This window comes from Notechis scutatus, chromosome 1 (assembly GCF_049901735.1).
Source record: "Notechis scutatus isolate UNSWTSFEM ecotype Mainland chromosome 1, rNotScu1.2, whole genome shotgun sequence".
NCBI lineage: Eukaryota > Metazoa > Chordata > Lepidosauria > Squamata > Elapidae > Notechis > Notechis scutatus.
In genome coordinates, this window is record NC_142009.1 from 242,683,587 (window position 1) to 242,809,012 (window position 125,426).

Genomic DNA, 125,426 nt, shown 5'->3' on the forward strand with positions numbered 1-125,426 from the left:
TTCTATTTTAAATTTTCACTTGATATTTCATTTACTGGTTTGGCATTTAATGGGGAGGCAGAAAAACGGTCCCTGAATCCGTATATTAAAACAAACAGACTTTCTAAAACAGCTTTGGCATTGCTCATGCATCTGACACCATGTCCAGTCTGTTCCCAAGTACCTCTTGGTGAAATAATAATCTTGGTAGGATTTACCCTAAGTCCTCATATTAAAAGCAGAACTTTTGAAGGAGGATTTTCATAAACTGCGTTTTGCACCAACTATTATCTTGTACACCCCTGCTAAAGAAGTTGAACTTCAAATGACATATTAAGTTAAAATAGAATAGAGGAGCAATAAGCAAGGCTCAGCCTTTATTAAGTAAGCACATAAGTCAGCTAAGCTGATGAGGAGAAGGAATTTGCAAGAGTGTAATAAGAGATGTGTCCTCAGTGACATAGTGGCTAAAATAGTGACTGGAAAAGCATTACCTAGTAGATAGTCCTCCTCTGGGGGCAGCACCTGGCTGACCCTGAGACTGATCTCATAAAATTCAGGCTTTGGATGGCACACTACTAGGAAATCCCAGGGCCCGGAAGCTAAATTAGCGAGTTAAGAAAAAAAATCCTGGAGAGTAAAGTAGTAGATTATTTTCATACTGTTGTCAAGAAAACTTCATGAACATGGTATGTAGAATTGAATTGAGCAGAAGGTCTTTGCTTGGGTCACAAGATCTTGACTATCAGCTGTATTTTTTCTGTTTTTTTCGCCCCCCAAGAAACAGAGCATTATTTGTTGAGATTGATCCAGACTCAGGGCCCAGCTCTTTTTTGTAATTGAGCAGTAGTCCCTGAAGCGCAACAGGTGACAAAATGGCTACATTTTGGCAGTGCAATATTTTTCCTAGAATTACTGCCTTGGGGGATACTACTATTGACAGGTACAGAATTTGATAGGACGCTCTCCCAATTTTGACCATTTGTTGTCTGTTTGCAGGAATGCTTCTATCCAGTTATTCAGTTGTCCAGAGATACCATAGATTTTATTTTTGAGGAAGTAGTTTGTCGTCGTATTTCCTGAATGAGAATGATTCGTCTATTGCTTTGCCCTGGTCGAGTTGTGTCGTCCATATGTTTTTGCAGTGTAAGAGTTGCAGATTACAGGATAGTTTTTTTCTGAAACCAAATTGTTTATTGGAGAGTAGGTTGTTTGTCTCTAAGTGGAGGATGATGGATTGGTTAATAATTGATTCCATGACTTTACAGGTGACGCAGCATAAGGAGATTGGTCTGTAATTTTCAACTAGGCTTGGGTCCGCCCTGAAGCTGACCTGAGCGGAGACATTTTGACTTATATACTACTCCTTCATAGTGATCTTTACAGTGCTTTTTCTTATGTCCGGGAGCCGCTCACCCCCGGGGCCTGTTTGAGCGGGGGGGGTGTTTAGGTTGGCATTGGTCTTATCGGTGGTATTTCCCCCCATCACCCCTTCTTGAGTTGTTTACAGACTCAGCCAATTGCCCCCAACAGTCTGGGTCCTCATTTTACTGACATTGGAAGGATGGAAGGCTGAGTCAACCTTGAACCAGTCAGGATTGAATCTAGGCTAATAGGCAGAATTTGCCTGCAATCCTGCATTCTAACCACTTGGGCCACCAGAGCTCCAATATTAACCTCATCCCAGAAGTTCCAAAATGGGTTGAAAAATAGATAGCCACCTATTTTCTGCTGACATTAAAGTATCACTGGATTGTCTCTGATGCTCTCATTCCAAAGATTTGGGGACTGAGTTGTTCCCTGTCCAGTCCCTAAAATATTGCCCACACCTGGATTAGGAAATAGTCATGAAACAAAGTCAATCCATTTCTTTTCTTTTTTTAATCAGATTTATCCATGTGTGAATAAACCAATATTTACATAGGGCCATACGCTGATATGGGACCACATAAAATATGAAGGGGATTAGATCTAAATAAGATAGTAGGAAACTTTTAACTGCTATCTCTCCTGCAGTCATTGTGCCTCTACTAGGAAATGCTCAGAAAGCAAGAAAATCTATGAGGGGATTGGATTTGGGACTGGAAAGGAATGAAAAAAATATTACTTCTACGGTATTTATTTTCTTCAGACCCAGCTGCCATTAGGATTGTTCATTTTATAATAACGATAGGTTCAGATGTCTCAAAGGTGTTTTTTTCAAGAAGCAACTGGGCTTTGTTTTTCCTTGAAGACGTTTTGCTTCTCATTCAAGAAGCTGCTTCAGTTCTGGAGAAGTGTCCATTGAAACAGCACCTTTGGGACAACAGTGACCTGGATGACTGATAATTTCAACAGACAGATAGATTCAGATCAAACCCAGTTTATTTCTAACTGTTGATATTAGGAGATGAGAGCAATATTATGAAATATTATAAAACCTAGATTAAAATATTCAGCATTAAACCAGTCCATGCCACTTAAACAGCTTGTGCAAGGAGAGAAAAAAGAGAAACCATTGGAAAGGATGATCTGCCAAGCCTGATACTGTAGATTGGAGAATGGGTTACAAGAGTCTAAAAGACCAAGCAGGCAGAAAGACCTATTTTACCAGAAACATAAAAATATTTCATACTATTTCTGAACTGGGGAAGCTGTTTTTACAGGGACTGACTCTCTCTAGTAAAAGTTTGTCAAAAGGTGTATCAATTGTTATCACAGGATCACGTCACTTATTCAAGATTTCCATAATCTGCCATGGCTACTCTTGTAAAACATTGGTTCCCTTGTATTTAATGAGTTCAGAGATCAGAACTGAAGAAGGCACGTATAATAGAATGTACACATTGGATTGGTGAAAGTGGGGGAGTGGCTGCATTGCAGCAATATAAATGAACTTATTTGATATCATTCTGCAAAGCTGCAAACTATGTTGCTTTAAAAGCCATGGCAAATTTATGAATGGAGCTGTGCAAAGAGGATTTAAAAAGAGCTCAGCAGCATGTGTTATGGGCCCTGGATGTGGCCTGCCACCAGCATAGCATGAAATCATTTGATAATTACACCATAGCCAAGGTGGATTAGTGTTCCATAAAAATATAGGGCTGCATTATTTATATTTATATAACAGATGTATCATAGAGGGAGACTTTAAAAAATGAATGCAACACCATGCCACTGTTGACAGAAGATTTAGACGTGTTATAGTATAACCCAGCCAAAACTGGGATATGTCACCATAACATATTTTCTTTCTTTGGGGAAAAGAATGTTGGACAATGAATGTTTAATAAAGTGAATTACTTAGAAAACAGCATTATTAGAAAGAAATGGTTCCTATATGTAGGTAACTTGCTTGCCTATTTTTCTCTATTTTTATAGATATCTCTTTATAATTTTTTAGGTAGATAGGTCCTAGTTTGCATAGAACAGCATAAGAAGGGCTTTAAGTTCTCCTGAGCACACTGGCTGAAAAGTTCTAAAAGTGATCAAGCATGTTCCATGGATCTGACTGAGGCTGGTAATCTAGTATAGATATTATCTATTGTATTATTGTATGTAAAGGACTCATTTGATCAAAATAAAAATGGTTTAGGTCAATAGCAATAGCCCTCTGCTGATTAACATTGGATATGGAAGACGGCAACTTGGAGTGTAAAAGAATTAAATGGTAGAGAGTTGGACATAAAGAATGAAAAGAAAGAAAATAAATATTGCTCTTAATCACAATTAAGTGATTGTTCTACAGATATTCCTGAACAGTCAATGATTGCACCATGAGAAGGGTCTGGTTCTTGGCACACCATTATGGGATTTACCATGGGCTTGGTCTTCTTTACCTACTTGAACTTCCATATGACATTCCAGAGAGTTATTATAACTAATTCAGGGTGGAGGTCATGAGTATGCTGATATCTAGCTGGGGGGAGAGTCAATGGAATGAGATCAGAGTCCTGAACTGAAGTGTAAAGGCGATCAGGGTCTGGATGAGGAAAAATGTCTTGCCTATTTATTCACATGAGCCAGCATCAGGTTGGAAACTGGTAGACTGTGATGTCTTGGTCCCACCTTGGACATGAAATGAGCTGAGTGACCTTGGGACAGACATTCTAAGAATGCTTTTTCAAAGGGCAAACTTTGTTTTTCCTTGAAGATGCTTCACTTCTCATCCAAGAAGTTTCTTCAGTTCAGCTTCTTGGATGAGAAGCAAAATGTCTTCAAGAAAAAACGAAGTCCAGTTGCCTTTTGAAAAAGCATCTTTGGGACAACCACGGCCTGGATGACTGAGAATCTCCATAGATACTTGGGTCAGTCACTTTCTCTCAGCCCTAGGAAGAAGGCAATGGCAAACCACTTTTAAAAAACCCTGCCAAGAAAATTGCAGGTACTTGCCAGGCAGTTTTTGAGAATTGGACATGACTGAATGGAAGAAGAAAAATATTCAGAATACTAGTGATTCTAGAATTGCACCAGGTTTGGCTCTTAAAGAGGTTGTATTTCCCTATGGAATAACAGGTGCCAATTTGGAAGTCTTCCTGGATCCACACGTTTATAGCTGCATGACCACCAATATGTTTCTAGTAATTCAAAGTTTCCAGTAATATAGGAATGCTGTATCACTGAAGACTGAACAACTATGAAGCTACATAATTCACATAAACTATTCTCACCCATTCTGAATTGCAGCTTGGAAGGAAATGGGAGAACATATATGAATATATGCATTAACTGGGTCAGGGGAGAGCAAGGGGCTGTGGGTGGGGGAAATAATGGATGTTGGTCAGTGGAGATGAATGTGTGAGTGGGAGAGGAAGACTAATGTGAAATACCACCATTACAAAAAAGCTTGATATTTTGGGTTGTTCTTGAAATTTTGTCTTCCTTGAATACATGGCAAAGTCTGCATCCAATTTAGGGCTACCGGATCTGAGCTGTAAGCCCCCACAAGACTACAACCTCTTCTGTATCTGGTAGTGATAATCCAATTGAATTTCAGAATGGCTATGGAAAACAAAACTTCAAGGACATCGCCCTGCATAAATGAAAAATACGGCTTGCGCCTTATAGAGCATGATCAAAATGTTTAAGTTAAAACAGAACTTATCTATGTTCTGTCCTCTTTAAAAACTTAGGAAGCAAGAAGTCAACAATGCAGCCAAGAGGGAAAAGGATTTAGATAACACAGCTGTGGGATTAAGAAAAAAAAAGATCAAGCACAAGTGTAGCTTAAGCCTCTATTGTAATTAAAACATGAAATGTGGAACAAATTGCATTTTGGGAGATCAAGTTTGTAAAATGCTTTATTTATATTTCAGGGAAATACTGGATATATTTTTATACAACTGCTCATTAGTCTGATCACAAAACATACTGGTACAATGAAAAATGTATTAACCATTCATCAATAATACTAGTAACTAAGATTTTTTATTGAAGTTTTTTTTAAACTGCCTCAGACATTTTTGGGTAAAAAAGCATTTTCTGTATTATTTTCAACAGACACGGCTATGCACAATTTTTTTTTAATTCACCTTTTTATTTTAATACTAATGTACTACCTTTCCAAGACTCAAGATGGCCCAGAAAACTCTATTATTTCATCTTTCTGAAAATAAAATTTATTCAACTTTCTAATTCTTTCCTCTTTTTAGTTACCTGTGTGCATTTTAAATCTGTTCAAGAAGTGTAGGAGGCCTGTGAAGAAGTGGGAAACGGGTCCATGAAGAGTTACCGGAGAACTATTTCCCATTCCATCAGTGGAAATTGTTTCTGCTAGTAGAATATTGGATTGGATTTTGAGTGCTCTCTGTTACAGGAAATGCTGCACATTGATTGATGCTAGCCTAACCAATGAGAAACAGCTGAAGAAATCCTTGTTTCTTTCTCTCATACAAATAAGATCACTTTTTAAATGCAACATGTAAACATGACCACAAAGAAACAATAATTTAGGACAGTAGAAAGCTAGAGAGAAGTTTCGCTGGAAAAAATTAAATGTAATTGTCAAAGCAACTTAAATGAACAAAATCAATTAATCAGTTAAAAAAAAGAAAGAAAGCAAGCTAGAGAGAAAACTCACATTACCAGACTAATGGTGGCATGGTCTTTCCATCATAAAAAAATATTTTTTTTGCTATTCGGCATGATAATTCCTCATATAATAATTGATTTTTTAAATTTTGTGGGTGTATACAACAATTCAAAATCATATCCACATCATGAAACCACATAAGTCTTCTCAAAATCATGTTAATGGGACAAGGGGGGGATTTCCTATCCCCTCTATCATATTACACTTCCAACGCTAATGAGGTTTGTAGCCCTCCAGTTTTAAACATTCTCTGTGATGTCTAATAAACATGATATTTTGTTGAATGAATGTCATCTTTAGAACACATAAATACAGTGATTAATACATAATCTCTGAAAGTCAGAGATCCTAGAATAAAATATGCCCGCATCTTGATTTCTTTAGGAACAGTTTATTCAGCTGCATTAGACTTAAAAACAAAAGTGACACACTTCTAATTTGGATTTTTTAAATGCAATTTTTAAAATCAACATTGGATTGTTATATTTTATGATAAGCTGTTAAATGTTATTAAATATAAGTAAAATATATGTACAGCAGAACCGTGATATGTAACATTTAAAGGATAAATAGTAAGCTAAAAACACAGACTTTCATATTAAATTAATGAATATCATGCAGCATACATAAAAAAGAAAAAGGTGTATTTAATATTTTTTCCAAAATCTTTGAATTTAATTGAAAGAAACAATGAATGGTCAGAATCCATTTCTATCACTAGAATGTTTGAGTCAGTGAAGGAACTTTTCGGTGGGTTTCTTAACATACAGAGGTAGCTATGCCTTATATTTGAAGCAGAAATATTAAATATGATTTTGTTTTGATTTGGTTTGGTTTTGGTGTCTGGCAACTTCCTGGAAGAGCCCATGAATTTTCAGAAGTGGTTTGTCATTGCATTCTTCCTAGGGCTGAGAGAAAGTGACAGGTGCAAAAGTCACCCAACTGGCTTTGTGCCTAAAATGGTACAAGAACTCAAGATAGCAATAGCACTTAGATTTATATACTGCTTCATAGTGCTTTACAGTCCTCTCTAAGCAGTTTTAGTCAGCATATTGCCCCCGACAATTTTTGGTCCTCATTTTACCCACCTCGGAAGGATGGAAAGCTGAGTCAACCTTGAGCCTGGTGGAATTTGAACTGACAAATTGCAGTCAACCAACAGTCAGCAGAAGAAGCCTGCAGTTCTGCGCTCTAACCACTGCACCACTGAGGCTCCTTCAGATCTTGCAGTTATCTAGCCTGCTTCCTTAATCATTACACCAAACTGGCTCTCAACATACAAATAATACAGAGCTTTTGAATCTTTTGTTTTGGGGAAATTTCTTATTTAGAAAATATATCCTACTGCAGAAAAGGGTACTATTTTAAAACCAAGAGGTGTGCAATAGAATATTAAATTAAAACTGACTACATACATAAAAGTTTTCATTGGACTTCTAATTCATGAATATTTTGATTAAATAATCCCTGCAAAAGAAAAGTACATTTAAAAAAAAACCCCAAAACTTCTTTCTATTGACAATTTGAGTACTCTGGGCTCTTTTTAAATTGTCACTACTTTAGCTGATTATCACATAGCAAACTATGTATTCTCAAGAGTTTGAAAAGTAATGAAATGAAATGTAGCAGAGGGCTGGAGAAAAATGAATCTATTGTGAATACGAAAATCTGATCTCTTTTTAAGAACTGTGGATCTGTGAAGCTGTGGACTATAAATAACAACAGCTGTTTGTGAATAGTAAAAAAGAAGGCTGAGCAAATCCTTGGAAAACTGTTTCAAAACTTCATAGATTTGGAGCACTATGGAACTCATTCTCTGTAGAAATAACTAAGATGATGGAACTATGAGAGATGGAACAGATTCATTTGTTGTGTACCCATAATTTTTCTGTTACTTTACAGACATGCAAAAAGGCAGGTGGACATTTTGTGCATGATTAAAGTACATTTTTCAAAGTTATCCATAGTTTTGTTATTTGTAGTTACTAGTCTAGAAAACCCCCCCACAAATAACAGAGATATTATATTTTAGATAGCTAAATATTTATTTTTCACATATTCTGTTCACATGACAGAATGGTTTTTAATGTGATAAACTGTAATATTTTTTAAAACTGTCCTAATGATTTTAAGAGATATTGACTGCTCTTTGTTACGTTAAATAATTGAAATATACCATCTACATTTCCTATAAAAATATGTCTCATTACACTATAAACTACTTTTAAACCATGTTACCCACCAGAGATCAAGCTTATATATACACTTATCCATGCTGAAAACATTTCCCTGATAAATGTGCATATCATTACATGATTTGCATTCTTTTACATGCAACTTCTTCTCTTCTGAAAGTTGGCACAAGACAAGAACTTATATTTATGAAATTCAAAAGGGCCCGGAATATTTTTTTTCCTCTTAGTTGGAATGTTTTTGTTAGCAATTGATTAAGAACTAATAAAGAGGATTTTTTTTTCCTTTTCTTTCAATGAAAAGTATTTTGGACTAAAAAGGCCCATTTTTACTTGTCAGAGATGTGACACAGCTGACTGTGCATAGTTAATGGAAGCGTATCTGAATGGGTATGCTTCTGTTTGACTGAACCACCACATCTCATCATCCAAGATTATTATTTGCAGCTACTGTATCTACTTACAACTAGAGTTGAATCATACACTTCTTTTAAGTGGTTCTATAGGGTTATAATCCTCAATCTATTTTCATATTTAACAGCCTCTTCATATGAGCAATGTAACAGTACTAATAAATTGATGGTAAAGAATGGAAATAATTTACACTCTACTGTTTGTAAAAGTAAACCATCTATACAGTTATATAAATAGCCAATTATACAGGATGAACTAGCATTGAAAAATACTGAATGTTCTAGTAGAGCATCATTTTCTTATGGGGTTGGATGCTAAAAATATAACAATAACGTCAAACATCCATCTGTTAAGGAGAACAATAAAAATGTAATGACAAATATTCACCTTTAAAAGTAATTGTTCTAACTATAGATAGCTGCATCGTGAATTCTGAATTTATTCTGGGAATAAAATTAATTGCCTCCAAAGCTGATTAAGTAACAGACCTCTTTTAGCATTGCTTCATGACCATTGGCAAGAGCAGTCTGTGGGTTCCTGAATTGTGTAGCTGACCCAGGTTGAATTACCACTGCAATATAATTGTACAGTTCGCCTATGTAGTCCCAGTTCTCTGCAACATTTGCAGAATCTTGCATAGGTATTAATGTTATAATTATATATGCTTGCAGAAGGACATTTTCCATCGCAGGAAACAATGTTTACCTGGGATTAAACACACACAAAAAAACCTCAGTAAATAAAATGGCTTAATATGTGCATGACTTCCAAACATTAACAGAGCTGATGCAAACAGTAATGGTCCAATGCTTACCGGTGTATTACTCCGACAATCATTCTTGCGTATTGTCATCCTAACAGTCACTTTTTTACAGAATTTTCCATCTTCTTTACCTACAATAATGAATTTTTTGGAAAATATGAATCGTGCCTACTGTCCCTGTCCTATTGTTTTTTTTATTTTTCTTACAAGTATCTATCTCATGTATTCAAAACTATATTTATTTTTATACCTGTATCTTGTAAGCGATTGACAAATCAAATAAATACTAAAAATACTAAAATCGCTATGCACAACTGTACCCCAAAAGGGGATAAAACATGCTAAGAAAAAAAAGGAAATAATTATGAAAAGAAATTAAATAACTACTGATGCTATTGTATTTATAACTTTTAAATAAGGTTTATTTTTTTTAAAAAAAATAAGGGTTAAAAAAAGTTTGCCCAAAACACTAGAGATGCAGTGTTTAGATACTATAAAGATTATGCTTTGTTCTGATACAATTACCACTAAAAGGAGTGAAACCTATACAGATGCCAGGTCAACTTTCTAAAGTGGCAAAAACATAATCATATGCATCTACTTTAAAATCCTGGGATATCAGCTCAGACTTCTAACTAAGAATTCAGATTGACAAACATAAGTTAATGGATTTAACCCAAAGTCCTCAAACTGTGTAGTATTTATACCTTGCTCCAGAAACTGAAATACAGTTCTGACAGTAGTTTAATCTAGGTGAAGTAATTCTATACAACAAAGTGGGCATGGTAAATACGTAAATTAACATAAAGTGTCTATTCAGTATTTATAATGCTTAACATACATAGCTATGCATATATGCTATTCTGCTGAAATTTGCAACGTATTTAGCAAATGTAAGGAATTTAATGCAATAATGTAATGTAATGATGTTTAATGTAACTTATGTAAGGAATTTGAGAATTGTGTTGAAATGATCTGATATAGTATTGTGAGTAGTACGGATGACCTTGTGAGTCAAGTCACAATTCAATTCCACAATTCAACAATTTGATGGAAGGAAGAGCCATTATTGCCTAACTGGTCACATAAAATTAATCAAATAAGATGCAACTATAGGATTGGGACAATTCAGATATACAATTTTCTAAATACTTTCTATTTATCTCATTTCTCTTGAACTGGCTTTCTGTTTTAAATACAGTAAGCAGTTTGCAACCAGGTTAAGCTGTAAGATTGGCATAGCAGGAAAGGCGCTTCCTATTCCCAACATGTGTAACTAACATAATTTGATTAATTAAAGTCAGTGTAATATATAGCACAGGACTGTAGTTTCATCTGCCTAAAGGATAACAAAGCCATAATTGAGGGGTCCTTTTTTTTTTTTTTGCAGACGTTTCATTATCCAAACTAGGTAACATCATCAGTGCTAGTCTAAAGCATCACTAGCATTGATGAGGTTACCTAGTTTGGGTAAATAGAACGTCTGCACGAAAACAAGCAAGCTCAGAGAACACCAAGGACCCCTTATGTCAACCCTGAGCTACAAACATTCTCCTTTATTAAAGCCATAATTATAATTAGTTTATTAATGGTTCCATATTTTGGCTTCCCTGGATAGCTGAATCCTGTATTTTCATATCATATTTAGTATGTTTATAATTACAGATTTGCTTGTTCTTCGTTTTTGTCCTAATGCCAGATTGTTATATTTAATACTTCTATATCATCATAGCAATAGCACTTAGACTTATTATACCGCTTCATGGTGCTTTATAGCCCTCTCTAAGCAGTTTACAGAGTCAGTCTATTGCCCCCAACAGTTTGGGTCCTCATTTTACCAACCTCAGAAGGATGGAAGGCTGAGTCAACCTTGAGCCGGTGAGACTCGAACTGCCAAACTGCTGGCAGCCGGCAGTCAACCAAACTAGCCCTCAGTATTACATTCTAATCACTGCGCCACCACGGCTCTTAATATAATATAATATAATAAATGAGAATATTCAGATATTTATTTAGGATATAACATTGGATAGAAAAACATGCCATGCTCTCTGCAGAAGTGTTATTTGAATAGCAATAAGCAAAAAAAAAATATTTTTCTATGTTCTACAGCAGTGTTGAAATTACTCAGTTAAGCAAATAAAACAAACCGTGCAGCAAATTAAACACTATGCAAATGCTTACTGCCAACAGTACATTGTTGGCTAACAACAATGCACTGCCCATACAGTGCAAAATGAAAAGATGTGAGCAAATCTGAAGAATGAGCAGTTAGTACTATGATGCAGCTCTTTTAAGTCAGGTTTTGTGACCGGAGGGCCATTATGCTTCTAGGAGGGAGTACATTGTTGGAAATCAACAATGGCTCTGTTTGGTTCATTCCTACTGATTTCCAAGAAAATGTACCTGTGTTACACTTAAGGCTAGGTGTAGGTGTAATTGGGCTAACAGGGAATGGGAGCAAAAATGATACTCCAGAACCTAAGGACATTACAAATTGAACATATTATACATGATGAATAGATGCCCCAAATCAGTATTCAGCATGTTATCTTTCCTTACGCTTGCAACAGTAGCCTCCCAACTGGATTATCTGTGGGTGATTATGCTGAATAAACATATACACTAAAAAAGGTAATTTTAAAAAAGCATTATTAACAAACTATCCACTGATCACTAGTAAAGATACTACTTTTATTACAGATACACTCTGTTTCATCCTAGCTTCAGGTAACCAGAAATGTTACCTTCAACAATTAGAATCTGTTCATGAAGATGTAACCAATAATATTTTTGAAATTTGTATTGACAATATACAAATTGAAATTCCACTGAATAAAATGCCTTTAAAACTCTGTAAATGATGACTAGAGTCAAAGTATTACTTATTTTAAATCAATTAATAGACACCTTTTATTAGTTACATTGCTCTTGATGATAATCAATGTTTGAAATTTCTTCCCTTTCATGCCCCAAATACTGATGCTTTAGTAGCAACTTACATGTCTTGCAACATCCTTCAAGGAATGGGACAATGTATCCTCCAATCTAAATATATACAAAAAAAAAAGTCAGATGCAATATATATATATATATATATATATATATATATATATATATATATATATATATATATATATATATATATATATATATATATATATATACACACACACATATATATATATACTGTAAAATTCTTTGTTATATTTCAAATTTTATTTGAAAAACATAATTAGAGCTGAGCCTAGCTGCTATTATGAAAACCTAAACTAATATAGATAGATGTGCCCTATAGCTGTAAATATAAGAGTCAGGAGAAATAATTCTTCCCATGAAAAAACTAACCTATATTCCAGACCAGCTATAAATATTTTATGATGCATCTGCTTGTGATAATTTTATGGTCCCCATGAAATCATATGAAAAGAAATATATTGAAGCACTAACCTTCACACATTCTGTTTCATTAAAAGGTGGACAGCTGATGGGTGATGTAATTAGAATTGATCCAACTGGTGTATTTATGCAATCATATTTGAGACAGTTTAAGGTCCAACTTGACCCAGGCTACAAAATATTAAAAACAAACATGATCAGAAATACAAAGTATTATGCAGAATGTTAGAAAAACAGGACCAAATGCCAAAAGCTCTGCTGTGCTATCACCCTTTTTCTTAAATCTACAATGCAATGTATGCTTTGGGTCTCTTCGATAATTTGTTTTTGTAGCTATAGGCAGTAATTATATTAATCCTTATCAAATCCTTCCACAGTTGAATGGGGTCAATATAATGTGTACCGCAATGTAGATCCTTGTGAAGAGCAAATCAGTACCAAAGCCTACTTACCAATAAAGAACAGTACCATACAATAATCATTATTCTTGGATAGCAAATTAGACTCACTGTTTATTGTACTGCATATATACAACTTTCACTATGAAGAAATGCCACCATGAAGAATGATCAGGAATTGTGTTAGCTCATCATCAAGATCAGCATTTCCTTGTGTTTTGTGAGCTATAAGTTAATCAAAGTTATGCTCACTAAGATTTGAAGTATTTGGGAGTGATGCACAGTTGGCTCTTTTGTATTGGATTGTAGAATGGCTCTGGTCATCTATTAAACATATTCAGGATTCATGACATTAAATCTACTATGCTACTAAATATATCATAAAGTTAAGCATGCACAACTTTGTATTTTTAAAATGTCATCTGATTTCAGATCACTGTAGTAAATAGTACAGTGTATAAATAGTAAAAAGTACAAATAGTAAAAAGAGAAAAGAGTAGTATTTGGAGTTGCAAATGAAATTCAAGATTTGCACTTAGTTAATCAATGAACATCCCCTACAGAGCCACCCAAAATATCCCAAATAAACCAAAAGACCTAGCAGCCCAGGAAAAAAAAAAAAGTCACCTACAACATACAGTGTAAAGATTGCAATAGCCACTATATAGGACAAATAGGCAGAAGACTAGCACAGTAAATCCATGAACACCAACTAGCAGTCAGAAGCCATGATGAAAACTCCTTAATTTCATAACACATGGACAGATTTAACCATAGTTTCAATTGGGACACTCTGACCATCTTAGACAAAGCCAAGTCCAACAATGCTAGAGAATTCCTGGAAGCCTGGTACTCTGACAAATTGGCCATCAACAGGCACATAGACATAAACAACAACTACAAACCATTCAAAACAGACAATCAACAAGCCAAAAAAGGAACAAAAAGACAAAAACACCTCATCATCATCCATTAACACCTAGAGATTGACACCAAGATTAATATTAACAATCAAGAAGCAAACAATGCCCCAATTAAGGAACTGCCAAACAAGCTAACAGTCAACAACCCAATCAAAGAACTACCAAGACCACTCCACCAACACTGTCAGGGCAAATACTACAATATAAAATGGGAGCAAATCCAACTTCCTACTTGCACTGCCAAAGGTATCTAGTTTGGGTAGTGAAATGTTTGCAAGAAAACAACCAAACTCAGAGCTCACCAAGGATCTCTCAAACCTTCTCCTTTCTTAAAAAAAAAAAAAAAAAGTACCTTAAAGTATGAAATTGTTCCATTGGTGAATGTGTGAACGCAGGACACATTCTTGCATTTTCCACAGCAAGTTGTTAGATCCTTTGGACGTTCATATACTTGATGCTGAAAAGGATAAGGATAAAATATTGAATATAGTTGAAAGCAAATAGCAAAATTACAAGAATAAAACCCCCACAATGATACTATAATTGCTCTGTACTATGTTCACTATATGTTCATGGAAAGTATTATATAAGAAATTAACCAAACTTTGTTAAGGGGAGCTTTACAAAATGTCTTGGTATGAGCAAACCAGCTGTCCTCAAACCAGTAAAGCCACCATTCTTCCCTGAAAGGTTTCCCCAGCTTTCTGCAAAATGTATGTGCATACACTTTGCTTCACTGTAAACTTCAAAATTGCTTATATTTTTTTTAAAAAATCATTGTATTCAACTTCAGTATACTTCAGTGGCTACTTTGACTTGGGCTTGGTTATCTAGGTTTACTGCTGCTTAAAACCAAAATTCATTGTGAGTCTTTATGTATGAGCGGTTTGAATTGAATGGGCAACTACTGCTTCATTTCACTTTCCCCATAGCAACGGAGTAGAAAATGTGAATAGAATACATCAATCCAGAGTTCTCACTTGAGGCACAATAACCAGGCTCAAGTTATTGTCTTTTAGAGACTTTACATGAAGACCTAGCTCTTTTTAAAAGTTTGTAATACTGGGAAAAGTAGAAGGAAAGAAGAAAAAGAGACAACAGCCCTATAAGAGCCGTGATGGCACAATGGTTAGAATGCAGTACTGCAGGCTACTTCTGTTGATTACTGGCTGCCAGCAGTTTGGTAGTTTGGGTCTCACCAGCTCAAAGTTGACTCAGCCTTCTATCCTTCCAAGGTCAGTAAAATGAGGACCCAGATGGTTGGGGGCAATAGGCTGACTCTGTAGAGAGGGCTGTGAGGCACTGTGAAGCAGTATAGAAGTCTAAGTGCTATTGCTATAAGATACACCAAACAAAGAAATAGACACCAGGGGGCCTAAAACTACTTTTATTAGAACAGCTATAATAGCAAAAACGTGCAAATTTGAACTTCTTTTATCTTCATGTGAAATGGGGAGGCAATTCAATGCCTGCAGCATGTTTATAAATCTCTTTCTTGGTATGGGCCCACATTTATCTGATTGTTGTCTTGATAACAGACCTTCCCTCTTGATCAAGGCCATCTTCTCTATTCTTTAAGAAAACAACCGGCAGCAAGATGGCTAGGTATACCTTTGGAAGACTAGACTAGGAATAGGTCATACAGGAGAAGGTCTATCTATGTGGTCACTAAGTGTTAACATGACACATAATCATGTAACTGACATATTTGGAAAGTTAGAGCATGGGACTTCACATCTCAGGTGAGGGACTCAAAGACTTTAGATTATTATTCAGGGAACAGCGAAATTCAAGGACTGGTCAAGCACATTCGGGTAGAGGATGGGATGGATTCATTATCTTGCCATTAATGTTCTCTCTCTCTCACACACACACACTTCTCAGTCAAAACTTATAGTTTAATTTTGAACTTCTTACAGATTTGCACCTTGCTGCACAATCAATAATGGAGGTATTCATCTGATAGAACTTGGTAACAGGGTCAAGTATACTTGTGCAGTATGAAGTGTGACAAATGCCACCAGATGAGTGTTCAACAATGGATTGTCCTGGAAGCAGAACACCTCTTTCATTGTTCAGACATACTTTGTCTTTTGCTGGAAAAAATTCAATAAATATGAACAACATTATGTAAAATTGTTCACACGCTTTAAATAATATTGCTATTTCAAGCAAAGAAAGTGAGACAAACAAAATACTTAAATGTTCATAAATAATAATTGATGAAAGAAAATGAACACACTAATATTTATTCATGACTTTCTCCTGACAATAGAATCCTACAGCAGTCATAAAACAATGGAGCTAGCCACAAACATTTCCATTCAATTCTCCTTGAAGCTATTTTCAAGTTTTTTCAAGTTGAAGGAAAGTAGCATATGCTTACAAAAACGCTTTTATTTTTAAATGATTCTAAATATGAATTATGGTGCCTTAAAAATGCCTGGTTTATAAATAGAAACATTATTCATACTAATATAAATTAGAGCTTTCAAAAGAAAATTGGGTTTACTTACAACATTTATATTTAGTACAGTGACAAACATTTTCTGTGTTGTTCTGGAATTTTTCATCTAAGACCATTTTCTCTCCCTGTTCACATCAGAAAAATATCAATATTATGCCATAAATATTGTTCTTCAATATCAGTGTTTCTGTTCACTGTATCTTCCTAATAGTTATGGATTCTAACTTTAAGAAAAGTAAAAAAGCCTGGTTCCTTCACAATTCTTTGCTTTATGTTCCTATACATGTATATCCACAAGGAAATCTGAATCCCAAGGTATCTTATATAAATCACTAACGCTGAGGTTCTAGAACATATTACTTGAATTACACATTCACTAATTAATTCTGCACTTATTTAACAAAAGTCAATGTTGGTGAGCTCAAAGGGATTTACTCCTATTGAACCTACTGAGTCAAGGTGACATTACCAGTCTCAAAGAGTCTCAAATACATTTTTTCAGAGGAAAAATGTATGTCAGATTAATAGACACCTCTCTTTTCACTTTGTTGAATGTTACCAAGAGCATTTTAATTAATTAAGCCCTCATGTACAGGAATGGGTGCTACAATGAGCATTTATTTGCAATATGTATTAGTTTTATTAAACTGGATCTATAATTGATGAAACATATACTATACATATATATGAATGCATTCAGAAGTTCTAAGAATACCCGAAATTCTAAAAATAACAACATAGTCTAAATTCTGAAAAATAACAAGAATAGATTGTTGATAGTTTAGGCATATTTCAGTAAGATTTCTTACCAGTTTACACTGAGGCTTTGGAATGGTATTACATGCACACTCTAAAATAATAAATTGAAGAAGGGAAAATCAGTCCTCAGAAAGCTATCCATAAGATGTGAATGCAGCGAAACATCCATCAAATGCATTTTTTTAAATTATATTTTTCAAACAACACAACCAACACTGCACAAAAAAATTGTGACACTATAAATATTTTGAAGATTTCTTATAGAATAAACTTTCAAAGAAGAGAGACCACTGTTCAACTATTTACAAAGTGTGCACTACTATTACTGTTAATCTTCTCATCATTCCTTATCACCCATCCCCTCCCACTTGTGATTGTAGGACTGTAATTTGGTTGCTTGTATCCTTACAATTTATATTGACTGTTTCCTTATATGATTTGATTGTTGATTGTACCCTATGACTATCATTAAGTGTTGTATGTTATGATTCTTGATTCTTTTCTTTATGTATACTGAGAATATTTACACCAAGACAAATTCCTTGTGTGTCCAATCACACTTGGCCAATAAAGTATTCTATTCTATTCTATTCTATTCTATTCTATTCTATTCTATTCTATTCTATTCTATTCTATTCTATTCTATTCTATTCTATTCTATTCTATTCTATTCTATCACTTCACTTAATGAGCTGGTGTTTGTAAGTACTGTAACAATGATTTTGTTAATGTAATCCTAAAATAAGGAGAGAGCAACCACTTCTTGGTTCCTCTCCTCACAAGGCAAACATCAATCTTGCAAGCCTGAAAGTGCATTTCTTCCTCACTTTTACAGTCCAAGAAACTTAAGAGAGTTCCTTCTGAGACAACTTTCTCTCATTCGACTACTGCCTAGTCTGTGGAATTTAATCTTGTCTCTCAAGGTCATTTGTGCTTATCCATGGCACCCACCCTTTAAAATATTATCCTCCCCCAGGGGTGGGATTCAGCCGGTACAGACCGGTTTGGGTGAAGTGGTAGTTCCGGCGATCGTTTGGCCCCGCCCACCCACCCCTGTACTAACCCGTCCTATATTTCCTTTGTTTGAAGCACAGCTGATCGGCACGGCAGCACATATTGCCACACCTCAGCTGTTTTTACTCACCAGGGCTGCAGTAAAAGGTAAGATTTCTTGCTATTTTCAAATGTAACATGTGCATGCTCTCACCGAACCGGTTGTTACACTGGTTGAATCCTACCACTGTCCTTCCTGTTCCTGAGATTAGATTGACCTGGTCCCCGTTAGTCTTTTATAAGGCCTCGGAAATTTGGTTTTGTGCCCGAAATGGGCAACTATATAAATTGAATAAATACAGTTCATACATTCAATATTTATTCAATATATGTAAACAATTCTCTAATTGTTCAACAGAATGTTCATGCTCACCTTGTTGTCTATGTTGGCCCTGACTACAAATATATTGCAAAGGAGCAAATAATGATTTTGCACATTAGTAACACTGATTGTAGATCAAAGCCCAATAATGAACATTTATGAGCCCGGCTGGAGCAGTGGTTAGAGTGCAGTATTGCAGCCTAACCCTGCCCACGGCCAAGAGTTCAATCCCAATGGGCTCAAGGTTAACTCAGCCGTCCATTCTTCTGAGATTGGTAAAATGAGGACCCACATTTTGGGGGGCAATATGTTTATGTTGTAAGCCACCCAGAGAAGGCTGCAAAGCACTACAAGGTGCTATATATACAAATCTATTGCTATTGCTATTTTACAAAGAATTTAATTAGAAGTTGTAGCTGAGATATTTTGGAGACTAAGGAAAACTTTCTAGGCAATAAAACAACTCTTAAAAACTATTCAGTGTCAATCTACCATATTTCTCAATTGTTCTGAACCATAGTTATAATTTTAATTCAACACTATTGGCTTTTGTATTTTTTTAAAAAAAAATTGCTGTTAATTGCTTGAAGATAAATGAAAAAAACATCATTACCACATCTACGATATGGACAACATTTTTCGGGACTCCAAACTTCTATCAAGGACATTCCCAACATACATTTAAATTCAGGACAACGAAAGGTTTCACAGACTGCAAGTTAAAAATAGAAGACAGATGTGGTTTTATCCTCATATTCTTAAAGTGGAAGAATTTTATTTGAATGAAAAATAGTCAAGGTGATACTTATTAAATCACACATAAATAAAAATGTTGTGTGTTTAACTTCTCAGCATTAACTATTTACTGCTGTACATCTTAATGTATATAGATAAAAACTGATAAACAATATGCATTAATACATTAACCTTCTATCTTTCTTGCATAATTACTTTGACAATAAATGGAGATTAATAAAAAGTTTAATTTATGACAATTTTATAGCTCAGAACAATCACTGCAGAATTATTAAGATAACCTCGGAGAACAAACTCACCACACTGATAATCAGGGCAACATCTGTCAGTGGTATTGCCATCCACAGTGAGCCTTTCTCCTTCTTGGCACAGGGGAATTTGATCAGAACAAATGCCACAGGCTAAGAGAGAAAAATGTAATTTATCTGAAAAATAAGGTCAGCTATTTTTTATTATTCTGTTTTCTATAATTGCATACAGTTTTCTGAACATTTTATTTCCTTTTAACCTTTTAGTCTACCATCAATGAAAACAGAATTTTCTTTTTAAGGTGTCCAGTGTGCTCACCGTAAAAAATGACAATAAAGGTTTTTTTTTATCATATCTATTATACAGTTTGTATACTGGTGGATACAAATTTTACTACACGAAGGAGGGGGGGGCACAAGCTCTTATTCAATTACTGTAAGCTTTCATTGCACTATTACAGTATGTTGGCATTATACACACTACCTTTTCACAATATCATTTTTAGGCAATTGTTCACAAGTGAGAAATTTCAGCAGGTAGACATTACTTCAGGATTGATCACTGAAGTAATACAATATGTATACATGATTGAAACTCCCATTTTTGCAATTCTTAAAGTCGAAGATAATGATCTTTTTTTCTTCTTCTTCTTCTCCTCTTCCTTCTACTTTTAAAGAAATCTCACCTTTACTTTCATTACTAACTAGGTCTCAAATCACTTCCCACAAAAGAAATTTAAAATGGCCCGGAATCACCAAATGTTTCTTAGAAGCAATATGGATACAGGACAGTGGTGGGATTCAATTTTTTTTTACTACCAGTTCTGTGGGTGTGGCTTGGTGGGCATGGCAGGGGAAGGATACTGTAAAATCTCCAGACTTTGCCAGTTCTCCAAACTACTCAAAATTTCCACTACCGGTTCTCCAGAACTGGTCAGAACCTGCTGAATACCACCTCTGATACAGGAATGTATGATGTAAGGCATGAAACAGCAGGTATTATTGATCTAAGATACTATTATATCTTTGAGGGATCAATGTGTAAGTAAAAATTAAATCTGACATACAGCAAATGTAAGAGAAGCAGCAGGTGCCTTCCACATGGGCAGCAACCAAAGTTTGATCTGATCGACAATGCGGAATTTGTTCCATAGACTTACATTTTTCTGGATCACATTCTGAAATAAGCAGAGCATAAACAAGGCAAATAAAGTAAAATAAAACTTGAACAAGTGTTCATTTGTATTACTGTACTATTATTAATTTCCAGAAGAATATCTAGTACATGTAGTCCTTGACTTACAACAGTTCATTTAGTGACTGTTCGAAATTACAATGGCACTGAAAAAAGTGACTTATGATCACTTTTCACATCTATGACCATTGCAGCATCCCCATAGTCATGTGGTTTATATTTGGGTGTTTGACAACTGACTCACATTTATGACAGTTGTGGTATCCCGGAGTTGTGTTATTTCCTTTTGCGACCTTCTGACAAGAAAAGTCAATGGAGAAACCAGACTCACTTAATAACTGTGTTTCTAATTTAAGAACTGCAGTAATTCACGTAACAAAAAAGTCGTAACATGGGGCAAAACTCTAACAAGTTTCTCACTTAGCACCATACATTTTGAGCTCAATTGTGGTCATAAGTTGAGGACTACTTGTATACGCTGGGTTGCCATTTTATTTTTCTTAACAGGCACACCATAAACTGGAGAGGAAGAATAATGACGGTGATCACCATCATGGAAAATTATACTCTGTAGCATTACCTCCTTGCCTTTATACTTGTGAGACAGGTAGCTAGAGAATAGCATCCTGTCTTTTCTTAAGGAAATGAAAACAAAAGCTTCCATCTTTTGATTTTAATTCGTTTATAAATAAGAAAAAGTAAAACTTCCTCTTGTACAGACAAAACAATTGTAACTGGATGGAATAAAGCATTGAATTCTGAATACTAACAGTACAGTATCTCAAACTTTAGTCTCCCACTGAAAGCGATGGGAAAACCAGATGACAGATCTGATGGTCCATATCTGAGTTCAGATAACATATGATGGCTTACAATATTTTAGCTAGACAAAAGACAATTAAAAACTACCAGAGGCCAATTTCCAAATGACAGGATTCATTAAGCAGACTAGCATACCTTAAAAGAAATGAATCCCACTGCAAATTTCTGGCCTAGAACTTATCCTTTAGGAGAAATTCGGTGAACAAATTCTCTCAGCTTGCTTTTCCAAATAGCTAATCCTGACACTTCCTTGACTGCCATAGTTTCCAATTTTTAATCAAAGTTTTAAGAGAATTTCCCCTTAATTCCTGTTGACTTCCAATGATTTCTGAATTTCAGCTTGGTGAGTTCATTCACCTTCAGCCCTAATGTCAGAATTCCAGCGATCACCCTGATTAAATCATGAGCCTCAAGCCAAACTTCAAAAATCTTCAAAGGGTTTTATTAGGAGCGACATACTGGCATGATCTGTATGAAGCCAACTCTGAGATATGTAATTTACAATCACCTATGACCTTGTTTCCTCCCACCCCTTTGGGTGTATCTTAATTCAGATTGTCCAACGAAACACGTTCATGGGCTAGGTGTCAATCATGCTCTCCAATCTCCAATTTTCGGGCCCAAAATACCCGATTGCCTCAGTTACAATCTTCATGAGATAAGCTTAGAATGTGCTTCATTTGCCATATGCTCCTTCAGGGTCCCCCCCACTTTCTTTCTTATGGCAACTTGGAAACCAGCATAGAAATGTTTTACAATTGACACCTAAGACATTTGAGCTCTGATCTCACCCCGGCTCTGAAGCATTCATTCTCTCCACTGAGACTTGTCTATCTAAAAAGCCTTATTCTCGGCTGCCTGGGCCTTCTTTTGGGCTCTGATTTATTTCTCACCAGTAGACCCTCCCAAATAAGGCTGTCCCATGATTCTTCCCATTCATGATTCTTTTCTCTGAAATAGTATAGGATTTCCTGCCTGAGCAGGAAGTTGGACTAGAAGACCTCCAAGGTCCCCTTCCAATTCGGTTATTCTGATATTCTTGCAAATTAGCCCACACAACCATGTGGCTGTTTCCAGTGACTTATTTCTTATATCAGTTGTCTCTCTTCCACGTGTTCATTTCTCCTTAATCTATTCCTTGGGAATTACTTCCTTTCACATCTGTCCTCTTCCTCCCTCCCTCCCACTCTCCCTCTCCCTCTCTCCCTCCCTCTCTCTCTCAAAATGAGTTTTTAAATTCAATACTTACCACATGTATAATTTGGACAGCAGGAATTATCTTGATAATAGGTTACCAGTTTCTCTAAGACTTTGCATTCAGGAACCAGGGTGTCACAAAGGCTTTGATTGCAAGCTTTACCAAGCCAAACAGATCCAAAAAGAATTTACAAAAATACTGCTAAGTATAGCTTTAAAAATGTGCCACATTTTGGCACCCACATTAAATATTGCCACAGAAATATTGACAATTATACATTTAAAAAACATCAGTATTGCCATGCACTATAAAAGATCATGGATCCAAGCAAACAGAAGCAGAATCCAATAGGCTTTGGACTGTTTTTTCATATATACATATAGGCAGGGGTGGGATCTGACCGGTATAGCTACCGGTTCGGTGATTTTACATTTTGAGCTGCGCCCGTGTTTATATCATCATCAGCTAGCTGCCTGGACAGCTGAGCAGCGCTGCGTGCAAGTGCACAGTGATTGAAAAAGCACTTTTTTCCTGCTTTTCAACCGTAGCTGTGTTGCGCAAAGCGCTGCAATTGAAAAAGCAGGAAATACAGGTCAGGTAAGAGCCCAGGCGGGTGGGTGGGCCAAAACAGCAGCAGACATCGGTTCTAGGTATGTTCTCTGTCTGCTACTCTCCAGAGCTACCGGTTCTTCAGAGATGAACAGAACCGGTAGAATCCCACCCCTGCATATAGGTCTCTCAGAAAACAAGCTGCATAAAAAAGATTCTTTTAATTCTTTTAATTCAGGATAGAAAAAGCAAAGATGGGATATCACCTTTCTAATGTTTTTGTTGTATGTTTGGTTAGATTCCTATCCTATTTTTCTTCAGGGAGGTTAAAGCAGCTTATTTCAATTTAATTGTCAGTGATTACCAGGAAAATGAATGTGTTTCATCCAATATACTGAACAAAGAGATCATAATTCAGCAGACCAGCTAAGAAATTTTTCATTTTCACTGACTTTAGAATGATTAGGAAAGTGGAACTATAGTAATTTACTGGTGAAGTAATCCAGAATTTCCAGAACTGACATTAATATTTATTTGTTGGATTTATGAGCCTCTTCCTTCAGGAATTCCCTCCTCCAATTTTTCTCCATAGCAACATTTTGAGTGAGTTGGGCTAAGAGAGAGCAGTCCTATGACACCAAGTGATCTTCCATGGCTAAGGATGGACTTGAACCTTGATCTTTGTACCTTAGTCCAACGCCTTACTACAACCACACAGATCTGAACAACTTTGCTATTCCCATATAATATACTGCCTATTATTTATTTATATCCTGCTGTTCATATTTTTATAACTCAAGGCAATGAATATATGTAATACTCCTTCCTCTTCCTATGTTCTCTACAACAACCTGTGGCTATATTATAAATAATTTCATCCCATCGTGTTTATGTACTATTTTTCTGCAACACTGTGGCTCACAATAACTGAATTTAGAAAGTATAAATAACAGTCAATGTGCTTCTCCAGATTGTTGTTCAAGCTTTATTCTGCCCACACTAGTTTCACTGGTAAAATTTCTTTGACCAAATTGAGAGAACATCATAATTGCAACTTAATCAACCTCAACAGAAGGTTCTTTAGGTAACCTTCTGAAATATAATTTCCTTTTGCAGTATATTTTCTGGGTAATCTTAGCAACTTTAATGGCAATTAAATAGCCATTTTGTCAGGCTGTAAACAATTCCAGATTGTCTCACTGGTTTTCTGTCAATATTCCAATTCATGCATTCTTTATCAACTTTGTTCCTTACTCTTGATGATCTCAGTCTTATAAATGAATAAAAAACAATCTTCAAATTATATTCAATTATATACAAATCAAGTCACTTGCAACTAGTGTGATTTTTTTTTTAAAAAAAATGCAGTTTAAAGACAAAACATTTGTTCATGTTATTTTTTCTAAAAGAAACCCATTCAGATACTGGAATATGCAAGAATACTTACTGCAGACTTTCTGAAGACAACAGGACTGACCATCAGGGACAATTAAAGCCACTTCCCCAAAGCGCTGGCATCTGACATCATAATTAACAGAGCAATTGTATTCCACAGCAGTAATGGTATCACTGTCCACACATTTGTGCATGCAGCAATCACTACTGGAAGTTTTCCAAATTTCACCTACTGCATGAGGCACTCCAGAATGATCTGTACAGGCTGAATTGTTTAGAAAAACTACACGCATTAACATTTTTCTAAAAATATTTTTGGCACTGGTTCAGCATTGTTAAGTATCTAATGCTTGTGTGAATGCAAAACCCAAAGTTGTTGGGAATCAGGTGGAATGCAAATGTAATAAATAAAAACAATGGCAACCAACAATCTTCTAGAGCAGTGGTCGCTAACCAGTGGGCCAGGGACCACTGGTGGTCTGCAAGAAAATTTTGGTGGTCCGCAGAGAAATGTCACCCCCAAAGCACCTCCCAAAGCAATTAATCTAGGCTGCGCGGGAACACAAGGCTGCGCTGTCCACATGGCCCCATGGGAACACAAGGCTTGCATTGCAAACAACACAAGGTAGTGAGGGGAGAGGGGAAAGAGTGGAGGGGGGAACTTAAGGGCGGAGGGGGGAACTTGCCCCACTTGCCCCACACGCCTAGCCTAGCCACCTGGCTGCTTCTTTTTTCTTCTGCTTTTGGCTGCATGCAAGGAAAGCAGCAAAAGTCTTTCTCTCCCCCAAACTCCACCAGAAATGAGTCTTTGGGACCCTGCAAGGCATCCTGCTCCAAGAGGCTGCACCAGTGTGATAAGTCTCACAAAGACTCATTTCTGGCAGAGTTTGGGGAAGAGAAAGACTTCTGCTGCTTCTGCTGCTTTCCTTGCATGAAGCCAAAAGTCTCTCCCCCCCCCACCTCCGAGAATGGAGCTGGAGACAGTATCCTGTGATCCCAAATAAAAAATGATGAATCGGTAGGAAAACAGGGTAGGGAATTTTCCTCAGACTTTTTGGGGGATTTTCCCATGGTCTCTGGTCCATGGGATTTAAAATTATGAGTTTGGTGGTCCCTGAGGTCCAAAAGGTTGGCGACCCCTGTTCTAGAGTGAACAATGGTAGCAAATAGATATAGGCTTCAGTTGCAGCACTACAGATATGGGCAGATAATATGCTTCAACTTCTATACAAACAGTTATAAGTCTAATTCATAAGAAACTGAATCATTAGGATGCTTATCCTATAATCCCTAGCTTCACCTCTCTGCTTATTGATGTACTATAGTCATTGTTATACTATCTATTGCTACGAATCTTGGTTTGTCTCTAGTATCTATTATAATCCACAAGAGATAAATTTGGAAATATTTTCTGAATATGCAGAATATTTCTAATATCCAAACAGACATTAAAAAAGAGAAACCTCTGTAGACTAAGATATCAAAGACAAGTAAATAAATAAATAAGAAATAGCTTATAAGCACAATTCACAAACTGAAAATTGCTTCCATTCATGAATAGGCTACTCTAGGAGATGACCAGGCTGAGCCTGAGGATGGAGTCAAATAAGTCATCAGTTTGGAGTCATTCTACTCCCACAAGAGACCTAAGTCCAACCTCCCTTGAAATCTATTGATTCTTATTTAGTGCCTATTAGCCTCAACTGTTAGTAGATCAGATTCCTGTGTATAGTAGTATGTAATAAACTTGAAGTGCTTTAAACTCAACTCCTGTTCCAGACTACTTGCACCAGATAGTTACCTCTATGGATGAACTGAAATCTATTGGCTATTAAGTTACCTGAATTTCATCACAGCTGTCTGATGGATTACATATATCTCATAGGCTGCGGAAGAAGAAAACATTGCACCTACCACATTTCTCTTTTGGGATGCAGAGAGCTGAATGAATTTGATGAAGGACAGTTCCTTCTGCACAGGTGCAGCCCTCAGTGAGCACCAAGCAAGAGTCTGAATCTTCTACAGTGGATTCTGTACTCTGACAAGCGCTTGGAGTGTGGCATGGATATATACAAGCCTTGTAAGTGAATCCTTCTGGACAAGGAAAGGCTAGCAAGGCAAGAAGTATAGTGTTAACATAATGTTGCTATTAATGTGGAAGTCACCAGGTTCTAAAACACATGCATTGGCACTAATAAGCAGTGGTATCATCCCCTTCTCATTAGAAAGTGAAATAAAAAGAGTTTTAGAGCTGCAGAATTGGGAGTGTTCACCATTCATCCCATTAATTTATTTCTCTATTCAAAGCCCCTTTCCCATGGCTAATGTATCTTATCATTATGATATTTCTTTTCATATAGTTTTATTGTTCTGAAAAAAACCCAGTTATTCCAACTGCACTTGCAATACAATCTGTACCCAAAGATTAACAACATTTCAAAAAATGACTGACTTTGGACTTGAACCCAGGCTCTAATATATTTTTCAGTTTCATAGACTACATTGTCTAAACCAGGGGTCCCCAACCGCCGGTCCATGGACCGGTACGTGCCGCGGAACAAGCCTTACCGGGCCGCTGGTTGCTGGGCGCCGCCATCTTTTTGGTAAAAACGCTTCGGTGAGCTTTTCCGGGTAGAAAGCTCACCGGAGCGTTCGTCATAAAAGATGGCGGCGGCGCTTAGCGGTGAGCTTTTCCGGGTAGAAAGCCATTTCTACCCGAAAAAGCTCACCAGCGCTAGCGCCGCCATCTTTTGACGAAACAGCGCTCCGGTGACGTCACTGGAAGCGCCTTTTCGTCATAAAAGATGGCGGCGCCCAGTTGATGCCAGTACCACCGGCGCCCAGCTGATGCGGAACCGGCCACGGCGTCGAAAAGGTTGGGGATCCCTGGTCTAAACAACTTCCAATAATGTAGCCCTATTGGGGTCAACATATATAGTCTCATAACTAATACTTACAACAGTAACTTGAATTCCTCCATTCTATGCAGATATTAAATTTATTACACATGGCGATATAAACAGACAGTGCTAAACATGGATCCTGAATATATTCACTGTCTTGGATCCATAAATCACAAAAAGAAGCTGGAGAAACCTTAACACACATAAAAACATATATTTGGATTAGTAGCTGACAGAGTTGAAAACCAGCATTAGGAATCTGATGGAAAGGAACAACATCTATCTATCTATCTATCTATCTATCTATCTATCTATCTATCTATCTATCTATCTATCTATCTATCTATCATAACAGATTATAGAATATAGAATAGCTATTCATTCCTGGATTATTGTGAATTATGAATCCCACTTCAAATAAAAATATTCCATTGCATTCAAGTTGTGTCAAGACCACAAAAATATTTTCCCTTCAATAAACATTTCAATGGTCCTACTGCAAGGGTGGACAATGTCTTTTGAACACAATGCAATCCATAACCAGATTTATCAACAAGCAAAATAATTGAAGTAGAAATCAAAGATAACATACATAAGGATGGCAGCTGCTGAATGTTTGGCTCAACAACATATTTATGCAAAATGAACAATCCATGGCTGAACAGTTAGCTTCATGGGTTCTTGGTTCTCCAATATATTTCAGTGTTTCTGGCACCAACCAGCTATCTGTGAAGATAACTGAAGCAGCTGCAGTTCTTACAACTGTATTATTAGGTAACATGAGGTCATTTGTTGAAATTCCATCACAGAAACCTGCAAAAGAGACCACTACATTATTTATTTATTTTGCAATGCTTATGACCCACTTCAATCTGAAAGGATTCTAAGCAACATAGAGCATAAAACAAAAGGAAAATTTAGTAATCTTTCCCTCCAATACTAAAGGCCTGAGGAAAATGGCTTAATTCTACAGTTGCAGTTAATATCTAGAAAGGACCTACAGCCATTTGTACTAGAACAAGTGGTATTTTAATTTGGTAGTTCTTCTGCCAAAGTTCAAATAGAACTTTTTTCAGCTTTGGAAGGTAGATCAAACAAGAAACATGGCCAAATGAGTTCATTCTATTTTATTGTAAGGTAATTATGCCAAACCAGGACAGTATCAGAAAAAGAAAATAAGCATAGAAAGCAAAGATAAAATTCCAAGATTGGTGTACATATATATTATTCTACTTATCATGTGGTAAAGGATAATAGAACTGGCCTCAATATAATTATCACACCTTGAAAAAGCTTCTGGATTGATTTAACTAAACTCATCCAATTCATGTGTAAAATCTTCAGTCTATAGCAGTAGCCAATCTCCACGCTCAGATAACTACAACACCTAGCAGGCCTTGGTTACTCTCAAAAATCAAAATGAAGTTGGAATTGATTAGTGTTTAGTAAGAGATAACCAAGAAGCATTGGAACTCTATGATAGATTTTGAACAGAATGGCAATCACATCTGTGAAGAAAACAAGGACATGTCCATGAATTCACAGGAGGGATTTTGACTAAGACTATAATGTAAAGTATAATGAATGGCCATTATTTGGGGCTGTTGCAAATCAATTTTGGAAAGGATTATTGAGCAACCCATTTTTTAAGACTGGAGGGGGGAGCAGCCTTTCAAACCTTGAAAGCTTAATATGGTCTTGAGAATTGAGTTTAACTCTTGGTAACTTTTCCTTGTACATTTCTTGAAGTGGTTTGCCATTTCTTTCTTCCAGGATTTTCGGTCTGATTGACTCTGCAAAAGGCTCCCCCCCACCGGGCCAGCCCTGATTAGAGGCTAAGTCCAGCTATAATGAGTATTCACCACTGGCTGGGTTTATGATATTGTAAAGCCAAACATACAGATTGGCATTATCATACATTATTAGAAAGGAATGTATGCTTAATCACATGGTGTTCCATCAGGCTAAAAGAGGCCCACTATTTAACAATGTATAGGTATGGTTAACAAGTTGTAGGCATTTTGTTTAATGATACAGATTGTTTCTACATTTAATTTCAATAGCTATATATTCATCTTTACCCTCTTCTCAATAGCAGAAATAACTCAGATTTCCATTAGTACTTTTTCTGATTTAGGATTACTGAGGGGGAAGATTACGTCATCTGATTTAAATTCAACTCATATTGAACAATTGTACATTTATGCAGCATTTTCTTCAGCATATTAGCAGAGGGCAGGCTACCCATCTTTCAAATATCTTATTTAACTTTATGGAAAGCATGTTTTGCTTTTCATGTTCTCTTTATTTTCACATTACTTCAACCTCCATACTTCTATTTCATAAACTCTAAATGCAGAAGCAAGTTTTCATCCACCCATAGCTGTCTGTAATATGATCTCAGAAGAATTAAAAGTTGTACTGCAGATAGTTTGGTTGGCAATTTTAGCACTTTTATTTATTTTGTTTTATTGAAAATTAGCCTCATTTCAACTACAAATAGTTTTGGTGAGCAATTAGTATCATTTTCTACTTTCTCACAGAATTACTCTTCAAGTTGCAATATAATTTATAAACAAACAAATGTGATATTTCCCCTTTAACAAAAATGTGTGCTGAGTGGATGCATATATAAAGGTATAAAGTTAAGCATAACAAAATAAATCTTACTAAAGTTAGCTTACCACACAATCCCATTGTTTTTTTATCACTGGTTGCATTATGTTCAATTATCATCATCCCAGTATTATGAAACCACTGAATTTTAGTATTTGCTGGGGTTTTAATAAGATACATAAAGCCAGTGTCCTCAATTTTAAAACCATACTTTTTAACAGTAGGCCAAGCATATTTTGAATTGACCACTATCTAGAAAAGAGATATATAAACAGATATTTAGGCAATGTTTAAGATTAGAGTTTGCATTTTGTCATAATAATACTTTCAACAAGTATTTCTCCTTTTCTATAAAAGCAAATCTTTTAATCAAATAAATTCTAATGGACCTTCCAATGAAAATCTGTACAACTTGCATATTAAATTATTAAACCCCAATAAGGTAGCAAATCTTGGGAGGAAGCAATCAAAAAGTAGGCAGTATTTAGAATAGAAAATTATGACTCAAGTTATGTGGGTATAATTTAATGCCATCAGGACAATGGCTAAATTTTTCTTTTTAAGCCGGTGACAAATTAAATTCTATAAGAACGATAATATGATTTGATTGAAGTACAGAAGGGAAATAGAGGATATAATACAAGATAATTCAAAACATATTCCAACTGGGGAAAACCAACAGCTAGATATCTGGATGTTATTCTATTTTTGAATTTTACCCTTTTTCCCCAAAATTCTAAAATACTGAGGCTGATAAATTTTTTGCCAGTACACTGGCAAGTAAGTGTACATCTACATCTATTTCTGATGTAGTTCCACAGCAGAAACTAAGATTAACCAGACTTTCCAAGAAATTCTGGATGGCTAAAGTAGAAAACAAACAAAAGACCTTTCTCTGTCAATAGCACTAAATTTTAACAAGCTTAAGTGTCCCTTCCCTTAAGTGTCCCTTCAAGGCTGGGTCATTGTCTTTTCATATTAACCTACAGTTGCAATTATGTAGTAATAAACATTTATCATATATTTTGTTTATTCAGACTTATAAAACTAGTAAAAAAGAGGACGAAAAATATTCCAACACTAACTGCAAAGTAGATATACTGAGAATTCTTATGTATGACTTCTGAGAAATATAGTTCCACTAAATACGTTTAAGATTTCTTTTAAATAAGCACATAAAGGACAGCAGATGTAACATGTCACTACTGCTTATAAGGTTCTTATTTCTTACTTATTTAGCTGTATGTTCTAGAAATAATTAAGTAATCAAGTAAGTTTGGTCTAGTGGTTAGGGCACCAAGCTAGAAAGCAGGAGAACATCAGTTCAAGTCCGGCCTTAGCTGTAAAAGCCTGCTGGGTGACCTTAGACCAGTTACTCTCTCTCAGCCCAACCCACCTCACAGGGTTGATGTTGTGGGGAAAATAAGAAGAGGAAGGTACACTGAATATATTCACTGCCTTGTATTTTTAAGTTATTTGTAAAAATAATAAAGGCAGGATACGAATAAATAAAAATAGTAATAATTAGCAAAATTATTCTTAATTAAAAATATCAATAACATTGATAGACAATAATTAATATTAATTATTTAAGTTACAGCTTTCATTTGGAAATTGGAGATTGAAATTCTAAAAATTGCTTTTTAGAATCATAAGCATGACCCAAACACTGACATTAAAAAGACCATACAAATTTTAGAAGACTTGGTTACTACAAATGACATGCTGAAATCTACTAGGCAAAAAAAAAAAAAATAGTGCTGAAAGAATTTAGTTTAACTTTTATTTCAAATGATATCAATTCAATTCAATCAATTAATGTGCTTAACAGTTTCCCCTTACAGTTAGATTTTAAATCACAAATATCTCTAGGAACTCTGCTCATTTCTTCCAGAGGTTACGGTGGTCCCAAACTTCAATTTATGCCACCTAACATAAATCGTAAAATAAAAAATTATGACTTAGAATTTTAATAAATAATTTTTTCCTCAGGACCATTACTAAATAACAGAAGAAGTAAAGTTTACCTTTCTACTTAAGCGGTCAATGATAATCTGGTTAGACAGATATGTTAAATTCAGCATTGCCAGACTTAGCTTAGAATAGGTTAAGATCCCCTAAATAAAACAACAACAAAAAAGAATTCATTCACAAAGAATTACAAAGTGGTTTCCATGTCTCATAAGATTAAACGGTGTGATAAAAAATATTCCTCTCCCATGTAAGCCCCAATTTCAACTCCAGCCTATATTCAACTGCCTTAATATTTAAGAGAAAATGTTTTAAAAGGTCTGCATGTTTAAAAATATATGAAAAGGATTATTCAAACATCAACTCCCCAAAAAAGCAAAATTAATGATATTCTAGCCTCAAAGTTTCTATTGGATCAGAAGTCTATTTGTGCACATTCTATAAATACAAAATAGTAAACAAGATTTAGTACCATGTTGGTATTTCTGTTGTCAACAACATGAATGCTTATAATTTCATCTTGTGTTTGGCTGATTATATAAGATGCTTCTTTAAATAAAGCCACATGATGTCCATCAAAGGTGATAAAGCTCAGATCAGAGAAGAAAGTGCATCGACCTATCAAACAGAATGTGAACTATAATTTAACATTTTTTACAAAACAGGCAGATGATTGCTGGCAAATGGAAATTAATTGTGTTGTTAAATTAGATAAAAAATATGTAACCGAGTAAATAATTCTTGAAAATCTGACAAGTAATTTCCTAACAAATAGGTTTGTGCTTCAAAAGAATCCTAATTGATACAAAGTCTTAAAAAATGAGAAATTCCACTATTTCCTAGCTTAAAACATTATTTTGTCACCATACCATGTTTTACTTGAGATCAAAGTAAGTTGAATTCAGGACTGCTTTTTCTGAAATGTTTGGCATTTATTTCTATTTCCCCCTTTCACATTTGATGCTACTCCAGAAATTTCTACAATCCTTATCAAAATCTTAGGGCCACAAGATGCTATAGATGGCAGAAAGATTCAGTGAAAAACATAGCTTGTTTCTTTGAATGGAACTATTCTCAGAACTGGAATTGGAAACTCTCAATCCATTAAAAATATCTATATAACAGGTATTCTCTTCAGTATCACATTAATCCCTCTTCACTGAGTTCTATTCCACTGCATATTGTGCAGTTCCCAATATTCTTCTGGTTGAACTGCTACTGTTTTGTATGTAAGGCAGGAATAATTTCTATCATCTGTTCCTTCCATACCTACTCTGAAGTTCAGGGTTTCATCAGCTTAATGCAGTTTTAAAATAAACACTATATGACTAATAACTCACATGCACATTCCCATTTGGGGCAGCATTTGTCGCCATTAATCTGAACAGCAAATCCAAGAATTCCACAGCTGGGTTGTGTCGCACTGTATGGGCAGTACTGTGATTGGTTAACTTGAATTAATTGTCCATCTAAGCAAATATGTTTTATGCAGTCATTTTCTGTGACAGGCTAAGGCATATTTAGAAAAGATTGGTTACAACTCTGAACAAAACAAAAGCAACATATTTTCAAGAAATCAACATAGTAGAACTCAGGAGCCTTATTATCCAAGATCTCTCGAGTATTCAGGAATTTTTTTTTTAATTAAGGCTGAATTTTGAAATAGCAGCCATGAAAAATGTTCAATGTTTAGTTTAACATTAACAGTATGCAAATCATAAAAATAAGATTACAAAATTAAGCTAGTTATTAAAATTTAAAAAATTAATAGCACACACACAAATACTTTCCCCCAAACAATTATAGTGAGTAGTTCAAAAGCCCAGAATATGTTCTTAATGTTCTTCATCAATAATATTTAACCCATGAGCAGAATTATCAAGAGATTGGTTCAAGAAAATGCTTCCAGATCATGTTAGAATGCTAGTAGGTACATAAATGATCTAGGCATGGACTTTTACCACAATACATTGTAAGAAATTTTTCGCTAAAAATCTAGAAAGACTTGTTTGCATCACTAGTTATGTTTCAATGACTGTGACATATGAGGTTTTCAGAGAAGTGCAGAATCAGGATAAATATGTGAAAACCACAATTATTATTTTTATTGATGTATTTATTTATTAAGCTTGGATGCTCTCTGACTTTCAACCACTTTGGATGGCTATGTTTATAGATAATAATAGAGGTAAGAAGCCATATCTTAATATATATCATACATTCATGATCTCTAAGTTAAAACACACACACAAACACACACACACAAAACTCTCTCCTTTCATATGCTTGGATAAAGATCAATTAATTATGTTACTCACTATACATGTCGGCTGAGTTGCTATCTCTCCAGGTGATATGAAAACTGGTGCTGAAGTACCTGACACAGTTTCAGCAGAAGTAAAATTTGCAGCATATACTGTGCCAGAATCATGTACTGGTTTGGTTGATAAATAGGTAGAAGCTGCTGTAGCTGTTGTAGCATTTGGATGAATTGGTAGCATTGACAAAGAGCTTGCTGATGCTGCTGTTGCCTCCTTCACAAATGGGGATTTTGATATTGCAGTTTCATTAATGGAACTAAGTGGAGCAGGGAATGTTGGTGAATGTTTGCTAATTGAAGGTGATGGAGTAAGTTTTGTACCCAATATTTCTCCATCAGTTTCTAGTATTTTGGAAGGTATGCTCTTTGTTTCTGAAATATCAGAAGGTGCTGGAAATAAAGATGTGATAGATTCTTTTGCTCCTGCTGTTTTTTCTAATGATTTTGTGACACTCTTGGTTGTGAGACCACTTAGTCCTATGGGTGCTAAACTAGAAGAAATAGTGGAAAGTGGCATTTGTTTAGATGTTATCATCTTCTCTGTAGCACTAGTCTTCATGGACGTGAAAGCTGTCAATACAGGTGTTACTAATACTCTTTCTTGTGAATCCGTTTGACTCACAATTGAAGTTTCTGGTGCTTCCAATATAAATAGTGATGGTGAAGTTGATTTTGACACATGAAACAAAGTGCTGGATTCTGCAGATGACTGAGAAGGACTTAATGCTTGCTTTGTGGTGAGGAAAAAGGTCTTGGGTTTTTCAGTAAGAAAGGACTCTAATATTTGCTGGGTTGTTTCTTCATCACTTACAAGTGGGATTTGGGGTGAAAATAAAGAAGTGAGTGAAGCAACTGAAGGAGTAACAAATGGATGTGAAGTACTTTGGAAGACAGAAGGCACTGCTACTTTGACTGACTCTGTTGAACTTAAAGTACTTTGGGGATAAATATTTGTCTGTTCAACAACTGGAAACTGATACGCCGTAGAAGTTCCTTTTGTAGTTAAATAAGCTTTAGAGGCCAGTAAAGAATCATGCTTCCCTGGTGTTTGTGTTATAAGATATGGAGGAACAGATTTGTCTTTTACATGGGTAGAAATGCTTTCAGATGGAGATGTACCAACAAAGGAAGTGGCAATCTTAGAAGTTACCGATGACTTTGTTGTCTCAATTGACGGTTTTGCAGTGGTTGGTACTACAGTTATCTTTTGTGTTGAAGTAAATGAAGATGTTTTGTTCACTAGAGAGATTATGGGAGGAAATGTTGTTACAGAAAGTGTAGTTGAAGAAAACAAGGTTGATATTTCTTTGGTTGATGCCACTTCAGTTGGTGACCTGCTGCTAAGTTTAGTAAATGGAGATAAAGTAACCCTAGATTCTTTCACTGTCAATTCTGGAGTTGACCTTAAAGCTATTGTGCTTGGTGAAACCATCCTGAAGGTGGTCTTTGAAGTAGTTGGATGAATAGTAGCAGCCACAGGAACCTGAATTTCAAGTGATGATGGAACAAGGTCAGAGTCTATCTCTGACATTATAACTGTAGAAAGGGATATTGGAAGATGAGCAGTGGATGATTTTCTTGTATATAAACTGGTAGTTTTTTCTGATTCTTTTTTACTAAGATATTCTGTTGCTTTGTCTGTATCAGTAACAGCATGCTGAATAAATGGATATCCAACTGTTGCAACTGATTCTACCTTTTTAGTGACCAATGGACCTGGGACAACAGTGGCTATGACTTCTATTAATGCAGATTCTGTTTTTGATTTTGTTATACCAACAGAATCTAGAACACTTGCCTTTGTAGTTTTCAGGAGCAAAGGTATTTTGTGTTCTGTAAATATTTTCTGGGAGATTGGAATTGATAATTCAGATGAAGTTGAGGTTTTAGAGGTTACTATTGTAGACAAAGGTGTAACTTTATAAGATGAAGCAGTTGCAGGCTTTGTCGTGTTTGGCTGTACAAACAGTGACTGCTCTGTTTGTAAATGTTTTTGGGAAACTATTGTAGAAGGAGAAGATATATCAGTTTTTCTAGGAAGTTCAGAAGTAAAAACTTGAGGTTTTGAGATTATAGGTGTGTACAAAGAAAAATATGAACTTGTTTGATATGTAGTATTTGATGTTGTTTGGGGTATTTCCTTTTTAATAGTAGAAGCAAAAACACTTGGATGTGTCAAGAACGTGTGGGGAAGCTGTGTTGGTATTGGAGTTATTGGAATAATAGTACTTTTAAGTTGTTCTTTGATTAAAGCAACAGTGGTCTTTGATGTTTCTGAAGAACCTGGCTCTAGAACTGGTTTTGTGGCTACTAAAGTAGTAAATAAAGGAACAAATGAAGTTTTAGTACCACTGGTGATTTTTAGAGTTGGTTGAGTTACTCCTGGCTTAGTTCTGCTTGGAGTTGTTTGCCTTGTTGTTGGCAAACGGGAAGATATTTTCGAAGATGGCAATGTTGCTTTGGTAAAAAACTGACTAGTACGCTCTGTTTTTGATGTTACTATAGATGAAGTTTGGCTTTCTGTAATGTTTTGAAGTTTTCTTTCTATGTCCTCTGTAGGAAAACTCTGAACACCTATCTCTTTTATTTTTGAAACTAATTTAGATGTGTCTAATGATTTATCTTCTGTAATACTTGATGGAGTCACAATGGAAGTTGGAGTAGCTGCTAATTTACTTTCTGCTTCAGTGATTGTAGATGTTGAGGGGATTGAAAAGCTTGTCATACTGCTTGTCTGCAAAGTATCCAAAGTAACTACATCAGTTGTTGATGGAGGAACTACAGATATGGGACTAAAATCAGTTACAAGGTGTGAAAATCCTGGCAATGCACTTGTATCAAAAGCTGACTGAACTGAAAGAGCTGATGTAGCTAAAGTAATATTTGGCAAAGAAAATGTTGAAAGTTTAGCTTTTTCAATGGTTGAACTGAATTGCTGTTTGGATGCAGGTGTTGTTTCTCTAAGTTTTGATGCTGGGGTCACAGAAAAGGCTATTTCTTTACTCAGAACTGCTGCAGAAGATTGAAGAGCCCCAAAAGCTGTATGTGTCTTTAAAGTGGATGGTAGGATTTGAACTTCAGTTGTTGGTTCAATGCCTAAAGACAAAAAACAGATGACTAGTACATGAGACATGTTTAGTTCAATACTAGACAGAATTAAATCCAACAGAATTAAAAGTGTGGAATAGCATAATTTTAATAAATTGTTATTAATTTCTAACATGTCTATTCTTGAGAGAAATTTTTAAAGGATTAAATTTTAACATTTCAAAATATGCTTTGACTTCATAAATATAATTCAACTAATCCCTTACTGATAATGTCATATCTTTTTGCAGTGTCTTATTGCCAAAACCTCTTTTTCCTTAGCAATTGTAAATCCAAATGTAGCTATTCCATACAGTATATATCTATTTTTTAAATTCTGTATGTAGGAAGAAGCTTCCAGGAATCAGCCTTCTCACAGAATAAGGACTTAGATTTAAGGTCCTTGAACATGAAAGGGACTTGAAGATATTACTTTCTTAAAAGAGCAGAGAACATGTTCTTTTAAGAAAACGCCATGGATATATATTTTTCCAGATGCTGCGATGGAATTCATAAAACTCATAATTCATAAAACTATTCACTCCAGTTAGTATAGTAGGGGAAACTGCAACAGTCAAGCAGTAATGTGAGGGAACTTCATATGGCTAAAATGCTGAACCTCTGTACAAGATATTGGGAAGACGTAACTTTATAACTATCTTGGGTTACTAAACTGAAACCTGAAATAATAGCTATAATTTTGAATCAATATTACATTATACGTACAGTCTTCAAAATAAACGCATCTTTGAGTGAGTTCATCCAGCACCAAATTCAAAGGACACATAGGAACACATCCTTCCACTCTAAAACAAAATTAATAATAATTAACTCTTCACACAGCAAAACGTATCGTTGAAACAGGTACTGAATAATGTTCCTAGAGAATGATCAACAAAGTACCAGTATATGGGTATATACTGGGTATATTGGTATATTCTTGGTCTATCGTATTTCGGCACTTTTTCCTGAAAATTTTTTTTAAGGGGCAAATTAAGTTGTGGTCTTATCCCCCGCACCTTAACAGAACCCGGAAAACTGGGATGGGGATCAAGGCCAAAGAAGAAGGGAGGGAGGAGCACGCCTGTCCTTCTTCTGGGTCAGCTCTTAGTCGCTCTGCTCCACCCCGGAAGAACTGCTTCAAGCGGGGGGCTTCCTCAGCGCCCGTTTCATCCCCCCCTCCCTCCCCCCCCCCCCCTCCTCCCCTCCCCCCCCCCCCCCCCCCTCCATGGTTATCGGAACAGCTCTGAGTAAGAGCTGTTATATTTTCAAACTAACTGAAAACCAGAGCTAAGAGGCGAATGGCCTGGGAAGCCGCGGGTGAACCGCTTCCTAACCCTCTTAAAATGAAGTTTTATCCCCCTCGTGTTATCGCCTAATTATATTGGTCTATATGGGTATATTCTTAATGAGGTTTTTTTCATCATAGGAGTCAACTTTAATTTTAAAATAACTGAAGATACCAGAAGCTTAACTGCTTCCTCTTCTTTTTTCCTCTTTTAACTAGCATTGTGACCAAGCTAAATTACTTTTCTACTATGCTGAGCTAATGGGGCTTGTTTTCCAAACTTTTAGGACAACTGCTCTTTTTAACTTTACTCCCTCTGTGGTTCCAAAAAGTACCATATCAACAATAAAATTTTGTCAAAAAGCATGAATGAAATTTTAATCCAGCAGCTCCTAAACATTTTATACAAAATCCAGGGTACACATACTCTATAGCAGGGGTGGGCAAACTTTTTGGCTCGGGGGCCTCATTGACTTTAAAATTTGACAGACGGGCCACCACCTGGTGTCGAAATGCCTGTCATTACAAGTCAAAATCAAATGAATGCAATCATTCAATCATTCACATCAAACCTTAATTCTGTACCAATCTTCAGGCGGGCCGAGATGAAAAGATCAACGGGCCGGATGTGGCCCGCGAGCCATAGTTTGCCCACCCCTGCTCTATAGGGTATAATAAAAAATTGTTTTAATTACACTACTGTATGTTGCACCTGAAAAAAAAAGTCCAGTCAGCTCTTCATTTCAGCCCTCCAGCTGTGTGCCTAGATTAGATGGCAGGTCACCCAGAACTGAAGTGAATTTTTAGCGGGTCATTTTAAATCCACGTGATGGAAGGCCATCATCAGCAAATTATTTATACAGAGGTAGAGCAGAGATCCCCAACTCCTGGGCTGCAGCCCATTTGGAACTGAGCCACGAAAACAGCGGGTGAACGAACATACACGCACAACTCCACTTGCATGAGCAATGGGTGAGTGTGCACGCAGCTCCACTTGTGCAAGCAACGAAGGCACATGCCCACAACTCATGAAAACGTAGCTGTGCTTGCTCACCTGCCACTCATACAGAACCATTCCTTCTCTCCCCTGTCAATCTGCAAAGTGGGAACGGTTGGGAATCGCTGTGCTAGAGCATGAATTCAGAAAAAAGCTAAAGATGTTACCAAATGGAAGAGGTGGAACATAAGACTTTCCGAATGATTTACTGACTCTTAAAAAAATGCCAAAAATCTACTCCAGCAGGTTCCCTGCATACACATCTCCATGCCAAATTCTCTAAAGCTCAGTGGTGGTATTCTACTGGTTCGGCTCAGTTCTGCCGAGCCGGTAGCGACAATGAGCAGCGGAGACCAAACTGGTTCTGTCCACCACTCTGCTGTTGGGCCCACCTGGGCTACCATACTCACCTTTATCCTCTGAATTTGAAGCGCAGCTGCTTTGCGCGGCACAGCAGAGTGCTGTGCGGCATCTGCTGAAGTGACCGGGAGAGTGCAGGCTTGCAGGAGGTAAATTAGAACACCTCTGCGCCTGCGCAGAGTGCACATTTGGCACATGTAGGCATGCAAAGTATGTGCATGCGTGCAAAGTGCACCCACCAAGCCATGCCCACCGAAGCGGTGGTAAAAATATCTGAATCCCACCACTGCTAAAGCTGATTTCAGTCCTCTGTCCTTGGTACACTTAAATGGCAACTTCTGCAAGGCTCCCCATTCCACAGAAGTTCTGTCTTTCTTTTGATTGTATAGGTAGTCCTCAACTTAAAACAGTTCATTTAATGACCATTCAAAGTTACAATGGCACCAGAAAAAGTGACTTATGACCATTTTCCACACTTACAACCACTGCAGCATCCCTAAGGTCACGTGATCAAAATGCGGATGCTTGGCAACTGATCACATTTAGTATGGTTGTAGTGTGTCAGGATCACATGACTACCTTTTGTGACCTTCTGACAAGCAAAGTCAGCGGGGAAGCCAGATTCATTTAACAGCCATGTTGCTAACTTAACAACTGTAGTGTTTCAGTTAACAACTGTGGCATGAAAAGTCATCAAATGGGGCAAAATTCATTTAACAAATGTTTCACTTAGCCACAAAAAATTTAGTCGTAAGTCAAGGATTACCTGTATTCTGGTCTAAAATCATACTAAGGTCAGAGGAGGATATTATCTATGAAATATCCCTAAGGTAGGGTAAAATATTAATACAGAGACATTAATATTTTGGCAGACACTACAGCAAGGGTGTCAAAATCAATTTCATTGAGGGCCACATCAGCGTCTTTGACCTCAGGGGGTGCAGGTGGGCACGGCCAGGGTGGGCGTGGCCAGCTTGACTCCACTTATGTCGGAGGTACCTGTGGTGGCCCAAGCGCCCTTCTAGTGAAAAACGAGCTCTGTTTTCGCTGGCAGAGAATTGCAGGAGGCAGAAAGTGGAGCTCGGGAGGGCCGGGCATGGTCCTTCTGAGCTCCATTTTTTCTGGCAGAGGCACTGTGGGCCAGTCCTTCACTGTTTCCAGGGAGGCCCTGTGGGTCAGATCTAAGCACCCCATGGGCCAGATCAGGCCCCTGGGCCTTGAGTTTGACACCCCTGCACTACAGCAACTTTATGCCACTGCTTTATGCAAGCTGTGATGTTCTTCAAATTAGCAGTATATTTATCTTAATCTCAATTTTTTTTTTCAAATGCAGGCTAATATTATATGTCTCTTTTTATTCTCTACTGTAGACTCAGCCACAATGCCTTCTGGTTTAAACAGTAGCAGTAGTGGACAGGTGCTATATGTTGTTCTTAGCCTAGTGCATTGTTTTCCATGTTTTAAGGATAAACAACAATAACAAAGTCCTCAAGTATGTAGAAACTGCTACATTTTTCACAGAGTCTATATTTTGCTCCTAAACTGATAGGGAATGTATAATTTCTTTTTTAGAGACAGCGCTATTATTTAAATGATAAGTATACTTACTTTGGAACAGTCTGACAATGTTTTGCCAAAGGATCTTTGCATGTCTTGAAACAAGGACTTGAACAAGCATCATAGCGCCATTCACAGGTTGAACGGGATAAAAATTTAAATTTGCTATCTACAAATAAAAATTCATTTGCATGAATATCATGTTTAGGCATGCACATGCACTCATATGTTCTAGCTCATAAATACAGAACCCTCTTTCAGCCACCTCATTTTTAGCAACCTGCATTACTAAAAAAAAATTAAATTTATTTTTAATTTTGAGAATACAACACAATATATCCCCCTTATCCTTGTTATACATATATACATTTTACATCATCATTTGTAATCTCCTTATTTAATATATTAATTACTAATTAATCTAATCATAACTACTAATATTTTGACCTTGTCTTCCACTATATAACCATTTATAAAATTTATTCCATCTTTTGTAATATTTAGACTCTCCTTTTTCTTTTATTTATAAAGTTATCCTATCTGATTCCGCACATGCCATAATTTTTCTTATTATTTCTGTTTCTGAAAGTATGATTTCATTTTTCCAATATTGTGCATATAATATTCTAGCTGCCGTCAATACATGTACTATTAGCTACATTATTTCCTTCTTAAATTTTCCTGACATTATTCCAAAAAGAAAAAATTCCAATTTAAATGGAATGCACTCTTCCACCATTTGTTCTATCCATTGTTCTGCATTGCTAAATTTTATTGCCAACGGAGGTAGCCTCATGCAAATTGCAATCCACAGTCCACTTTTTCTTCAATGCATACAATGGATGCAGTGCTCTTTAAGAATTTGATCCAACAACAGGATTAAACAGAACTACATTTCTATCTGAAAATATAATTCTAGTGACCAAACTGAATGTGAAAAAATGTATTTTAAAAGTATAGGACTAACAACATAAAAAACGTACTGGATCACATTATAAATCTTTTCTCCAGCATTTCAGTAAAGATTAACAGAAAAAAATACTCTCCAATTTTCTTTCAATTTTTTTTCTTTTACTTCCCTTCTCCACAAAAGTCAGACTGACTGGAGTTTTGTTGTTGTTGTTGTTACTTTTTCAAGCTACTAAAAACCCTATTTTATTCAAAATTAGATCACTATTGCTTCAAAAAAAGAATTACTGTTTTTTTTTAAAAGCAAGACCTGTGATTCAGTTTTGCCATAGTTCTGAATTTTAAAATAAAAATAAAATGTTTTGCTATTTTACTGCCTTTAAAAAAACAATGATTTTAGTATTTTGTAAATTAATTAAATGAAAAGTTTAAAATCAAACTCTTTACTTATCTCTCTGTAGTATTTACCCTTAGGTAGTTTAGTGATTTACCTATATGTGCCTACATTTATATGTATAATGCTATATAGTATTTGTTATTCTCAACATTATAATCTATTCTCTCACTCTGTTCATTTTATATCATTTGCCTCAGTGCACAGGTATTAGGCAATTCAGAATCATTCAGATATGAGAAAAAACAAATGCTGGAAATATATGGCAGGAAGGTTTTAGGGTCCCCCAAGTACCATCTCTACCCCCAAAGTGAAAAAAATGTAGGTGGCAATTCATACAGTTTTTACATTACGGGTTCAATTAACCCTAAATTTCCCTATGTGTCCTTATATTGCATTTTACTCAGGAGTTACATCTCTGGGTGATCCAATATGGAGTTCCTTTATGTTTGCCTCAGTTGGAAGGAATGTTTTCGTATTACAAATGCAGCAACAATATCTATTTATAGTTTACAGCAATCCCAACTGAATTTCAAGTACCTGTGAAAGAATCCTATTTCTCAACATGTGTAAATCAAGAAGATGAAAAGGGTGAAGAATGGATCCAACCCAACCATTCTGCACACGCTATATATAGCTAACCAGCGTTCTATGAGAAGGTATTTACATATAGGAATGCAATAGCATTTTTCTGCTCATGCCCCATAGGAAACATTATTTGGTCATAACTATATTAGAGACAGTATGTAATGATATTAACTAGCCAGTATTGACAGTATGTAGTCCATTAAGCTATCTAATGTCTCTTTGAAGATGAGATCACTATCTCTTGCAGAAGTGATTCCCACATTTTGATATCATAAACATGAAGAATTAATTACTTTTGATGTGCTATATCTACATCATGACAAAATAATAAAGCAACAAAATTGGTGTACAGACTCTAAGTCAGCAGTTCAATAATTGCAAAATAAGGGTCTTCTCCAAAAACTCTTATCCAGGTGCTAACCAAGTCTCAATCTCTAAATTCTGCTAGGTGCTGCCACTTGATGTGTTTGAATAAATATCATTTTATCTACATCCATTTCCTGTCTCCTGTATTTATTCTGGGATGAATGCACAAAAATGCATGCAATGTTTACTATTATTATTGTTACTCTTTATTATCTCCACAGAGGTTTGAAGTATACGGACACAATCTTGCTACGAGCTATCAACATAAAAGAAGACATTATAAATGAAAAACTAGTAAAATAATATGTTTTGCATATGCTTGATAAATCTGCTTAATCATGAAATGAAATATTTTACCAAATGTGCCAAACAATCCATAAGAACTATGAGATTAGAGACAGAAATGCATTATTTATTCAGTAGTCTTCTTGAATTCCTGGTTTTAGCAAAAAATAATGCTATATAAAGTTAACAGTTCTTTCTCACTTTGCAATAAAGAATCATCCAAGATGATTCAGAAATAAAAGCATTTCAAAATAAAAGATCTCTCACCTATTTAACATTTTTAACTATTAAAAGAGTATAATAGTTATTTTTAATTATTAACTATTTAATTATTAACTATTAAACATTTTCTACTTTGTTTCAACTGTTATATATGATAGAATTCTTTGCTTCCATTTTTCCTGAAAAAAAATCAATAATGCTGCCTCATCTGATACAAATATTATAGGATCTTTATATTTTCACATTCTTTAATCTTTCTAAAAAGATTATGCTTTCATAGATATGTTTTTCATTTACAATTGTTATCAAGTTGCAATAAGTAGTCCGAACAATTTCAATAGAATATTCTTAATACAACAGCTGAAGATGATAAATTGTCATCTAGCACATAAGAGGAAACCTGATACAGAAGCTTACTTCAGTGAATTTTTATTTTTTATTACTTATATACAAAATAAATAGATGGGGAGATAAATGTAATCTATAGTAACAAATTCAGTTATAGATGTTACAAACTGGAGATAGTTATAGAAAACTCTATCTTATTACTGCTACCGGTTATACTGAAAATATTCTGATAAATATATCATGCCTGTATGTGAACTACATGAAGAAGATACATCATAGCACACATATATGTATGAAAATATACACATTCATCATGGTTATTTTTATTGATCTATTTTATTTTTTCTGAAACTGAATCTTCCCATGAGTTTCAGAAATCTTTATCAAAGGTTCTTTAATAGTTTTTTTTTATAAGTTTCAGAACACATGAACAAATCTGTACATTTTTTTTAAAAAGAAGGAAGTTTCAGAAATCTTTATCAAAGGTTCTTTAATAGTTTTTTTTTTATAAGTTTCAGAACACATGAACAAATCTGTACATTTTTTTTTTTTAAAGAAGGAAGTTAGAACAATCTATTAACCTACTCCCAATATTTATGTTCCGGAACAGCAGTTCTCACTTGGAAAGGTTCTGATCTAATATGCAATTTAAGATAGCAGGAAATTTAATCTGCCTTTCCCTCCGCACTCTAGAACTGGTGTAACATTTCCATTAACAAATGTGGCTATATTTTTAGATCATGTAATTAGCTTGCATCAGTTAGCCCAGCCTTCTGAAAGAACACTGGAGAAAAGATTCAAGCCCAAGGTTTCTTTGCTTATAAAACTCTGAAACCCAAATCCACAGATGTGGAGATTAATGAAATACCTTGTGATTATTTGATACGACCTTACTTGCTGAAGTAAACTGTTTTCGTTTTCTACTGGCATGGATAGGATTCTTTGGCTAAACTGGAAAGCAAAGGTTTCTCCCTTTAAAAAGGAGACACAATTTCTACATATGAACACTAGAGAAGGAGACCATTAAAAGGTAAAGGTTCCCCTGCACATGCATGCTAGTCATTTCTGGCTCTAGGGGACAGTGCTCATCTCTGTTTCTAAGCCAAACAGCCAGCGCTATCTGAAAATGTCTCCGTGGTCATGTGGCCGGCATGACTAAATGCCGAAGGTACACAGAACGCTGTTACCTTCCCACCAAAGTGGTCCCTATTTTTCTACTTGTATTTTTTACGTGCTTTCATACTGCTAGGTTGGCAGAAGATGGGACAAGTAATGGGAGCTCACTCCATTAGGCGGCACTAGGGATTCAAACCACTGAACTGCCGATCTTCTGATCAACAAGCTCAGCATCTTAGCCACTGAGCCACCAGGATTCCTTTCCCTCTTAAAGATAAAAGAAACATGACATTTGTGCTTGGTCCATATAATGTCCTAAATTAATAAAAAATCTTATCTTTATAATGTTTTTTCTTCTACTCAATGATGTCCAATTTTCAAACCACCGGGACAAGTCCCTGAAGTTTTCTTGGCAAGGTTTTTCAGAACTGGTTTGCCAGTTCTCCTTTCTAGGGCTGAGAGAAAATGTCTCAAAAGTAAGAATGTTAATAAGGCTACAACTAACTCTTTAATTCAGTCGTTTTTGATAACAAGGAAAGCATATAGTTCATCCATTGTATTGTGAAAGTCACTCCATCTGTGGTAATACAACTCACCTAAATAAAACCTCATTTTTTGGCTTCATTTTTATGTTTGATTAAAAAGCACATATTTGAAGCTTTTGAAGAAAATATTAAGAACATGTTTTCTGGGAATTTAGAAAGATATAACTTCAATAGCTTTAGAAATATTGTTGGTATATTGCTTCCGTTGAATTCTTATAGAAATCACTTTGAAATTCTTGAAATTCTGTAACATTTAATAGGTATATGTGTTCTTTCAAAGTATGTTTAGCTGAAGGGTAGATAACTTGTCCTAAATATTTTTAAAAGTGTTCATTGCCTCCTCTAATCTGTCTCTTATTTCCTTTTTGCAGATTGGGAAGCACTCAGAATGAGAATGGAATACTTTATTTCTTGGAGGTGTTGAAAGTTTCAAATTACCTTGAATTAATTCAGCCAAGTTTCAAAAGTGGTTTGGGAACTGATAAATGACCCAGATTGCTTTTCTATCAGCAAATTTAGTACTACTTCAATTCTCAGTGTTTCTCAACATTGGCAACTTTAAAAGATAGGAAATTCTGGGAATTAAAATCCACATATCTTAAAGTTATCAAGGTTGAAAAACACTTGTAAATTTAACTCACCAGCAAGATTTCTCTTCCTGCTAGGGAACAGGAATCATACTATTTTTTGAAAAATTGAAAATTTCTTCTCTTCATCTTGGCAGCACAAGGAAACAATGGCCAATAGCCAGCCATAAATACCCCAATCAACAACTGAAAAGTCCCACACAAGAGGCATCATATAAATACCCCACACAGAATAGCCCAAAGCATGCACTCTGTTAGAGAGAAGTTCCCTGAGGATGGGCTCCAGCTTGAGTCTGAAAGCTGAGAAGACTAAACCTCTGGTCCCAGTAACTGACCCAGATTGGGTCCTGCAACATTATCCTGGGACATGTACAGTATATTTGTCAAGCCCGAAATTGACATAAATGTAGCCATTTTAGTTAGTCTTAGTATATATTCTTTTTCTTACTTTCCCTGTGGCAGTCATGGGGGGAAGGGTTTCAGGCTTGCCACATTCCTAAGGGGGGAGGAGTGGAGATAGAGAGAGTTGTTTAGGATAGGTATTCTTCTTCCTGTGGGAAAACAAGCTGTCCATGCTTGGGCCCCTTGAGGTAGAGATTTATGACCTCAAGCAACGTTGAATTACTTCTATTGGATAATGTGACTTTTGAGGATTGTTTCTAACTTGTAATATTGTGGGGTAATTCTGGGTTGTGTCAGATCCAGAATTACCATGGACTTTGCCAATTTGATGCTTTCCTAAATAAGAGAATTTTTCTTGAAGATGGACTTTATTTTTTTCTTTTTAAATGGATTTCATCACTTGGAAACCTGACGAATTTGCCTTCGTTCCTCTCCTTATAATTCTTATTTTTGCTCTGTACAAAAATTCACATTAAATGAAACTTATTGTATTATTCTGTTAATTGCCATGCTATTTATTTATATTTCAACTGAGTATTGTGTAGTAAATCAATTAAAAATGTTAGTCATGTTAGGTGTTAATTTTAAAATGATGGACAACTGCCCCCCCCTAAGATTCCAGGTTGAAATCAGTAAGTGCTGATGAAAAATAAATTCTGATTTTTTTTTACAAATAAAGACATTTCTTGCATATAGATTATGTAGGACTAAGAGAATCTGTGACTCTAAGACGAGGGTCTTCAAACTTAGCAAGTTTAAGAATTGTGGACTTCAACTCCCAGAATGCCTGAGCTAATATGACTGGAGGAGGAATTCTGGGAGTTGAAGTCCAAAAGTCTTAAAGCTGTCAAGTTTGAAGACCCCTGTTCTAAGACAAAAACAAGGGATGTTTGGCCCTCCATACATGCTGAATACAACTGCCAGCATTTATCACTACTGATCAAGTTGACTACAGTTGCTAAAACTTCAGTAACCTCTGGATAGCCATCAGTTACCAATCCTGCGATGGTTCATTTCATGAATAAGCACTTTAGAATATAAATGATACTGGCTTGGTCTCCATGAATGTTTTTATAGCTTTCACTTTCTTAATACAGGGCTTCACATAAAGTACAGCAAAACTATAGGAAAATACAACCAGTGTGTTCATATTCAACTACTTACCTACAAGTTTAAAAAGTGTAGAGAATCTGAATGCTTCAGAGTGATGATATTTAATGACAGTCACAGAGGAAGCTGAAATGTGGATGAACATTCCTCGTATGGCAAATGATTCAAAAGAACTATATCCTGAGAACCATGTGTTTTTGTGGATGGCAAATGTTGATCTGTTCTGAAAACGTTCATTTCTTTCCCATTTGGAAAGAACAAGGGTATTATTAGAAGTTAAATAAAGAAAATAATTTGGTCTGTCAGCTGCTTCCAGTGAAACCAGGTGTGGATCTGAAAAGCAAAAAACAATGAATATGATGAAATGGCCAAGAGTAGTTTATAGTGATTAGCTTCTCCATTATATGTCAATTATAATTCCATTAATAGGTGGCTGATGACACTTATTAAAATGTTGCATGGTGATACCTATGTCCAAATTTGGGTGAACAACCAAGGTCAGCATTCTGCTGTGGTGTAATTTAGCCCCTTTGCTATTTAATTTTAGATGTGATGGCAAAAGTGACAAAACTGAAACATCCCTGCTAAGCTTGATTGATAGACCTGTTGCTTTATTTTTATGTGCAGATGATACAGTCATCACCTCAATTTCACCTATAGGACTGAGGAGAGCATTAATCAACTGTAATCATTAATCACACAGACTTGGCTATTACATATCAATTACCCAAAAAAATCTTTTCAAAGAGTCCCCCTAGATAATAACATAAATGGCAAATTAATGGGAATGTTTATTAAATGGGTTAAGATCTTTAAATATTTCAGAAATGTTTTCCACTTAAAGGGTCCAAATTCTTAAAAGACAAGGTAGCAAGGAATGTAGTTCTCAGCTTAATATCGTTCTATACAAAAGGTGGTAATTATGTACCAGATGAACTAAAAATATTTGAGGCCAAAGGAATATCACAGCTATCTTGTGACATATTTTCAAATATATGTCTTTAAGGATAATTGAGGCTGTTCAATCATGATTTCTATGGGGCTTATTTCTGAGTCCATGATGCATCCAAACATAGTCTTTCAGCTGAGACTAGAACGACATCAATTAAAACTCAAATGCAAACAGCGTGTGTTAGCTATTGATTTAAATTAATTTTCAACTCTAAAATAAACTCCACTATTCCTGATGGAAATTACTTAGTTGCACCCTAAGGTAGTGTGGGGTTTTCAATTAATGTACTGATCTAAATGGGTTTTGAACTGGCCAGATTCTTCTTTAAACAACATGCCAGTTATCCTGATCTCCAGAATAATTTCAGCTAGGCACCACCTTGCTTGATCTCAATCCTATTATTAGTTTCTTTAAGTTTGCATGCCAGAATACGAGAACAATTTTTACACTGGCAAGTTGAATTGTCATCCAGTCTGATTATCTAGATGGCAATTTTTGCAGCAATTCTAAAGAACGTTGCTTCTGTCTCTATGGAAGGGTGAGATCAAAACTGAAAATGACGTACTGTACCATTGCACTGACTCTTTTATAGAGGTATTTGGGATATATTTCCCATTGCAACATGATATTTTGGCAGGACGAAAGATGTCCTATTAGTTGATCAGGAGGTGATTTCAGGTCATGTAGCCACATTCTGTATACTGTCTGTGATGGAACGCAAACAATTTTTTTCAGTTGGGAAAAGGCCAGTAATGTTTTATATGAGTAAGAGTTATTAATACAGTTATTTTGATATGTTATCAGCTGCATTATGTTTTGATTTGGATGTACTGATTTTATTAAATTAAATTGTTCTACTCTGTTATTGCAATAATAAACTATAATAATAAACTATTTAAGCTATCTTGATTGTTATTTTGCTAAAATATAGCCAGATTCTGTCAAGCTCAACTTAACCCAAAACTATGTATTTATAACATTGCCACTGTTTCAATCCAGGAGTTTCTAAAAGTACAGAATGAAGAAGTTCAAATCTAAGAAAATTACACCTTTTTAAGAAGCTAAACCTTCCACTCATCTCCAAGCCAATACATTATTTTTTTAAAAAACCCTAAAATGTAAAACTTCTATTGCAAGATTTTCTCTTCCTTTTCAAAACTGATTAAACTTTTTTCCAGTAGATTTAAAGTAATGATTATTAAAAGGGTGATAGAATTGTGACATAATTGAACATATTTTGTCCCAAATATTATTTCACTGTACATTACATTATTCTGCTTTATGTTATCGGAACTACTATAAAATCCATTGTCCTCATCCATTAAACAGATGTTAAGTGATGTAATAATTCATTCTCCTAGAATACTATTTAATTTTCCAACAAAAATGAATTTAGTATATAGAGAAAGAGAGAAACAGCTCATATTTTCTTTAATTACTGAAGCTGAAAATGTACTTATTGTAGCATAAGCAAACATTGCTTGCCGAATCATAATAAAGATTGGTGAATTTATTTTTCTATCAGAATTATAAACAGAATGTTGAGATAAGAGTGTTAAAATTGAAGATAAACGGATTACTTTCCAAAGGTGGATTTTCAAGAAAAAAAATCCAGTAACTGACACTCATATCTGGAACTATTATTAACTTCACAAACACTGATTTCAAACAATGGAGCTGAAAAGGTTTATCTCAGGACCTTAAGCTCTTTCATTGTAACTGGCAATACTCTAATCTCTCCTTATATATGTGCTATATCAGGGGGGATATATTTCTTTGTTCTGGTTTTCTATTTGAAATAAACGCATTTCCAGAAATTGCATAAGAAAGCATATCTAGAAATAAATGTTATTCATAAAAATATTTGTATTCAGTTAACTGTTGATATAAAATTGACTGTCTTTTATCATTATTCTAGTAATATCCTTTTCCCCCAATATTTTTCAGCAGTTTGCTTCCTTTCTATTTTCTTTTCACTTAACCATAATTTCAATTTGCTGCCAATCTATTATAATATATCCTCAGTTGATCGTTTGTATTTCATTACTTTTACAGCTAGCCAGCTGCTTTATAGATAAATTGGCATTTCTTCTATAACAAGAATCATGTTAAACTTTAGTATTTAAGTATCACTGATTTTAATACTTGCAGTTACTTTTATTTCAAAAGACAGAGGCAAAAATTGATAAAATGTACATTTTATAAATGTGAAAATACATGTACACATCCAAAACTATATAGTATCTGAGTAATCCCAAAGCGTTGGAAAGTCCATATTTTAGTGAAGAACACAATTAATGGCAATTAACTTTAAAAAGGTGTTTTTATACAGTTATAGTTTTTCACTTAACCATAATCTCAATTTGCTGCCAACCATTATAATATATCCTCAGCTGACCTGTTTGTATCTTATTAGATTCATAGTTAACCAGCTGCTTTCAATTTCCAGATTTCCTCTTAGGTTTCTCTACCTATCCTGCATTAAGAATATTAAGGCTAATGTATTTACAAAGTTGTCGATCTGAAAACTAAGAGTCGTGTTATTTATACATCAGCAATTGCTTTGTAAAAAATCTACTCTCTAAGTGGAGATCTTTGATCATATTTTTTAAAAAAACCCACTAAAGTTGATTAGGCAAACTTTCTTAAAAACTGTAGTGGCGCAGTGGTTAGAATGCAGTATTGCAGGCTACTTCTGCTGACTGCCGATTGCTGGCAGTTCAGCAGTTCAGTTTTCACTGGTTCAAGGTTGACTCAGCCTTCCATCCTTCCGAGATCAGTAAAATGAAGACCCAGATTATTGGGGACAATATGCTGTAAACCGCTTAGAGAGGGCTGTAAATCACTGTGGAGCAGCATATAAGTCTGAGTGTTATTGCTAAAGTTCTGAAGTGGGAGAAATCACTTTTGTTAATTTGGCTGTGAGAATATAAAAATTGTTTTGCTGGCTCTAAACAAAATCAATCTACAGTATTTCTACCAGCAATATTAACCAGTCAGATTGTCTCTGAATGTTCATTAATACAATAGAGCCATTCACAGTTTTGCCCTTTTTATTTGTGAACCAGCATCTGGAATTTTTTTTAAAAAAATTGCTGCTGATATGTATTATCTAAAGTAATGTTTTTCAACCACCACAGCTTTAAGATGTATCAATGTAAACTCTCAAAATCCACAGAACTTAAAGTTGCCAAGGTTCAGTACTACAGATCCATTTTACAGAGTTACTAGATTTACCATGTGCTTTGGGCTTATACAGCGGTGATGTCAGCATGAAACTTAAAGCATCTCCCGAAGCTAAGTCATCTTCTCTTGCTGGGAAAACAGAACCATCCTGCAGTTTTGCTGCAATTATAGTTTCTCCATCCAAGTAGCTAACCAATTTGTAGGGACCTTTTCCCAGAACTGTCAAGAAAGAAAGAAGTTACATTTTCTGATAAGTCTGTCTCAATGGCTGTATCATGGGTTTGCCAATCGGTTCAACAGCAGCAAAGAAAACACCCTCATTAGCAAACATTCCCAAGAATAAGCATGACAGTTCTTAAACATTAATTTAGAACTACAAAACTCTTGCAAACTTGATTTCATAAATGAACTGCCTGAACCTTTATTAAAGTGAGTAAAAAGGTTTATGAAACATTATATGTCAGTACTAAAGCTCTGAGCTAAATCAAAATATCCTTTTTTTCAATGGAAAACAAAAGAACTAATGACTTTTAAACATTAAAAGTTAAGATAAAAAAATTCAGAGCAGAAAATAGCTAAGGAGAAGAAAAACTGCTATAACTTCTACTGGGATATGCTCACTTCCTTCAGCTTTTTCATGTTCTCCTCGATTTTCTACCTGATTTCCTAACTGATCAAGAATATAGGACTGTAACTAGGTCTGAGATGCAAAGAATAATTCTGTGGATTAGGCTGTCTGACAAATGGTTAGATTATTTACTGTATTTCAACACTATAATGACAGAGTTACATACATATATTTAAATAACAACATATTCCAATGCATTGCACAAAGTATCACTAACATGGAAGGGGGCATAAGGAAAAATACATAGCTCTCACATCATTACTTACCTTTATTGATATATTCACAATCATATGCTATAAAAAATGAAATCAAACAATTAGAATGGATGTATGCATACACAAGCCATTTTGCTTTCATCTTCACTGAGAAGACAAATTAAAGCTGGCAGAAATGTCTTAAACTTTTTTCACTGACTGTAATAAGAAAATACTTATCCTTTTATGACCTCTAGTGGTACAGTAATAATTTTAATTGTCCTTCCTATAACAAACAATATCACAGTTGTCTATGGAAACAAACCACATTTATATCAGAATAATATTCTCCAAATACTTAAGTGCAGGATATAATTTTAACCCAACTACAAGTTTTAAGAATGAGAAAAAAAGAGCTGTGCTCTAAAGTTTTTCTGTGAGGTATTATTCAAGTTATTGCTATGTCTATAGTTCAACGAAACAGACATAAAAAATCTTTACACATATTTTCTTATTTTCCTCATCTCATTTATATTTGATACTGAGAATTCCGGATATAAATCAGAAATGGGCCAATTTTCTGCAGTCTGTGGTTGCAATTTTGAATTCATATTTATATATAAGCCTATAAAGGTGTAGCAGGAATGATAATGAAGCTTCTATATAAGAAACTTGGCCTCCGATTATCAGATGTGATAATAGGATATCACTGATAGTGTTATTAACTGAAAGATAAAAGCTACTGAAACATAGAACAGCACTTATCAGTACCTTGTGATGGATGGATGAACTACTATGACTGATCCTTTTCTATTATATTTAAATTTGCCTGATTTATAAAATTGCAGGAGTTTTAGCCAATTCTTGAATGCAAGAAAGGAAAATTACACAATCAAAAGCCAGTTGAATATGCATGGATGAAGAAGCAAAATCAAACTGACAGTACGGCTTTGTAAATGTATTCTGATTATCATACTTACGACATAGTCTAGGAGATCTCCAGTCTACTGTAACTCCTTGTTGACAGCACTGATGAGCATAGGCTGAAACACTTGTACAGAAACATTCACAATCACCTCCCTGGTTACAACCACATGTGTCAATCAAACAGTTCGAATAAAACCAAGTGACATCAACCTGAAAAATGTAAACATTACTATAATAAATCATGCCTTACTTAAATACTGATTTATATATAAAGAGCAAGCATCTGAACTAAATTTTAGGGGCATGTCTATGAAACATGTCAGGTAATATTTATTACTTATCTGTATTTGGCATTATAGACCAATCCTAAATTTTCTCCTGCTGGTGGGAACATTCTCTGAATTCCAATCCACAGATGCTCCAACTAAGGGAAGAAGTTGCCCTTAGCCAGTTTCTCCTTCTCTTTGCAGCCACTTGCACTAAAGCTTTTGGATACCAGGAAACTCTCAAAATGGGGGAGAGGACTAGATAAAGGAGAAGGTTTTAGTAGTAACCATCTCCTATATCCTTTGCTCCAAGGAGCTCTTCTGTTATGTTCGAAGAATAAGGAGACCAGACATCTGACCAGTGACTTCAACTCTTTAATAATAACAGGAATAGGAATAGAACAGAGCAACTCTATGGGCAGCAGTAACCCTTTTATAGGGTTGGCTGCTACCCTATTAACCAATAACCTTTGTGATAAGTTCAAATAATAACCAATAAGGAGTGGCCTCATCCTGACCAATCCCTGTTCGTTGTTTGAGGACCAATCAGGTGTGTAGGCCTTCAAACCCTACTTTGCATTTTATGCTAGTTACTTTTATTGATTCATAACACCCTCCCCTTGGGCTCCGTTTGAGGGGAGCTGTAACAAAATCCTCAAGGTAGACAGGCCGTTTGGTCTGTCTAGATGATTTCCGTGGCTCCACCGGGTTTTGCCCAAAGTCCGGTTCGGTGGAGCGTTTGGATAGTCTCTATTTTGTTCGTTTCGCTGCACGGTGCTTCCGTGCTGCTTTCGCTGAGGTTGTTTCTACTAACTAATGGTTCTTCGGGTTTTGCAGTTCGGATTCCCCCAAGTTCAAGTCCCCTGGAGAAATCAACTCCCTCCCGTTTCATTTGCCGGTCCTTACCTGGGCCGAAGGTATCCGTTGGTCTGCAATCCGTCATATCAAGTCAATTTCCTCGATATTTCCTCCCCCTCAGTTTGGGAACCCGGGGATCCATGGCCGCTGGGTGGCAATCTCGAACGGAGCTGGTCTATGTGGCGTTTCCACACCCTCCCATCTTCTGTTAGTAGGTGGTAAGATCTGGGCCCTGTGAGGTGGGTGACGGTTGCGGGTATCCACAAAGGGTCGCCGGAAAAGTTTTTTGCAAAGGTTAAATTGCCTAGCTTAAATTCCCGGCATTTGCTGCTGGAGCCGAAAGGCTTTTCGGTGCGTATGCGGGGTGGAGCCGGTCAAGGTGCGATCGTAGTTTCCGCCCCATGAGAAGTTCGGCGGGCGTTTTGTTGGTGACGCTGTGGGGCGTAATATGCTGCAACAATAAAATTCGATTGATTTTTTCATCGATGTCGCCGAATTCCATTTTGTGGAGGGTCTTTTTACAAACTGTACCATGCGTTCTGCACGTCCATTTGCCGCAGGGTGTGCAGGCGAGGTCAGCGCATGGCGGATGCCCCGATCAGCAAGATACTGTTCAAAGTGTAATGCAGTGAACTGTGGGCCGTTGTCCGAGACCAAAACGTCCGGGAACCCATGTGTGGCAAATAGTCTATTTAATCTGCTGATAACTGAGTCCGTTGTAGTTGTATTCATCCGATGGATCTCGAGCCAATTCGAGTAGGCGTCGACTGTAATAAGGAAGGTGTGTCCCCTTGTAGGCCCCACAAAGTCAATGTGAATACGAGACCACGGTCCCCTTGGGGTTTCCCATTCGGTTGGCCTTGCTTTAGGTGGGGCATTACTGACGCCTTGGCAACGTTGACAAGTAGCGACCCAGGCCTCGATTTTCTTGTCGATTCCCGGCCACCAGGCATAGCTTCGTGCGAGTGCTTTCATCCGCACTATGCCCGGATGTCCGTCGTGTAATACCGCTAACACAGTTCGTTGCAGTTTGTTCGAATTATAACTCTATCTCCCCACAAGATGCAGCCCTTTTGGGAAAATAGTTCAGTTTGGCGGGCTTTAAAGGGCGCCCATTCTGGTGATAGTTGTTCTGTTGGCCACCCATGCTCAACCCAGCGTAGGATGTGTTGCAAAACCGGATCTCGTTTTGTTTCGAGGGCAATGTCCTCGCAGTCAATGGCGGCGTGTGCAGGGCCTCAATTTGTAGCGTTGTAATGGTCGGTGCTGGATCTTCAACTGATTCTGGGAGTGGTGCTCTGCTTAATGCATCAGCGTGAGAATTGCTTTTCCTGGGCGGTGTTGCAAGGTGTAGTTGTACGCCGCCAAGAATTCAGACCAACGAGTCATTCTGGGGGACAATATATACGGGGTTGGTTTATTTCCGCAATAATCCCCAATAGTGGTTTATGATCAGTAATTATTGTAAATGCACGCCCATACACATATTCATGGAATCTTTTAACTGCAGCCACAATAGCTAAAGCTTCTTTATCCAGCTGACTATAATTCCTTTCAGCTTTAGCTAGAGTTCGTGAGAAAAATGCAACGGGAGCTTCTGCTCCGTTTGGCAACACGTGGGCCAGGATTGCTCCAACGCCAAACGGCGAGGCGTCGCAAGTAATAGTCAATGGCAGAGTTTCGTTGTACTGCATAAGTACAGAATCAGAAGTTAGCAGTTTTTAACTTGCTGGAAGGCGTTTTGTTCCCGTTGCCCCCAAACCCACGTTGCTTTTTTGTCTAAAAGTCTATGCAGTGGTTCAGCTACCGTTGCTTTATTTGGTAGAAAAACGTTATAGAAATTGATAAGTCCAAGGAACGCCTGAAGATCTGCCTTGTTCCTGGGAGTGGGGGCCCTCTTAATTGCCTTCAATTTGTCCTCAGTGGGATGGATCCCTTGGCTGTCCAGTAGGTATCCCAGAAACTCTACCCTTTCTGTGCATAAGTGGCATTTATTTCTTTTGACCTTGAGGCCGCGTCTTGGAACCTTTGTAAGACCATTCGGAGTCGCTTTTCTAGAATGTCTCTGTTAGGGGCGGCGATGAGTACATCGTCAAATACGGTACGACCCCTCTTATTCCTTGCAACAGTCTCTCCATTAAGCTTTGAAAGATCCCCGGAGCGACGCTCACCCGAACTGGAGTCGGTTGCATTTAAACGCACCCCTATGGGTGATGATAGTTTGCGCTTCGGCGGTGGCAGGGTCTACAGGCAATTGCTGATATGCCTGCGCTAGATCTAATTTAGCGAAAATTTTTCTGCCCCCAAGGAATGGAGCAAGTGCTGCACTACTGGCACTGGATATGCACTTTGCTGGAGTGCGTGGTTAAGGGTGGCCCGATAGTCTCCGCAAATTCTCAGTGACCCATCAGGCTTGATAGGCGTAACTATTGGAGTTTCCCACCGGGCATGGTCGTGGGTTCCAGCACGCCTGTGCTATTAGTTTATCGAGTTGTTCGTCGATTTTAGGTTTCAGGGCGAACGGAACCCGACGCAGCTTAAGGCGGATGGGTGCTACCTCAGGATTCAAATTAAATGATATCGGAGTCCCCTGTACTTGCCCAGTCCGCTCGCGAAGACGCGTCTCGGAATTCTTGCACGAGGGCCTCCTCCCAATCGTTGCTCTCGCCCGGTGAACTCCGGCTACGGTGATCCCGAGCGGCTCGAACCATTGTAGGCCTAAAAGGCTAGGCTGGTCACGGTCAACAACAGTCAGTGGCAGTGCGACGGTGCGGTCCTTGAAAGAGACCTGGAATTGGCGGGACCTAACGGGAATTGATTACCCTGGTAATCTTTGAGTATAACCCTTTGAGGGTTGAGGTCTTGGCGGCGAATTGTTGGAATAAGCTGCTGGAGCGTCTTCCAAGATACCATCGAGAGGGATGAACCTGAGTCTACCTCCATCGCACAAGGTTTGTTTTCGATCGCGACCTTCACCCGGATTTTTCCGGCGTCTAAGGATGTAGCGTGGCCTATGGTGATTGTTTGGTGGGTTTCTTCCCGTCTGGTTTCTTCGCGCCTGGGGTTAGTGGTGGACGGGTTGTTTCTGTAGGAGTGGTTTCCCCATTGGTGGTTCAGTTTGTCTCGGTGTGTACCGAGGAATCCTAAAGATTGGCATTCGGCCTGTCGGGATTTGGAGTTGGAGGCTTGTTTACTTCTGCAAAGCTTTGCGATGTGACCTCTTTTTCTGCAAACGCGGCAGAGTGCGTCAAGGAATTTGCAGCTGGATCGTGGGTGACTCGCCCACATCCTGCGCAAGGTCGATTTGAGCGGTGTGAACTGGTCTCGCTCAGTTCGGAGTCGGTTGACCTCTTCCTCGTCACTTTCGGATGGGGATTCTAGGTCTTCGTGGTGAGTCGATACCGGGTGTCTCTCAGGGCGAGGCGAGGTATCATCGGTGAGTTGGCGAGCGGTGCGCTGGTACGGCGCATTCGTGCTGCCGACTTCTTAGTTGCTTCCGCTGCCGAGGCTTCTTTAAGGGAATCGGTAAGGCTGATGTCCCCTTAGCCATGATTTTGCTCTGGATTGTGCAATCCTCTAAACCCAGAACTAGGCGGTCCCGGAGGGCTTCTTCTAAGTTGGAGAACTCGCAGAGGCCTCCAAGGTTTCAAGGTCTGCGACGTAGTTGGCAAGGCTTTCGCCCTTCCGCTGGCCTCTCTGGTAAAATTCGTGCCTTCTGACTAATGTTGGCACGGTGGGCCAGTAGTGGGCCTGTAGCAAAGGCTCGAGGACATCCCAGTCCATTGCTTTCACTTCGGCTGGCTTGGCAAGTGACTTTGCCATTTTAAACACAGTAGGCCCACAGTGGGTTAGAAAACAGCTCTTTTTTGCTGGCCGTTGCATCTTTCAAGTTGTTCGTCTCCAAAAACATCTGGAACCTATCCATGTATGACTCCCAGTCTTCGGTTTCTGGGTTGAATGGAGCGGGTGGTACGGCACCGCTGGCCATGATTGCCGTTGATGGTGCGTGTTCGACCACGTGCTCTGTTGGTTGCTCTGTAGATCAGTCAGCTCTTCGGTCTCCGCATCCCACCCTCGTCGCCAGTGTTATGTTCGAAGAATAAGGAGACCAGACATCTGACCAGTGACTTCAACTCTTTAATAATAACAGGAATAGGAATAGAACAGAGCAACTCTATGGGCAGCAGTAACCCTTTTATAGGGTTGGCTGCTACCCTATTAACCAATAACCTTTGTGATAAGTTCAAATAATAACCAATAAGGAGTGGCCTCATCCTGACCAATCCCTGTTCGTTGTTTGAGGACCAATCAGGTGTATAGGCCTTCAAACCCTACTTTGCATTTTATGCTAGTTACTTTTATTGATTCATAACATCTTCTATTCTACTTCTTAACAGAATTTCTTTTGTGAAATATAAGTGAATATTTAAATTTCTAGTTTACGCCCTAGGCATGCATAAATTTTCTGATATTTGTATCATTTAAATAGTGAAATGAAATAAATAATTACTGAGAAAAAAACAACTTCTATATTGACAAGAACATATGCATGTATAATGGTAACTGACATCCTATAACGAAGGTTTATACGAAAACTTGGATTCAAAAGAAAAATGTGGCATGTTGTATTGGTGAGCAGGCTCCTGCACCTTGGCAGAACCCTTTAAAATAATTTTGTCTTTTCCTGGGCTGCTTTTGCAGCTGATGGCAACCCTAGGGAAAAGACATATTTCGTTTGAAGTATTTCTCATAGGTGCTCACTTTGCATCAGATTTGCTTTTCAAATCTGATTTGCTTTTCAAATTTTCTAGAACTCTGCTGAGGCCTGTATTGATACACTATATTTGCTGGAAGTTAGAACTGGTAGATCAGTCATTCACATTTTTTTTTTCTTTACACAGACTGGCTTGACTGGAAGCAAGAGATAGAAATATATTAAAAAATGAAATGAATAAAACTTGAATAATGTCATTATACTTCCACAAGAAAGGTAAGTCTTTGACAGTCTTCAAAAAGACATCTCCTTGAGGAATTAACAGATATGGGAAAAGGCAGTCTCTTGGAAAATCAAATCCTAAGCCATTCAATTGTATCCAATTCTCAGAGACTGCCTGGACAAGGTTTTTCTTGGCAAGGTTTTTCAGAAATAGTTTGCCTTTGCCTGTTTCCCAGAGCCAGAAGGAATGACAGACCTAAGGCGGCTTTGTCCCTAAGGCAGGACTAGAACTAACAGTCTCTAGTCTGATATTTTAACTACTACACAAAACTAGCTCTCTTTAAACATTAATGCAATGTCTTAAATTTTCATCCAGTAAAAACTGGCAACTTGTGTATTTCTTTCAGTTTAGGGGTTAAACATGATCCTTGTACATTACATCAATTACAAACTTAACACTTAGCACAATTTTATATTTGTAACTCTTGGATTTTTGTCTAAGGTAGGCACATGTAAAGTGCATTCCCCTAATCAAACAGGATGCAACCAAGGCCACAAATCCAGTCTGCTCAGTAAGATAGCTGCCATACAGCAGCTATTTGTGAGTCCAGTGACAGTGAAATATTGAGAAACATTCACTTCCAGAATGCCATTTGCTCTTTCACAGGGAGTGCAACCCCAACAGAAATAGCAATAGCACTTAGACATATATACTGCTTTACAATGCTTTACAGTCCTCTCTAAGCAGTTCACAAAGTCAGCATATGGCCCCCAACAATTTGGCTCCTCACTTTACCCATCTTGGAAGGATGGAAGGCTGAATCAACCTTGAGCCTGCTGATATTTGAACTGCCAAATTGCAGGCAGGCGGCAGGCAGCAGAAGTAGACTACAGTATTGCACTCTAACCAACTGTGCCACACCAGCTTAAATTTAAATAGGCTTAATTTAAATAGGCTTAATTTTAATCATTAAGTGCAGTTTCTCATTATCAATATAAATCATCAATTATCAAGGTCTGCATTTAATCTCATCTTGCTCTCCATCCTCCAGCCTATTATTGAAAGAAGTGCATATGCTTCTTTGGAAATTGGACGGTTAGTAGAAACAGAGCTAGATCTCTAGAAAGAGTGCAGAGAAGAGCAACAAAGATGATTAGGGCACTGGAGGCTAAAACATATGAAGAACAGTTGCAGGAACTGGATATGTCTAGTCTAATGAAAAGAAGGACTAGGGGAGACATGATGGCAGTGTTCAAATATCTCAGGGGCTGCCACAAAGAAGAGGGAGTCAAGCTATTCTCCAAAGCACCTGAGGGTAGGACAAAAAGCAATGGGTGGAAACTAATCAAAGAGAGAAGCAACCTAGAACTAAGGAGAAATTTCCTGACAGTTAGAATAATTAATCAGTGGAACAACTTGCCTCCAGAAGTTGTAAATGTCCAACACTGGAAGGTTTTAAGAAGAGATTGGATAACCATTTGTCTGAAGTGGTGTAGCCTAGGCAGGGGCTCGTACTAGAAGACCTCCAAGGTCCCTTCCAACTCTGTTATTCTATTCTAGAGCTGCAGCACACGTTTCCCTTATGATCTCCAGAGGCCCTCCCCACAGTGATTTCATATGGTTGGCCAGAAAAAGGAATAGATGTAACCCTGTGGGACACCAAATATGAATGGTTTGAGTTTCAAACAGCAGTGTTCCAGGACCAACTACTGGACCACCTGGATACATCTTGCTTTAAATGCTATACCCTTAACTTTTTTTCGGTATTGTTACTCACCACTGGATGGCATGATTCAAATATTTCACTTAATAGTATTCCGCATTCTTTCTTTGCAAATGCTTCTCTGAGTGGGTTTAAAATGCAGGGGTGCCGAATATCAGAGCTGTCAACACACTGAATCCAAAAACAAAAGAATAAAAGAAGAATGACTATAAGTTGGTATTCCTTGAGATAGACTACCTGTAAGGTACACCTCCTAGGAGGAAGACATAGACTCCTACATAACTGCATATTGAAGTAGATACTGAATCTCAAACAAACAGCTTGAGTTGAGTCAAACAGTTTGATTACTGATCACATGGAAATATTAAATCCCTAACAACCACCCAAACATGATGCATATTGGTATATTGTTATACCTTTTGTTTTCGTTAAAGCAACATGTTGGGGGAAAGTTGAAGAATGGAATCATGAAAGATGTGTCATATTTTTAATTTCTGTGGAAATGTGATATTTTTTTTTTTTTGGTATAATTCTAATTCTTAAGATTATCATGAAAAGCATGAAAAAACATGTGGCTGTGATCTCACACACAAAAATTCCTTTACAGGTAGTGCCAAAAATCTATAATACATGTTAGCAAAAGAATGTTGAAGATTTGAAAAGCTAACTTACATGCATAAGCAGCATGTAATTCCCTTTCTGGGCAAGCAATATTATACTAAACACTGAAACAGAGGAAAAATAGTATGCCAAACAAATTAAAGGAATGATATGAGAAAAAAAACCTAGCTAAAATCTTTCTGAATGATTAGCCTTCTGAAAACACCCCATGAAGCCAAAACCCCATTACATCAAGATTTAAATGGGGAAAAAATCACAAAACTGCAACAGTAGAGAACACTATACTTTCAGAGGAATAGTGATTAATCCCAAATTTAGTTTGTATAATTAGAATGTTTACACCAGCAGCATACATGCTTATTCCAGCTTTCTACATCTGTGAATAAATTTGCATGGCATGCAAACGTTGCCTCTTGTTTTCACCCTCCTTCAACAATGGAAAAATAACTTCTGCTGCCAAGAGACTTCTCTGGCTGTGTAGTTTGCAAAGAATCTTCAATGTACAGAATCTTTGAAAAATCAGGATGTTACATCTTTTGGAAAACAGGGTTTACAGGTAATGTCTTCGTACTTCAAAAATTCCTACACCTTCTTTCTCCTTGCAGTCCCTCCAATAATCCCTCTATTTGAATTCATAGAAATCTGGCACCTATACACTATTATAAATCAGTAAATGTGATTGGTGCTTAATTTTAGGCAATAAAAAACAATATAATGAGGGACCATCCTCCAACACTTTACCTCAACAGCTGCCCAAGTGCTCCCAAATTCTTGTGCATTTGTTAACTCGAAATTTTCTGGAGTTCTCATTTCATTTATTGTTTTGGCGTCAAAATTTCCACATAATCCAGTCAGCTCACCCTAGACATGAGGCAAAATGAATAACTCTTAATTACAGAAATTTATAATCCCAAATTTGACATTATTTTCCACATTAATAACATAGAATCTAGCCTTCCCTTAAGCTTGACAATTGGCTGGGAGACTTTGGGCCAGTAACTGCCTCTCAGTTCAACCCACCTCAAGGGTGGTTGTTATGGGGAAAATAGGCAGGAGTATTATTTATTTATTCAATTTATATGACCCACACATGACTCTGGGTGGCAAATAATAACATCAATTGAAACAAATTAAAACACAATACAAAAAAAGTAAATATATTCAGCAGCTGAAAATATTATCCATAGATACTTAAGCAGGAAACAGGGCCCTTAACACAGTCACGACTCCAGGCCCAGGCACACAGCCAGGTCTTCAAGGCCTTATGAAAGGCCAATGGGGTCAGGGCCATCCTAATCTCTGGAGGGAGGATGTTCTGTTACTGCAAAAAAGATACACCTCAAAGTCCCCACTAGGCTGCCTTTCTTGGCTTACAGGACTCAGATCATGACCATCCTGCTGAATTGGATTGAATGGATAGAAACATCTAGAAGACAGTCCTCAGGTAACCTGGTCCCAAGCTATGAAGTTCAGCCAGTTCCTTCAACCATACCAGAAACACACTGGCAACCAATGCAACTCACAAAGCAGTGGTGTTACATGTGTCAAGTACCCAACACCATTTACTGCCCAATACATAATTGCATGCAGCCTTCTCAGCCAGCCCCTTTTTACCTTTTGCTACCAAAATCTTATGGTAAATTGCTGAATAGTATGTCAGCTAAAAATAACCCTAAATAGTAAAATAAATTCTCCATTAGATTCAATACACATATTTACTTTACATAAATTAAATCTTCAACCTGAAAAAGGTGCTGAAAAATTATGCCACGCTCTTCCAGTGACATTGGTGACATTACCATCCCCTTTCAATCTTATTTTTTAATTGCCAAAGCTGATCCCTAAAAATGCTATTCAGTGTAAATCTAAGCTTCTCCCCCTGCCCCTTTCCTCCTTTATTACTGTTGTTTAAGCCAATGAAAGACTATCAGAGTGTGAGAAACAGGTTCTTTTTTGAACTGGGCGCACTTTGTTTTGCAACGGTGGCAATAGACACAGAAAAACAAGATAGTGGAAATTTTAATGCTTGTTGTTATATACAGTAATATTATTTATAGCAAGTATTCGCAACATTTATATGCCATGCAATACAAACAATACTGGTATTGGGTTTCCTCCTAAACCTCCCTCCCAGAGACTATCCAATCTCTAGCTCTCTGGCTCCCTCCCCTGTTTTTGAGTGGTGACAAGAGAAAGAATGAAAAGAATAGACAGCAATTTACTGCAGTGTGTTCAGCATGGCGTGACCTGTTCAGCCAAACACTTGCTGCTTCTCCATTGGACATAGAATTCTCTCAGAGTTTTCTGCCCAGTCCTTCCTCAGAGATCAGGACTTCTCCAAAGCTGATCCCCTCCTTCCCTTCTTGGGGGAGCTACAGGTAATGACTTAATACAGTCAGCCAAGTACCTCCTTCCTATTCTTGGGAGGAGCTCTCATCCTTCTGGTTCTTCACTTCCCTTCTTCCATGAAAGCCAACCTAGACCTTTCTTCTCCCTTGTTAACCAGGACCCAACAATTGCCCCTCACTTAAGGTTGGCTCTCCAACCTTTCTCTCAAATCACTCTAATCAAGCCATGCAAAGAATTTCCCTTTTCTCTCCTTTTCTCTCTCTCTCCAATTCTGAGGTTATTTCCTCCAGCAATTAAAGAGATAGTGCCTGCCCTCTCGTACCTTTGCGCCTTTGGCTGCTATCCCACTGAACATCTCACTGAAATAGTCCTGGCTAGCAACCAGATCAGCTCATGAGAACACTGTTACCCTTGGGGTGCTTTTCCTCTTCCACATGTTGGTTTACATCAGCAAAATAGCAACCACACCAGGCCATTCAAACCCAAATGCCACAATGACCAACAAACACAAAACCAACTTTCCACTCTTTAAAATTCCATTTATTCCAGTGGATGATATAAGTAGAAACTTAAATCTCTCCCAGTGAAGTCAATAAGGAATTAAAAGTGTTAAGAGAAGTTTTGTCTTACCTGCCACTGAGGCCCTGTCTCCACATGAACAGTTGTTCTTTGATCCCACATTACTGTGATGTGCTCATTAGGAAAATGAACAATGGTGAAAAACCCAGCCTTCCATATATACACTTGCTGCAGTTTATCTATGTAACTCAGATGACTCTATTAAATGTCAGACATGCATAACAGATTATAGGCATTTAATGAAAGTTTTCATAATATAATTTCAATATGCATTTAGGAAAGCAACCCTATTATGATTCTGTCTAGATTTAGCATTATTATTTCTTATGTGGATCTACTTTTAGAAACATTTGATTTGAATAAGAACAGCAATCCAACAGACACTGGACTTGTTCAAAATATTTTTGGACGTACAATTCAAATGAGAATTACATTTTGTCTTCCTCTGTAAGCTATTTATTATTGTCTAGCCACTTTTAGATCTCATCCACTAGATGATGCCAGATGCTGGTATAACATGGTAATCTAAAACAAAAGAAGCAGACAGGTATTGTGTGAGGGAATAGTCCCCGACTTATGACCACAATTGAGCCCAAAATTTCTGTTGTTAAGCGAGACATTTGTTAAGTGAATTTTGCCCCATTTTATGACCTCTCTTGCCACATTTGTTAAGTGAATCACTGCACTTGATAAATTAGTAACCCATCTGGCTTCCCCACTGATGTTGCTTGTCAGAGGGTTGCAAAAGGAGATCACATGACCTTGGGACACAGCAAAGGTCATAAATATGAGTCAGTTTCCAAGTGCCTGAATTTTGATCACATGACTATGGGGATGCTGTAATGGTCGTAAATGTGAAAAATGATTGTAAGCTACTTTTTTCAGTGCTGTTGTAACTTTGAACGGTCACTAAATGGACTGTTGTAAGTCAAGGAATACCTGTATAGATCCATAATGCTTTGAGAAAAAAAAGGAAGACTAAAACCTAGATAAACAAGCACGACTAATTTTAAGCGTTTCTGGAAGTTTAAGGATTGCTAATATTTATCATGCAATATGAAAATGAATGAGGGTGTTTTGGGTTTGGTGCATTATCTACGTATCTTAACTTCTGTTCTGCTATAGCTTACCGGATCTCCAGTGTCATCGTCAAATATTATGAGCGATTTTCCTACGTTAATGGAAATATACTTTCTGCAAATGATTCCAATGTTGAAGCAGCTAACATTTTCTATGATGACTGAAAAACTAGTAATTGAGGAACTCTGCAGAAAAAAATTAAAATAAAGCAGCTGATTCCAATTTGCAAATACGAAGTGCACCTTAGACCTCTCCAACTGTTTAGACTACTTGTTCCTCTTCTTTCTCTACTATCTATGGCATAATGCAGGAACAGATACCTTGCAATGTGCCACAAAGAAAAAGACGCCTCCATATCGGCCCCATAATCCCTTGCGGGGTAGAGTCTGGCCAACTGAATGGAGCTAGCAGAGCATTTAATGGCCAGATGCCCTTCCTGTCACCAATGCGGAGCTTTGTCTAGCAGATATATTCTCATTGGGCTTGGAGAGAGAAATATCTGCCTCTACCTAGCATCGAACTCACAGCCTCCCGATTGTGAGGTGAGAGCTCCACCTCTAGGCCACTGCACCACTCTATGCCAGGGGTCCCCAACCACTGGTCCCCGGACCGGCATCGGTCCGTGGAACAATTTCTACGGGCCGCCGGTTTGCTGGGCGCCGCCATCTTGTTTTGATGAAAAAGTGCTTCCGGAGAGCTTTTCCGGTAGAAAGCAGCGTTTGGGTGTTGAAAGAATCCTCGCGCCTTAGTTTCATCGAGGGGGCGGCTTCGAACAAAACTAAGGCGCAAGGATTCTTTCAGCACGCATGGCAAGGCGAGCCGAGCGACCATCCCGGCCGTCCCAAGCCCATCGACACAGGTACAAAGGAGGAGTTGAAGGTGGCGGGACAAGCAGGGGACGGCTGGCTGGCCGGTCGCCGGCTCGCCTTGCCATGCGTGCTGATGCCGGTACCGGGCCGCGGATGATTTTGTAATGCCGGTACCGGGCGCGGCACAAAAAAGGTTGGGGGCCACTGCTCTATGCCACCACATCATTGACCAACCATTAATAAGATTGTTAATTCAGGACTTATATTCAGATACATTTTTAATTCAACAACCTCATATTGATAAGTCTAACAAGATAGCAGTAAGGCAATACATAGAGCTTTCTGATCCCCAAGGCAAAATCTAGCAGATGGAGCTCACTATTAGTATAAGAGCTTGAGTGCCAAGACTTCCTTCCAAAGCTGCAATAACTGAGGACAGCAGAGTCACATAGCTGTTTCTTATCAACCAGAGCAACATTGGATGTCAACATTGCAAGGTTCTCCACTCACCTTTCCAATCTTACCAAATAATCTTTTTTTCAACTCAGCCATTTGAAAATAATTCTTTTTAGGCTTATATTATCTAGACAATGAAACTGAAGAGGACCACTAGATAGTAGCAATGAATCAGAAATAGGGGTACATCTTTGCTGCCATCTTGTTATTCCCACAACACTGTCAAACTATTTACTAAGACTGTATTACTATTATTCTTCTCATCTTTCTTATTACCTATCTCCTCCCACTTATGACTATAACCTTGTTGCTTGTATCTTTACAATTTATATTGTTTTATTTAGTTTCCTAGTAGGATTTGATTGCTTATTTAGTATCCTATGACTATCATTAAGTGTATCTTGATTCTTGATGAATGTATTTTTATATACACTGAGAGCTTATGTACCAAAGACAAATTCCTTGTGTGTCCAATCACACTTGGCCAATAAAGAATTCTATTCTCTTCTATTCTCTTCTATTCTCTTCTATTCTCTTCTATTCTCTTCTATTCTATTCTATGTAGCATTTTTTTTCAGCCATATATATGCTTTGCCAACTCCTTCTTCCATAATTCTGTCCTAAACAAGGAGGAAGAATTCAATGACAAGAAAGATTGCAGCAATTATTGGGGAAGCAACCAGGACTTCCAAAGACTGGTTCCAGGATATGCTGCTTTGCTGAGTCAGTGGCTATATATCTATGTCTGCTCAAATGTTTACATTCTATGTTTTTCTTCCCATTTGATTCATGTCACCTGCTATTTGGCCATTCGCTTCCTCTGTTTGATTGAGAAGCTTCTGCTTGGTGTTGTACATCATGGTTTGGTTTAGCCTGAGAATCACTTATTTCACCTGGATTTGTACTTATTAATTCACTTTCATTTACTTATTAATACATATTATTACCAAATACAATAGTTCCAAGTATAATAATTAAAATTTGCATAAAACAAACTTATTTTCACTATGAGTAATTAAACTAAATTCTTTTCCTATTCAGTTTACAAATGTTTAGGTTTCTTTTTAATTGCAGAGCACAATACTTAATTTAAAAACTGAACATGCTTTAAAATAAAGTCTTACCTTAACCAGGTAAACCTTACAGTTTCCAACATAATCAAAAGATAGGCCATCAAAGGTTCTATAATGGCGATCTCCATATGTAGTACACATTGATGGGCACGGATGGAAATTGCATTTAAATGAGCCATGACTGCAGATGCTAAAACAGGGCAAATTTATAACAGTTACATCAAATATAAACAATAATCTTTATATATAATATTTAACCAAATAGCATGACTCTGTTAAAAGTATGCTCCTACAAATTACTGATAAGTCCATTGCGTCAGAACTTGTACAAAGTTGATGTACATGCAGCTAATATTTATTTGAATAGAAAAGATCTATGTAAGTAAAGCAATTCATTTTCAGAATTCCTTACAAATAAATTATAGTTATTCTTATACTTATAAGACTGCACATTCTAACATACTGTTGTCATGGGAGAAATCAGTTATATCATGACATCCTACATTCAAAATAATAAAACATTTCATTAATTTGATTAAACATGTATCTTATATCAGAAACTAAATCCTTCAAGTAAAAAATTATAATATACAAACTGACTTAGGCAACTAACATATTACTAGGCAATCTAGTTCAACTTCTTTTATTGCTATCAACAATAATTTTAATTCAGATTCTTATTTTAAGGTATTTTAATGGCATGGAAGCAGAGGTCAAAAAACAAGTAAGACTAAACTGATTAATTTACACAGTTAAATCAGTAATTTTTTATTTTAGCTTTTTCTTCAATGAATTTTCAAATGCGTTGATTGGTGGCATGCATTTTTCCTCTGAATATACAGAACATGCAGCTTGCTATGACACCTGTCTTTTCCCTGTTTGATATGATTAGATCAGGAAACATTAGTTTTGCATGAATTCTTATTGTTGCTTCCCTGTCTCATGTCAAAGGAACTGATTTTAACAATAAACCAAATATAGAAAAATAAAGAAAGTAAAAGCACAAAAGCATAAAATAACAAACTGTCAAAAGGAGGAAAAAAAACCCTGCATTGTATGAATGTTACAAAACCCATGTCTTGTTTCTTAAGTTTTCTTTCAATTTTTTTATTGTTCAAACACTGAGCTGAATTCCGCAGCAAATGAGCAAAGTCCATGATTGTTGACTATCTAATTCCTTCTCCTCAACCCTGCAGCCTCCATTGTATCCCAAAGCTCTGCCTCAAAAGAGTGGCGGTTCTTCAAAGTAGACTCTGCCATGGAATAGGGGGCAATAGGAAAGATGGCCTTGCTGTCCCTCCTCAATGAATGAGGGAAGCCACTTCCACTGAAACAAACCTGCCACTGAATTCCATACATTGTCTCTAATGGTCATATAGTTCTTACAAAACAACAAAGTGGGATGATTTTAAAAGTAGACCTCGCATGTTTCAAAGCAGCTGACATAGCATCTTCCTATACACGTGCTTCTGTTCTCAATATTATTTGTATAAGACAAAATAGGTCTACCATCACATGTAACAGTGTAATCTGTGTTACAAGTGACCATTCAATCCTAGGCCTGAATATTAGGCTTTTTATTTTATTTTATTTATTTTACTTTATTACCGTATATACTCGAGTATAAGTCGACCCGAATATAAGCCGAGGCACCCAATTTTACACAAAAACTGGGAAAACTTATTGACTCGAGTATAAGCCGAGGGTGGGAAATGCAGCAGCTACTGGTAAATTTCAAAAATAAAAATAATTAATTTGGGAAACGATCTCACTATCATGAAAGGTTTAATTGATTCACTAACCCAAAAGAAGAAGATGATGATGACAGCGGGAGGCAGGAGTCACTCTCTTCCCCCCCTCGGAGGCCCCCTGAGTCAGGAGTCACTACCGCCGGCGCGGCCCCAGTCCCGCCGCCTCGGGAAGGGAAAGGCAAAGCGCTTTTGCCTTTCCTTCCCGGCTGGGCTGTTGGGAGTCGCTGCCGCCGGAGGCCGCGACTCCACACCATTTTTTTTTTCAGAGGGGATCTGACTCGAGTATAAGCCGAGGGGGATTTTTTCAGCACAAAAAATGGGCTGAAAAACTAGGCTTATACTCGAGTATATACAGTATTTTATTTTATTTAAACTTTTATTTATATGCTGCCCATCTCATCGAGAGGTGATTTGACTCTAACATGTAAGAAAAAATCAATAATTATAATCATGCAAGATAACTTTTCATCAGACTTTGTGAAAATTCCATAAAACAGGCTGTGATTTAATTCAGACAGAAGACCTGAAGTTAATTTCCTACCCATTTGTGGAGGGAGTTTATACTGTGATAAGGATCCATTTCTTGACAAGAACATAAAAGGATATACCAACAATTTACCTATTCTTTTGCACTACATATTAAGAATTATGTTTACATTTCTCAGCAAATACATTTTTTTCTTTAAGCTGACAGCAGTGGCCTACTACTGTATTTTTCAGAACTGCCACCAGCCCCCTGAAATAAGGTTCTTGGAGGCTTTTCTTTGTGTTTATATGTCAACCATCAATGATAGCTAAATCTGTACAGAGGTTTGGGAGCAAGGGAGGTATCTAGGGGATCATTTACCTTCCTGCCAAGTGGAGATGGCTTGTAAGTTGCTTCGCCAGTCGGCCAAAAGGCTATAAATGTCTTCTAAGCAGGTATTGAGGACCTGACAAAAGGCAGATGTAGTCAGTCAGCACAAGGCTGGAGTGGGCAAAGACATCCAGACAAGGCATGGATGAGTGCTGACTGGACCTGCTTACCCAGCAGAATCAAAAGGCCCAATTAATAGAAGTTTGATAGGAAAGTAAGGCACTAAGGGATGAAATATGGCATTATGTTACCGCTTAATGTAAAGTTGTGGGTTTCAGTAATGCCATGTCTTACTTCCTTTCTATAATACATTCCTGTCAGTCCTGGTGACAAGATGCTACTTTAAATATTTTAATAAAATTGTTCACATGGTTCATAGGAAAATCAGTTTTCAGTTCTTGGCTGATAAACCTAGATGAAACTGTTTATGAAAAGGAGTGGTGAAAGAGCTAGGTTCTGTAAACAAAAAAAAACCTGTGAAAGTGCCAATGAAATTAAGGGGGAAATTATCAGAAAGTTCTTACACTCTTGAACAAAAAAAAACCTCTTTTGAATTTAAATTTGAAAAGGTAAAAAGGACTAAAGTGGAAAATATTATTAGCCTCACATTTTGAGGAGACTTGGAGATAAACTACAGCTTACATATTAATGTATGAAAAAAATATTGTATAATTAAAAAAATAAAAATAACATAGCCTTGGCAGGATGGACTTTAAGAAGAGAAGCCTTGGTGAGGAAACTATGTGTCTGACCCTTTCTTTTTTCCCCCAAATAATTTTGGTGACTTTTTCCCCATCATGGGATTTAAAGTTAAATTTGTAAAAAGGAGAAAGGGTCTGCTTCTGTATTCATAACCCTAATAAAATATTTTAATAGTAAATCCCTTTGTATTCATTTTTTCCTAATCCATTTTGGAACCACTGAAAATTTCTTTAAATATCTGTGTTAGTGCAAATGAAATTTGAGTCCATTAAGAAGAAAAAACAATATTCAAAACTATCATATTAGAAGTCATGTATAAAATGAACAATAATAAATAAAGGAAATTATTTCTACTCACCAGGTATGGCAAGAAGAAATTACTTTGTCCCCAGGAAAATATTCTTTGCCTTTCCAGGTACATGGGCATTCATTTGGCTTGAAGCACATATCACCATATTTAAAAAGGCTGTGGAAACAGCAGATAGGCATTCATTGCCAGTTATAGTTCAATACTATTAGATATAGATGATAAGTGATAGGTAGGTAGGTAGGCAGACAGATAGACAGATGATAATAGATAGGGAGGCAGGCAGGCAGATAGAAAAAGTAGGTAGGTAGGTAGGTAATAGGTAAAAGAGAAAAACCTTACTGCAGAGAATAATAAGACTCATCTTGTAGTATTCTCTTTTTAAATGCAAGTATGTGTGCTCAAATGCAGCAAAATCATGTCTATCAGTTTCAGCTAAAGAACTTTTCAGCAAACTAAGAATTGTGAATTGTGACATTTAATAGCATCATTAGAAAATTGTAAAGTGCATATTTCCCCCCACTTTTTGCTCTAGAAAAAATTCTGTGCACTTTAGGCAAAGGTTCCCAAGGAGATCTGGATAACCAGATAACAAAATGTGACTATTGATTGCCAGAAAATATGTTTTGTTTTACTGATATATAATATCCTGAATAAAATCCAATATGCTCTACAGGAATAGGAGCTATAACTAAAATAGGGCAGCTGGTATTCTTAGCATTAGGACAGTTTCCTTTGAGTTAAGCTTGACTCCTCATGACTTCATGGACAAACCATGTACTTCCCTTGGCAACAATCCAGAAAGGATTTGCCTCTATCACTTTTGAATTAACCTAAATCACTGATATTCTACAGTAATCTCCCATCCCAGTAACGAATATTAAGCCACATTCTGCTTAGCTTTCAAGCCCAGGCAAGATTTTGTCTTTCTCAGGTAGCATCAAGTATCCAATTACAAAATTACTATCATAAGAGATCTATCAAAAACTCAAATCAAATGAAGATTATGAAATGTATTACACCATTATACCAATGTATTATACCATTTATCGGAAATGCACACTGTAAAGAATGGAATAAACATTACTGTGTTGCAAGTATAATGAAAATCACTCTCCACATTATCTAATTAATTATCTACGAAATTATCTAATATCACCCTATACATTTCCCTTTCCCTTTCAGAATGGCTTCTTCTGTCATGCTGATCTCTTTTGCAGCTGCAGTTATGTACATAGGGAGGTATGTGGGACTCACAGGATTTCAGAGGGTGGGTTAATATAAGACTGGGCATCCATCTAAGCTAAAGCCCTCACCTTTAGACAGCTGGATACATGCTGATTTCCTATACAAGAGCAAAAGCAACAGAGAAATTGAACTATTCAGAAAGCCCTTGTTTTGGTGCCCACCACTTCAAACGTTTGCATATCTGTGATGGAATGTGCACCTGGAGAAGCAGAGCACAGCAGAGTTTTGGCAACAAAAAGCATTCCCATAGACGGGCCCAGATTAAGAGACTGCAGAGTCTCTAGCTGGAGGTGGGCGGGAAGAGGTTCAGGGTAGCCACACCCTAGAATCTCCAAGAATTTATCTAGTGGTTTAGAAGGTTGTAGTTTTAGTTTGGCAAGATTCTGTCTATTAGATGAAAGCAAATAAAGAATTAGACTCAACTGGATTTTGCTGTGTCGTTTTTGGGATTGGATCTGATCTTATTAGTGTTTGAAAGCAGCGCAGTACTAGGCCCTGTAGAAGAAATGAACACTTGTTATAGTTTTCAGGTTGTTGGCAATGGGTTGACAATGGATTGTTCTGGGCTGTCTATTAGTATGTCCCAGTTATAATGTTCCTGGATTCCAAATGCAAGATTACAGTCATTGCGCTTAATGCAGTGTTTCCTCAGCCTTAGCAATTGCTGGTTGAGGAATTCTGGGAATTGAACATCTTAAAGCGGTCAACACTGGCTTAATGTAATAGCTCTATCACCAAATAAAAACAATTAAGAAGAAAATGTTTTCAACAAAGCAGAAAAATAGCTCTCACCTAGGATTCTCAGTAATAAAGAAACAAGTTTTCAGATACAATATTTTTTTCTTCTAATATTTCTTTGAGAGCATTTTTTAAAATATCCTCTTAATTCTGGAGGAAGAAACCCCAAAATATATTCAGTGAGCATTTTGAAGCTGGTTCTTGATCAGCAATACCAGAGCAATCTTGCACTGCTTTATATTTAATTAAAAATATCCAAGAAAAAATAAAACATAGTCTTTCTCTTAATTTTAATTCATATTCCTGCCCCACAAAAAAATCTGAAGAAAAACATTATATATATTATATTATATTATATAAAATTTCAATAAATCAAATCCAAGAGGAAAGGGGAAAAGATGCAACATTTCTTTGGCTATAACCAACAGAACTACAAATAAGCTAATATAAAGGGAAATCTAGTTAAAACTATTCTGTTACACTATTACTATTGTTATTACTATATAAGTTAATATTTCTTTTTGTTCTTTCTTTGCTTTTTTGTAAATGATATGCCCTGACCAATACACTGTATTCAAAACACTATATATAACAACAACATCATAGTTTCTCTTTCCTTTTAACATTCGGGCCTTATTTAAAACTTATTAAGACAGCCCTCCCACCTTTTCTAAACTACAAAATTCCCACTGGTTTATACTACCAACAAAAGAGGTCGCATTCAGAAACAAAGAGCATCACTTTAGCCAGGCAAGACAAAAGTGCAAATTTTATCTCTGAAATATAATCCTACATAAAACAAGTGCTAACAGCTTTCTCTTTTGAAAATCCAGGCAGACAGATTGATTTCAAGGATCTAAGAATTCGTAAAAAAGAAGATGCCATTCAGATGACAAATGAGTTCTTTTTACTATGAATGACCATTATTCACAAAGCCAAAGTTTGATATACAACTTACAGATAAAATTAAATGTAGGCACCCACTTATAAATGCTATAATTTGACCAATATACTATTTAATTTTACAGTCACCTTAATCAGGTGCCTTAGCATAAGATTTAAACAATAATCATAGCCTGGCACCATTCCTCCATCCAATGATAAATGCACTTAATTGTTGTTCACTTTAAAGAGTTATGAAATCCTTGAGGGAAAAAACCCACACATATATTTATTACTAATGGCTATTTTCATTGTTCTAAAGAAACAGAACAGAATTACTACTTCATGTGTTTGGTTCTTGAGCTTCAGAAGTACAATCTCTAAGATGAAGAGTAAAGATTTCATTACAAATTATTTAGAAAAATCTCACATTTGTTGAGTTCTGGTATATGAAGACACAACCACTAAATGTAACATGCCTATTGTACTTTTTCTGCTAATATTATATTGAATGCAATCTATAAGTTCAAGGCTTTCTACTTGAAATACCGTATGGATTTAAAAAACAAGACATTTCCTTTTATGATAGATACTCAAGGCTATTTTAATGTTATATATCTAATATATGTGCATGATTTTGAATTATACCATTTTGGAACTGCTGCCTATTCAATAAAAAATACAACTAAAATTATTCATTATTTCACTCCAATAATAACCTAAGAGGACTCTCAAAAAACATGGTTTCAAAATTAAATTCCTTCTATGCAATTATTCCCCTAATTCTCTCTGGCCATTGATAAGAGACATTCTTGGATTCCATTAAAATTATTTTTGTATGTGTGTTTGTGGATAAATTAGAAAGTGATGATTTTTTGCCTTTTCTTTTTTTAGCAAATGTTCCAGGAATTTATTTAAGCTTCTTACAAGTTATTTGATCTGTTATGCCATCTGTTCGAGAAGATATTTTAAACTGGGGGCAAGAAAAACATTTCGAGCAAAACAGGCATACATACAGATTGCCACAAAGGATTCAATATTTCATTTTCAAATGAGTACTAGTGATGATTGCAATATTCAGAATTGTGAGTGGAGAGAGGAACTTGAGATATCCTCTGTCCTCAGAGTTATTTTAAACTTTGATTGTGCTGAAGTTTACCACAGTGCTTTATTACAGGACTATGTAGCAGATAAGACTGCTGTCCTTTCTACTCCTTATGGCCTTTAAGGCAAGGGGTTTCCAACCTTAAGACTTGTGGACTTTAACTCGCAGAAGTTAAAGAACCAGGAACCCTGAAAACATAGTTTAAGAGGTATTTTTCTGTTTTATCCAACCATGACATACATAGACGTGCCAACCATGACATAGATGTGATTTCTAAGAAGCAGGATTCATTGGTAAGCTACCACAGATAGAAAAAGAAATGATGAACAAACATCAATGTTGTCATAAAATTCAGTGCTAATTATTTCCAGAAATAGCAGCTCAAAAAAGTGAAAGGAACATGCCTGGCACCTTGGAAGGATAAAACTGTATCTATGATTTTAATTTTATTTTTAGACAGAGACTGAATATTAAATATAGATATTGATATTCATGGAGTATCCTGACTAATGGGAAGCATTGTACAAAACACAAAATATATACTTCCTTCTGAGAGATAGAGTTGGTCTATATGTATAACCCACTGAAGGAATCAGTTTACAAGTATGAGGCCTTACAGAATGCAGCCCTAGATACGGAATGTTTACTGAATCTGTGAATGTGTGAAAAACAATCTCTCTGTGCAGGGCTTGTAGATACAAACCCACATTCTCTTCCCTCTTCTTTAGAACTACTACAAAGGTAGAAATTTCACAACTTAAAATCATAGTTTTCCAGCTAACTACTTTTAACAAAATAGAATTCTATGCATGAAATACAAAAACGTAAAACTTCACCAACTTAACCATGGAACAACGTTAATGGGAAGGAAATATTTTGTTTTAAAGAGACAAGACACTGAAACTCAAAGGATGTGAAGGAATAAATACAAGTATTGTAGATAGATACTTGTGGTGCTTAAACTTTTGATTTGGTTGTATTTCCTCGTGCTGTGGGGTCTATGACAATTTGATGGGGCCAATTTGCCATGGCCATCTCAACATGGGAATAACCAACTTGCTACAGTCAACTCACCACAGGACAACTCGCCACAGTTAACTTGCCACAGGATAATTTGCTGCAGGACAAGAGTTACACTAATATCAAAGAAATGGTAGAATAGAATTGTTAAAGAATGTGAGTTGGCTGTGGCAAGTTGTCCTGCAGTGAGTTGGCTGTGGTGAGTTGGCCATGGCCAGTTGGCTTTGTCAAGTTGGTCATGGCAAGTTGGCTGCAGTGAATTGTCCCATTCTGCTTGCTGTGTTGTCTCAGCGTAAGAAAGAAAGCAAAACTATTCCTTAGTTCTGGAGCTGAACATGTTCATTAAAGGTTTTCAATTATTTAAAAGGGAATGAGAAATCATACATGAATTTGTATGCACTAAGTGCTGATGGAAGTGGAAGCTATGTTGCATGATTAAAAAATAGACTAAATATTATCTGCATGTTTCCTTACTTACCCAGTGGGACACATGCATCCAGAAAAGCATGGAAGTTGTGCAGACGTAGTAATATTTAGCAGTTGATTTTCACAAGTTCTCTCCCTGCCAAGTTCCATAGTTGGTGGATTGCTACAATTAACATAGATTTGCTCTTCAGGGCAATTGTGATCTAGAAAAATACAGCATAGTCAATTTTCTATATTCTATAAAACTGTTCAATACAGAGGCCTAGCAGTAACGTATTTTAAGAGGATTGCACAACTTTATGGCTATGGAGTATATAGCTATTACCTGTATCGCTAACATATTTCTCACCAAAATTATAAATAATAAATAATAATAAATAAATAATACTTTCTTAAATTATTTCTGCTCCAGTCTTCTTGCATATAGATCACACATAAGTATGCGAGAAGACTAAGGTCATCTGTGTTAAATTTGTTTTTGTTTTACTTTACATACCGGTGTTGTCTTCACAGTTCATCATCCCATTTCTGCAGTGGCTGCGGAAAAATTGCAATAAATAAATAAAAATAAAAACATTTTTTGGAAATCTAACCCTATGTCTCTTGGGACAAACAAAAAATCATCAGTTGTTTTCACAAATAATCTTTAGAACCATTCTTGTGCTAGACTATAGATTACATTGGACAACTTTTTTTTTTTAAAGTTAGTGATTATGATAGACCTCCAAACTGAACACCAATATAATTTATATCATGTAGGAATCTTGAGAAATATGAAATTCACTTTTAATGACTAAAATGTATTTAATCACATGTTTTCAACAAATGCTTGAGTTCAACAGGACCAAAAGTGTTTTGATGCTGATTTTCATTTGTACTTAGTGTCTGATAAATCTTATTGTAGTGCCACCCAGAGTCAGTTGGTTGAATTAGACAATCATGAAAAGTAAGTAAGTAAGTAAGTAAGTAAGTAAGTAGTCAGCCAGCACTGATCGATTCCAGTTGTCCTAATGCCATTTTCCCATTATACATTATCCTGGTGAAAACTTTCACCATATTCATCACTGACTGCATCTAGTTTTTTGGGAAAGAAGTCCAAGTATGAATGCGGAAAATGAATCTTCAGTGACATGTTGCATTTCATGATCTTGTATGCTGTAAGAAGTTTGTCAATCAGCTAAATGTAGTTTGGTACTCCGCAGTTGCCAACAAAATTCTCGATGACAACCTTGAATGGTTTCCAAGTGATTTGTCTGGCCTCGTTAACAGATCTTTGAATCGCTTGTCACTGATGATATATTGATCCGTGGACCAACAAAAATGCCTTCCTTAATCTCGGCATCAATTATTTTTGGAAACCTCTGCCTAAAATAATGAAAACCTTCATCTTCCTTATTCATAGTTTTCACAGATTTTTTCATCAGTCCAAATTTTATGTAAAGCCGAGGCAAAATAATTTTATAAGGTCAACAAGTGGTTCATGTGACATGTTTTTCTGTCGTGGAATTAAATTATTTTAGAGTGGGTATTTCTTTTTAATGTAATACTATTCTCTTGCATGGTTGTCCCATTCACATATGTTGCAAACAGTACTTGGTATATCCAAGCTGCATTCCATGCAGCAAAGAGGCATTACTTTTAGAGCTCCACAGATATTCAAGTTGTACTTGGTGTACTGGATGCGCTTCAACAACATTCCATGTTTTTGTATGTTTCTTTCATGTGTGTAGCACAGCCAACGAAATGTGCCCTGGTGCCATCATGTAAAAATAGATTTTTATAAATGTATGTGATAGGTTAAATTACCAGTTATTTTTGTGATTAGCAAGCAAATATCTATAAGATACACCCAAAAGTGTTCAGGAAGCAAAATCTTTGTTGTCCACTATTATGTGTTACAATAGAAGGTAATGTTTAAACATAAAGTGGATATCTTGAATGAACAAGATTTGAATCATGACAGCACAGTCAATAATAAAAGGAAGGTACAAAAAGTATTTGAGGAGATAAAGAAGTGACTGAGTTGGTAAGATATTAGAGAACTGAACCTCCTCAGCTGCCACCCTATCTCAGACTCCTACTACCAGTCATCACATCCACCTTGTAATGATAAATTGGGGGCGGGGGTGGAATCTTTGCCTTTGGCAACATGGTGCCTCATGGAAATCCCTTTTTTCTTTCTTTAATAAAAAGAAAAATAAATCACAGACAGAAAAATTTTCTGAAGAAAATTCAGCATCCAACCATATCCTAAGGGAGATGACAATTAAAAATATGATAGATAGATAGATAGATAGATAGATAGATAGATAGATCGATCGATCCCAGTCAGTGGAAAATTGTAAACTTTGACTGGAAATATAAGATTAACTTACCACTTTCCAAAAGAAGTGATTATATTTTCTCCAGGGGGGTAGTCAATACCATGAAAATAGCAAGGGCATTCATTTCTATAGTGAAAATGAAAACAAGTACTGAATATTATTATACAATTTATATTTTATTTATAAAGAAAATAAAGCATTCCAACCAAGCATTATGCACTGGAATGCTTTCCTAGCAAGTAAAGCCTATGTACAGCCAAGTAAGATGGGCTACAGATATACAAATGATAGCACATAAGTACTATATGTATTTTTATTTTTAAAATGCTACTTTTTAAAAAACATAGCGTGCAAACATTGTTCTTCCTATCAGAAATTATAATAAAATATGCAGAAATCCAGAAAAAAAGTGATATAATGACTACAGACTTAGTCAAATCGGGTAAAGCTTAACTGCGGCATTCTGTTTGGAAAAATCAGTCAATGTGTTTGCTATTTTTTCTATCTACAGAAATGATTTTTTGATGTAACATAACTGGTGTTCCCTTTTAACCAATACAGTTACTAGACAATAAAATCCATGTTACGCCACCATAAAATAAATTATATTTGGGGAATATTTCATTAGAATTTTAGAAAAGATTTGACTCCTGAAGTAAATATAATTATTTATAACATTAATGACCAAACTCTACTAATGCTACCTAGTGGAATGCTAGAAGAGTGAGGGACCACATCTCCAACTTGGCACAGTGCAGGGTGTAGAATCATTACTATCTCTCGTGCCCACCATTGCTTTCTGTCCAGTTACTCAATACATTAGAAATTTGTTTTTCAGGTCCATTTATATGAAAGCTTGAAGATTTTTTCCACTAATTGCTTAGTTCTGAAAACATACAGTTATAAACAAATAATATCAACCTAATGCAACGTACTGTGGCACACATCTGTCAGTTTTGATGCTCAGATACAATCCAGAGGGGCAGGTGCAGCCTTCGACACAGTCACCATTACATGCCTCTGGCACGGAGAATGCTCGGCAGCTCCTACCACAGGTAGATACACAAGTACTGTATTCCTTTGTATCTTCACATGAAAGAGCTGATCAAATGAGAAGAAGAAAACTTCTCATGTTACAAGTCAAATGCACACACGTTCACTGAATATAAGATGCTGTTACTAAATACTATGTATGCTTGCTCAGAAGTTGGATCCAGCAAATTTAGATTAAGCACAAGACTTGAGCATACAAAACTATTTCATTAGCAATAAATTATGTTACTACATGAACTAAAATCTGCATTACATTCAACATTCAGTGTAGATTTGAATCATTTTCTTATTTTTTTCTCTCCTAGTTTTGGGGATGAGTACTGAACACTTGTTTAGATTTTGCAGGGCGATTTCTGCATAGCTCTCATCTCAAAATGGCAAGAAATCATGCATATATTTTCAGCAATTTTGTTCCAATAATTGTTTCACACCAGAAAGGCAGGTTCAGATCTCAGAACAGCCTGATTCAAGAATGTCTCATGATGAAACATTTGGCCTAACCTTAATCCGGGAGACACAATCCTAGTCTTGCCATCATAAAAATCCCCTCCAATAGAGAGGCTTTTTCACATTTTAGGAGCAGAATACTACATGATAAAACATCTTGCCTTTACACAAGTCCTGTAAAACACTTCCAATCACTTTACAGGTGAAGGAAGCTTTCATCTTCCTTGCACTCCATGTTTGCCATATGTGATACAAGCAGTGTAAAAAAGACGGAGGAAAGAAATCTTTAACTGCAAGAATTCATAGAAGAGCTCTAGCATAATTTTCTACTGATGCCCACAATTGTATGGAAACAAGCAAAGAAATTAAGTTCAGGTATTTTACCACTTCACGGGATTTAGGACAGTTGCTACATTTGGATATTGAAAAATAACTTACCACATTCTGGGACACTCCTCCGGAAATTGATCTCCACTCCAAATCTGTGGCACAAGTGGGCGTAATGGGAGAGAGCAGAACACATACAGATCTGCCCACACTTGCAGGTGTCTCTTCTACACTGTTCAAAATAGGGGAGAGGACTCAGATAGGTATAGCATGGCGCAAAGAGTTCTTTGGTAATGATGCTGCAGGCTTCTGTTGCATAAGCAGCTGTCAAAGTAATAAATAGAAATAACCAGGTTTTAGTGTGAGTTCCTTTAATTTAAAAGCATTGTAAAGCCTTTTTTTTAATCCTGGGGAACAAAAATGTCTGTTTCTGCTTCTCTGATAACCAATACAATCAACTGAGGGAACTTGTAGATGTAAATTGTATTGACTTCTTTCAAGAACACTTGAATTGCAATCACCATAAATACTTTCTCCTTCTCTTCTTCATACAGCTCATTCTTTATTTATATTTAGAGAACTGTGGGGATCATGCCACACTCAACTTATCGCAGAGTTATAAACTATAGTAGCTCCATCAGACGATTATTTATAAGGAATGCTGAGAATTCTATTTTAGCAATATCTGAAGGGCTACAAGTTCTCCATACAATAGGATGACCTGCTTCAACAATTAATCACTGATTGGCTGAACATAAATTCTGTTATTTCACATAAAAATACTAACAATATTGCAATGCAAATAGTATTACAAAAAATAACCTCTAAAGCTCTATTGTTTTGTGGGAGTGACAACAAGGAAAGATTTTTACTCAGGCACCTAATCAGATTTTTGAAATTATTATTTATATTTTCAAAAAAATCAGTACTTTTTAATAATTTGGGGCAATTTAGAATTTATTTATCTAGCTTAGCCATAAAAGGAAATAAACCATTCAAAGCAACAGAAATTAAAGATAAATGGTAATTATAACTTTTAAAGAAATATCCATAGTGCTACATAGAGCACCATGAGCAGAGCATTATAAACACTATCATCTTGTTTTTATAAGGATATTGGGTTAACATATATATTTGGGCCTGGCTTATCTTAGATATTTTCTTAACATGTGTGATTGAGTTTAAAGTTAAAGTGTCTGCATACAAACATTACAGCTTTAGAAGCCCAAAACGAACCCTAAACATTAAACATTTTCTCATTGTTACTCTCCATTTCTTTTTCATTCATACTTACCTGCTTGTAAATGAACATCACATGGATCTATTGATGAACTGTCATACCCAGGACTACAGGATGATGATGTTTTCCAGGAATTTCCAAAAAGCTGAGGTGTAGTTTCTGGCACTCCAACTGGAGATCTTTTTTTAATTGATTTTCAGCAAATAATTGATTTTGAAAATAAGCAGTAACATCAATTAAAAACACATACTTCAATTGTGAAACTCATACAGTGACATTAATACAGTTGACTGTAATGTGGTCCTGGTATCAGGAATCTATACATCTCCTTCAGTGGTGGAATTCAAATAATTTTACCACCGGTTCGGTGGGCGTGGCTTGGTGAGTGTGCTTTGTGCACGTGCACACACTTTGCGTGCATGCGCATGCCAAATGCACACTTTGCACAGGCACAGAGGCATTTGCGCAGGCGTAGAGGTGTTCTAACTTGCCTCCTGCAAGCCTGCAGGATCCCGGTCACTTCAGCAGCTGCCGCGCGACACTCTTCCGTGCCGCGCAAAGCAGCTGCGCTTCAAATTTAGAGGATAAAGGTGAGTATGGGAGCCTGGGCGGGCGGGTGGGCCCAACAGCAGAGCAGCGGAGATAACCAATTCGGTCTCTGCTGCTCATTGCTGCTACTGGCTCGGCAGAACGGAGCCAAAAGGGTAGAATACCATCACCGATCTCCTTATTATAAAACATTATACAAAAATATTACTTAATTTATTACCCCTTCCTTGTGCAGAAAAGGAGAACAGCGTGACACGTTAAACAATTGAGTTTGCATAGAGTTTGCGTGCAAAAATATTTCATTTTATAAAGAGTTAGGCAATCCACTTATAACTAAGCGTGACCTTTCTAAATTTAAATTGAAGGAATTGAAAAATACTAATGTAGCCATTGCTCTATGCAAATGCTTCTCAACATTGGCGACTTTAAGATGCGTGGACTTCTCCATGCAGGATGGGGATTACTTGGAGTTAAAGTCTATGCATCTTAAAGTTCATAAGGTTGAGAAATACCACTCAAAATTATTTAGAATAGTTTTTTCAAACTATGTTCCACATAGAATCCTAGCATTCTAGTATTCTTGATGAGGTTCTGTTAGAGAAAAAGTTCACTCAAATACAGCCAATTTGCTGTCACCAGAGTTTTGTCTCTTAATCAGGAGTTGAGAGATTTGGGGGGGGAGGGGGTGACTAACAAATTCTATTACACTTGATCTGGAAGTTACCAAAATAAAAAACAACCCTGTATTTGAAGAGTCAGATATTTAGAAATGTTCAGAACTTGATTTGTTTTGAACATTGGCCCAAAATTTAGGATTAAGAAAAAAAGCCATGTGTAGGAGCCCTTCTTCATTGTAACAGGCTGCTTGATAAACCTTAGATTTGCCAAATTATTGCTAACAATAACAAAGTATAAGCTAAGTAATGTCTGCCATCCGTGGGTTGGGGAACTGTTTTGCCTTATCTGCAAAATAATTATTAACTATGTTACAGTATACTTACTGACAGCATATAAAATATGCTCTATACTTTGCTTTAGTTTGGCAGTATATCTCCTATTCAGTGCTGATAGCATTATGGCAATGGGATTAAAAATATTAATACTAGAAGTGGAGAATATTTAGAGTATTAAAGAAAAGATGCAAGAGAATTGTCTTTATCTAAGCAACAGAGTTTTGTGAGACACAAGATTAATAATAATAATAATAATAATAATAATAATAATAATAATAATAATAATAATAATAATCGATACATGGATAAAAATAATAATAATAATAATAATAATCGATACATGGATAAAAATGTTAAAGCCAGTCTAAACATGTGGCTGTTTGTTCAATGAACCATAATAATGAAGAAGCTAAAGTGCTCTGGGACTTTAGAATTCAAACAGGCAAGCACCTGCCACATAATACCAAGTATGGATTAAAAAAAAAAGTCTAGATAGTGAATGTGGCAGTACCTGGAGAGAGCAGAAGAGAAAGAACGGGAGAAAATCACAAAATACAAAGACTTGCAAACAGAAGTAGAATGACTCAACAAAGAAAAAGAAGATAGAACCAATAATAATAGGCACCTAGGGTGCAATCTAAAAATGGGAGCACTACTTGAACACCATTGGCACCAACAAAATCACTACTTATCAGTCAATTGCAAAAGGCAGCTTTACTTGGAAGAGCTTACAAACTGTGATTAAACCTTTAATGCCACCAAACAACAACATCTGCCATTCCAGATCCATAGGAAGGATTAAATAAGTTGATAAAAATGCCAATCCAGTTTAAATATCTGACTGACTACGCAGTGAACCATAATAATAACTATACTGAAAAATCACAAGGGTTACTTAAAGTGAATGTATGAAAAAATAGTTGAAAAAATAGTCAAAAATGATCAGGTTAAAATATTGTGGGACTTCCAAATACAGACCAATAAAATCTTGTTTTATGACACACCAGATATAACTGTGGCTGAAAGAAGAACATGTGGGGATAGTAGAAGACAAAGAATTGTAGGAGATCACAAAGTATCAAGATCTGAAAATAAAAACTAAAAGAAACCATAATTTTTTGGCAAGGTACCCAGTGTGCCAATAATCACTATGCTGGTCACAGTGGTTATTGGCACACTGGTGCCATGCTAACAAATCTTGAATAGCACTTACAAAATCTGTGCACTTACAAAATTTCCATCTGCCAATTACAAAGGGTCATACTGCTTGGATCTGCAATAGGTTGTCAGATAGTTTATCCAGCACCATTTTAATTTTCTTGTCGTTCAAGACTACTACCCAAAATCACTTCAAATGAGTGGCTTACAAATGTGACTATTTCTTTTCTTCTAATAATGATTTAATGATAATCAATATTTACTTTATTGAAAAATGGCACTAGTTAAAAACATTTTTTAGTATTTATGAACATGTATTTCTAGCTCGTACATACAAAAAATCATCCTGAGTATTTCCATTGAATGTTCCACAGAGGCCAATAGTGTCATCTTTCCATTGAGCACCAGCTTCAAGGTAGAGTCTTAAACCTTTCCAGTCATAAAGTATTTGTAATCCAATGTATGATTTTATTTGTAAAAATACAGAGGAGAGTTTTCTAATTTCAAAGGAATCTAAAAGAGAAAAATAGAAGATATGTCAATAGTAACCTCAAATACTGTTGAAAAGCTAATTTTATTTAACAGATTTAACAGATAATCAGAGTTGGAAGGGACCTTGTAGGTCATCTAGTCCAACCCCCCACCCAAACGGGAGACCCTACACCATTTCTGACAGATGGCACTCCAATCTCTACTTGAAAGTCTCAAGTGATGGCACTCCCACAACTTCCGAGGGCAAGCTGTTCCGTTGATTGATTGTTCTCACTGTCAGAAAGTTTCTCCTTATTTCCAGGTTAAATCTGTTTTTTATTATCTTTTCCAGTATCTTCCTGGGTATTGATGTTAGGCTGATTGGTCTATAGTTTCCTGGGTCTGTTTTTTCCCCTTTTTTGAAGATGGTAACCACATCAGCTCTTTTCCAGTCCTCTGGTAGTTCCCTGGTGCTCCAGGATTTTTGAAAGATATGGTGCAGTGGTTCTGAGATGACCTCTGCCAGCTCCTTTAAAACTCTGGGATGTAATCCATCAGGCCCCAGTGATTTGTGTTCATCAAGATCAGACAGGTGTTCTCTTACTATTTTTTTTGCTTATTTTAACTTTTATTTCTGATCTGTCCTTTACAGTTATGTTTTTGGTGGGTTGAGCTATAGTTTCTTTTTGCGTGAAGACGGATGCAAAGAATGAGTTAAGCAGTTCTGCTTTTTCTCTGTTGCCTGTTACTTCCTTGCCATCTTCTCTCTTTAGTGGACCGACTGTTTTCTTGATATTTTTTTTCTTGTTATTTATATGTTGGAAGAAACTTTTTTTATTATCTTTGACTTTTGTTGCAAGTCTTTGTTCGTTCTGAGCCTTTGCTATCCTGACTTTGTCTTTGCAGACTCTGGCTATCTGCTGATATTCTTCCTTAGTTGTATGTCCTTCTTTCCATTTTTTGTACTTGTCCTTTTTTTCTTTCAATTTGCCAGAGAGATCTTTATGCGGCCATGCTGGTTTCTTCTTGGATTTCTTGTTTTTCTTTCTCAGTGGTATTGTGCTGGTCTGGGCTTCTATGATAATACTTTTCAGAGTTTCCCAAGATTCTTGAGTTGTTTTCCCCTTTAGGATTTTCATCCATGGAATCTTTCCCAAGTTCTCTTTGAGTTTATTGAAATCAGCTCTTTTAAAATCCAAGACTCTGGTGTCGTTATGTTCTGTTGTTTGTGTTATATTGAATTCTAGTATGACATGATCACTCTCACCCAAGGTTCCTGCAGTTTCAACTCCCTCTATCACTTCTTCTCTGTTTGTAAGAATTAAGTCCAATATGGCTGTCCCTCTACTTTCACCCCCTACCTTTTGGACAACAAAGTTGTCAGCTAGGTTGGTTAGGAACTTATTTGATTTCTCACTTGGTGCAGAATTAGTTTTCCAATTGATATCAGGATAATTGAAGTCCCCCATTACTATTGTTGTGTGTTTCCTGTATGTGTTTGTTAGTTGGCTGGCAAAAAGGACATCTATATTTTCTGTTTGATTGGGTGGCCTATAATATACACCTATGGCCATGTCATTCTTTTTTTCTTTTATATTGACCCATATGCATTCTAGGAGATTTTCCTCTTTGGTTTCATGCATTTCTGTAGCAATATAGTGGTCCTTTACATACAGTGCAACTCCACCTCCTCTTTTATGGGGTCTGGGTTTTTTTGAATAATTTGTATCATTCTACCAGTATGTTCCAGTCATGAGTTTCATCCCACCAAGTTTCTGTTATTCCAACTATATCATATTTACCTTCATGTTTTCGTAGTTCGAGTTCACCCTGTTTGTTCCCCAGACTTTGTGCATTTGTATATAGGCACTTGAGATCTTTATGTCTGACATTGTGTTTACTGTCTACATAACCTGTGTTGTGTCTGCCTGCCCCTACTTTCTTGCCACCTGTTTGATTAGTGCACATGGTATGGCACTCACTATTAAATGCTTGGTTTTGGTTGGCATCAAGGTTGATAATCTTATTTACCCTTTGATTAAAGCTTGTTAGAGATGGATAAACCATAGACTCCACATTTTAGAAGATTCACCCCAATTCAAGTTTACACAGACTCTAAGTTCATTTCCAAGTCGATGGCACTGATTGTTCATGGTAATGATGGCCTTAAACCTAAACCTTGGTTGCATCTTCAAATATTTTACATCATTTTGTATAATGAAGGAATGGAATCATTTACTGTAGGATTGACTTTACAGTATTTATGTTGAAGATATATAGAATGTTTCCAAAAATGATTCATTTTACCCAAGATCCTTCAGATTTGAGCTGAAGCAACTTCCTCCACCAGTAAAAAAATAAAATCTTCCATTTGGGGTTCTTAGCTGGGATACAAACAAGGGAATGTAATATAGACTACTAAACCCTTGAACATAAAACCACATAAAATATAATATATCCTTTAGAATAGAGAGGCGACAGCTAACCTAACCACTGCTGATAAAATAGAAGATTGATAGACGACATGGAATGAATTATCATACTTGCGGATAAGACCATGCATGGATAAGCTGAACCCAATTTGGGTGATAAATTTTTGAGCTTAAAATTCTCAGTTTATTTGTGAGTATATACACTATTTCTTTTTCTATCTGAATGATGATCTATTACTGACTTATTCTACTGCAATATATTAGTCACTTCTCATTCTGGCCAAATAGAGAATTTAGCATAAAAATAGAAAGAAGCTATCTAAATTGCACCAAACAAAGGACTATGAAACCTGTGACTTCCATAGCAAACAACATATAACTAAAATCATAATATTTCCATATTTGTAATGTTATTTTTATTACCATTTGTTCTAACTTACCATCAATATATGGAAGATTAACTTTATATTGATCGTGTACCAAAACATCTCCTGAATGGGTCAGAGTTACTTGCCTCCTAAAATCTTGACTGAAAATAAGGCTGATTGATTGAATACATGTTCCATCATGATTCTAGAAAGATGACGAAAACAAACAATGCCTTAAAATAAAGTGGAATTTATCATGGATCAAGGTATAAACTGTAATAATTCTCACTGAAAAAGAAAACAGTTGTAAATGAATATGAGATGAGTTATGACCTCACATATAGTTGCTGCTTCACTTTATTTAATTCAATTTCGATGCTGCACGACTCTGACTCAAAGCGGCTCACAATATAAAAAACAAAACCTGAATACAATATACTACATGACATTTACAATAAGTTAAATAAGTTCAGTAAAAGAAATACTCCGCCCAAAAACCCCCCCCCCACCACCCCCCCCCCCCCCCCCCCCCCCCCCCCCCCCCCCCCCCCCCCCCCCCCGCCCCCCCCCCCCCCGCCCCCCCCCCCCCCCCCCCCTACATGATGGAAAATCCAGACATCAAGCACCAAAACGTATGAAGCATTTGTCAAACACACCTGACAAGTGGTATCATCCAAACATCCTACCCCAAAGTTGGGGAAACAGCCAAGTCTTTAAGAACTTCTTTTTTTTAAAATAAAGTTTTATTTGGGTTTTCACACATACAAAATACAAGTAAAACATCTTTTTTGAAAATAGCATGGTCCCGGGTTGAACTTCTTTATACAGACACAAAACTCAATTTCATGCTCCTTTTTGTGTTCTATTCCATATCTTATACTATTCCACATTTTCTATATAGTTTTTCCCTTCTTTTAATTTTCTCAATTTTATTTTGATTATCTCATCTCAATTCAAATCATTATATTTATACTTTTGTCTGTTCTGTTTCAATTTCATATTATCTTTTCTCATTAAACAAATTTTCTCCTGTAGTTACTAATTGGAGTATGTTAAGCCTGGATTCCCCAACGGGTGTTAAGGAAAACAAACTAAACAGAACGTGCAGCGAAGTCAGATAGGAAGACAGGTAAATGTGTGAGATAAGTTTTCTAGTTAACACGCAGTAAAAATACAGATACGCTTGTGCTATCAAAAGTATAGTTTATTCCATTTAAGAATTATAGCATAGTCAAATAAACGGTCCATTAGTCATATATCAATTTCAGTCAAGTCTTGTCAGGGATACTCTATTTGCAAAGTCCGTGTTGAATAGCCAATGTCAGTTCACTTACAATAAATCAGTCCAATCTTTATTTTCTCTCCATTGAGAAAATATCAACACTCCTTCTTCTCTCCCCTTTTCAGCAAGAACGCAGTCATCAATCCATTCAGTAATTAGAGATCAGTAGGCCAGAGAGAGAGAGAGCTGCAATTGCCTCGCTTCTTATATAGTGCTTTTACAACCACTCCCTTAATTACATTCTTGCAGTTAAAGTTACACACACTTTAACTAACAAACCATGATACCATATTTATTATTTTTACCCAAACCAGTTAGGGTAAACAATGTTATCCCTAACAGAGTATGACACCTTTATATCTTTTAATTACATCCATTCAACTCTTATTTAAACTTCAATATATACCTTAATGTTATGACCTTCAATATTATAGACAATATATAACTTCCAATCGAAGTCTGCTTGGTACATTCTTATAATACACACTATATTCTTTAAAAAAAAAGATTATAAATATATGTAATTATAAACCCTCATTCCATTCCAATTCAGTTCTATCATTAATAATCATTAAAATCTTAACATCTTTAACACTTCTTTTCAATTAAATATCATAATTCCTTAAAGACACATATAATCTCCATAATTAATTTTTCCCTTATTTCTCTTCACGTTTTGTAAATAATTAAATATTCATTTTGTTACATTTATTTATTGACAAGCATTCCACTGAATTACGATAGCTATTTTATCAGACATTTTAATCATACATTGTTTCATATTTTCTAACATTATTTCTGTTTCTAATATAACAATACTATCTTATGTACCTTTGCAGAATCCCTTTTTCCATTAAATTTTCACCCATTATCTCTAAATAGGCCCTGTTTCTTTATATTTTGTTTCTGTCCTTTATAACTTCTTTTCCTTTCTTTCTTCGCTCTCATCTTCTCCCTCCCCTTTTTACCCCCTTGTCTCTCTATATCTAATTCTCTCTTCTGCATTTCCCTCTTCTGTTGCTTTCTGATTTTATACTTATTTTTCACTCTTATTTGGGGGGGAGTTGTTTTTCCCAATCTTAAACTTTCCATTCTCTTTCCCCCCTTTCCTTTCCCCCCCCCCACCAAAGATTACTTGTTCATTACAGATGGCTTCTTCTTTGTCGCAATCTTCTTGTTCTGCAGGCATTTCTTGTTGTTTCTCATAATTCCAAATCTCCATTTCTAAAAACTGAAATACGAAGCCAAAAGAACCCCTCCTTTCTTGTGCATCTTCTTTGTACTTTTTAAGTTCCATTTTCAGTTCTTCTAAAAGTGGAGCTATTTTAAACAGTTTTAAACAACCACTTGATTGATTTTAGTCATTCAAATACAATAACCAAAAATCCAGAAATCATCAAGTAATTCAAATAGTCCCGAGTTATATCTTCTTATTTCTTTTTCCACTTTCTCTTCCTGGGGTTTTTGTTGCGATATTTCAGTTAAAATGTATCTTTTGGAAGTCTTGTTGAGATTTTGCTGTAAGTTCTTTTTAATTCCAGGCAGTCTCCTCCCTTCCAGATCCTGCCCTTTTATTCTTTTTCTCTCCTTTCCTGTTTTCAAAACCTTTTGATTATCCAGAAATCTTTATTATCCCTTTGACTTTTTATTTTCAGCATTAAATGCCTATTAATGTCAAAGTGGATTTTTTTCCAATTTCTTGCTTAAGTCTCTTAGCTGTCAGTATAGGAAAAGGAGAAAAAAAACCCAAATCTTTTCCCTTTTCTCTTTCCTTCGCAGCTTAAAAATCTTCTTAGGGAACAATGTTATTGTTTTTTTTAAATAGTTTCAATTCCAGGATACCTTATTTGTTGCTTTAGCTGTTTGACCTGGTCAACCAAAACTTTCTCTTCTTATCTTCCTCTTGCACATTCTTTTCTGGTCGAGTTCTTCTTTGTGGTGGCCATTTCTGACCACCGCTAAAACCGCCTTCGGGAAAGGGAGTAATGGCCAACTGGGGAGGAGAGATGCAGCTCTCCTCAACCCTGCAGGCAGTCTCCCCCCTCTTCACCACCTCTACAGGGTGGCTTAGCCCCGAAACCAGCCAGCTCGGGGCGCTCCAGGAGCAAGCATGGATCGAAGCCTTGCAGAGACGAGGTTTCGGTCTGTTGCTGAAGAGGCTCAAACTGGAAGACAAGTCTTTAAGAACTTCTGAATGTCATCTGGTTGGGAATTGTCCAGCCCTCAGGAAGGACCTCATTCTAGAAGACAGGCACCACAACAAAGAAGGAGTGCTTCCTGTGTCCCAAAAGATGGCATTAATCAAAGGGACCCAGAGCATATCCACTCTGTCCACTTATAATGTTTGGCAAAACTACAGGGAGTCCTCAACTTACAACAGTTCATTTAGTGACTGTTCAAAGATATGTTATCGTTGTTAGTCACGAAGCCATGTCTGACCCATCACGACCCCATGGACAATGTTCCTCCAGGTCTTCCTGTCCTCTACCACCGCCCAGAGTCTTCAGGATCTGGCCTTCTAAAGAACAGTCAGGGTTGATCTCCTCTAGGACTGACTGGTTTGATCACCTTGCAGTCCAAGGGTCTCGCAGGAGTCTTCTCCAGCACCATAGTCGTTAACTTACAACAGTTCATTTAATGAATTTTTGAAATTATAACAGCATTGAAAAAAGTGGCTTGTGACCATTTTTCACACTTATGACTATTGCAGCATCCCCATGGTCACATGATCAAAATTCAGACTGACTCATATTTATGACAGTTGCCGTGTCCCAGAGTCACATGATCACCTTTTGTGACCTTCTAATAGATAAAGACAAGCAAAGCTAGATTCACTTAACAATCGTGTTACTAAGTCAAGAACTGTAGTGATTCACTGAGCAACTGTGGAAAGAAAGGTCGTAAAATGGGGCAACGTTTACTTAACAATGTCTCACTTAGCAACAAAGGTTTGGGGCTTAATTGAAGTTGTAAATCATGTATGGGAGACAGGCATCTTCTTAGGCAACTGGCTTTATAAATAATAAACAGCATTAGAACCACATTAGGAAAAAAAAAACCTGTCAATCAATGCAGTTCTTGAAGCAAAAGTGGTTCTGGGCAGGCCAAGGCAAACCCACCTCTGCTCATGCTGCTATATTCTACACCAGTTGAAGCTGCTGAGAAGTCATCAAGGCATTGCCACGTAGAACACTACAATAGCTGAACCATGAGGTGACAAGAGTGTGGGTTAATGTTTAGAGGGCTGCCTGATCCACAAAGAAGTGCAACTAGTACATCAGATGGTACTGCACTAAGGCCCACTTGACCACAGCTGCCACCTGTTCTTTGAACAGGACCTATGAGTCTACAAGGACCCCTAGATTCCACATCACTCCTCAATGGGAAAGTGCAAACCTAGAATAAGGCCTGCAGGCCTGGGGTAAGAAAGGCCTGTCAGAAGAGTCATAGGCCACCAGCAAATTCTCTCCTTAATAAACTTGGGGATCTGATATCACTGTTATTACTTAGTTATAAAGGTTGCTGCCATCTCAAAGTAATGTTTGAGTAATTCAAAACAAGATATGAAGGTAATAACGGACATATTGTAGCATTACTGAGAACTATGGAATACTTTCTAGATGCAAATATCTTAAACATAAAATAATTCTAGCCATGTTAACCAACAAAACACAAAAAGTGTCACTTCCTTTTTTTCCTCAGGTTTAGAAGATTTATGAAATTTGTATATCTGAACTTGCTTTCTAGATTTCCTGGCAATGTACTTTTACAAATTAATTTCATTTCAAAAAAAAATTTTATCCCCAAAACTCTATGAAAGGATTGGAATCATTTTGAGTCCTCTTCTTCAAACACAAATCTCTAGTTGAAATTTTGCTCTTATTATGTTTTTAAAAGTATCATTTTTCGTAAATAAGTCAAAGCCAAATATTTGAAATTACAGCTTTCACAACTCAGCATGTTGAGTTTCTATTGTAAAAACTCCTTTTTCCCAGAATAATTTAAGCTATCTTGGGTAATTACTGCCTCCAGATCTTATCATTCCATTTTTTATACCTTTTTGGTCAGCTAGTTAGAAAGTGGTGATAGACATGCTTCACTGGAAGACAGCCTGCTTTATTATTACATATCCTCAATCTGAAATACACAGTCAAATGATGAAAGGAAACCACTGTAGACCCAAATAGTCTTATCTGGAAATCACATGACAGTTTATGAAACACTTTAAAACTATTCAATCAAAAGCGGAATCTAACAAACCAGATGAACATAAAGGAGCAGCACAATATAATTAAACCATCCACCTCAAGTAAATAAGAGAAGCTAAATGAAAACCAATACTATCAAAACCTAACTCAAAGAAAGCTGTGTTTCGTTTCGTTTTTTGAAGTTAAAATAATTCTGCTGTTTTATTTTGAGGAACAGGCTTGACATTTCAAGTGTTTAAAATGGGAAGGAGAACTCAATTCTACCACACCATAAATGCAATATAAATTTTCTGGTTCTTCTAACAATAAGGAATTTCTCAGGGCTATACTTTAAACCAACCCCCAGTCCATGGACTGGTACCAGGCTGTAGCATGTCAGAAAGCGGGCCGTGTTAAGAAGTGAAGCCGCATCTGCGGGATGCAGGCAGCATGTGAACCAGAGGTGGTATTCAGCAGGTTCTGACCAGTTCTGGAGAACAGGTAGCGGAAATTTTGAGTAGTTCAGAGAACCGGTAAATACCACCTCTGACTGGAGATTTTACAGTATCCTTCCCCTGCCACGCCCATCAAGCCACGCCCACAGAATCGGTAGTAAAAAAAATTGAATCCCACTGATGTGAACCACACCCCCTCCAGTCCACAGAAAAACCTCTCTCCATGGAACCAGTCCTTGATGACCAAAAGGTTGGGGGCTGATACTTTAAAGTATTTTTTAACTTAGGGAGGAGGATCCATATTATCTATTCTTATACTATTTTGCTTCTTCACAGGCCACTTCCAGGTACTATGATTTAGGATTGCTATTCTCTTGCAACACTAGTCACAGAGGGGGCTTGCTCATTGTTGTTTTCCCCCATTTCACTCTGCATCTTTTTTCTTCATAGGTGAACTCTCAGCTGAGCTTGTTTCAGACATGCGTTTCGCACTCCCTTTATTATTTTAGTTATTTATCAAATTTATATGCCACTCATCTTGTGATTCGAGGCGACATATTTTGAGCAGATCTCCATACCTGCAACCTGGCAACATAATCAGCAGCTAAAGCTGTTTTAAATATGTGCCTCCACTTGCTCACTCCTGCCTTCCAGGCTAAGAAGGGCAAACAGTGTTTATTTTTTCCCACTAGCAAAAGATGTTTGGTAGAAGGTGAATCAAAGTCAGAAAAATCCACCACTTCTTTCTTTAATTTGTCCTGCATTAAATCCATAAGGCACATCATGCCTGTGTCTTTAGAATGGAACTTCTGTATTGGATCCAAAGATCAACATTCAATCAGAAAGCAGCAAGAGATGTATTTCTCAGAAAGATGACTTAATTTTTAAGCCATCAAGCATGCTTGCTTTTATCAGCTCACCTGTCCACAAGGAGCATTTTGTAGAGTCACAGCAAATTTGTCAGAGACACGACTTTTTGCCAAGATATATTGGCAGGGTGCTTGAAAAGTAAACTTGCGCCCATCAAATGTCATGAAGTGAATATCTCCTGAAACCGAGCACTGAGCTGGCAACAAAGAATGAAGAAAAAAAAAGGATTTGTTTTCCCAATATGCTACAAGAATGCTTTCTGATGTTGTATTTGATATTAAATGCTGAATGATATTAAGACAACCATACAAGGATTACAAAGATGAATTTAAAAAAACCTGTCTTGCTTATTTTACAGCCGTTTCATCTTTTTAAATAATGATTATTTCCTTTAAAAACTTGCTTCAGGCTCATAGCACACATTTGAATAAATCTCGTCCTCCCTCACCTGGCCCAAGAAACAAACATGAAAAAAGGCAATTGTCTATCTCTATTTATTATATGAGTAAAATAAATGTTAAGGAACCAGTTTGGCGTAGTGATTAATGCACCAGGCTAGAAATGAGAAGGAGGCTATGGATTCTAGTTCCCCCCCAGACACAAAGGCTTTAAGGGTGGCTTTAAGCCAGTCACTCTCTCTCAGCTCTAGGAAGGATACAATGGCAAAAAGCATTTTTGAAAAATTTGCCTAGAAAACTGCAGGGGCTTATTCAAACAACCTGAGATGATCGAATGAAAGAATACATACATGTATACATATTGTTTTTGCGCTGAATTTTTGCATGGGAAATATTCACAGTTCATTATTTAGTCGGTGTGAAAGATATCTATGTCTAGATTTTTAATAGAGTGTTGGATCTTCTTTTAGGAGAATGATCTAAGCCAGTGATGGCTAACCTTTTCAGCTTGGTGTGTCAAAAATCGGGAAAAAGTGTAGCCTTCCTCAGGTCGCGTGTCACTTCAAGAAATATCAATAATTTGGTTTATGACGGACTGGGCTGGGGTGATCACACAGGGCTGTGAAACTCGTCTCCCTGGTCTCAGGGCTGCAGGTGCAGGATGTGGGGATCAGAAGGCCACCTTACAGGGCTGTGAACCTCATGGATCTCCTTTCCTCCTGTAGCGTTCCTGAGGTAATGAAACTGACAAACCTCAGTTTATGGCGGTTAAAACTGGTTCTCTGCTGCAAAGATCTTGCGGCAGCAGTGACACCACGCCTCCACGCAACAAGCAGGGAGCAGGGATTGGAGCAGAGCACAGGCAGCCTCTAAATGTGCAGGTTTTCCCCACACCAACAGGCATGTCAGTCAAAGTGCCTCGGCGTGTCACGAGTGACACGCGTGTCATAGGTTAGCCATCACTGATCTAAGCTCATTCCTTGGCAGTGTTCCAGAATTGAAGTAGTAAATTGAAGGGATTTTTTTAAAAAAATCCACAGCACAATTATGGCACCAAGTGAAAGCTCATAGAAGATGAGGGGACAGAATATGACTTATATTTGGAAAATGAGGCATTAAGAAATAATGCCCAAAGAAAAAGTTAAACAGATTTTAAAAGGCTTGATTGGTTGGTTTTTAAGTTGGAAGATCTGATCATGGGTATTCTATGTCATTGGGCTCTGCATATTCTTATTGAGCAATGAAATGAATGGTACATGGTACATGAAATGAATGGAAATTGAGTGGAGCTAAACTGCAAACTTAGACATGATGTTCATAAGTAGATAGCTACAGCTTATAAAAGATAGGCAGTACAAAACAAATAGTAATTTACAATAATAGGGTGACAGCTGAGAAAACCTGCAAAAATGTTGCCACTAAAGTTCCAGGCTAGAAAGTTTTTATGAATTATGTACCTGGACAGGTAAGATTAGTGCAAATCCATTTTCCTCCAGAACATGTACTGAAAGAGAAAAAGATTAGAGACTTGAGAAAGCAGCCATTGCATAATACTAAACTATATACTGAAAGCCTCATTTACTGAACTATATACTGAATTGAGCCATAAAAAGTCAGAAACCAAAGCTGAACCAAGATTTCTGGTTGCGTTTATGCTATAAATCCCAGAAAACAATTTACACTAGGGAAACACTAATGGAAATAAATAGATCTTTTCATATTCACCAAATATATTGTTGTATCTATGGGTTTCTTGTTTGCAATCCTATTAAAGGAGGAGGTTACACATGCTTGGGACAAGAACAAGAATGAATTTCTTTTGTCACAAGGTGTTCAAAATAAAGCATATTACAACATAGATATGTTAATATGTTTTTTTTAACGAGAGGTGAAGTTTCTTTCAAAAACTACTCTTCAAGTATGCAATCTAGGAATCAAACTCAATAAAATATAAATAACAAAACATGATACTTAGATAAATATATAGATATAAGAAAAATACAATTTTAAATTCATGCATATAGAATACAATTATTTATAATATAATCTGCCAAGCAATCTTGAACATTTCCACAACAGACCCTACAGTCTGTAAAAACTCACTTTGTATTTTGCAGCATAAAAATGCTCAGCACTGATTGTTTTGTCTAGTGTGTATTATTAAAAAATTTAAAAAACAATCCACAGAATTACCCAATTTTTAGCTGGGATTACCCATCTTGTTCCTGATTATGAAACACTTTTTTTCTATACTCAGAGACGTGGCTGCTTCTCTTCTGTTCATAATAATAAATTCAACAACTTTCTCTTGGATGAAAGAAAATATCCAAACAACCCTATGCTTCAAGATACATTCTTAGTATATATCTGTATAAACATACTAGGGATCTTGAATTCTATCAAATTCAAAAACTTTCTACATTCTTGAAAGGAGAATGTACCACTTAATGAACTTCATATGTTTCTATACAGAAGACTCAAAGTTCTATCATTGCAAAAGTAAAGGCATTCCATTTTGTCGTCTTTAAAATACTGTGGTTTTTTTGGGGTAGGGGGTTAGGTAAGGAAGACAGTTGAGGAAATGGAAGCACAAGTTACCCTAAGATGCTATAGTGAAAAACATCTTGGTTTTGTTATATAACATGTTATAAATGTTACTTTCAAGCTTTTCCCAAAGAAAATAATTTGTTGAGAGTCAGGGTAAGTTAAAATTTCCAATGCTCTGGAATTCTTCTAACTGTTTATGGGAAGAAACTCCCTTACCTTGGAAATGTAATTTACACACCCATATGCCTTTAACAACTATTTGTCTAATAGTAATATATTTTGTTGTATGAAGTTAGTAAAACTTGCTTAAAATTTTCAGGAAATTATTCACCAGTTATTGCATTCCTCTTGAATAACTGCACCAGTTCTGTGGATAGTTCCATGGTAATCACAAGGGCAGTCAATTGGCCTCACGCATAATCTGTCTTCATAAATAAGGCCTAGAATGTATATTCAATATTAGGCAGAAAATTATCAAGTCGTGTAATTGGTAACAACATATTTTTGACTGCGTAGTATTTAAAATAAATTCCTTCACAATGCACAATATTATTATTTAGAACTAAGGTTCTGCGAATGTTTTAAATATGAACCATTTCAAATTTGAAAGCCCTCATTTAAGTGTTAAATGTCCTGTTTGAAATGGAAAAAAAAGATTTTAGGCTGCAAAACTGTTTTGCTTGATGGAGAAGTTTTGAGATTTAAAAAGCCTTTTTTTTTTTTAAGCAAAACATTGGTTTTAAGTTTGAAATACTTTGAAAATGTTTATACTTCAGATCATATAAAATGATTAAAACAACCTGATTCATGCTTGGAAGAGGGCATTTCAGATTCAAAATAATTCAAATCTGAAATGTTTTATGCTGCAAGTTACTACTTATTTCCTATCATAAAGGACAAGTGTAAAAATATGTTACAAACAAATAGAACCATAACAATATTCAGATTCAGAGAGGAAAATGCATTTTGAAACACACAAGGGCATTAGATTATTCCCCTGGGTTGATTTTATCTATTCCCCTAAGGATTTACAATTTCACTAACAACATTAACTTGGGTGACAAACTCTTGAAATATAGCTTTTTAGCTATTCTGCTGCAGATTTGCAAGAATGCCACCCACGCAATAGCCATATTACCATCTGGGCAATAGCATCCATCAACACAGGGAAGTTCACTGTCAACACAGTGCGTTTTTTGGCGACAGGAAAATGGGCAACAGTCAATGCATTCATTGTAGACAAGATGCTCCTCGCATTTAACAACTGCAAAACAGAAGACATAGGGAATGTTACCTGATTTATGTCATTGTTTCAGTTTCATTTAAGAAAAGAGTTCTGTTCAAAGATTTATGCCTCTATAAATCCATTAAGGCTTTAATGTCTCTTGAGATTTTTTTTTTAATATTGGATGCATTTTTGATTTTAAAAATGATATGTCATTTCCCTTCCCTGCAACCAATCATAGATGTAGATTTTACTTCGTATCTAAAATGCTTTCCAAAACTACGGCTGAACCAAATATAAAATCATTTGCCTAACATTTGAAACAATGCCTGCAAGATGCTACAGGCTTGTGCAAAAATAAGCCCATAAGACTTTTCTTTTCTCACTGTCCTCATTTTGGTGCACAACACACAGTAGTTGTATCTTCCTTCTATATGCCCCCTATAATCCCATAATTACTTGTAATCTTAAAGTCTGGATGTGCAAGAAGGATTGTTGAATGGAGATAAGGATAATAGATACAAGATGTTCACTTCCCCAGATGTCCTTGTGCACTGCTTCTGGGCAGCTAAGACAATGGGAGGGAATAGATAGCAATAGCAATAGCACTTAGACTTATATGCCCCTTTACAGTGCTTTACAGCCTCTAAGCGGTTTACAGAGTCAGCATATTTATACCCTCAAAGTGGTTTACAGAGTCAGCATATTGCCCCCAACAATTTTGGTCCTCATTTTACCCATCTCAGAAGGATGGAAGGCTGAGTCAACCTTGAACCAGTGAGACACAAAATGCTAAACTGCTAGCTGTCAACCGTCAGCAGAAGTAGCCTGCAGTACTGCAATCTAACCACTGCACCACCATGGCTCATAAGATATATATGACATATAAGTACTGAACACTTCAACAGAACATTGGTTTTCTACTTTTGGGGGGAATGAAATTCATTCAATTCTGAGTGGCTCAAGGTGGACTCGGTCTTCCATCCTTCCAGGGTCAGTAAAATGAGGACCCAGATTGTTGGGGGCAATAGGCTGACTCTGTAAACCACTTAGAGAGGGTTGTAAAGCACTGTGAAGAGTTACATAAGTCTAAGTGCTATTGCTATTATCAGTCAGGATCAATGTTAAATGTTCTTATTCCTAACTTGATATTATATTATGAACTACTGTATTAAGTTTCTGATCTGATATACAAATTTTATTTATTTATCTATTATAACAATACATGCAGAAATATGGTTCTCGCTGGTTTTGTATGCTACTAATTTATCTAATCATTACCATTCTCTGTTAGTAAATATAGCAATTTACATTGGGGGGGGGACATAGGAAACTACAGAGACTGGGAAATATTCTGAAACCTTCAATGCCTACCACATTGCTCAAAATGAGCCCGCCATTCGTGAAGTGGTTTTCCTGCTTGAGCACAAGTCCTTGCATATTCGGTTAATGCACGACACCAAGTGGTATTATCAATGCCTGACCTTTAAAAAATTAAAGTTAACATAACATCTCTGGCTCTATTTTTATAAAAGAGCAACATGATAAGATTAATAATATTGTTATCAACAATCCAGAGATATTGTTGAATAGAATAGAATAGAATTCTTTATTGACTCAGTGTGATTAGACCCACCAAGTATGATTATACCAACTGTATGCATTATTTTATTATTATTTTGAGCAATGCACAAAATGAAAACAATATTGTAGTGTTTTAGGAAAGATATTCAGAATAATTCATAACATCTAAATTCAGACAAAGTGGCTTTAAAAGTAAAGGTTTTCAATCATATCCAACTCTAGGGGCAGTGCTCATCTCCATTTCTTAGCCAAGGGAGCCAGCATTCTTCAAAGACCCTTCCCATGGTCATGTGGCCTGCCTGACTATATGCCAAGGCTCATGGAACACTGTTATCTTCCCACCAAAGTGGGAAGTATTTATCTACTTGCATTTGCATGCTTTTGAACTGCAAAGTGTGCAGGAGCTGAAGCTCACCCCATCACATGGCGCTTGCGTCTCAAACACAAGCTGACAAGCTCAGCAACTTTAACCACTGAGCCACTGCTCCCGTCATGTGGCTTTAAAAAAATAATATTAAAATAGATTAATAGAATTCTTTATTAGCCAAGTGTGATTGGACACACAAGGAATTTGTCTTGATGCAAATACTCTCAGTATACATAAAAGAAAAGATACATTCGTCAAGAATCATAAGGTATAATCTAAATTCACAGTTCAAAATGGCACACTAAACTGCAGATCTGTTCTGAAGAAAAACTCAGAGACAAAGGTATAAGTAACAACTACTTCTGGAATAACAAGCTTAAGCTTGTTATTATAGAACTAAACCATGATTTAATTTTAAATCCGAATGTAATCAGATAATGAGAATTCAAAATACATAAATTTAGATCAACAATTATATCAGTTTGTTCCATTTTCACTCAAAACAAATGAATACCACTCTACAACAATTGAAAAAGAACCAGGTGAGAATTAAATACTTAGCCAAGATGAATTCTGTTATATACATATACTATGTCATCTTGAACATGTTGAGAACTTGCTCCTAGAGATCATGATGCTGTCTGGGATATGAATAGTGTAAGAACTGGAGATAATGATATAACAAATAGACCCATGTGCATTCATGAGCTTTTTTGGATCTTAGCTACCCACTTCTAACTCTGGACTTCAAAAAATGGATACTTACATACATAAATCATTTGTGCAACTGGCCATGAAAGGAAATGGGCTCACAAATTCATGACATTCTTTAAAGGGGAACCAGAGCAATACACTGCATAATATGTATGTCCTCTGAAAAGAGAGAAAAAAAGTAGAGAAATGTTGTTTTAAACAGTATCAAAATAAAAAACAGGAAGTTCAGACTGCCCCAGGAGTTGTTGATACAGTTTTAAGGAGGAATTACTAAGTCTGTCATTTGTACTGTCTAGTTTGGTACAGCAACCAAACAGGACAGATACAGACTCCAACAGACAGTTAAGACTGCAGAACAAACAATTGCAACAGCCTGCCTTCTATAGAACACCTGTATATTGTATGAGCCAGGAAGAGGGCTGAGAAAATATCTATAGACCCCTCACATCCTGGACATAAACTCCTTCCCTCAAGACAGCACCACAGGGCACTGCATGCCAAAACTAATAGATATTTTTTTCCCTCGTGCCATCAATCTGTTGAACATATCTAAAACCTGGGTCTTCTTTGTCACAATCCAATAATCACTTCACCATACTTCACTGATTGCTCCTATGACACTTTCAGCATTTATAAAGTCTTCTAGGCCACAGAGTTTCTCAACACTAAGTCAGTTATGATACATACATACACACACACACACACACACACACACACACGTGTGTGTGTGTGTGTGTGTCAGTATGGCAGGGATAAAAGGCAATGATTATGACTTCAGAGACCCAAAAGCTTCACATTTAGAATTAAATCTTAATTTGTGTGGTGTGTTGAATACCTACCTGCAAAAATGCATCAGTTTGAGTCAAACAGGGTGGTTCATAGCTAAATGATGTTCCCCAGGAACGGATGTTCTCCTGGGGAGGATTTTCTCTCCAGCTTTCCACAAATTCTTCAATGTCTTCCGTAATTTTTCCTAGGGAGCGGAAATACACGAATGCATTGTGTAAAGGCGGGAAGTTCGCTTTTATCATCATTGTTTTCTTTCACAATTTCCATCTAACTTCTCAAGTGTTGTGAATCAATAAAAGTGAATAACCTAAATGCAAATTAGGGGTTGAAAACCTGCACACTAGATTGGTCCTTATACAACAACTTGGGATTGGGCCAGAACTAGTCCCTGATTGGCCACTTTTGGGACTTTTCTTATTGGTTAGTAGTTTGAACTTGTTGCACATTTTCATTGGTTGATAAGGCAGCAGCTAATCCTATAAAAGGGTTACTGCTGCCCATAGCGTTGCTCTGTTATGTTCTATTACTTATTAAAGAGTTGAAGTCATTGGTCAGATGTCTGGTCTCCGTTATTCTCCATACTTAACACTGGCGACGAAGGTGGGATCCGGAGACCGAAGAGCTGACTAACCTACAGAGCAACTAACAGAGCACGTGGTCGAACACGCACCATCAACGGCAACATGGCCAGCAGTGCCGTACCACCCGCTCCATTCAACCCAGAAACCGAAGACTGGGAGGCCTACATGGATCGGTTCCAGATGTTTCTGGAGACCAACAATTTGAAAGATGCGACAACCGGCAAAAAAGAGCTATCTTTCTAACTCATTGTGGGCCAACCGTGTTTAAAATGGCAAAGTCGCTTGCCAAGCCAGCAGAGGTAAAAGAAATGGACTGGGACGTCCTCGAGTTACTACGGGCTCACTACGTGCCCACCGTGCCAACCTTAATAAGAAGACATGAATATTACCAGAGGGACCAACGGAAGGGCGAAAGCCTTGCCAATTACATCACGGACCTCCGGAACCTAGGAGGCCTCTGCGGGTTCGCAGACTTAGAAGAAGCCCTCCGGGACCGCCTGGTTCTGGGCCTGGTTCTGGGCCTTATCCAGTACCGGTAGCGCGATCCAGAGCAAAATATGGCTAAGGCGGACATCAGCCTCACCGATGCCCTTAAAGAAGCCTCGGCAGCGGAGGCGACCAAGAAGTCGGCAGCCCAAATGCGCCGCACCAACGCACCGCCCGTAAACTCGCCACTGATACCTCGCCGCTCAGAGAGACACCTGGTATCAACTCACCACGAAGACCTAGAGTCCCCGTCCGACAGCGATGAGGAAGAGGTCAACCGACTTCGAACGGAGAGAGACCAGTCCACACAACACTCATTGCGACCGTGTGCTGGCTGTGGAGCCAATCACCCACGATCCGGCTGCAAATTCTCGACGCACTCTGCCGCCATTGCGGGAGACGAGGTCACATCGCAAAGGTTTGCAGAAGCAAACAGAACTCCAAACCCGACAGGCCGAATGCCAGTCTTCCGGATTCTTCGGCACACACCGAGAAAAATTGAACCACTCCTACAGAAACAAACCGCCCACCACTTCCACCAGGCGTGAAGAAACCTGGCGGGAAGAGACCCACCAAACAATCACCATAGGCCACGCCACATCCCTTGATGCCGGAAAATCCGAGTAAAGGTCACCATCGAAAACAAACCTTGCGTGATGGAGGTAGACTCGGGATCTTCCTCTCGATGGTATCGTGGAAACGCTCCAACAGCTCATTCCCACGATCCACCGCCAAGATCTTAACCTCAAAGGGTTATACTCAAAGACTATCAGGGTAACAGAATTCCCGTTGTCGGGTCCCGCAAATTCCAGGTCTCATTCAAAGACCGCACCGTCGCACTACCACTAACGATCGTGGATCGAGACAGGCCTAGTCTTCTAGGCCTTCAATGGTTCAGGCCGCTCGGGATCACCGTAGCGGAGTCCACAAGGCCGAGAGCGTCGATTGGGAGGAAGCACTCGTGCAAGAATTCCAAGGACGTTTTTTGCGAACGGACTAGGCAAGTATAAGGGGACCCCAATCTCGTTTAACTTGAACCCTGAGATAGCACCCATCCGCCTTAAGCGCGTCGGGTGCCGTCGCCTTGAAGCCTAAAATCGACGAACAACTCGATAAACTAATAGCGCAGGGCGTACTGGAACCCACCGACCACGCCCGTTGGGAAACCCCGATAGTGACGCCTATCAAGCCTGATGGGTCCCTAAGAATTTGCGGAGACTACCGGGCCACATTAAACCACGCACTGCAGCAAAGTACTTATCCAGTACCGGTAGTGCAACATTTACTCCATTCCCTGGGCGGCGGGAAAGTTTTCGCCAAACTAGATCTAGCCCAGGCGTATCAACAATTGCCTGTAGACCCAACCACAGCCGAGGCGCAAACGATCGTAACACATGGGGCGCATTTAAATGCAACCGGCCCATCTGGGTAAGCGTCGCCCTGGAATCTTCCAGAGTTTAATGGAAAGGTTGTTACAAGGGATAAAAGGCGTTGTCCCATATTTCGACGATGTACTCATCGCCGCACCTAACAAAGACATCCTAGAAAAACGACTCAGAGAGGTTTTACGAAGATTCCAAAATGCAGGCCTCAGAGTAAAAAAAGATAAATGCCACTTATGTACCGGAAAAGTAGAATTTTTGGGATATCTCCTGACAGCCAAGGAATTCATCCCACCCAAGACAAATTACGAGCAATTAAAAGGCACCCACTCCAAGGAACAAGGCAGACCTACAGGCGTTCCTTGGACTTATCAATTTCTATAATGTGTTTTTACTCCACAAAGCAACAGTAGCTGAACCATTGCATAGACTATTAGACAAAAAGCAACGTGGGTTTGGGGGCAACGGGAACAACATGCTTTCCAACAAGTAAAGAAATTGCTAACTTCTGATTCAGTACTTATGCAGTACAACGAGACTCTGCCGCCACTATCACGTGTGATGCATCACCTTTGGGGTTGGGGCAATTCTGGCCCACCTGTTACCAAACGGAGCGGAGGCCCCCATCGCGTTTTTTCGCGAACCTTAGCTAAAGCTGAACGAAATTATAGTCAGCTGGACAAAGAAGCTTTAGCTATTGTTGCTGCAGTTAAAAGATTTCATGAATATGTTTATGGCCGTGCGTTTACAATAATCACTGATCATAAACCGCTACTGGGGATCATTGCGGGTAATAAACCAACCCGTATATATTGTCCCCCAGAATGACCCATTGGTCTGAATTCCTGGTGGCCTACACCTACACCTTGCAACACCGCCCGGGAAATCGATTCTCCACGCCAATGCATTGAGCAGAACACCGCTCCCAGACACTGTTGTGGATCCAGCCCCAACCCTCTCAACACTACAGATCGAAGCTCTACATGCACCACCCTTGACGGCTAGAGACATTGCTTTTGAAACGAAACGTGACCCAGTTCTGCAACACATACTACGCTGGGTTGAACGGGGTGGCCGACGGACCAAATAGCACTGGAATGGGCGCTTTTCAAAGCCCGCCAAACCGAGCTGTTTTCCCAAAAGGCTGTATCTTGTGGGGCGATCGAGTCGTAATCCCTGGCAAATTGCAACAGACTGTTTTGGCGGTATTGCATGAGGGACATCCGGTATTGTGCGGATGAAATCACTCGCACGCAGTTATGCTTAGTGGCCGGGAATCGACAAAAGAATCGAGGCCTGGGTCGCACGTGCCAACGCGTTGCCAGGACGTCAGCAATGCCCCACCTAAAGCAAGCCCAACCGAATGGGAAACGCCGAGGGGACCGTGGTCCCGTATTCATATTGACTTTGCGGGGCCTACCAAAGGTCACACTTTCCTGATTACTGTTGACGCCTATTCTAACTGGCTCGAGATTCATCGAATGCACACAACTACAACAGACTCAGTTATTAATAAATTAAACAGACTATTTGCCACACACGGGTTTCCGGACGTGTTGGTCTCGGACAACGGCCCACAGTTCACTGCATTGCCCTTTGAACAATATCTTGCTGATCGGGGCATCCGCCATGCGCTAACCTCGCCCGCGCACCCTGCGGCGAATGGACGTGCAGAACGCATGGTACAATTTGTAAAAAGACCCTTCACAAAATGGAATTTGGCAACATCGACGAGAAAATCAATCGGATTCTCTTGTTGCAGCACATCACGCCCACAGCGTGACCAACAAAACACCCGCTGAACTTCTTATGGGGCGGAAAATACGATCGCACCTTGACCGGCTCCACCCTGCTTTCGCACCGGAAAAACCTTTCGGCTCCAGCAGCAAATGCCGGGAATTTAAGGTAGGCGATTTAATCTTTGCCAAAAACTTTTCCGCGACCCGTTATGGATACCGCAACCATTACCCACCTCACGGGCCTAGATCTTACCGCCTGCTAACAGATGATGGGAGGGTGTGGAAACGCCACATAGACCAGCTCCGATCGAGATTACCACCCAGCGGCCATGACTCCCCGGGTTCACCAACTCAAGGGGAGGAAGTATCGAGGGAATTGACTTTGATACAACTAATAGCAGGTCAACGGGAACTCTACAGCCCAGCGAAGCACCGGAACGTGAAGCGGGAGGGAGTTGACGTTTTCAGGAACTTTAATACGGGGGAAAACGAACTGCAAAACCCGAAGAAACACGGAGTAGCAGAGACAACCACAGTGAATGCAGCACGGAATTGCCGTGCAGCGAAATAGAATTTAACAAAGGTCATCCAAGCGCTCCACCGAACCGGACATTAGACAAAACCCGTGGAGCCTCGGAATCATCCAGGCAGACCAAACGGCCTGCCTATCTTGAGGATTTTATTACAGCTCCCCTCAAACGGAACCCAAGGGGAGGGGTGTTGTGAATCAATAAAAGTGAATAACCTAAATGCAAATTAGGGGTTGAAAACCTGCACACTAGATTGGTCCTTATACAACAACTTGGGATTGGGCCAGAACTAGTCCCTGATTGGCCACTTTTGGGACTTTTCTTATTGGTTAGTAGTTTGAACTTGTTGCACATTTTCATTGGTTGATAAGGCAGCAGCTAACCCTATAAAAGGGTTACTGCTGCCCATAGCGTTGCTCTGTTATGTTCTATTACTTATTAAAGAGTTGAAGTCACTGGTCAGATGTCTGGTCTCCGTTATTCTCCATACTTAACATCAAGTAATGTTAAATTAGTTCTAATTAGTTCTGAAACCAAGTCAATCTTCAGCCATCTAGCCATTAACACCCTGCTTTCTTATGGAGTCATAGTACATATACTAATCAGGTGCAGTGAAGCCAGTTCAAATGCTTTCACTGCTATTGATAGAACAGTATTGTAACATACACTGGAAATCTTCACTGAGAAAAATGTTGGCATTTATGATGGTTTTTATACAGATTTTCAAATTTCTTTTTGCATTAGTCCACTCTAGAGATTTTCTGCCATACTGTATGGGATCTAACAATCATGGGATGAGTCTCTAATCAACAAAACATATATAACATACATGCAAATATGTAGAAAATACATTATATAGGACACAAAGTACTAATTATGATCCCACAACTTAAGTAATCTGCCTGTTCAGGCTGCAGAGAAGGGTGGCATGAGAAGTTTTCTGCATATACTGTGGAAGGAAAAAATTTTGAGTATAATAAAGGGCATTGTGATTTTTCTCTCTTATTTGACTGATTACAAGAGTCCTGACCTTCCAGCTCCCATCCATTCTTCCATATAATGAAATATGTATTTATGACCCAAAATAGGAAATCAGGCTATTCAATTCAAAAATATCTTGCTGTTGCAATATTGCCTTTGCTTAACTCCTAAACTACATTAAAAATACTGATAGTTTAGTTCTAACGTTCCTGTGTCTTAAATATTCCATACACATAAAACTAGAACAATCTGATAGCTATATCTTTTTCTCTATGTTCAGTTTCATATTAGAATATCTCACACTAAGCTGCCCAAAATAAAATTATTCTTAAATTTTTGGATTTCCCTTAAACCACTCATTAATTCTAATCCGTATTTTATTTACATTTCATTTCCCTGCACATATTTATAAAGGACTGCACATAACATAAATATATACTGAGAGCAAACATTAGACTTCAAGTAAATACTCACCATAACTTGTGGAAAGCTCATCTTGTAGAATGGCATTGTTATTACCACATAGTCCATGAGTTTTGCCCAAGTAATCAGGAGCCATCTTAATATAAACAGCAGATACTCCATCCCAAGCTAAAGAGAATGCATACTGATGTCTAACAATGACATATCCAGCTATTTTTTGGATGTGTAATTTCCCTATGGTATATGGTAATTGTATTCTAGGAAACAAAACAAACATCACCATAAAGAAAGGAACATAGCTTTCTTTTCAAATGTTACTAAAGTAAGTCCCATTTTCAGCTTTATAATTTTATAACTGCCAATGAAAATCAAACAAAATTACTACCTTCAACTGCACAGATCTTATTATTGGGTTATGTTCCTATTCATGGAGAATAAGGACACCATTTTGTGTTGAATTTGTTAGTAATAATATTCACAACTTGGCTTGGAGAACAATCTTAACTCCCTGGTTTTGAATAGCTATGTTTCTTGTGAGAAGTAGAGCTTTGTGAAAAAGTGTGGAAAGCAAGTAGAAGAGTTTAGCTGCTGTGAAAAAGGGCAGTATGACCCAGAGATATGCCTGGGGCCCATGGAATGGAAATATTTCAAAGAGACTGCACAGCAATTCCTACAGTCTGCTTGGAAATGTAAGTTTGCACTTTTCTAGATTGCTTTTATCCCCCATTGGCATTGAAGGTGTCTTTCTGAAACCCTGCTTCTTATCTTAGTCAGCTATGTAGCTTTTAACAGATCAGGCGAAAATATCCCTGTGATTCCAGAAACATCTGATAGTTAGCAGAAAGTTATAGGAAGTTTTTATTTTAAAAAAATAAACATTGATCTCAATTCCATAATGAATTATATTCACTATATATTGTCCACAAGAATGAAACTAGTCTGTATTTAGAGATTGCAAAGAATACTTACATCTGCAATGTTAAAATAATAGTGTAGGTAAAAATACAAAGGAACATGAGAACATACAGGTACATTTGTTTAACTTACCCAATTCCTTTGTAGGTAACCTCACTACTTAATCTGATTTCTTCTTCTCCAGAAAAATATAAGCTAATGGATCGTTTACAGGAATAAGGAAAAGAACTGCATTCTGGATCATTGTGGATCTGCAAAAAACAACAAGTGAGAGAATAATTTTAAGAAAAATTAGATTACAGTTTACATACAACTTCAGATACAGGATCCTAAATATAATTGAAATTATAAACATTAGCTCGATACCTGTATCTTAATTATTGCTGAATTGATTATTAACTTGATACCACATTTGGTAATAACTCTATTCCCCCAAATACAAAACAGTATATAAAAGTGAAGCTTAGAACATTTAGGTTCAGTCAAGATCCACATTCTTTGGAACTTTATTAAGCTGGGATCTCCGCAGCCTTCAATATTTGCATGAAACATGTTTAATTAATCTCCAATTGCACCTGCTCCTGAATCTCTGCCAAATTTAGAAAGGTTTTCAGGACCACAAATCATGAAGCATAAGGAGTTATAAGAGTAAGATGTATCGACTTTTTTCACCCTCATGCACAGAAAAGCACTTCATACGGGTTCATGAAATCTCAATCAAGCAGCAATAGAAAAAAAAACCAGAATCATCCATCATACACCCCTATTCTGGACTACTGGACTAACTACAGTAGTTAACTGATGACACCCAGAGTCAAGGAAAACAACTTTACTACACAACATCCCTTCAATCTTATTTTCACTTACTTGTATGGAAAAACTCTGCTCATCTAATTCACTCTGCCTGACAAGAACATATGTAGATTTCCCAGAGAAAAAATAGTAAAGTCCATCAAAGGTTTCATAATGATATTGTCCCCATGTTCGGCAAATGTTGTCTCGTTCTGTTCCCATGTTATGTACTACAGCAAAAGAGGGAAAGAATCATTCAGAAGCAATACTACTCTTGGCTTAACTTGGATCCAAGAAGGGGATGACTGCAAACATATAGCCAGAAATGGGGGGAGGTAATATGTATTTTCACAATATGCATGGCGATACATAGCACTTATGGTTGTTGAGATTCCATTTCTTCTTCAAAATATGACCTGAAAGCTCCAAACTGCAGATTTGTGTCTTTGGGGGAATTGTGTTGATTCTGTGAATAAGTTTTATCAATCATGTTAAAGGATATTTTTGTATCTTAGACCATTCTAGGTAAAACAGATAACATAAAATGATATAGTCTCCTTACCTATCTGACATCTTGATCCAGTTGCGTTATATCGACTACAGTTGCACATTTTCCAGTGTATACATTCACCTCCATTGAAGCATGCAAATAAACCTAAATCTGTTTTTAAAAAAATAACATGCAATAATTTTGTTACAAATCACATACATTCTAACTAGGTAATAACATGAAAAGAGATCATTAGAATGTACCATACCTTTTCGACTAATGTCACAAATCTTCTCAGCTAATAATTATACTTTATGGTATTCTATTCTATATGACAGTGATTTCTGAATATACATTAAGAGGGCGTGTCCCAAAGGTGTTTTTTCAAGAGGCAATTGGACTTTCTGTTTTTTCTTTGAAGACATTTCACTTCTCATCCAAGAGCTGAAGAAGCTTCTTTGATGAGAAGCAAAACATCTTCAAAGAAAAACCTGGATGATTGAGAATCTCCATAGACATTAACAAGGCTTAATGACTTTAAATCAATGCACTTTGGATAAATGTTAGACATTGCAGTAATATTCCATCAAAGTAGAAGCTATCTTGGATCAAATTATATTGAAGGCATCCCCAGAATTCTTTTAAGTGACCTCCATTTATTGACCTACTATTAATTTACATGTTTTTTTGAACACTTGATGTAACCAAGTTAAACTTAATAAAAGTGAGATGCCTATTCTGTTAGGAATATTCCTATTCCTATTCTTGGGAAGGGTCAGCTCCCATTAATTAAACACCTGCTAAATTACATAACCAAATAAAAATAGCATATGGCAATTGTCAAAGCCATTTACTATACTTTGAAGACAGCAGTTCAATAGCCAATTACAGGCTATTTTCCATACAGTTTTTTTCCTTGTAATGCTTTATTAATGTTTTTGTTCCCTGTTTTGACTCAACATTTGTTTCTACAAGAGTCCAGCTTATGATGTCAGCTCTGCAGAATTTTAATAGAAATAGTATTCTTGATTAAATAATTCCACCACTAGAAGTCTCCAAGTACAGTAGAATGAATGTCAGTCAATCCAGGTCAAGACTGGAAACATGACTAGATGAGCTAAATCTACTTCAATGTAATGCTACATTAACAGAACCCTTCAAATCTGAAAGTACAAAGTTCCCAACACCACTTTTAACAGCTAGACCCATTAGATCCTTCCTAAGTTTCTTTCTTTGACTATTAAACAATTACAGGCTCCTGCCTCTTTTGTCAGATGGTTTCCTAGGCAGCATCCAGGTGATCCATGCATTCCATTACCTTGAAGGTCTTTATATACCTCTCTCCCACTTTTCTCCATTTCCTTTCATCTTTGGGCTTTTATAAGAAATTTCCTTCCCTTCTCCTTTACCTACCTCTGGTATACAATTATTATTTTTATAAAGCAACAAGAGCAAAATCTCCTGTTCTGCTATTGGTTTTTTGTAATTCTGAACAAAATTAAAATAGATAGGCTTCTTCAGGAAATAAAACAGCTCTTTTTTTCACCCTTTTTCTATTTGAGGTAGCTTCATTTAACTTCATACAAGCCATTTATATACATTCTTAGTGCTTGAGATCCTGCACTTCCCAAATTTGACAGGGAAAATTGTTTTAACTAAGAAATATGACAGGACTCAGATTACAGGGTATTATTCCTTGCAAGCTGAGAACTTCCATTTTTGTAAAGAAACAAACAGCATTTGCAAAAAAAAAAAGTACTATATCCCCATGGTCAAAGACTAATACATAAATTAAAATATACCATTACTAATTTCATCTTTGGAAATGAAACAGTACATAGCCAATTAAATAACTTGATCGAATATTCTATTTAAAATCCAGGATACTTATAATTAAGGTAAACTGGCACTCTATCACAATAATCATTTGGAAACATTACACTAATTCTGCAATTATTTATTTATATTCCTTTTTAACAATATTTATAAACCTCCTCAAACCCTATAGACTCAGGACAATAAACAATGTTTTTAAAAATCTAAATACAGTCAAAATAATGAACTGAGTATCTAAAACAGTTGCCAGACCTTGCTCTAATAGTATCAATTTATCTTGTTTCTAAAGTGCATAGTGCATTTATAATTCTGTTTCATAAGTTGGGAGCCACCACTGAAAAGGTCCGTCACTTGGTACATTCTTCATAAACCTCAGGAAGAGCTGGGGACTCTCAACAGGCCATGCACAAATTCCCCTCAAAAGCTGGGAGCCACCACTGAAAAAATGTGTTACCTGGTATACATTCTATAAACCTCAGAAAGCTCTGGACAACCTCAACAGGCCATAGACACACCAATTGATGAAATGTTTTATACTGTAGGTAATAATCAACACTTCAAATTAAGTCAGGAAGCCTACCGATAACTAATAAGGCTTCAAAATTTGTGTTATTCTACAAGGATGGCATAGCCCCATCAGCCCTTTCGCTGCTGAATGTTGCGCCTTGCAAGTTCAACTTTGAAAAATGTTCAATTATTTTTTGGGAAATTATATTTAATTTACTGCAGTAAAGTTCATCATACTGATTTTAAAATTCTTCAAACAGTTTGGGAAGCTTACTTGATGAATCACAGAATATGTTACGGAATCTTCTTTCCCTGTATGAAGATACTGTGGTAGTGGAAGAACTATAAGATGAAAATCCAGATACCTGTAATTTTAAAAAAAATTAATTTGAAATAACATATAATTGTCCATTATTCATATGTGTATATGGATTAGAAAAATGTACAGTGATTAAGAAAGCTGTGGTACAATATTATTTTGTTGCAAATTAAAATGTTACAGTATAGTATAGTGCAGAATCTTAAGTCCTCAAAAGTATGCTTTATTGAACATTTACAGAACATATTTACTGTAGTTTCACAATCATGGTGCTATCTATATCACTGGAGTTATTTCTTCACTCTTGTCCCCTTCTAATTGTATTTATCTGCATTAGAATCTGTTTGGAACCACTCACTTAATTTCCTTTTTTAAAAAGAAATTTCAAAAATTGGGGGGGGTTGTGGGTTTATTTTTTGTTTAGTAATAGGAATCCTTCTTGCATCCCTTAGTCTAAAATATATATCTATATATATACACATAAAGATAAAAGACCAATACAAATATTCCTTAACTTATAGCCATTTATTTAATGACTATTCACAGTTGGATAGCACTGAAAGAGTACTGATGGCTGATACTTGCACTTACACCTGTTGTAGTATTCCTAGGGACTTGTGATCAAACTTCAGGAACTGGGCAACCAGAATGTATTTATGATGGTGACAGCATTCTGGGGTCACCTAATTTCCATTTAGGACCTTCCCAGAGGACTTCAACAAACAAAGTCATTGGATTTGCTTAGTGACTGTGTGATTCACTTAACAATCATGGTGATTTGTTTAAGGACTGTGATAAAAATTGTCATAAAATTGCACAACCCATTTAATGGTCACAGTGGTTAGCAACAGAAGTTCTGGTCTGATGATTATGGTTTCTCATATCTTATCTATAAACAAATTCTTAATGTCTTATGTTCTGCCCTAGTCAACAAAAGTCTATGAAGAGTTATCAGAAAACAAGATAGATAGATAGATAGATAGATAGATAGATAGATAGATAGATAGATAGATAGATAGATAGATAGATAGATAGATAGATAGATAGATAGATAGATAGATACACATACATACATACAATCAAATAAACCAACTTTATATTCCTTTCCTTTCCTTCAATATAGTAATAATTTTCTCTAAAAAATACAACAAAATCTCTTTTTTCCAAATCTTTGGTCCTGATCAGGAAACTCCATTACTCCATGATGTATTTTATCCTTGATCAAAAAACAAGTCATTCCTTTCCCTTGGATTTTAACACTCTTGATCTTTAATTCCTTTAAATGACATCCCAGAATTTATTTTCATTTTTTCTTTGTCTCTTCTCAGAAATCCTTCAAACTTTAACAAGTCTCTTTTGTAAATCCAAAGTCAGAAAATTATCCAAATCACTCTACTTGTTTGTTCTTTGTACATTCCTTTTAATTATTAAGACATGAGTGAATTTCATTTGTATTTCCAGTGTAACATCTTTTTCCATATCATTCTTACAAGCTGTCATTTTTAAACCCACATTCAAATCAGCCTCAGTCTGCCTTGTCCTGTAAAACTTGTTTGTCTTCTATAACATCTTTTAACCTTTAAACCTTTGGTTTATCTACAATGGCAGACAATCTCAAGATTAACTTCTTAGACCAATGCTTCCAAATATCCTTGAATTCATCCAAAGTTAAAGTATTTTGCTTCATTTTATATTCAGAAGTCAAATTTAAGTTTTCTTCTCTTTAATTAATTGATCTTTAGCTCTTTCTGGTTCCCTCTAATGTCCACCCGTAGGAATCTCATCTGATCATGTTTATCCCCAAGCAATATTTTCACATAGAAATATTTCTTATAATTAATGTCAAAATTATTTCAAATCCCTCTAGATTTTTAATCCATTTATAGCTTTCTGAAATAAAAATTCTAAGCACCCTGTTGCTATTTATTCCAATCCCATTTCTCCAATGATAGAAAGAAGCTCACCTAGTGAATGTTACAAAACTTGCCAAACTGAAGGTTCATAATAGTTAAAAAAGTAATTGAAGTGCAGTTCCAAAAACGATTAAGAAATAAGGCTTTGCTTTATGTCCATATGTTAATGACTATAAGCTTGATGGTACTTTCAGCCATGAGTTGACTGTACAAGCCTTGATTCCTGAGGAGCAACTGTCTGCAGCTGTCATGACTTATTTTTTTTCTAGAGAGATTGAAAGTGGACAGAATTTAACTTCTGGTTACCAATCTCTGCTGCAACATTGTCCATATCCTCACATGAAGGTGCGTAGAAGAAAGAGGAACTTTTTCTAAGCCTCAGGTCCAGAAGATACTGGCTATGAGAGTACAGGTCCTTACCCACATGGAATGGCTACTGCTGCCAGGATGTAACTAAGCTATGCAATGAGAGTGAAAGAATCACAAGAAGACCAACTAAAATGGAATATGTGGATGACTTTGGGGAATGAGGCAGTGGTGGGATTAAAAAATTTTTTACTATCGATTCTGTGGGCATGGCTTGGTGGACGTGGCAAGGGAAGGTAAAATCTCCAGTCAGAAGTGGTATTTGCCGGTTCTTCAGACTACTCAAAATTTACGCGACAGGTTCTCCAGAACTGGTCAGAACCTGCTGAATACCACCTCTGGAATGAGGGGAAGAGAAGCTGCCTCATAAATCATCAGACAAGAGAAGTCAACTCCCAGTAGTTTAAGGATGAGAGAAAGATATTTTGAAGGGTCTGCCCTAATGGATCAAGCAGTTAAAAGTGGCAGCAGGAAGTTCGTAGTTTCAGACTTGCAAGATGATGTTAATGTAGCCTTACAATATGGATGACTTTGGGGAATGAGGCAGTGGTGGGATTAAAAAAAAAATACTATTGATTCTGTGGGCGTGGCTTGGTGGACGTGGCAAGGGAAGGTAAAATATCCAGTCAGAAGTGGTATTTGCCGGTTCTTCAGACTACTCAAAATGTACGCGACTGGTTCTCCAGAACTGGTCAGAACCTGCTGAATACCACCTCTGGAATGAGGGGAAGAGAAGCTGCCTCATAAATCATCAGACAAGAGAAGTCAACTCCCAGTAGTTTAAGGATGAGAGAAAGATATTTTGAAGGGTCTGCCCTAATGGATCAAGCAGTTAAAAGTGGCAGCAGGAAGTTCGTAGTTTCAGACTTGCAAGATGATGTTAATGTAGCCTTACAATAAAGTAAAATTAGTTTATCTAGTCCTGTTTCCTGTCTGGTTTACCTGGGTTGACATCAACACAGAGATGCGAAATGGTGAAGCTGCTGACATGCTCCCTAATAGATCTGGCCTATCAATACAGGAGAAAGTGGATCAGTCATATCACTGCCAAAGAAAGAATGGACAGAAAGGATGGATACGTCCATTTTAGAACCATGATGTTTGCAACACTCTTCTGACTTATTCAGGATGAATGAGAAACTGCTCTATAGTCCGACAGTATCAATCTGAATCCAAGGAAGTGTCTTTTATCTGGCTTTGCCATGACTAACTTTAGGCAGGTATACAAATATAGGTGCAGTGCAGTAACTCAAACATGAATGTGTTACATTCCACTATGATTTCTGCAGTGTCCTTTGGATGCTTTCCTAATGTGGTTCCTCTCAATTGTGAAGAATTTCCACTGATCCAGCCAGGAAATGTTCTCCTAAGAGAAGTCTATATATGTCCCTGCAAGATTCTCACTGAGCAAGTTATGTTTGAATATTCTTGCATTGTTTTATTCATGATGTTCTACAAAACAGTAGCTGTGAGTACCATGAAAAAAATTCGCAATAACGGGAATAATGGAGTGGGAAGGTTGTGATATTGAATTACTGACTCCAACCCTATGGTCAATTCAGCCCTTTTTGATTGCACATTTGTCTTAGATTTCCTACCTTTCTGAAATATTCAAAGGATTATTCATTACTATTAATGTTCATAGACATTTAATCTCAGTAACATGGTTTTAACGTTTCTTTTATACTTATCAAATATTTTACATGTATTCTGAACAACAATTAAAATGAACAGCCTGAAGATAAGGCAACAAAAGAGGCTGTTTCCAGTTCTTGGACTCTTTTTAAAAAACACAGATTTACTGCCAGTTGATTTAATTTCCTGTGTGTATTTTGTATAATATTTTTTCTGTCTACTAAACTTTTCAGTAACAAAAAATTGGAGAGAAACAAAAGACAGAATCTGAATATAGAGGAGTTAAATAGGCTGTATAAAATAAAAAGCAGAATAGACTGCATTTTGTGCAAATGTTATGGATGAATAGTTTTATTTTCTTATTTTCTTCTCACTTTCAATGAATATAAACTGATAAACTGATAAAGTACAATAAATTAAAACAATGTATTTTAATTGTTTTTATTCTTATTGTAAACAGCTACAAGATTCAACAGCAGGGGAAGCAATGTAAGAAATACTGTATGTTAAATAATAAATGCACTTTTATTAAATGTAGCCAAACTATTAAGAATGTGGTTTAATAAGTATTCACTAACTGGGAATTAATGGAAAGAAAGCAATATACATATTGACTGCTGTCAAATACTACTCCTAGACTTCTGATCGAGGCCTAAATATTAAATAAGCTTTCCCTCAATTAAAAACAGATAATATATTTTAGTGATTATTTTTAGACACACCATTAAACAATAATACTGATTACTGAATCATTTCCAATAACTCATCCTGATGTTTATTTTCTTATTCTTGCTTACTTGTAATAAAACTGATGATATTTTATTCCATTTTCAAATGTAATAATCAGAGTCTGGCGCAGCAAGAAAAGCACCTAGGGCCATATGCTTTGAATTATTGGGAATATGATTGAAAGAATGATTACTATGTGATTAACATTATACATTTTGTTATAAATGTTATAAAATGAAGTTTAAAGAATCTAATTCATTGTTATAACTGTAAATTTATAAAATGAACCAAAAATTCAAACCTATCCTTTGTAATTTTTTATTGATTTCAGAACAGCTGGACTTTTGAAGAAAAATACATTTTAAATATGATGTACTATTAAATATATGTGGTAATAATTGCTTCTAAAGTGACATAGTCATTTTTTTCTTAAATATGTTAAATCAGTTGTATGACACATTCATACATTTTAATACATTCCTTCCATTCAAAATATACAAAGAGAAAGCATTTTGCCTAATGCTGAGTACATAAATGATCCGATCATACCATTCCAATAAAAGAACAGAGGAAAAGAACAGCTTTCCTTGCAAATAAGTCTATTGATGAAAGTAAACCCTTTTTTAATTGCAAAGCTATCTATAACTCAAGGTTTTTTTTTTCCCTCAATCCTGCCAAAAGTGCAAATAGTAAAAATATTCAGATCAGGAGTTCAAAAACTCAGTGTCGAAAGATTGAAGGGAAATAATCATAGGACCGTAAAGTTACCTACAGGATAAGCTAGTCTGGGAATTGTTCAGTCTATCACACCAACTTTTAAAATTCTAAAAACAGCTGCAGAGTTGGTGCCTTACCTGATCGCTGAGGACACCAGGATCTCGTTTCTGAGGAACCGCACTGCTGTCATTCCTAAGGAAGAAAAGAACAAGGCTGGATTTGTTGAGCAGAGGTAATCTGCACCTTTCTTACTCATGCAGAACTTAGGAAAGCTGCACTTCCACTCAATTTGAGGCCTCCTGACTGAATCAGCAGACAAAAAAAATGGAATTTAAGGGGTGCCCCTTAATTCTTGATGCTGCAGGAAATAAAGCCCTGCCTTTGAGAGCTTTGATTGCTACTGTACAGTCAGCAATAACGAATTCCTTTATTTTTTGTGTCTTTTTAGTAATTATGTTTTTTTTCTTTATATTACCTAAGAAACTTTAACTTACCGTACTTTTAAAGGAAGTAACAGTATTCTTCTCTTCTGAAGGTGGGAGGCATTAACTGATGTTGAACATTTTAATACACTTTAAATTTTATTGGTAGAAATGCTGTGTTTATACCTTTGTGAAAACTTTCCTGGCAGATTTGAGTACTCCATATTCCAACTACTAAATCATTTCTTGGGAATTTTAAAAAAATCCTTCTACTCAAATTACTTCTGCAGAAAAATGCTTTTATTTAATTAAATTTATATTCATTTTCTTACATTTTCTAAAGCATTCCATATTTTTCAATATTTAGCACACCCCAAAAAATTCAATTTTTTCAATGGTTCATCCAATAAATTCTACAGGATGCTAAAATGTTATGAAATAATTATTTTAAATTCCCTTTCTTAGCCTGCAAACTATATATACATATAATTATCATATATTATTAGCCTATGATTATTGGATATCTAAAACCTTGTGACTGTTAAGACTATTTTTTATTTCATAGATCAGAACACATTTCTTTAGAAACATTCAATCTGTGACTAGTTTATGTGATTTTAAGGCACTATTTATGTAAATATCATTTTCAACAGTATATAAGCCTCCTCGATTGATTCACCCAACATGAACCAGATGAACCAGGCTACATCATTGCTTAGACATGAAGAATTCAATGGGACTTTTCCCCCAAACATTGCAGGAAAAGTGTATTGTGACCCGTATTAAATCATATTCACCGTTGAACTTCTAAACTTTGCAGAAAATGCTTTATGGATTTTCTGCAATGGGTTCATAGCTTCCTTTGTATAGATTTTGACTGTTTCCCCTCTTTTACCTTAAATACACCTCTGAAATTTTCAGCATAACACAAAATGATGTTTCCTGACTGGTATCCTCAGGATGTTTGAGGCCTCAGCTTTCATAATTCCTAGCATAGGCAGGGAATGATTGGAGTCATAGTTGAACACCTGTAGAAAATCTGAATAGAGTTGTGACAAGGCTTGATAAACTTTCCCAATAGGAACCACGTTCCTGCAACAACCACAGCACCTACACAATGGGCCAGGCCTGTCCTGAGCATTCAAAGGGTCAAAGCGCCAGGAGGAGAATCTCATCTGGTATCACTTTACCCATCGCAAGGACCGGGCGAGGATGCCAGGGGCTTTTCCCTTCACGGAACTGCCCTCTGACAATGCAACTTGCAAAGTAGCAAAGAAGAGTTAGCCTTCTGGTCCAGAGAATTTCGGCGAGTGGCCCGCCAGATACGAAAAATACTACAGTACCGGCTAAGAAACGCACGCGCAAGGGCCACATTTCTTACCTTGAGAGCCCGGAAAGCTCACGCGGGGAAAATTGCGCTTCCACGCCCCGCCAGATCAAGCCTGCAAAAGAAGAGTCGACGTGAACCAAGTGGAAAGTGCCTTCCCAGGGTTCCTTCACCTGCTACCCAGGGAATCGGTCCTCCGGCTCTTCTAGCTCATCCCCCCACCCACCCACACCCACACACACTCCCCAGATCCCGCCTGCCCTGAAAGCCCACGATTTCTGCCACTCACCGTGAAGAAGCAACGCGCGAAGAAGCGCCCGGAGACGCCCGGAGCGCGGCTCCATCTGGGCGTCGCGGCGGGAAGCTTCAAGGAACGGCTGCTGGAGCCTGAGAGGAGGAGGAGGAGGAGGAGGAGCGCGCTTGGTCCCCTTTCCCACGGCTTAGAGAAGGTCTCCGCGCCCAGGGAACGCGTCCGGCTGCTGGGCGGGGGGAAGGCGAGGGGCGGGCCCGCTACCTGCCTCGCTTTAACCTTCTTCCAGAACTTCTGCTCTCCCGCTTGAGGGTGAAGGTGACGGCAGCAGCAACCGCCAGACTGGGCGCTTGGGGACGCCACACTAATTATTATTATAATGTTGCCCTTTCTGGAAATACCCTTCCTTCTGTCCTGGTCATATTTGCCTGGTCTTCCAACGGGAACTTTCAAACAGCTAAGAAGATTTCTGCTGGAAAGTCTTGTAAGAGTTAGTTAGGACAAGAGAAACAAATAATAATAATAATGATCTTCTATTCATTAAATAAACTGGATTCAGTAGAAGCATTGTTTTTCATTCGTCTCTCGAAGTGGTTTGCCACCAGTGTTTCTTTCCTAAGGCTGAGAGAGAGTGACAGGTCCAAAGTCACCCATTTTGGCTTTGTGCCAAATAAAATTCCACTGAATTCTTTCTTTCTTTCTTTCTTTCTTTCTTTCTTTCTTTCTTTCTTCTTCTTCTTCTTCTTCTTCTTCTTCTTCTTCTTCTTCTTCTTCTTCTTCTTCTTCTTCTTCTTCTTCTTCTTCTTCTTCTTCTCCTCCTCCTCCTCCTCCTCCTCACAAAAGTAATCAATTGGTGGCTTCAGCTTGTTTCACTGGGAGCATATGAAGATAACCCTGTTTGAGAAAATAGCCTGCAAGTGATCATAAACATATTTTGGTCAACTTGCTGATCAGATTAGTTTCCTCAACCCAGCCAGGACCTCTCCTTTTTTTTGCACCTTGAGTCAGTCTAAAAGGCACTTCCCACCTCAGAAATGGGACAACTCACCACCAGACAACTTGCTGTGGCCAACTTGCTGGACAATTCATCAATATAAGTATTTAAAATAATGTAAACATTATTTTAATTTTTGTCATTCACATTACATTTTGTCCCTGCTTTTGCATCCTTTCTTGAATGATTTTATTCCATCATTTCTTTGATATTAATGTAACTCTTGTCCTGTTGCAAGTTGGCCATGGCGAGCTGTCCCACAGCAAGTTGGACAGAACAAGTTAGCCGTGACTAGTTGGCCATGGCGAGTTGGCCAAGCCAATTTGGCTATGCCCTATTGCTTTCTTCACTGCTGTACTCTATCCTTCCAGTGCTTCATCCAATTATTCAAGGGGGGAGCAGAGTAGCACAAAAACCCAAGGGGAAAAAAATTCTTCTGTCATCCACGCTTGTTTTTGCAATGAAGGAAAGCTACCGTCGAAGCAACAGGAACAGGAATAATTGTGGAAATGATGGCAATGATGGCGAGAGCTTTGCTGGCAGGAGAGAAAGGGGAATCCCAGGAAGTAGGACAAAATAGAAGGTCTTACGAATGGGAAAACCTTCAGCGCCACAAAAAAATATCACAAAGTCCTGTTTGCATTCCCTCTGCAAGAGCCCAGCCAACCATTAATCATTCATTAGCTTAATTAAAATTAATTAGCTCAGCTTCACTAGACCCTGGCACTATGGAAACACAGGGTAGCAATGCCAGGCAGAAGTCTTCATATATTTTTTTCTACTTTTTTGATACAAAAACAGGTAGGCCAAGCTATATAAACTAGATGCCATCTGCTAAGCCATGGTTCCTAGTAAAAGCTAATGAAAGAAGTAACATCCCATTCAGCCTCCCTCCACTTCTCCAATTCTCTAGCTCTCATTTGTAGCAGGCAAAAAAAAAACCTGTAAGTACCCTGTTTCTCCAACAATATGGCCTCCCCCAATAGGAAGTCCCAGCATGTTTTATAGGCATGAAATGAAATTAAGCCCCTCCCCCCAAATTAAGGCCTATATTAAAACATGCGAAATGGGGGGGAATGGTGGGGGAGCTTGCCGTTAGGAAGTACTTTTGTTGCACACCTGGACATTGTGCTGCCTGCGTTGACCCAATATGAAGTGCCCCACCAACGCCGAGGTCAACATCCAAGCCATCGCTGCCCACCCGCCCAAAGATGCAAGGGGGGGAAATTAAGTCACCCCCGAAAAGACAGCCTAGCCATTTTTTCGGGGCTCAAAAAAAAATAAGACCCGGCCTTATTATATGAGAAACACGGTAGGCAAATAGGAAAACTAAAAGTTAATAATCATCATGCATACCTCTTTATTTAGGCCCACAGATTTAAAAAAAACAAAAACCTTACTGGATGCCTTAGCACCAGGCCAGAAACCAGGAGGCCGTGAGTTCTAGTCCCACTTTAGGGTTGAAAGCCAGATGGTTGATTTTGGGCCAGTCACTCTCTTTCAGTCCAAATCACACCCCAGAGTTGATGTTGTGGGGAGAAGATATTAGGTATGGTCCTACCTTGAGTTATTTATACAAATAATAAAAGTTGGAAATGAATAAATATATTTCCCATGATATATTTCAGTAATGGAAAACTCCCATTGCAAATATTTCTAGGAATTTTCATACTATGCACCTGTTCTGAATGTTGTTATTTATTATCTATTCTATTTATTCTGAGCAAACATATTTAGTTTCCCTTGTGATCGTTACAACAGTTTCTAATTTTTCAATCACATTCAAAACATCCTTCAAGGAAGCTG

The 125,426-nt window shown here is 37.0% G+C and overlaps 1 protein-coding gene across 1 annotated transcript; it reads right to left on the reverse strand.

The window, feature by feature from the left end:
- Nucleotides 1–5,306: 5,306 nt before the first annotated feature.
- OTOG (otogelin) lies at nt 5,307–121,273 on the reverse strand. The gene is made up of 55 exons (XM_026668384.2): nt 121,236–121,273; nt 120,765–120,819; nt 115,223–115,313; nt 112,678–112,776; nt 112,191–112,345; nt 111,456–111,574; nt 110,460–110,665; nt 104,337–104,470; nt 103,550–103,656; nt 102,207–102,316; nt 100,746–100,871; nt 99,939–100,047; nt 98,518–98,564; nt 96,713–96,858; nt 89,941–90,073; nt 86,933–87,110; nt 83,992–84,116; nt 82,809–83,021; nt 81,806–81,971; nt 80,922–80,996; nt 79,043–79,083; nt 78,599–78,749; nt 73,179–73,286; nt 69,563–69,701; nt 67,224–67,358; nt 66,145–66,291; nt 63,907–64,026; nt 62,599–62,715; nt 54,814–54,970; nt 53,906–53,932; nt 53,063–53,230; nt 48,928–49,206; nt 42,053–42,170; nt 38,526–38,605; nt 34,711–37,808; nt 33,733–33,901; nt 32,865–33,010; nt 32,449–32,538; nt 30,490–30,673; nt 28,398–28,618; nt 27,860–27,998; nt 26,817–27,011; nt 24,955–25,167; nt 23,010–23,114; nt 20,811–20,921; nt 19,795–19,896; nt 19,353–19,451; nt 17,415–17,455; nt 16,655–16,730; nt 16,056–16,234; nt 14,491–14,595; nt 12,869–12,988; nt 12,421–12,466; nt 9,470–9,549; nt 5,307–9,360 (listed from the first exon to the last, which is right to left on the reverse strand). The coding sequence occupies exons 1-55, from the start codon at nt 121,271–121,273 to the stop codon at nt 9,160–9,162; spliced, it is 9,939 nt and encodes a 3,312-aa protein (XP_026524169.2). The 3' UTR covers nt 5,307–9,159.
- Between the last annotated feature and the right edge of the window lie 4,153 nt (nt 121,274–125,426).

Excerpts from the sequence above, each read along its gene's own strand:
- OTOG (XM_026668384.2), bottom strand. The coding sequence starts at position 121,273 with ATGGAGTACTCAAATCTGCCAGGAAAGTTTTCACAAAG. Across the intron at positions 66,292-67,223 it reads ACGATGACACTGGAGATCCG|AGTCATCTGAGTTACATAGA; the intron begins GTAAGCTATAGC and ends GACATTTAATAG. Across the intron at positions 53,933-54,813 it reads GAGATCTCCTAGACTATGTC|CATATGATTGTGAATATATC; the intron begins GTAAGTATGATA and ends CATTTTTTATAG.